We start from the raw sequence: 144,179 nt of genomic DNA, 5'->3' as shown, positions 1-144,179 counted from the left end.
ATTCTAAATGACTAAATGTAAAGTTATATATTATACAAGAGAGCCTGTGTGGTCTAGATTGAAACGTATATTTAATTAACATACCGTAGTAGGTAAGTATTAGGTATTAGATATGTGTATTTGTATGAACCTTTATAGTGCTAAAAACTTTCACATATGTGTAAACTAACAGGCGTGATTTAAGGCACAACATGAAAATTAGCACTTTGGCTAATGCCAGACAAATAAACGAAATAAATACCGGTACGCATAATTCTGAACTGAAATAAGTTTATTTTTTAGGTTTTACCCATTAGCAAACTAAACTAAACCAGAGGGTGCTGCAAAATGTCTTTTGGCCAAGTATGCCGACACTGGATACAGCAACAGAGCCCCAGACTACCACGCGTCCCCCTCCATGCATGATGTCACACAGTGAGGACTTATTTCACTTGGGGCCTAAAACCCCCAGCATGATGAACTGAAGACTGGCCATAAGACCTCCTAACAGTCTTCAGAACACCTCTAGTGGTACTTTATGGCCTAGACAAGCCTCTTTTTCTTATTCAGGCCCTGTTTACACTAGTGCGCATGGCTCGGACAATAACTCGATATATCGTGAATCGAAAAAATTATTCTGTATCAATTCTGAGATTTTCTGAATGCATCACAAATTCTCTCTCAAATCAATTCTGAGCTTAGATTTTAAACTCTGCATTTTATTGATTAAACTCTGCATTTTATTGATTAAACTCTGCATTTTATAGGCTAATACTGCAGCTGCCTACATGCGCAAGAGGGAAGCTATTATTAGAGCAATCGACAACAATCAGCAATTGTTTACACTACGCGCATGCCCAGTGTGCAGGAATGGTCATGTGACATGAGTTTTTGGTCGTGTAGTGTAGACGGAGATCTTTTCTGAAACGCAGTGGAAACGCTAGTATGGATGAGGATTGTTTTCATTATCCGGTTTTAGCACATCGTTGTCGTGTAAACGTACGCGTCTCATTGTTTTGTGTTTGTTTTTTTGTTTTTTTAACACTATTCCAGCTTCTATGGCTATGTTCATTGTGAGACCCAGATTTCAGATGTCATTGTATTAACTCCAAGAGTCTTACCTTGTCCGCAACCACACCTTTTCTCTTAGCAGGTTCTGCAAATAGACCTGTAACATTAACACATCACATTAGGTCTTAATTCCTATAAGTATTTTGTGATATTATTAGAGCATTCAAATCGGATTTGACCCTAATTCTAATCAAACAGCATTCTTCTTTTTTCTTTTGGTGGGAGACTTTTTTTTTTTTTTTATCTTTTATGGTCTTGGAAAAAGAAAGACTGAGAGGGCTGAAAACAGTAAACATTTTCACAGAAATAAATAATTTTAAAAAATCAACAGAAACACATTTTAGAGTGAATGTGTACAGAAGGACTGACCTAACACAGCTTTGGCGGTGCCCTCGTGGAAGGACCAGGCCAGAGACAGAGCCTCCATGAACTTCTCCTGCTTCAACAGATGGTCCACACGCTGCAAGACATCAGAACGACTCATCACTATCAGAGTCACTAATGCTAATCTGATATCAGTGATGTGTTATAAAATAATGCCTTACCTCTCGCCAGTTCCTCAGGGTCATGATATGCACAGACTATTAAATAAAAAAACAGTGATTAATTAACTCATCTCATACAGGGCTCAACAGTAAGAGTAGCCCAATGACCTGTGGCTGTGAGGACTGAAGTAATGATGCTGATTTTGACATTTTCAATATATTAAAATTATTTTAAATGATAATATTTCAAAACATCACCATTTTACTGTATCTTTGACCAAATAAATGCAGCCTTGGTGAGCATAAAATACTTTTTCAAAAACATTAAAAATCTTGACTCCAAACTTTTGATTGCTAGTATGAGAATACTACTAATAATAAATAAAAACACTAGAATATTATAATTTTATTCACATATGCTGCTAAAATATGTATTACATTTATGAACGGACCAGTGAAAATGATGGCAATACAAGTAAAAAAAAGGGGGGGGGGGGGGTGTCTGAGGCCAATGAGGTACATATATTTGCCATTAAATGTATTGGCAGAGCATAAAATTAGACTCATTCATAAAACTGAGGTGTTTATTCAAGCACTAACTGAACTATTAAATAAGCAGCACTTGGGTGAAGTGATACAGGGCACAAGAATTAATGTGACCTCCCAAAGCTGGCCCACTCCCATGTCTAATGGATAACCCACGGGCAATTTTAATGCAATCCTTCTTCCTCATTCTCCCTCCAGCTGCCCCTCTCTCCCTCCATTTCTCTTCTCTTCCCTTCCCTCGCTCTGGCTGCAGGTAACAGGAAGTTCAGCAAGGACATTGCGGAGAGCAGACCTCGATGAATATTCAGGGTATGCATGATGTGTGATTAGCATAATAGCACTTGAGTGTGCCAGAGCTCAGTCAGAGGGGCACTGGAGGAGCCAGCCAAACACAAGCCACACAGCATGTGCTACCAGTCTCAGAGTTCACAAGATACCCTTGCAAACCTCATGTATCAATTACACAACTTTTACAAATGTAAAACAAACAAACAAAAAAAAGATTATTTGTTGGATAGTTCTGATGTAGACCTAAAAAAGTAATACAATAAAGCTAAATCTTCATAACCAATATCTATAAATGACAAGTTCCAGTATCTTTGGCAAGGCAAATCTTGAGGATCAAGCCAAGCAGGGACAACACATGGAATGACATGGCGACTGGTATAATTCCTCATAATCTGGTTCAGATCAAAACATTTAATTAGTTTAAATATGTACATCAAATCAGCTTTTTAAAGAAGGAATTTCCACTAGCCAGTTTTTCAAATGATTTGCCCAACACCTTTCTCAGCCAGTTTTTCACACAGTGTTCTTTTCACGTGCGGAAAAACATCCCACACACTGTTAAAAATCGTCTTCTCATTGGCTAAACGTTTTGTCCATCAAAAAAGTTTTACAAAGGCTGGTGGTATACAAAGAAAATGATCAAGACACGAGACTGCTTGTATATTATGAGTAAAACTATCGTCTTGTTTTTATACAGAAACTTTGGAGGTGGGCTAATTTAGTTTATAATAGTCTAATTTATAACATCATACATACAGTTAAATGGTGTGTGGATTGCATCATTTCTTGGAGGAAAATGACAGGATGAATCTCTGGATTGGATTGGATTCATATGGCTGTTATGGATTTCATTTAATTTGTGCTCTCAACATAAATAGCTACATTACTGTTGCTGAAGCATCTATATCATAAAACAAAGACTGGATATCAACGTTAAAATCTCAGATCTTTCAAAAAAAAAACGTTTTGGAAACTTTAATAACATTGTTGGATAGCAGTCTATATACTGTAGTAAACGTAAACTAAAGTAGATCAACTAAATTAAATTAACTGACATAACCGGAAATTGGACAGAAGTCACATCTCTTCCATTCTTAATCGAGGAGGGTCACAGACCTCAGACAAATCAAGGAGAAGCCAAAGAAGAGCATATTTTTAAATGGTAACCAGTTAATAATAAAATTACATTGATCATTTTTAATGAAAACAAAGATCAAAACATACTCCAAATTTCAGATGAGTTACAACCCCTTTCTGTTCTCCTGTCCCCACAGCCTCTTATGAGGGAAAGAAAAGTCACATGCTGACTGCTGTGACTGTGCCAGATTCAGCATCCTTATTCTCGCAAATTAGATACAGATTCAGAGCTAAGTGCATGCATTTGTTTAATGATGTAGCTGCCCACAGCATAGTGTACTATTTTTTCCTTTTTTTTACATTATTAACAAGCTTTTTATTTGGTTATTTGGACACAGAACACTGCAGCTAAACATTGAGAAAATATATTTCCGCTTATAAACATATCAAAACTACAAGCATTTATTTTATTTGCATCAATGAGGGATTGTAAATTAATTTAACCAAATATTTCAGAAATATTGATTGACCATATATCAAATTGTATTGGTGGAGACAATGGACTCTATGCATAGCTCCTTCTGCATTTAGCCGCGGTAGCCACCGCAACATCCGTTGCAACGCAGTGTATCGAAATTTTGAGAAATTTCAGCACAAAATTTAACTTTGAGGAACACAGGATAAAACAATACAGATACAATCCACCTTTACGGTAAAGGCATTTAAAGTTTCTGGAATGCATACTAAAACGCTTTGTTTTAAATCAGTGCTAAAATGTTTTGTTTTTCTATAATTCTATATTTAGTTGTGATTGCTAGTTATTAGCAAAATGACAGAGAGAGTTTAGTACCACAGTTTCCTATGGGAAAATACCAGAACTGAAATTTTAGCAGATATACGTAAGCAGTAGGCCATTATTATGTGCTTGTGTTCAGTGTTAGCATGAGTGGCTTTACCTTTGTTCCCAGATACATAATCTGCCCTGCATTGCTGCAAACAGACTGGTAACATGTCTTCTCTCCAACTAGTGCCTGAAGATGTACAGAGGAATACTGATTTAATGTCTTCACCACCATATACAAACAACAAAAACTCATTTGTCACTATATCCCTAACATAGAGAAAATGTAGAGAAACTATAGAAAGAAGCTTCACATCTCAGGAATTGGGTTCGTAATATGTTTCTGAACCTAATGAACCATGAATCTTGAATCTCTGCTCTCACAACCTGGTCTCAGCCTAAAGCATATTGTGTATCGGATGTAAATTGTATACTGCTGGGCTCAAATTAACCTTCATGTCTACATGAATAGTTCAAGGCCAGAATAAAGCAGTAGGATTCTGGAAATAAAAAAATTCCATTAATTTCCACCTTATAAATATATGAGGGTCTAAAGAGAAATCTTCCTTGATCCAACAATTAAAGTTGTTACCATGGAAATGAGAAATGCAGCAAAGAGTGCACTGACATGAAACTTCCATGAAGCAACGTGACTGACATAGTCAAGTAAAAAATATAAAATTATTTAAGTTTGTTGTGAAATTTCAATTTTATATGGTACAGTTTTTGATCAGAGCTATTTAGTATTATTTATTTACTATTATAGTATTTAGTCATATTTTGAATTAAAATTTATTTTTATTTTTTCCTGTCATTTTTATTTTATATGATTTTGTCTTTTTATTAGTTTTTTTATATTTAGCTTTCATTTGTTTTCATTTCAGTTTTAATAATTGTATTGTTAAATTATTGCAAAGGGGTTGTTTTATTTTACGTTTAGCTTTACTTCAATTGACAAAAAAAAATTATAATGGTTTTTAATGCAGTTTTTGATCCAATGACATCATTCACATAGTTTGTTGTTTCTTTAGGTTTAGTAAACGAAGACTTTTTCTCCTATTCTTAAATATTTTTATGCTTCAAATAAAATAAAGCTTGTGAAAAAAGGGACCATTTGCTGTTGCACATTATATGCTACAACATGCACCAGACCAAATGGTGAAAACTTTGGCATGTCATCATCCTGGTCCTTACCAGTGCTTGGCTGACATTTCCACCGGTAGCAAGGGATTTAAAATGGCTGCTGTTGTAAACCAGCTGTAGCTCAGCCATGTCCACTGTTTCCAGCTCCTCCTGACTGGGCCGGTCCACCACTCGCAGCTTCTCTGTGCTGTCCATTAACACAAGCGTTCGGGAGTTTATCCACTGCCAATGGACAAGAGGAAACATGAAACTGCACATTGCCATAAAAGTAATCAAACAAAAATGAATGTAAATGAGGGTCTGACTCACACTCAGATTGATTAGGTCACAGTTGAGTTGGAGCTGTCTCTGTTTGATGACATGGATGGTGCCAGACTCATCTTTTTTAACCTGTGCACCAAAACAATAGATTGGGTTGATTATTGTATGACCCCGGAGGGTTAAAGGTGAAGCATACCACTCGTTTGCCACGGTTCGGACCAAGGGGTCAAGGTTTGATTGGTTAGCATGGTCCAGTTAGTCCATGCTGTAGCTACACCATCTGGTTCCAAAAAGCATTGTTCGCCATTGACACACCCAAGTATACATAATTGGGCTTTTTTGTTAGTTAGTTAGTTGTTTCGACTTATTTTATATTCAATAGCATTTATTTATTAATCCGTTGTATTTTGCTATTATGTTTTTTTTATTAAATGGCTATTGTTAGACAGTGCTAAAACTCGAACGTTTTTGCAAGCAACATATGCATTACTGATTTTAATACATTTTAGCAGATGTTTAACTAGTGCCCAGATTTTCTGTGGCAGTAGGGCTGCACAATTCTGACAAAAATGTGATTGCTATTTAAAATTAAATAAAAAATAAATTAAACAAATAGGCTACAGGTTTGCTATGCTTGTTTTCAGGATTGCACAATTTGGCCAAAAATGTCTGAGCACACCCTACTCCGAGACACACCCGATCATAAGCTTCTCACATGTAAAAGAACATAGTGCCTGTCTCCACACTGAAACACACAGCGCATATATTTATTTAATTAAATCACAGCCTTTGCAGTTTGACAATCAGATTTTTTTTATTAATTGTGTTTTGATTAATCGTGCACCCCTAATTTAAGGCTCAGGTAATTTGGTCCTAAAAATCTTTGTGTGCCAATCAGCAAATATTTCTCCGTATATATATATATACACACTGATGAGCCAAAACATTATGACCAGTCACAGGTAAAGCGAATACCATTGATCATCTCCACACAAAGCCACATATTAGGGTCTGGGTAGTTTAGATGGTTAAGAAACAATCAGTTCTCCTAATCAATGTGTTGGATGCCGGAGAAATTGTTGATTTCCCAGCTGGACCAACAAGTTTGATCCACGGGGGCTCCACCTCGCAACCTATAGGACTCGAAGGATGTGCTGCTAACGTCTTGATGCCAGATACCACAGGACACCTTCAGAGGTCTTGTAGAGTCCATGCCTCAGCAGGTCGGTGCAGTTTGGGCAGCACACAGAGGAACAACAGCATATTACGCAGGTGGTCATGATGTTTTGGCTCATCATTGTGTAGTTTTCTCCCAAAAATCATATATGTCCAAGTTTTGGACAAACAGGTACAGTTGTCCCTCCCCAAACCATTAGTATTTCCAACCACTTGAGATGTTCAAACAGAATAAAAAATGACACAGTTCAACTTTAAGTCAAGATTCCATTTATCACGTTTAAAAGAGTGTTGCTCAAACAGACCAGCAGGAAGTGGATGGTGTCTCCTCTACAGAAGGCCAGAACAGGGTTGATTGCTTTCTGTGCTGCCACAAACTGCCACGCCAACAAGGGAACGCTAGTAGGATCCGTCTGCATACAAAAATATAAAAATGCATGAGATGGTTAGAACTGCAATGATTAAAGTCCAGACCAAAAACACATTTATCCTGCCACTTCATTGTTAGCACTATGTAAATACTGCCACACTTGCCGGTGCTTTTAGACTTTGCACTTAATTGGCATCTTTTCCTAGCAGCAGAAATAATCATCACTTCTCACTACAATGACTTTTCCACTGTGAAAAAGATACAAAGAAAATGTTTGCAGGAACCTCAAAACTCTATCATAACCCAAATCAATTATGTGAAGGCAAAATTTTGTGATATTTGCATGCTAATGGGCAGCTGGTGCAAGAGTGCTCTGTAGTAAATGAATCCAATTTAGCTAAATTTAATTGAAGAGAACATCCTCCACACAGGCATAAAGGAGACGATAGACCAGATGAAGCCAGTTAAACAGTCACTTAAGGACCAATGTGGAATTTAAATGCAACTTCCAATAAAAAGTTCTACAGTTATTGCACATAAAAAAAGTGATTATCTAAAATGATGTGGTAGAAATCATGCACTGACATGTCTAAATTTAGTCAGAATAATCAATTTGCAGATTATTTGCTCTAAAGCGTGAAATTAAAGTTAAGACCAACTTTACTTCCGTATTGTGAAGTATTTCTGAGTGAAATTAATTATCTGGGGAAAAATGTGCAAATGTATGTGCATTGGTGAATCATTTACAGTAACACTAGTAACATAAGAAAATAAACATGATTTGTCTATAATTTATTTGCTTTATTATTTCATGCCAACTTTGAAATCGAACACTCACTCTCATGTCGCTCTAAATTCAAATTCAACAAATCTGATCTTTTTCATAAGCATGCTGATCACTGGCTGTCAAATACAATTGGAATTTTACAGTTGAACAAAAGTTTAATGGTTTAGTTTGGAATGAAATGACTGAATAAATGACAGAATTTTCATTTTTGGGTGAACTAACTCTTTAAAGGCCAATTCACACCACACAGACAAACAAGTCTGCCGTTCGATTTATAATTTTATGAAAAATAACTGTCATGTTCACACTGCCCCAACAGACACCAACAAAAGCTGATTCATGTTCAGTCAGGTGAAAACAAACCACGACCAACGCCAACATACGCCGACAGGGTTCACATACTGATCCGACAAAACCCAACAGATGCGTTTGTTGGCGTTTGTCTGGATGGGGTGGGAACTAACCTTAAAATTTGCATGATTACACTGAGATGTGTAAAGTTAGGTACTGCAAGATATATAAATGCATCAACCTGTAAATTATATTTGCAGTTGTTGAGAAGAGGAAAAACGCTAGAGATCAGTTGATCAAATGTACGTGCTGTGAAAACAAATACTAACAGAGGGTATAAGTTTATGATTTAGATGCCGTGTCAATAGCTGCTGGAAAAACAGAAACAGGCATGAACACACTCTGAGAATGAAAGTGTGTACTGCACCTTGCCGTAGGGAAAAGTCATCCACACTTTGAGTGAAGGCTTCAGTCCTATCAGCAGAATCTGTCAAAATAAAGTTTGACAGAGTTCAGAGGCTGAATAAAACTGCAGTGACACAGAGAGGATCTGATTGTGTTCGGATGTTAGTGGCTGACTGGTGCCTCAAACAAAGAAGTAATTCATCTGACAATACTGATAAATTACTTCCATGTTAAATAAAACATCACTTATTTTAAAGCAAAAAAGCCTACAACTCAGCACAAGATATTATAGATTTCACCCAAATAAAAGAAAAATATAATCCCTTTTACAACTCAAATTTCACCCAATTTAATGCAGTGATACAGTGACATATACATGTATGATATACACTTCTATTCATACGTTTGGTAAAATTGAAGACTGGAGTAAAGAGTTTTTTTTTGGTTTTTTTTGCATAAAACAAACATGTCCCGAAATAATTCTAATATGTTGATTTGGTACTCAAGAAACATTTCTCATTATCAATGTATAGAACAGCTGCCGCTTAATATTTTTTGTAGAAACAGTGATACATTTTCTTTAGTTTATTTGGATGAATGGAAGGTTCAAAAGAACAGCATTTATTTTAAATAGAAATATTTTGTAACATTATAAATGTCTTTATTCTCACTTTTGATCAATGTAATGCATCCTTTCTGAATTATTAATTATTATTATTCTGAAGTATTAATATCTTCATTTCTGACCCCGAACTATTGAGCAGTATTGTATGTTATGGGAGTAATCTATATTTATTCAAATATATTCCTTATTTTCATTCATTATTTAATACATAAAAATAATGAATGAAAAAGATTTCATTCAAACCATGTTTATTCTCGATGTAAATGAACCAAGGCTCTAAACTGAAATACCTAAAGTAGACTGTTTGGTCTACTCATTTTTATACCAAATACTAGAGCTGCTCAATTAATCGATAAAAGATCGTAATCTTGATTCAAACACACACACACACACACACACCATCTTACTCCTGAATGACAACGATTCGGCTATGTTTATTAAACCTTTGACAAGTATGATCACGACCCAGAGAGAGCAGTAGTCATGTATAAAACAGCTTCACAGTCTTTTCAGTCACACAGTACCATCATTTCGGTGTTAAAATAATTCAAATTAGCCGCGTTTCCATTACCCTTCAAATTGCGAATTGAAAATACGCTCAATGGACATGTCATTTTCGCAAAAAATCCCATTTATCACAAAAAAAGTTTTTACGCTCACATGAGGTGCTTTTTCAGGCAATTTGAAAAATAAATATTTCACAAAACATCACTGCAGTGGGTGAGATATATAAAACTACCAACGTTCGTTGCCATGATTTTTTTTAATGACTTTCGCGATAGGAAAAAATCGCGTTATAGTCGCATAATATCAGTTAATGGAAAAGCCGTCATTTCGCAATAGTTTTGAATCGATATTTAGAAAGGAAAAAAAAACCTTTTTAAAAAGTAACTTGGTGCTTCAAATAAAGATTATATCGATTTCATTGTTACACCAGATGGTGACAAGTGACAAATGTATGTCACTGAATCATTTCTTCAAGAGATTCATTCAAAAATGCAGATTAATCTAGTATTGAAACAAGTGAAGTCTTTGAGTGAGTCGTTGAATCATTAATTCAAAGCGATTGTTTTAATTAATTCACATTAATGAAATATATTTAAATAGATTGCAGCAATTAACGTATAGTCAGAACCTCTAGTAAATGAAATTTTATTGTTTAGTTGTTTATTCACAATCTTGGGAGTATTGTGATCTCTAATAAAAAATAAAAAATTGGGATTCTCATTTTATCTGGAATCGTGCAGCTCTGCCAAATACAGTCATTTGTTTTGTAGAAACCACAGCTGCCATTGTATTATAATATTATACCACATTTAAATGAAAGATACAATACTATGGTCAGTATATATATGCATATATATCTATGCACCAGTCTGCGTACACGTCACACAGAAGGAAGCGCCCGCGCCCTCAGATCATTTGGACGTGGCTGTGTTACAAGAGGTAAAAACAATATAAATACCGTTCGTTTTCTCACACAAACCGCTCGTTTCGTGTCTTAGGCCATCAATGTGTACTTACGATGGGGAATTGTTTAATTTGGACGATGGGGAATTGTTTAATTTGGACGATGGGGAATTGTTTAATTTGGACGATGGGGAATTGTTTTAATTTGGACTCTGTGTATGCTCTTTGAGACAATGACCATAGACCTGCATGATATGACTGTCAGACAAGAACGGTTTGACCTAAAAATATCAAAATTGAAACTACTGCGGAAAAAAAGACACCTACATCTTGGATGCCCTTGAGGTAAGCTAAAACATACCAAAATTGTATTTCAAAGTGAACTATCCCTTTAACATTGTTATAAATTTTGCTGATATAGTACTGAGAGACACAAATGAAGGTATTGTGATAAACCTAGTGAGTAGACAGTTGTAGACTGTACTGTATGAGCATACCTTAGTGAGTGATGCCATGGCCAGAAGGGAGTACTGGGTAATGGGATGATCTTTCAGTTCAGGTCCAGTATGTAGAGGCTCAACACAGCAAACCTCACCTTTAGAACCACTGAATAAACACCTGGATTCACACGTCCTCATTCCCATTACCCTCCTAGAGAAAGAGAGAGAGAGAGAGATTATGAACCACTGATAATAGAGTGCCAGCATTACAGCAGTGAATGATAAGATGCCTTGACAGGTTATAAATATGTTTTTTTTTTCACTAAACAAAGGCATTCAGTGGAGAATGAAGGAAAATTTCCTTCTCCAATAAGGCATGAAAGACTACAGAGATAACAGCATTCATCAATTGATACAGATTCATATAATTAGATTTCTGTTGGCATCTATTGGACTTTGAATGATTAAGTCGAGGCGTGTGATAGAGCTCTATTCTAAACCATTGGCAGGAAAAGCAATGAAAAGAAAAGTAATTAGAAATATGATGCAAATTTTAACCTAATACTAAATATAAGATGATATTTTTCTATTTTTAATGTAATATTGAAACAACAAACTTCATGTAACAATCAAATTTTGGGCGATCAAATGCCCAAATCAATTGCAACGGATCGCGGATAAACATTCAAACAATTTTAAACGCAGAAGAAGAGGTGAAAATCGGGACTTGCGCGTTATCTGTGACCACAGCCGCACACACCCTAAGCACACGCACGCAGAGAGAGAGAGAGAGAGAGAGAGAGAGCGAGAGCGAGAGCGAGAGCGCGAGAGAGAGAGAGAGAGAGAGAGAGAGAGAGAGAGAGAGAGAGAGAGAGAGAGAGAGAGAGAGCGAGAGCGAGAGCGAGAGCGAGAGCGAGAGCGAGAGCGAGAGAGAGAGAGAGAGAGAGAGAGGCGTTATAGCACTCGAACACAGAAGAATTGATTCCTATTTTGCGTTTCCTAAAGACGGACTCGTCTTCAATTCTCTGCAATATTCTCTCAGTTATGTCATAGGCCTAGTTGAAAAAAAAACAGATGTTTGTCTTTTTTTTTTTCTGTCTGAGCAGAAAACCAATATTCCTACTGTTGTCTGTGTCATTAATGTTAATAAAACAACTAACTAAATACAGCTTTAACAAATTTCTACAGTGAACAAATAGTGTTATTTTACATTTAGGCTTAATTATTAATTTCTGTAAATGGAATTTGACTTTGTAACTTTGATCGTTAATGATTGTATTCATCTCTGCTTGTAATTTGTATATTTGTTCTTATTTTATTACTGACTGTTCACTTGTTTTTAATAATATTAGAACTTTTTCAGTGAAGAGCATGCTTTCTTGCAGCACATCTTAGTCTTCGCAAAATCCTAATTATTAACTTTGTATCATATGATGCTCATAAGTTTCTTCATATTGCGTTAGTAGCGGATAACACCAAATCAGTAAAATAATAAAAATTGCACAACGAAAGATCTCCATAAATTGCCTGTTTTTGAACTTCCTGCTTTTCCCTGCTTGAGAATGAACTAGCGGACTTTCCTGGTGTGAAAACACCCGTAGTATTTTCTTAGTAGGGCATGTAGGACATTCTTTTAGTATTTTATTGCGAAAGCCTGGCTTGCAAAGAGCTTACGAAGGATGAGTTGGGAACTCTCTGTGGATCAGGAGAAGGGTACAAAAGTATTTCCAAAACATTAGATGTGCCATGGAACACCATGAAGTCAAGTGATGAAAATGTTGTTTTAGGTTTTTAGTTTTAGTTTACAGTATCAGCCTATGGGTCATTGTCAGACAGACAGTGGATGAAGCTCTACTGCCCCCTGCCTTACAGTTATCTGTACTACAATGTTACAATGTCACTTTTGTTTATCAAATTAGATTCAAGTTATTACATGTAATATAAACTGAATCGATGTACTTCAATTCAATCATATCTTGAGTTTTATAAAGCACATCTCACCTGAATGACAGCTCAAACACTGATCCGCCACTGTCATTACATACAGCTAGCGCCGGGTGGTCAGTGAACTGCAGAAAGAGGGAGTGAAAAGTGCTTTATTCAATGTCAATGAACAACAAAGTGTGTGAAGTACATACAAAAGTGCTGTGCAGAACCTTCACATGTAGTATGGCAGTGCCGGGTGGATGGGCGTCAGTGATAGCGCGGAGCAGCTTCCCATTGGCCAGATCCCACATGGTGATCTGCATTAGAAATAAATGGACACTTCCCATTAAATATGTACATAAGCATTGTATCTGACCAGATCATTATGAAAGTTATTCGCAATCGAGAATGTTTGTCAGTTTAAGGGTTTGTTGCCGCTCACCTGTCCTTTGGCAAAACCACACAGTAGTCGTGTGCAGTCGTGATTAATACTGAGAGCTGACACCGCACCGTACTCCGCTCCTGTCGCTGTGGTGCCCAGGCAGAGACGCAGGGCCTGGTTCTGATCTGAAATCATAATTTACAAATTAGGAAAAGGAAAGTCCAAGCAAAGAATTTACGCAAATAGTAATTTTGTAATAATACTTGCAAACGCAGCCGCAAGCAAAACGCAAACAGACAAAAAGCGTGCAAACAGCCATGGCAAACATCTCAACCCATATTATTCTACTACAAAAAAGATGCTTGAGCTGGTTTAACATGCTCTTATGTCATTTCACACTAGACATGCAAGCAGCATGTATTTTTTTGGTGCCCATGTTAACAGGTTAGAGCATTCACACTGCACGAAGTGCACAATCATTTTTGCTGTGCTTTTCATGTTGAATTAAAGTGACAGTGCACTGTTCCTGGCCAATTAGCAACTTCACTATAAAAGCATATATAAAGATCAGCCACAACATTAAGACCACTGACAGGTGAAGTGAATAACACTGATTATTGTGGCAAGCCGGACAGCGTGGAGAGCCGTGAAAACAGCTCCAGAAGGATAAAAGGAGGAGTGACGACAGTGCAAGATGAGAGAGGACCAGGCCTGGACTTTATGTTGGTGTTTTGTTCTTAATTTAAGCAGCAGTCATCCATGAGGGGCTGTCGCTTTACTTTTGTTTTGTTTAGAGATGCAGCGATTGGCCAGTGATCGGAATCAGCCAATTTTTCATTATCGGCCCGGAACGGTAACCGGCCGGTCAGTCTCATGTCTTTCCGTTTGCGATCCGGTCAGTTTTGTTGCCAGCGGCACAGACAATAACATTAGCTGCGTGTTCTCGCTCTCTTTTCTCAGACGGCGAAGAGACACACACCTGCCACCTCTCACTCACTCGTCTCATTCGCTCCGATTAATAAGGGCTTGTATTGAGCATAATTTTACTAAGTTGATCTTACAAAGTTGATACATGTCGTACAAGTCGTAAGAAGATCCTTTTAAAAGAAAGATACCGGTTGATGTAAAATATGTCCGACGGTTTGCACTGTATTTTATTATTTTATTTTATTAACTGTGATTCAGGAAGATTTTATTAATTTTTAGGGCTGTCTGATTGGAAGAGATTTTGAAGGGGAACGGGAGAGCTTCACTCCGACGAGGCGAGTGAAGATTATCTATACTACGGAGACTATAGAGGTTCGCTGTTTGTTTAAAACAGCAAAAGTGAAACGTGCTCTGCGGGGGCCCCATTGGGCAATACTGGTGTAAGACACCACCCCAGCAGAGGACGTCCCTGGATTGTAGGTCCAGTGGCACCGCAAACCTGCTCAATCACTTCCATCTCGGTTTTAATTATTTTTATTTCTTTTGATTATTTTAATTTCTTCTATGTAAAGCACTTTGAATTACCACTGCTTAGCTTTGCATTTACTGAATGAGCACTGTGCCACTGTTCGTCAGACTGTTTGCACTGTATTTTATTTTCTAAACTGTTTTAATTATTCTTATTTCTTTTATTATTTATGTAATCATTTCAATTTCTTCTATGTAAAGCACTTTGAATTACCACTGTGTATGAAATGTGCTATATAAATAAACTTGCCTTGCCTTGCCTACTAATTCCCGCAGGTTTCGACTCACACTAAAAGCTTGCACACCAATGATCTATATACCGGTAAGTAGAGGCGAGCCCGTCTGGTCCAATCACACAGGAGAGCTACTGTAGCTCAAATTGCTGAAAGACTTAATGCTGCTCATGATAGAAAGGTGTCAGAACACACAGTGCTTTACAGTTTGCTGCGTATGAAGCTGTGTAGACTAGCCGTAGACCACTCAGTGTCCAAGATGACCCGTCCACCATCAAAGTGTCTACGATTAGCACATGAGAGTCAGAACTGGACCATGGAGCAATCCGATCCATGGAGGATCCACCTCGCAACTTGCAGGACTTAATGCATCTGCTACTTCTGTCTTGGGGCCAGATACCACAGGAAACCTTCAGAGGTCTTATTGAGTCTTGATATATCAGAGCTGTTTTGGCAGCATAAGGGCCTGTGGATGTATGCGATATTAGGCAGGTGGTTTTAATGTAGTGGCGGATCAGCGCATGTCTACTGCAGTGGTTCTCAACCAAGGGTCCTGGGTCCACTAGGGGCCATCAGCAAACTTCCCAACACAATAATCTCAGTGGTGCACTAGAAAAGCCCATTATGAAAGGAAAGCACAACAGACACATGCAGCTTTTTGTGCCGCTTCTTCTCTGCTTAAGCATCCGGTGTGAAACGGGCATTACTGTATTGCTATTAAATTATACTATATTAATACATTACCTTTTCCTGAAAAATCCACCCCAGACAAGCCAAGGCAGTGAGATAGTAGTTTAAAACACTCAAAACACATACTATTATAGTAGTACATTTAAAGAGTTCGATAACTGCATTTTTATGTTAAGAATGAGTGATAAGCCCAATGATAAAGCATTGTGATAAAGTGCAAAAGATTAAAAGATGATTAAAAATATAACATCTTTGCAAAAAGTCCCCCTGTGGTGAAAATCACGTTGTCTGTATGTCTATGTGGTATGTTTAATGTGCTTTAAGACAAACCATGTGCAAATTATAAGTCAACACCATTGCAGAGTATTTTCTCCTTAAAACTGCAGTGAAAAAAAAGACTGTGTTTGAAATCGGCAGTGTGTCTTACGTCACTAACTACCTTGTAACCAATCACGTCAACGTGCCGGCGGGCTTTAACATATCATTCAGCAAACTAGCAGGGAAGTCTCGAGAGATGCCAGGTTATCCCGGTATATTTTTTGTTGGGATGAAAAATCGGATAGAATTAGCAATATAGCAGGTGAATGATGTGTATTCCGATGTTATAATGAACTATATGCCTTTCTCCACTGACGTTCTGAGTTGTTCAAACCGTTTCTGATGATTGTTAGAAGAAAGACTGAGATGGCGAATGGGAACATGGTTTGTGTAACATTAGCAACACAAATATTAGCTGTTTGATAACGTAGTCGATCAAAAGGCTAATCATATTACCGGTAATTACCGCTATGTGTCTAACATTGTAAATAGCATTTAACATTGTAAAGACCATTCTGCAGCGTTTACCTCAGTAAGTTGGCCGAGTTAATCTGTGAGCTGGCGTGAGAGAGTGGAGGTCGGGCTAATTTGCATATTCATGATTCCGCATATACTTAATGAAGCAAGGGTGTAGAGTTGCATTCAAGCTATTTTAAGGCATGGAGGATTTTTTTTTTTTTTTTCACAGGAAAAAACATTTAAATATGTAATTTTGGTGATCAAAGATGAGCTTTAAGGGATAAAATGATTGACTACAGGGGGACTTTAAAAAAAATCCACTGTAGTGCCCTTTATCAACTTTAACACAACAGGACAGAATTGAATGATGTGCTTACCAAACACTAAGGCCAGACCATGTGACGTCCCTACAGCAATCACATTTGAAACAGTCTGCAAACACAAAAGCATTTCAGACATAAAGAAAAAAAATGAAAAAATAATTAGAAAACACAAGTCAGTCAAATACTCACTATTGCAGTTGGCAAGCCAGCATCAACTTTATCCTGAAGAGAGTTGGAAAGAGTAAACGCACAGAATTAGAGTTAAGAGAGAAACAATTTCACAGCCATAGAGAAAATGTATTTTGAAAGAGCCTCTGGATTACAGCTCCAAATTATAAGAAAAAAAAGAAGAAGAAAAAGAATTGTGCACTATTCAGAACTTAATTGACAATGCCTGAATTTGGAATGCAATGGAACTAAATAAAAAATATATATATATATATATTGTACTGCTGTATAGTATAGTTTTTAATACTATATGAATTTATTAAATATATTTGTTATCATACATACAACATACTGTATTTACACACAGCATATTTAGTATAGTATAGTATAGTATAGCATACACCAATGAGCCAAAACATCATGACCACCAGCGTAATATGCTGTTGTTCCTCTGTGTGCTGCCAAAACTGCGCCGACCTGCTAAGGCATGGACTCTACAAGACCTCTGAAGGTGTCCTGTGGTATCTGGCAGCACATCCTTCGAGTCCTGTAGGTTGCGAACCTGGTTGCGAGGTGGCCTTAGTATTTGGTGCCACCGTGGATCAATCTTGTTGGTCCAGCACATCCCACAGATGCTCAATTGGATTGATATCTGGGAAATTTGGAGGCCAGGGCAACACCTTGAACTCTTCATCATGTTCCTCAAACCTTTCCTGAACAATGTGTGCAGTGTGGCAGGGTGCATGATACTGCTGAAATAGGCCACTTTCATTGTCATCAAGGATTGTATCTGGTCTGCAAAATGTTAAGGTAGGTGGCACATGTCAAATGCATGTCCACATAAATGGCCGGACCCAGGGTTTCCCAGCAGAACATTGCCTAGACGCATCACATTCCCTCCACCGGCTTGTCATCTTCCACATGCAGTGCATCCTGGTACCATCACTTCCATAGGTAACCGGCGCACTGCTGACCAGGAGCATCCCACAAGCCTTCTCGTTTCAAAGATTCTCTGAGCCATAACATTTTGGCCCTTGTCAAAGTTGCTCAGATCTTTATTCCTGCCCATTTCTCCTGCATCCAACATGTTGATTAGGAGAACTGATTGTTTCATTACTGTCTAATCTACCCAGACCCTTAATTGTCTTTGTGATCAAGATGATCAATGGTTTTCGCTTCACCTGTCATAATGTTTTGCTCATCAGTGTATAAGCAGTAGATGAAGTATTATTACTCTTACCGCAGCAGATACTATCTGGGCTGAGATGCCTTTCAGCACACTGCGTCTAAGAACAGATCCATGTACTGTAGCGTTAGTTTCCACTGCTTTCCTCCTCCTGAGATGAACATACACAGACTAATTACTAAAAGGAAAAATACTATATTCAGTCACAAACATGCATCACAACATCAATATAGAGCATGTGCTGTCAATGTGTAAGCCGGGTGAAGAAAGTGTCCGTTCCTCTTTAAGTGTGTGCGGTCTCCACTGTCAGAGCTGGCCAGAGAAGAGGTCTCACAGGAGTGGGCATCAATGTTCTCTGTGTTCAAAAGACACGTATCCTCTAGAATAAATGGCTCGTCCTCATCTTCAGGCTAAACAAAAAAATTGACAATTGAAATATTAAGCATGTTAAAACAAAAACACTATTACAAAACAAAGACTATAAATCTTACTATTAAACCAAATGGTTTTGGTTTGAATTGTGAACTAAAGATATAATGAGAAAAAAAGCATATATACTTTACCAGTGAAAAGTTTGAATCAATATAGCTGAATATAGATGATGATCATGGCCTAAAGGCTTATTCTTGCAGTTAGTTTAATAGATTATCATTAAAAGTTTAGGGGACAGGACAGATGCTTTAAATTGATTGAATAAGACAATATAGGCTAGACATTTACAGTGTTAAAAAATATTTATATTTCAAATAAATGCTGTTTGTTTAAAGTATCACAGTTTCCACAATAATATTAAGCAGCACAACAGACCGTTTTCAACATTTATAGTAAAAATATGTCTCGCATCAAATCAACATATTAGAATGATTTCTGTAGGCTAATGTGACACTGAAGGCTGGAGTAATGGCTGCTGAAAATGTAAATATGTAAAATGCTCATGTTAAAGAGTGAGTAGGTGAGGTGTGACCACAATGTGACTGGCATATCTGTAAATCTAAAAGGGTGCTGATGTAGGGTGACTATAAAGATATATAACCTGACCTCATTCAGAATGCTCTCCAGGGTCGGAGGAGTGTCCACTTGAGGGATGTCAAACTCTTTATCATCAATCTAAGAGGTAAATAATGCTTAATATTAATACTTAATTGTAATACATACATGAATCAAAGTAGCAAGATGCCTGCAATGACTGTGCATACTTTAGGTTTCTTACCACACATACTGTACATGATAGCAGCTTAACATTTGAAAACAACATTAACATTTACAAAAACATATGACACAAATCACGAACTAATTGACTAAGAAAAACAAAAACACATTAAACGCAGTAATATCAAACACTGCATGAGTAAAGTGTCATTAAGGACAACGCGAAGCTCGTTAAAATAATTAACAAAATTAAACAAAACCACAGACAAACACTGAAGCAGCTCAGTCTTACCGCCTCTATTTCCATTAAATTGAGCTGTGAGGACGCAGAAACAAGACTGCGATTGTCTGGAGATTCAGCCATTATACAGTCTTAGATCGGCTGTCGGGTCTAATATAATTTATGTTATATTTATCAGTTGAAGTCATAATGCTCTGCAGCAACAGTCAACATCCTTGATAGTGTCGGAAGAGGTGGGACTTAACTGCATACGTAACCATTCCACTTCCTGTTTAGAAATATTTGTAATATACAAATGTTCCTTTTAATTTAAATCGTACAATATCAGTGTCTATAATTATTGTTATATTATTATTTTGTTTGCATTTTTATGTTTTGTTTTGTGTTTAGTTTAAGTATTTATTTATTTTTACTTTTCTTTTCACTTCACTTCAGCCCCAATTTCACTTCAGTTTTACACAGACTGTTAAAAAATAGTAAAATGGTTTTACCATATTTTTTATAGTGAAACAAAACAACATGGACATTAAAAGTTTCATTATGTTCAGACCCTACAAAATATCAATAATGACAATTTAAATGATTTTTTTTCTAAAAGTTATTTATAATTCGTCTACGTAATAGACTCACTATAAACCACAGAGACTGCATATACAAATAATTCGTATTAATTATTACAAATAGCTTTTTTAGAGTAGCCCATTTCTCCACTGGAAAATATATTTACAAGCTTTTGACCAGTCGTCTCATTGCAGAGGTTTGCTGCCCCCAAGCGTTTATGATTATAATAGGCCTAAGCATTTCTGAAATTATTCAATTTGTTGATATAACTTTACACATAATTTCTTTAAAATGTTTGACCAATTTGGAAACGTGTGACACTGTGTATAGTTTGTATTGTCTTTTGTGACAATTAAAATGTTTCATAGGCTATAGCATATAGGACTCACATGGGAATCAGATCCCATTCCCGTTTACACATAACTCCATATAATTCCATTATATCCCAACAACAATTTCTCACAACAGGCCATGGTAATACTTTCACACTTCTTTTTCACACAGTGCACTCTATTTAAATAATGGTTATTATTGATCAATTCAGATTAGAATTACTGTCACATCAGCCTGAATTGGAGTGACAGTTCTATTGAAAAACAATATCTGCTTATGAAACTGTAGGGCAATTATACCATAGTGTATAATGCATGAGCTAGATATGGTACACTAACCCATCCTTTGTTAATGAGAGACCTTTTCCTCTTTTCATCTGCTGGCAGAGATACGCCAGAGACAGCAGGCAAATGTCAACCTCGTCATTTCATTGCTCTGAAAGAACGGACACTGGTTCTGTTGCTGTATAATGACAGACCTCACATTGTTACTGTTCCATTCAGTTATTTCTGATATGTAGAAGAGGTGTGACAATATAATTCCAAAAGTGCAGCCAGTTACTGTATATGGTTAATGCTAGGTAGTAGAGTTAGTGAGATACCACTTTCTCTCATTTAGAGATATTTCAGTTCTCAGAGTTCCAGATGGTTGTACACCGCTCTGTTTGGCTGAAGGAAGATCTGGAGAGGAATCCAAAGACGGGGTGGTGTTTCTGGCTCTGGTTCACGGTCACCCTCGTGGACATATTTAGAACCAGCATCTCAAAATAGACTACTTTTCAAAACGAAAACAACATACAGACTGGTCCAACACTAAAGACCAAATTTCTGTTTATGCAATTGAATACTGTTTTGCAGTCTACATTATATCTAACTATATAACTGCTATACCATTTCAGTCTGATTCTGGCCACCACTTGTTGAGAGACTGTCCATGACTATTCTTGGCAATGATTTTTCCGGGGTATTTTGTCAGGTTCTTTTTGTCAGGTTCCAAAACCTTCCCATTGCAGTCTTGGGACTTGTGGATCCTTGGTTTCTAATTTTTTCCATAAATTTTGCGTTGTGTGATTTCTTATTTTAGATTTGTTTTAAAGCCTGCATCTGACCATATAGGACATGTCAGCTTTGATAATCAGAATCTCAATTATGCTGTTGTGTGAACAGGTAAACCTGTGAAAATTATGCACGGATGAAGAAACATTTACCCCCATTGTGCTGTATCTGGGAAGCTCTGCCTGCTTGCGTAAGTTTGATTTATGGAAGATCTACAATAAGACATGCTTGAAGAGGTATGAAATGTCTATTGCCATCAGACAATGATGCCGTTCCTTTGATACTGAAAGTATTAACCAAAGGCTTAGAGAACAGGGGTTATGTTGTGAAAAGTATTTCCAATAATATTGTTTTCAAATCTGTAAATCTGTACATTTATTCAAATGAACTGCACAAATGAGCAATCGAACCAAACCTGCTAAGTGTGAACACAAGTCATAAAAGCAAAATTTGACTTTGAATCCATGTACTAGCCTACTTTTCAAAAGTGTGTTTTTTAAGCTCATTAATGCTGAATTTATTGGATTGTTAAAATATAAATTGTATATATTTCAAAAAGTCATTTATTCCTGCTATGGCAAAGCTGTTTTCAGCATTACTCCAGTCTTCAGTGTCACATGAACCATTTCTTATTATTGTCAGAGTTGAAAACATTTGTGCTAAATATTTTTGTGGAAACCATAATAGGCATATATTATATATTATAGGCCTAATCCTTTTTCAGGATTAGATTAATTGAAAGCTGAAAAGAACAACATAAAATAGTATTATTTAACAGTGTAAAATGAAAATTTCCTTGCTGAAGAAAAGTATTAATTTTCTATAAAAAAAATTAATAAAAATATATAGGCTACTGACATGTCATCTCGGCCAGTCCTTTGGGAATTTACAGCTGGCTTTTATGTAGAAGTTTAAACATGATATAACTCATTTGGGGAAACAAACGGGTAATCTTTGGTATCTATTATAGCCTACTTGTTCCATAGCAAATCGATTTTGGTTAAAGGGAAAAATTGAGTTTCATAACTTTATATTTAGGCTATATTTCACTTAAATCATAGAGTAGCCTACTCCTTACGTTTGACTGAATTGTTTGCTTGTTTATTTCCTATTCTCTTTTATAATGGTTATTGTTGTTAATTACAATGTTGTTGTTCAATAAATATTATTTTATATAAATAGTAGGCTATATCTGCCATGTTTGGTATAGAGAAAAGGTGCGAGTCCGGATAGCTACTCGGGAGGTCGTGACGACACTATTGCAAACGAACTACGAGTCAGTTACTGATAATCGCGTCAAAGGAGCTGGTAGCCTACACGGCACGACTGTCCTGCACGAATTTTATCCTGAGCCGGCGGCAATCACGTAGCCTAGGCCATAAGCTGCAAATGATTTGTTGAAAAGCAGAAAACAGTAGCTATAACTTGAGAGAGGGAAACGTGTCTGTGTGACTGTGCGACTGTGTGTGTGTGTGTGTGTGTGTGTGTGTGACAGTGTGAGAGAGAGAGTGAATCGGGCCGACTCGCCGAATTGTTATGTTTAAAAATGATCAGTGCTCGGGAGATGCTCGTAACGTGCTCGGCTCGGTTCGTAATTCCTCCACTCTGCGAGCCGCGACCATGCGAGCATCACCGATTTCCACTCGATTTCTCCCGCGTAAAAAAAAAAAATCATCTGCGAGCTCGTAAAACCGGACTTCCGTGAAAGTTACATTATTACGCCATTAGATGGCGGCAAAGACCGTCTTTATGAGTGAGTCAGAACTAGGAAGTTGTTTTAGCGCTGTCATGGGAAGGACAATAATGAACATCGCTTTCCTCAGCGGACATTCAAACTGATTTTTGTATATAGGCTAATATTATGGATATCGACCTGAAGAATGAATGCTATATCAGATGCAGGTAATACACTCAACTCGTTTAGCAGATATCTCCATACCATCAGTAGCCTAGCCTGCCATCAATAATAGGGTACCAATATTTCTAACATTAATTAGTCCAATGCTTGAATGAACATGTAGGCTGCCTGGCATGAAGTTATTAACATAATGATACATTGGGAAGTTTCTACATAGCTCAGATATTGATTCATAATTATGACATTATGCCTATAGCTATAAGTTTTGGTTATAGACAAATGTAATATTTATCTCTTTCTCTTAAGCTCTTCCTATCAGCAATCTTCAATAAATTAGATGAATTGTCTTCAAATATGTTTACATTTACATTTATTAATTTAGCAGACGCTTCTATCCAAAGCGACTTACAAATTGTCATGGGCGAAAAAAGCAGGAAGCAATTGCAGGTACTCAAAGTGTTTATTAATGATAAATATGGTCACAAGAATCCAACAGAATGTAAGGGCGGCGAATCAGGCTCGTGCAGGGACTAGATGGTCTGTAGTGCGCTGGTGCAGTGCAAGTGAAGAATCCCAATCCGGAGCTGGAGTGCGGTGAACCCAGTGACGAAGAACACGAACGGCAGGAAGACAAGGCAAGGCGAACACTGACACGGCAACTCCACGGGAAGAACAGACACGGCAACAGACAGGACCTCAACAAACAATCCGACACTGGAACAGAGAATGGAGTGAGTATATATAGGGAACGAAAATGAACAGCAGCTGTGAACGGTGAACATGATGATAATGATTATCAGCTGGAGCGCTGACGGACAAGTGAGCGGGACAACGCCCACTCACACATAAACAAACATAGACACGAGACAAGAAGGAAACAATGTCTCCAACAACCGTGACAGTACCCCCTCCTCTAGGAACGCCTCACGGCGTTCCCAGACTCCCTTACCTGTCGATTGTAATCATCGATAAGAGAGTGATCCAGGATGTCACGAGCCGGAACCCAACTTCTCTCCTCCGGACCGTAACCTTCCCAGTCCACCAGGTACTGGAATCCGCGTCCTCTCCGCCTAGAGTCCAGAATGCGACGGACCGAATAGGATGGTTCCCCATCTACGAGTCGCGGCGGTGGGGGAACCGGGGCAGGCGGATTAATGCGAGAGAAAAAAAACGGGTTTAATTTTGGACACATGGAATACCGGATGAATTCTCCTGTACACTGGAGGAAGATTGAGGCGGACTGCCACCGGACTAACGATCTTGGTGACAGAAAACGGGCCAATGAATTTAGGAGCCAATTTATTGGATACGGAGCAGAGCGGAATGTTTCTTGTAGAAAGCCACACTTTGGAACCGACGACATATACGGGAGGCCTACGCCGGTGGCGATCGGCTTTGGCCTTGGTGCGCGCCCCCACTTGGAGTAAAGTCTCACGGGCTCTAGTCCAAGTGCGGTGACACCTTTGGACGAAGGCGTGGGCGGAGGGGACCGCAACTTTGGATTCCAGACTAGGGAAAACAGGTGGCTGGTACCCTACACTACACTCAAAAGGAGATAGGCCCGTAGCTGACACTGGCAATGAATTGTGGGCGTACTCCACCATAGGCAGTTGTTGGCTCCAGGAGGAAGGATTCCTGGCAACCGTACATCGCAAGGTTCTCTCCAGGTCTTGGTTGGCTCTCTCAGTTTGACCATTGCTCTGGGGGTGAAACCCAGAAGACAGGCTGACCGTCGCCCCCAGCAACCTACAAAACTCTCGCCAGAATTTGGACACAAATTGGGGACCCCTGTCGGAAACCACGTCTGCCGGGAGGCCATGTAACCGAAAGACGTGATTAACAACTGCAACCGCCGTCTCCTTGGCTGAGGGTAATTTGGGCAAGGGAACAAAGTGGGCTGCCTTCGAGAATCGGTCCACCACGGTTAAAACTACCGTGTTACCCTGGGAGGGTGGGAGGGCGGTAACAAAATTTAGAGCGATATGGGACCAGGGTCTCGAAGGCACCGACAGCGGTTGGAGTAACCCATCTGGGGGTCGATTGGACGACTTGCCAATAGCACAAACTGAGCAAGCCAAAACAAAATCATGAACGTCGCGAGCCATAAGCGGCCACCAGAATCGTTGTTTGACCAAATAGAGGGTGCGACTAACTCCTGGATGACAGGCTAGACTAGAAGAATGGCCCCACCGAATAACGTCTGGCCGTAGTTCCTCCGGCACAAATAAGCGGTTCGGTGGACACCGGATCGGAGGTATTACCCCTTCCAGAGCCCTCTTGACTCTCGATTCGACCTCCCATGTGAGCGTAGAGATAATTAGGGTCTCAGGAAAAATACGCTCGGGAGTAGGTACGTGTTCGGATCTATCAAAAATACGCGACAAAGAATCGGGTTTGATGTTTTTGGAACCCGGACGATACGAGAGGGTAAAATCAAAACGGCCGAAAAAAAGTGCCCACCGAGCCTGCCTGGAGTTCAACCTTTTGGCGGATCTAATGTACTCCAGATTCTTATGATCCGTCCAGACGATAAAGGGTACCCCGGATCCCTCTAACCAATGACGCCATTCTTCCAAGGCTAACTTGACCGCCAACAACTCCCTGTTGCCAATGTCGTAATTTCGTTCAGCTGGTGATAAGCGATGAGATAAAAACGCGCATGGATGCATCTTGTTGTCTGAAGGTAAGCGTTGTGAGAGAACTGCACCTACCCCCACCTCTGACGCGTCGACCTCTACCACAAACTGACGTGAGGAATCAGGGGCGATTAAAATGGGAGCCGAAACAAAGCGGCTCTTGAGATTTGAAAAAGCAGTTTCGGCTGCTTCCGACCACCTGAACGCAGTTCTGGGAGAGGTCAAGGCAGTCAGAGGTGCGGCTAGTTGGCTAAAGTTGCGAATAAAACGGCGGTAGAAATTGGCGAAACCCAAAAACCTCTGTAGGGCCTTACGGGAATCTGGGTTTGGCCATTCCACCACAGCCTTAACTTTGTCAGGATCCACACGCATACCTTCAGCCGACACGATGTGTCCTAAGAAAGGGACCGACTGTGCATGAAAAGCGCATTTCTCCGCCCTGACAAAAAGCCCATTCTCTAGCAACCTTTGGAGAACCCGTCGGACGTGCTGCACGCGCTCCTGGAGAGACGAGGAAAAGATCAGAATGTCATCCAGGTAAACATAAATAAACTGATCGATCATGTCTCGCAGCACGTCATTGACGAGCGCCTGGAAGACTGCGGGACTGTTGGACAACCCGAAAGGCATGACCAAGTATTCAAAGTGCCCCCTAGGGGTGTTGAAGGCAGTCTTCCATTCATCCCCCTTCCTGATGCGGACCAAATGATAAGCATTACGTAAGTCCAGTTTTGTGAAGATGGATGCTCCCTGCAACCTCTCAAAGGCTGAAGACATCAGCGGCAAAGGATAAGTATTCTTTACCGTGATGTTGTTCAGCCCCCGGTAATCAATGCAAGGTCGCAGCAATCCATCCTTCTTCCCCACAAAAAAGAACCCCGCCCCCGCTGGAGATGAGGAAGGTTGGATGAACCCGGATGCTAGAGAATCAGAAATATATTTCTCCATAGCCTCTCTCTCCGGAACCGAGAGTGAATAAATCTTGCCCTTAGGCGGAGACTTACCTGACATTAACTCTATAGCACAGTCATAGGGACGGTGCGGAGGGAGAGAAGCAGCCCTTGACTTACTGAACACTTCCCTCAGGTCACGATACTCCGCGGGCACGTTTGATAAATCCACTGCTTCCTCCTGCAACACAGGAACAGAGACAACAGAACAGGCAGACACAAGACAAGACTTATGACATTCAGTGCTCCAGGCTGATATAGTTCCTTGTTTCCAGTCAATGCGGGGGTTGTGTTGATGGAGCCAGGGGTGACCCAAGACAACGGGTGTGTGGTGTGAGTCTATGATGAAGAATGATATTGTCTCTGCATGATTCCCTGAGGTGATGAGCGTGATGTTCTCGGTGGTCTGGGAGATGGTAGGTAGTGACTGTCCATTGAGTGCATGTACGGTGATTCTCTGAGGAAGTGTTCTGAGTGGAACTTGAAACTGTAGTGCGAAGGTGCGGTCCATGAAATTACCTTCAGCTCCGGAATCCACCAGTGCAGTGCAGTGGTGATCGTGGACAGACCATCTAAGTCTTCCCGGGAGGATGGTGGATGAAGATGAGGACTTTGCGGCGGAGATCCCACCCGATAGTAGCCTCATGCTTACTATCGGGCTTGGCCTTTTACCGGGCAGTTGTTAGCCCGGGAAAGCCGGGCTCGACCCACCTGCATGGGCTCGGGATTGGAGGGACCGGCCGCGTCCATACCGCTGGACCACTGATGTTCTACTCCCCCACGACGCAGGCTGGATGGAGCGCGTGGTCCGACCCGAGCTAGTCGAGCGTCCACCCTCAGAGCCAGGTCGATAAGTCCATCCAGTGAGGGAGGCAGGTCCAGGGCGTAGATCTCCCTCTGGACGCGGTCGGCCAGCCCATGCAGGAACCTATCCCACTGCGCTTCCTCGTTCCAGCGACACTCGGCCGCCAGGGTCTTGAACTCAATGGCATAATCCGAAACAGATCGCTCCCGCTGATGAAGTTCAGACAAAACCCTGGCAGCCTCTCTCCCCGCGACCGCACGATCGAAAACTCGTCTCATCTCCGAGGAGCGCTCCTGGAACGAGGAACAGCACGATTCCTGGTTCTCCCACACCGCCGTCCCCCATGGTGCCGCTCTCCCAGTCAGTAAGGTAAGTACGAACGCCACCTTAGTTTCTTCTCTCTCGAAGGTGCGGGGCTGGAGGGCGAAATGCATGCCGCATCGAGTCAGAAACGGCCGGCAAAGGTTAGACTCACCCGCGTATGGCTCAGGAGTCGGGAGGCGAGGTTCAAACTGGGAGGCGGGCATCGGTGGTGTGGGAGGGACGGGCGGTGCGGCTGGCGCAGCGGGAGGTTGCAGATGTTGAAATCGCTGGGTCAGCTCGGACACCTGCGAGACGAGAGCCTGAATCGCACGCGCCGCTTCTCCCTGATGACGGTCCTAAGCGTCCATCCTTTGGATACTTGCACGTACGAAATCGTCCATCGTTGCTGCGGCACCACCTGCTGCTTCCATGGAACGGTCGGATTGTTCTGTCATGGGCGAACAAAGCAGGAAGCAATTGCAGGTACTCAAAGTGCTTATTAATGATAAATATGGTCACAAGAATCCAACAGAATGTAAGGGCGGCGACTCAGGCTCGTGCAGGGACTAGATGGTCTGTAGTGCGCTGGTGCAGTGCAAGTGAAGAATCCCAATCCGGAGCTGGAGTGCGGTGAACCCAGTGACGAAGAACACGAACGGCAGGAAGACAAGGCAAGGCGAACACTGACACGGCAACTCCACGGGAAGAACAGACACGGCAACAGACAGGACCTCAACAAACAATCCGACACTGGAACAGAGAATGAAGTGAGTATATATAGGGAACGGAAATGAACAGCAGCTGTGAACGGTGAACATGATGATAATGATTATCAGCTGGAGCGCTGACGGACACGTGAGCGGGACAACGCCCATTCACACATAAACAAACATAGACACGAGACAAGAAGGAAACAATGTCTCCAACAACCGTGACACAAATGAGAACAATAGAAGCAATTAAACTAACAGTAGGACAACATATGTTGTGCTAAGACCTTCGCAGTTCAATCTAACGCAGTACATTAAAAAAACGTTTTCTTTTTTTTAAAAGATAGAATAGAGGAGAAAGTGTTAGTAAAAAGATACGTCTTCAGCAGTTTCTTAAAAATGGCTACGGACTCGGCAGCTCTGGCTGAGTTAGGCAGATCATTCCACCAGCAGGGACCAGTCATGGTAAAGGTCCGAGAAAGAGATTTTGTGCCTCTTTGAGATGGCACCACAAGACGCCGCTCGCTTCCAGAGCGCAAGTTTCTGGATGGCACATAAGTCTGAAGTAATGAGTTAAGGTACAAGGGAGCAGTGCCAGTGGTTGTTCTGCAGGCAAACGTCAGTGACTTGAATTTGATGCGAGCGGCAACCGGCAACCAGTGCAATTTTGTGAGGAGAGGAGTGACGCGTGCTCTCTTCGGTTCGTTGAAGGCCACACTAGCTACAGCATTCTGGATCAGTTGCAGAGGTTTGACAGTGCAAGCTGGGAGACCAGCCAGGAGAGCAATACAATAGTCCAGTCTGGATAGAACAAGTGCCTGAACAAGGAGTTGTGTCGCATGCTCTGATAGGAAGGGCCTGATCCTTCATGTACTAATATGTACTAGAGAATGTATGCAGTGTGAGTTTTCTTTCAAATGCATGGTTTTTGAAGCCGCCCACATCAACAACAAGGCAATTATTTCATTTGAAAAGCTCTCGTTTTAACATAATTATAATTATGAGGAGGCAGGGTTATGGTTAGGGTTTATTAAGAACACCATCAACCTTTTCAGAAATCCAGCTGCATATAATTAAAGAGAGAAAAGAAAAGTTTTTCAGTCCAACGATGAAAGCACTGTTAAAAATGGCTCTGCGCATCACATGCACCTGAGTAAACTCAAGGTGATTTTTCCACATTAGACACTCAATAGAGATGATCAGGCTTGAGATGTAGCCAGCATTGCAAGAGCAAGAGAAGGTGAATCTGTCAATGGTACATCGGAAATTGAAATTGGGAATGTCTCCATGGTGACACAACTATTCTGGCCATGATTCACAATTCACTTCCAAGGTTATTCTCACTGGCTGTCTAGATAAAGCCAGCTGAGTCAATCTATTATTCATGATTCAGTTCAGAGTCTTCACAGAATTCGCCAAAACTTGTAGATGACAGAAAAGGTTCTCTTTGCAAGAACTTCTGTTCATCGTGGTGAAAGAAAGTGACTCTTTAGCTCGGGTGCCGTATAATAAGATGATGACTGGCTATGCAAGGTGTAATCTGAAAAGCCCAAAATGAGCCTGAGATCTTAAAGTGAGAGGAGCATTAAAGAGAGTAAAGAGATGAGTGAGGTAGAAACCCTGATCAGAGAATGATAAAAAAGAGGCGAGTAGACGGACTGTGGGAGAAAGACTGACTCAGAGTCAAAGGCCTATCAATAAAAGCAGCAGAAACCATTAGCCTATTGCAAGAGTGAGTAAGTGGTTAAACCTGGTTAAAAAATTATAATAAAAAAAGCCTGTGCATAAAGGAAAAACTAAGCAAATTTGTGACACTAATCATGTTACTACATTACAAAAGATTTCCTGGCTTACACTGAAGCACACCAAGATCCTTGTTGGAACATTCCCCCAAAAAGGAAATATACATAAATATTTAAAAATCCATTATAGTCTCAGTCTTTCACATTTTCACGGGGGCATGCAGCAAAACATGTCGTATAGCATGGCATGTGTCAACATCATACATTTCTTAATCGAAACTCATCAAGATAGAATAACGCACTAAATGTTATGTAGAACGGAGAAACACCCGAGGGAATCAGATATCATTTCATCTGACTGAACAAAGAGAGCTGGAGAATTCATGGAGAATTCTCTGGTAGACTGTTAATTGAGCAGGGCCAGTTTCAACACAGGACCCGAGATACTTGCAGCACTAATTGGCCTGCAATGTCCCTAGAGGAACAGAAGGAATAAGCGTGCGTGTGTGTGTGTGTGTGTGTGTGTGTGTGTGTGTGTGTGTGTGTGTGTGTGTGTGTGTGTGTGTGTGTGTGTGTGTGTGTGTGTGTGTGTGTGTGTGTGTGTGTGTGTGCATGCGTGCGTGCGTGTGTGTGTGTGTGTGTTCATAAGTGAGTGTGAGTCAGTGAGAAAGCAACAGAGGGAAAGATAGACAGAAAGAAAGAGCAAATAATTGTAACCAGGGACTAAAGCAGGCAAACCAACTGTTCCTTCAAAAGGGAGACATGCTTTCTCAAAAAACTGGTTCTTGATGGAATGTCAGACATCAGTAGGCTATATATCCACGTCAGGGTCTAAATAATTGTATTTTTCTGAAGCATTCCTATTATTATTATTATTATTATTTTATTTTTTGAAAAGTCATTTAATTTTTTGTAAAATGTAACATTATTGTGTATATTACCGACTACATTGTGTTTAAATGAACAACATTTTGGAATTCATATTCCGTAAAGCATATAAATATGCTAACCCGATTGTCATAACTCAGTTAAGCCAAATTTTCGTGTTTCTACAAATCTGAATTACATAGCTAGCATAATCATTGAGAGTCATGTTACCTTAGAAAATAAATGCACTGTAAATAAATGCACGGTGTATAAAGGAAATTCTGTGTGGTGTTATATACAGAAAATTTGAACTTAAATACATTTTGGTAGCAAGAAGGAGACTGCATTTCTCAGACAGCCATACAAACCATTAAAAGCAATTAAAAAGAAAATGAAAAGAAACATCCTGGCTTTCATTTTTCAATTAATTTCACTCTTGTATGTCAAGGACGTGAATGAGAATTCACAGAGTTGATTAAATTACTGCGCAGAATTAAATGCAGCATAATAAATGGCATAAGAGAGCATCTCCAGTCTTTCTCAAAGAGAATAGCAAGCACACTGAATTTTTTTTTTTACTTTTCTTTTTACATATTTTCCAGTTTAGAGGACCTTTTGAGTAACAAATAAGAAATGTGAATTACTTGAAACTAGATAAAAACCCATGTTAGACCAACAAAATGCCCCCAAATGTTGTCTCAATTATTGTATGAGCAAAGAATTTCAAATGTAATACTTTTTTTATTTTATTCTTTTATATAAAATGTATTTTAACTGATAAAATGTTAAGGTGTGAGTTCCCAGCATGCACTATAGCATGAACAAAAATTGGTTACTGTTATCAGATTATTTTTTCGCTGTTAGCTGACTTCATTTTTATTACTGTTATATTGGTTTGTTTTTATTGCCAGTTCTTTTTTGTTGTGATGTTCAGAGCTTGTGTGTGTGTGTGTGTGTGTGTGTGTGTGTGTGTGTGTGTGTGTGTGTGTGTGTGTGTGTGTGTGTGTGTGTGTGTGTGTGTGTGTGTGTGTGTGTGTGTGTGTGTGTGTGTGTGCGTGCGTTTGTGCGTGCGTGCGTGTGTGTGTGTGTGTGTGTGTTGTGTGTGTGTGTGTGTCTTTGTGTGTCCACAAAGATGGCAATATCTGAAATACTTGGCCTTGGGGGGACATTGTTTTGGTCCCCATGAGGAAAACAGCTTATAAATCATAAGTGATTTAAAAAAAAAAAAAATATGTAAAACTACAGAACGTTTTCTGTGATGGGTAAGGTTTGGGGATAGATTATACTGTTTGTACAGTATAAAAATCATTATGTCTAAGTCCCTTTAAAACATGAAAAACATGGTAATTTTTTCCATCATGCATTTTGTATTTAAGCAAAACAGTCTTAAAATAAAGCCAGTCGTTTTAATAGGACACCATGATACTGAGCGTGCCTCTGCTCTGATTTCTGATTCTATAAAGATACTGCGAGACATCCAGATTCATTTGTCACTTCTTAGAGAAGTGGGTTTTGTTAAGCTGAAAGAGACGACCATTTCTACAGAAATTTAAGAATCTCTCAATCACATGACTGGACTTAAGCCTTTTCCTATAAATAATACTTTAGAGAGAGAGGGGGACATCATCAACCAACTGTTCCATAAAGCACAGACCATTTAATACAGGGATCTGACTGCTTTTGTACTCCTGAGAATAAATGTATTTGTGTGTACATATGCTGGTGTGTACATGTTTAGTAGACATGTATGTGTGTAGAGCAGCTCCTCGGTTAGATCTGAGATAATCCTCCTTAAAAATACCTTTTCCAGCTGAATGCTTGTCAAAGCTCAGCTTGTCAAAGAAACCGGTCTGCACATCAGTGCACACAGCTGGGTACCACTTTAGCTGGGATACTCTCTCAAGCTGCAATGACAAAGGAATATACACTATATTGCCAAAAGTATTGGGACACCCCTCCAAATCATTGAATTCAGGTGTTCCAATCACTTCCATGGCCACGGTTGTATAAAATCAAGCATGCAGACTGCTTCTACAAACATTTGTGAAAGAATGCGTCGCTCTCAGGAGCTCAGTGAATTCAAGCATGGTACCGTGCGGTTCCCACCTGTGCAATAAGTCCATTCGTAAATATTCCACGTCAACTGTTAGTGGTATTATTACAAAGTGGAAGCAATTGGGAAAAACAGCAACTCAGCCATGAGCCATGAGAACCAAGTGGTAGGCCATGTAAAATCCCAGAGCGGGGGCAGAGCATGCTGAGGCACACAATGCGCAGAAGTCAACAACCTTCTGCAAAGTCAATAGCTACAGACCTCTAAACTTCATGTGGCCTTCAGATTAGCTCAAGGACAGTGCGTAGAGCTTCATGGAATGGGTTTCCATGGCCGAAAAGCTGCATCCAAGCCTTATATCACCAAGTGCAATGAAAAGTGTCGGATGCAGTGGTGTAAAGCCGCCGCCACTGGACTCTAGGGCAGTGGAGACGTGTTCTCTGGAGTGACGAATCACGCTTCTGTCTAGCAATCTGGTGGACGAGTCTGGGTTTGGCGGTTGCCAGGAGAACGGTACTTACCTGACTGCATTGTGCCAAGTGTAAAGTTTGGTGGAGGGGGGTTATGGTGTGGGGTTGTATTTCAGGGGTTGGGTTTGGCACCTTAGTTCCAGTGAAAGGAACTATTAATGTTTCAGCATTCCAAGACATTTTGGACAATTTCATGCTCCCATCTTTGTGGGAAAAGTTTAGGGATGGCCCCTTCCTGTTCCAACATGACTGCGCACCAGTGCACAAAGCAAGGTCCATAAAGACATGGATGAGCGAGTTTGGTATGGAGGAACTCGACTGGCCTGCACAGAGTCCTGAGCTCAACCCGATAGAACACCTTTGGGATGAATTAGAGCGGAGGCTTCTTGTCCAACATCAGTGCCTGACCTCACAAATACGCTGAATGGTCCAAAATTCCCATAAACACACTCCTAAACCTTGTGGAAAGCCTTCCCAGAAGAGTTGAAGCTGTTATAGCTGCAAAGGGTGGGCCAACTCCATATTAAACCCTATGGATTAAGCATGGGATGCCATTCAAGTTCATGTGCCTGTAAAGGCAGGCGTCCCAAAACTTTTGGCAATATGTTCAGTCACATTTTTCTCAATAATGATTAGCAAAGATAGAAAAAATAAGAGTTTGCAATTACTTGCAGACATTTATTGAAAAGACGCTTTAACACAACACAACATTCCATGTACTAAATGTCAGAAAGTTTTTGATGTAATTAATTTACATCAAAAGTAAATGTAGTAAGTAAAAGTAGCTGGAAGTATTTTAGAACTAAGGGGTACTTATTCTACTATTACGATAGGCAACAATCTTACCTAATCTGACAAGTCTGAATAAAACGGTTACAGATACAGTTATCTTGTCCTGGCTTTTCATGCAAAAGGTGATGTAAAAATAAAACGGTTAGTTCCAATCCTTGATTCTGATTGGTCAATAGCTGTGTTTTATTCACGATAAAACACGGCTATGACCGCTTCACCCAACTGTTCTATGTATCACTACACAACACCCCTAGCAACCACTCTTAGCAACTTAAACACATGTTTGATCTCATCAAGGGGGTAATCCATCCGCCGGAAACTGAAGCCTCCGCGGGCGCCGCCATTGTAGCAGAACTTCACCTGCTGGTAGCATTCCATTGACTCCCATTCATTTTTGCGTCACTTTGACAGCGAATAACTTTACATCTGATGCGTCCAAAGACTCCATTTGTCCATTATTTATTTCTAAAGAAACTCGACAATGTATAAAAGGCTCCATTACCTTGTACCTTACGTTATGGCCCCGTAGAAGCCGTTTTTGTAAAAATAGGCTAACGATTGCGTCATAACTCACGCGACTCTCTGTCGCACTGTAGAGAAATTACCGTATAGACCGGCGGAGAAGCTCGCAGGCAATCGGGGGGACGTGGAGGCATTAAGTCCGATAAAGTGAAGGGAGTAGCCCACAGAGAGTGATAAAGTTGATCCTACTGCTAGCTCATGGACAGCGAACACTCACGCTCTCCGTCTCTGCGAGATTCGGAAGGGAATGATTTAGATTTCTCTCCGCACAGCTACTAGAAGACTTACAGCTGTCAGACACGTTGCTCACGTGTTCAAGCTCAGTTTGAGCCTGCGCAGTTCGCCTGGCGATCAGGAAGTGAGTGCTTCAAATGGGCTTCACTTTTCTCCGTTGAAGTCTATGGGGTCGCTGTGTCCATCTTATATACTGTCTATGGATCTCATCGATATTGTTCATTGAAGCTAGTAGAGTATGTGATAGATCGATCAAGCGAGTGTACCTGCATTTACAGTAGACATAGCATTTTCCTTCAGGTCAGTCCTATATATTCATAATAATAAAAAATCCGTTTGAATGTCCGCTGCGATATCTTGTCCTTTTAACAGTTAAGGGGTGTGCCGTGCCTATAACGTTAGTCATCTGCAGTTGCGTCTTCCTTCTCCGTGATCACAAGTTTTGAGTCCTTTCAATGTAAAAGTATTCTCTACTGACTCACTCATAAATACAGTCTTTGCCGCCATCTATTGACGAAATAATGTATGTAAGTTAACTCTGTTGCTGTTTACGGTCAGGGACTATTTTTTCCAGCGGAAGGAACGCTTTTAGTGGTTTTACTTCATGAAAGATTTATATACATATTTTTCGGCTTTGATAGTTGTATTGTGTGGTAAGCATTTTATAAAAGCAATAAGGTACTCGAGGCAAGTGCTGTATCGTGAATAAGTCACGGCTGAAGCAAGGGGTGCCACTGCCTTCGCGTCGTGCCTAACGTTACGCCCTTCAGCCGTGACTTATTTACGATACAGCACAGCCTCTCGTACCTTATTGCTTATAAGGCTGGGCTCGGGTTGGGATGATGCATCAGTAGTTTGCTAATTGGATTAGAGGAAAGTATCTTCTAAATGACTTCTTACATTCAAAATATTAACATCATGTTAAACATAAACTCTTCTCTGTTCAGTCATAAAACACACACTAACTCTGCTATCAACAGCCAGTCAGACAGGGGCATCGATTCACACATGACTGTCTCTCTTAGCTTTGGTTTGGTCTTTGCATGCTCTTTATCCATGGTTTACCTTCTTCTGTCTCCATGGCTTATCTTCACAGGATTGTGGAAGAGGCTGTGAGCCACCCCAACTCCTCCCAGTACATGCACAAAGACATTCATTACGATGGTTTTACACATCACTCCAGTGAAATCTGCTAAAGCTGTAGTATCCCAAAGCACACAAAAAAAGCCAGTTAGCTCGGTAATCTCAAGGGATATTTAACGGAGCATGAATTTATCTAAAACTCCCGTGCTTTTTGTTAAGATAAATAAGCAATGCAATTCCAGATCCCCAAGGGATAATTCCCACACATGTTTGAATAACAAAGCTTTGTTTTGTCTTTGCGCATAATGAGTAATAGGAACTTCTCTGAAATGCTGAAATCTTCCAAGTTGAATTTCTCCTCCACATCATGGGGGAAATGGCTCACAGCCAGTGAAAGATACAGGCCAGTCTGCCATGGATGGTTAGTGTTTCAGCTAGACAAATGTCTCAATCTATTCTGTGTATTTCCCTCAATTCTCTCAGCTTCACTTGTAGAGGATTTTTATACTCCCATTGCTGGGCAGGTTTTGCCCCACAGGACAAATATATATTTTTGCTTTCTTTGTAGAATTTAACTGTATTTAACAGAGTGTATTTTGTCATTTGGTCAGTTTAATATACAGATTTTCTGCCAATTAACCTAGCAATTAATAACAAGCAATTGTTCCAGAACTATTTCCCATTTTACCCTTAAAATTACTTCTGCTGGTATTTTTTTGTATTAGAATAACTAGTTAATTTACCGCATATTACCTTGCGAATTAGCTACACTTTATGGTATCTGACAAAAAAAAATTCAGTAGAGTGTGAAACATAATTCAGTAGAGTGTAAAACATAATTCAGTAGAGTGTAAAACATAATTCAGTAGAGTGTAAAACATAATTCAATAGAGTGTAAAACATAATTCAGTTGAGTGTAAAACCTAATTCAGTAGAGTGTAAAATATTTTAGTACTTTTAATGGGAAAATAACTGCTTTACCTGTTACGGTTTAAAATTATTAAAATACAGTATATTACATTTTACAGCAAAATATTGAAACAAATTTTCTCATTTTAAATCTGGATGGTGCGTGTGTGTGCGTGTTGTTCTGTCTTTGTGTTGTTATTATTATAGTAGCTGCAAAGACACATTTTGATGAACTTTAATTCATCATGTGGCCATCTGTTACACCACCTGCATTATTATCTCTACATTTACAGTAGCAAATAGACTTTAATAGCTCACATTGGTTGGTAAATTAACATTATATAATTTAATGGCATAAACAGTTTGTAGCCTAACTGTACAACATAGTCATTGTAATATAGGCTAGCCTATCTACTGTTATAACATGCACACTATTTTATGAGTTTTTACTGTAAGTTTAACAAAGTCTTTTCACAGTGCAAACTCGGAGCTGAAATCAGACTAGATCATTCCAAAGACTTACAGCGGCTTTATGCTGGAAAATGTCATCCTGTAATTGATGGACTTAACGTTCGGGAAATACAGTATGTGCACAACGTTTAGGCTACTTGATATCTTGAGTTCAGCGGGTTCAGCGTCTCAGAGGGGGCGAACGCTGGTAACACTGACCTAGAAACACGTGCTTGTGAGTCGAGGGCTGAAACCAAATCTGTCTGTGGCTCGTCGTAGGATAGATGAGGAATGCAGACTACAAGAACAATCACCACAGGTTTGCATTAGAAAAACTTCTCATTTCGAAACCTATTTAAGTCCCATTGGATGAGAGTAATGTCTTCATTTATACCGTAGCACAAATTGTAAGGACGTGATTAAATTCGTTTTGCTGGCCCTGAGCTCGCCCCCTTTGCTCACATCACACTCTCAGAGAGAGAGAGAGAGAGAGAGAGAGAGAGAGACGGGCCCGCGCCTGGGAGCTGTCCCAGGCAACATGGTGCTGAAACCGCAGCGAGCGCGAGCATCCTCCGGCTTTACTGATAATCATCATAAACAACTCGTGTTAGAACTGCACAACGCCTTTCGTCGCATGAACCGCATCGCTTTGGATTACAACGCAGGAGCCACTTCAGTATTTTAATTAAAATTAATTACGACGGAGTGTGGATGGCAAAAACATTTCCTCATCGTCGACCGCGAATCTGTTTCTCTTCAGGACTGATTTTCGAGACATGTTTGACATTATATGGGACAGTGATCGAAACTGCCTTGGGATTTCTGCAACAAGGGCTGGGTGTTTAAGGAGACAGGCTGCCTGTAGGCTACTAACGTTGGCACCTTAACATTTTCAGAGGGGGACTTGTCCGGGATGCATTAAACGGTCGGACCTGAAACATGAGATGAACGCAAAGGACAATTGCTGGCTAATTGTCAAGATTGTGGCTGGATTTCGTTTCACGCAAGACACTTTGCGTTACATTATTACACACAATTACACGGTAGTCTGCTATCGCATCGCTTTTGAAGATTGCTAATGGTCGTGGATAATGTGAATTGTTTAACAGAAATTGATATTTCATGGCTGGTCCACTGAGCGTGTGTGTGTGTGTATCGTAGACTTCTAGTTGTTTAATTAGGAAAAACCAAGGCTGCCATTTGTTTGGCTATGCTGGCGAATATCCTGTATTTCTGTTTTCCTCTTTTGATGAATAGATGCCACTACCTCAGGAGCTCTTTGTCAGAGGCTGTTCGCGGGAATCCCCGACATTTTTCCATTCAAATCGGTGTACTTGTCCGCAGTTTCATGTGAAAATGTTCGCGTCTCTGTGGATACAAGGCCATTTGTTGTAATTGACAGCTCTAAAATCCCAGTAGAATGTTTTGCAGGTAACCTAAAATGTGCTTCACGTGGTAACATCTTAATGAACTGTTTTTATCCAAGTAAAAAAATATTTATTATGACTGAAGAGGTTTATTAAGGTAACAACTGCACGTTTCCACTTTTGACAGCTACTATAACATGTGCGTACAATCGTCAGCTTCTCAGTGGAACGCCAGCGCGAGGAATCGCATCTGATGTAGCTCTCAGTAGAACTGTTGAAAATAAACACGTTCTCCATGTTCAAACGGTCACTTGGGGTGAGGTGGTGAGTAGAAAGCGGTGTTGCCCACGAGACTGAACCGGCTGCACAGGTGTTTCTTCCTCGTTGGAACCCAAACAGTAAGTTCTGTTATGTGACCTGCTGGAGACCAGTAACAGATAGCCTTAGTTTTATAAGCCGTTTAAAAACATAGACCGCCTTTCCATTATTCATAAGACGGGCACATGTTGTTGGCTATCGGTGTCATTGTATGGTGTTGGGGATTGTTGAGTCGCAGACCGATGCTGCGCCACCAGGGCAAGCAGAAAGGCCGCTGTTGCGTCTTGTTCAGTGACCTGAAGGTTTTCCTACTCAGGCCACCGGCACCGTCGGCATCGCCACCTGCCTTCACACCCATGAACGAACTAAACGCGGAGGGCAATGCGACGAGCAGCGCCACGGAGAGCCACTCTTTAGCCAACGGACATTATCAGCCGGTGACAGGTGAGGCTTTGGACACACTAGGGCCCGAAGACTGGACTCATAGCGCAGTGGATCCGCCGAGGACGCTGGACTGTTGCAGCTCATCTGAGGATTGCTCTAAAGAGAAGCTGGACGAGAGATTATCGCTGAACAGCTGCACGGACAGTGGAGTCAGGACTCCGTTGTGTCGGATCTGTTTTCAGGGCCCAGAGCAGGTAGGGAGTTCACTTCATGAACTATGTTACTACGGCTGAATGGATGTAACTACACAGTGTTTATTGCACATATTTGCTCAATACATAGGGTGAATTCAGGGTGATTGGGACACTTTTTAGGGGGGTGGTAGTGAAAACTGCTGTAAGTTAATTGCACTTTTACTGTGAAGAACTCTGAAAACTTAAGTAGAATGACAGCAATTATTGTCACATTAAATGGACGAAACAAAAAGATTTTGTTATAATATAGGTTGAATATCTATGCAGTGGGCTCAGAAAGTATTTGGATACTATGAAATTTAAGTCACACATAAAAATATGAATGCGAATGCATTATGTAAGCAATAGGTACGAGAGGCTGTGCTGTATCGTGAATCACGGCTGAAGGGCGTTTGCGTCTTGTCTGCAACCCCTTCAGCCGTGACTTATTCACGATACATCACTAGCCTCGATACCTATTGCTTTTATAAAACGGTTACCACACAATACAACTATTAAAGCCGAAAATTATATGCAACTTTCATGAAGTAAAATCACTAAAAGCCTTCCCTCCGCTGAAAAAAATAGTCCCTGACAGTAACAGCAACAGAAGTTACATTATTTTGCCAATAGATGGCGGCAAAGACTGTCTTTATGAGTGAGTCAGTAGAGAAGACTTTTACATTGAAAGGACTCAAACTTGTGATTACGGAGAAGGAAGACGCAACTGACAGATGACTATGACGTTATAGGCACGGGAACACCACTTAAACTGTTAAAAGGACAAAATTGCAGCGGACATTAAAACGGATTTTTATTATTATGAATATAATAGGACTGACCTGAAGGAAAATGCTATGTCTACTGTAAATCCAGGTACACTCGCTTGATCGATCTATCACATACTCTACTAGCTTCAATAAACAATATCGATGAGATCAAACATGTGTTTAAGTTGCTAAGAGTGGTTGCTAGGGGTGTTGTGTAGTGATACATAGAACAGTTGGGTGAAGCGGTCATAGCCGTGTTTTATCGTGAATAAAACACAGCTATTGACCAATCAGAATCAAGGATAGGAACTAACCGTTGTATAAAACAAAATATTTAAAACAGACAGCACAAGCACATTTTAAAACAAAACATCTAATTAAAGATGTTTAAAATTAGAGAGAGAAAAAATACTGTTCAAAACTAATGCAAATTCATTTGGATATTTTCTTGGTGGATAGGCTAGGCCTACATATTTAAATGAATAGTTCGCCCAAAATGGAAAATTCTGTCCTTGATAATGTTCCAAGCCTGAACGACTTAATTCTGCAGAACACAAAAGAAGATATTTCTTGTTGCTTTGTTCTTGTCCAAACAACGAAACTCAGTGGGGTCCACAACTACATTTGACCCTGTTGACATTCACTGAGAAAAAAAAAAAAAAACACATAAAAAAATGTGTTTTTTATTCCCCCCCCCATTACGCTCGATATGTTGTTATCCAAATGTGTCTGAATACTGTATGTGAGATTCCACGTCATTGCTGCTGTTCTTGGAAGTGATTTGTCCCCATAAATCTGGCTGTTACTCTGCTTCAGTGGTTTTATGACAGTGGGATTTATCCACATGCAGCAATGGTGATTTTCTTTTCTAATGGAATGCACCACATGACTGAAAGGTCAAGGGTTTGGACACAAAACATTGCTCAAAGATTTAGGGCCAATAAGCAGAACATGCTGTGACATAGTTACGTACTTAGTATTAACAAGTCCTCTTCACAGGCCTGATTTAGCCTGTGACATTATTTCATTTTCTCTTCCTCTCCCTCCTTTCTATCATTCTCTCTTTCAGTTGTTTCCTGTCTTTTTCCCTTTTCACTTTCCCCACGTCTCCTTCTCTTTCCTCTTTCCATTAATGTGGGCTGTGGCAGAGTTGTGTGGCTGCGGGCTGATGGATAGGCCTGTGAGTGTAATGAGAGCTGTGTAGAGCAGATGGGACTGAGGAGATTCTCTCCGCTCTGACTGAGCTGTGTATATGTCTCCAATCCCCTCTTTCTTGTTCTCCTCTCCACTGTATGCTTTGACTTTCTCCAGCTGTCTCTCACTTTTTCTATCTACCCCATTTACTTTCAGAACCCCAAGTAGTAGATAAGGAAGGTCTCCTGTTCCCCTAAATCCGTCAGGGAGGCAAGAAGGGCCCTTCTCTTGTGTACACAGAGCACACAGGAGGAACAATTACATGCCTTAGACAAGAATTAATATTTCTCACCTGTTCTCTTGCACTCTCTCACCCACAAACCCACTGAGAAAAAAATGCCCTGGACGCCTTAAGGTCTTGTTTTAATCGGTGTGAAAAAAAGAAATGGAGAGGGAGAAAATCATCACAGATGCTGGAGTAGCGTAACACTTTTTCACATCCTGTTGCGAGGAACCAAATATGTGGACATCACTTCACATTTATCAGAGAGAATAATTGGGCATTATTGGAGAATGTTATGCACAGAAAGATTAAATCATTCATTTACTTATATGAATTGTGTGTGTGTGTGTGTGTGTGTGTGTGTGTGTGTGTGTGTGTGTGTGTGTGTGTGTGTGTGTGTGTGTTTGGCTTTATACTTAGTTTAATGTCCTTAGGATAACGAAATTTCAACAAAAAATGTCTGTCCATACTTGACACAAAACTCCTGTGACATATGGTGGGTTCAAATATTCCTGGGAAGTTTGTGATTACAACATCATGTGCATTCAAATACTTTTGGTCAGAGTAAGATGGCGATGTACTATGTCTACAAAAAAGTATAGCAATAATTTGTAACTTCTAGAAAATTATTAAAGCATGCACATTAGGTGTGCTTTTGCCTTTTTATGTTTTTATTCAATTAATGAAGGTTCCGTAAATTGAATCAATATTAAATCGTAATTGTACGATACTACTCGTATTTTGTACACACAACTCATTTACAGTCAATACAGACGATGCATCCATTGTGTCCACCATGTTTTCTCAGTGGCACAGAAACACAGGGCTCAGCAAATATTAGTTTCCTTTCCACACTCGTTGACTTTGTGGTGTTTATGTGCGTCCGTCTTGTAAAATACATGACTTGTAAGCACCAGTAATAACAATGAGAACATATCTGATGTTTAATATGTAGCTATTAAACATTTCATAGTGAGCAAGGCTACCAAGTGTGATGCTTCAGAAATAGAAGTCAAGAAATGTACCAAAAAAAAAAATAGTGACTGCAACATTGCCTGAACATTCCCTTTGGCCAAACAGGTAATTCCAAAATTATACGTATATAATAAGTATTTATTATGCTGGTTTACTAAATCGAAGAGATCTAACAAATAATGCATGTGGTGTGTGGTGTGTACTGTGTAGGTGTTGGTTTGGTGAGAAAGAACAAACTTTCTTCATGTCCTCCATGATCAATCTCTTCTAAATGTTCTCAAAAAAAAATATTTCCTACTTTTCCATTTGCTCTTTCTCTCTCTCTTTCAAAATCTATTTTCAAAAGTTGGTGCTGTAGAATGCTGATGATGCAAAATCCCTATGTGACCTGCATTAACATGGTAAGATTTTTGTCATCTGTATACTATAGCAAAAAAGCACAAGCTTTGGATTTTCATAGAGAGAGGATGCTGATGTAAATGTGCAGACGGATGATGACAGTTTGAGCTTGCATGAGAAATATTTACAGTTTTACAAGTGTACTTCATTACAACTGTACTTATTTACCCTACATAATAATGGCAATAATCATGACTGTGAGACATGCCCCTTGACCAGCTCTGGTGCCTGATTATTAGTAGATTAATCTTGGACCATGTTTCTTTTTTGTAGAGTCAGCACACCTTTAAGTAATATTACACCAGCAACAGTGTTGTTGATCGTGTGGATTGCTTTTTATAGAATTCGGCTGTACTGTATATAATCACAACCGTGCAGTAACAACAGTTCAATAAACAAGAAGTTAATTATTGAGTGACTTATTTACACAGAATATTGCTGGTTACTGTGTCTATTTATATGGAGTCGCACACACATGTGGGGGGAAAACAAGATATTGTGGCCACAAATCTAACAAAATTATTAAAATAATATAGCCAATTTTTTTCACATGTCATGCGAGAACTTTTTATGCTCTGCCAGTGACAATTCCAAAGCCACAGCAGAATTAGCATACAGCAGTGTTTTTGAATGACTTGATTGAGTGAATGATTCAATGACTCACTCTTAAAAACAGCCACTTAAAGATACAATATGTAATTTTCGCCGCTAAGGGTCGCTAACTTCTTACAAAAACAGAGGCGTAGGTTGATGATGCAGTGATAAGCGGAATGATGATGGATATAGTAATAGTAATGTTTATGGATGAGTGAAAACATTCATGTTTTTCAACATGGCTGTGGTATGAAGCAGGTCGCGATTGCTAATGAGAGACAGATATCAGCGCCACACGCAAGTGCCACGGATATAAAAGAATAAGGACATTTCATTCTACCGAACGCATGTGCTGAATTACTACTCACACAGATCAGTTTATTTGACGAATTAAACTTGTGAGGTAACGCAGCGCTGTTTCATTTGGTCTAATGCTGCAATATCATAATAAACAGCATTTGAGTGTGTTGAAAGTTATAATGTAATTCTATGTGTTAGTTTGTTTGCTAACATTAGGATAACGTACTGATCATATTCTAACATTTCATAATGTTGAGCTATATAACATTGATTTGTTTTATGTACATTTGCTCACCTGTGTAAAGTACATGCAAGAGCTGCGTCTCTGTCAAGTTGAAATTAGTCGTGGACGTGGAGCTCTTGGCATCTCGAAAACGCCACGCTGATATTGATCTTTGTTTTAATTCTCCTTTTGTCCCAAAGTCTGCTTGCCATGATCCATAATGTTTGAACAAAACAACAACAGCGTGCCACTAGACATAGCCCTATACGCAGTACAAGCAGAAACCAGGGATAACACGGATATTACGTCATTGACAGGCGTCAAGTGAACAGGGACGTGCACTATTTAAAATTGTGAATTTCTCTGAATTGACAAATTCTTGGAAACATTTAGGATAATGGAAGTACACAATTGAAAGAAATAACACTGTGCACGTGGTGTTTGGGTATTTTGATAAAAAAAGTCTACATATTGTACCTTTAATTAATTCCTGAATTAATCTGTTTTTGAACGAATCTGTTTGAGTCACTTTTCAAGTCCCTGTGCTGTTGAACTGTTTACCAAAATTATAAGGATTTGTGCTAATATTGTCCAAAACCTTAATTTTGCCTTGGTTGTTTTCAAACCTTCGGATGACGTTGTAATACAGAAGACAAGTTTGTATAATATGCATGCGATAGCTAATACAGTTGGGGTAGTTTTGTGTTTTTGAGTCCTAGTCCACCCTTGACTGCAACCACGTTTACCATAGGCTACAAACAATGCGTCCTTCTCTAGCAGTGTGTTTAATAGAGGATGATCTTGGCAAAAAAGAATCACTTAAAAATTGCATTGCAATAAGCTTTTAGAAAGCACATTAAACACAGCCCAGTGCTGAAGAAAAAAAAAAAAGCATTTCTCTCTCTCACTGTCTCACACACTCTCTCACCACCCTTCAAGTATGCTAATAACATGAAATACGTTTTATTTTATCTCCGCTCAGGGCTGTTTACAAGGATTCTCTCTTTCATTTCTCTTATTCTCATACTAGCCTTGCTGATTCTTTTACTGTTTCTCTCCTTATTTTCTGTCCCTTCGTCCCTCTTTAACTCACAAACTCGTATAGGTTGGTAGGTAGTGTCTCTCTCTCATTATAAAACATGGTTCTTACTCGTGCTCGTGTCCTACAGAGGGCTCGTTCCTTTCTGCTCCCATGAATGGGCTGTAACGCTGACCTAACATCCAACGCAATAAATTGAGGCTGCGCTCACCGCCGAGGGCTGTTAGGGGTTATGTATAAAGGATCAGTCATTCAAATTGTATTGATAGTTCTGCTTTAATACCACAATTAGATAAAGTGGCCTCTTCTCCCACTCTGACGAGCCGCTCTCTGATCTCCCGTCACACATCTCTGCTGCACAACGTATCATTACAACCCCAAACCATCAATGATTATGGATAATTAATGTAGAGCAAATCAAGTGAATCTGAATGTACATTCACTTCCAAAATCTCCCCGTCCTCAGATTAGACTCATAACAACGCATGTCAAATGAAATCAGAGGGACTTGATTTCATTTGCTCTGGGAATTATCTGCATTCAGTTTTGAATGTTCTCCAGTATGGATATTTGATCACAGACGAATCAGTCGAGTGAATCTGAATAGCAGTGTCCGCATTTGATACAGGTTTCATAACTGTGGAACTAAACTGCATCAAAGACACAGATTTTCCCAAAGCTAATGTAATCTGTTTAGAGCAGAGACTAGTGCTGAGAATTAAGGCCTATCACGGTAATCCTGTTAATTGATGTTTGTTCATGACGGGTGAAATAACACCCATTCATACTGTGTTTGTCAACCTGGAAACTCTAATCCTCTCAAAAAGAGAGGAAGGGATGGAGAGAGCAATAAACGCCCTTGACGCACAAATAAACACAGCAGTCATTGGAAAGAGTGTCACTTAAATCTCTTAAAGCCAAATCCAGCTATTTTCCATTGAAAAAACTTCAGCTGTGTGTTATGTATGAATGTGAATACTTACAGCTTAGAGGTGTGTCTCTGTGTGTTCCAATTATAACGGGTTTAAATTAAATTAAGAAATTAACTTTGAGTTTTACACACATTTTTTTCATGTTAAATACACTACTGTTTAAAAGTAAAAATAAATGTTGTTCTTTTTGACCTGCTATCAAATAATTCTGAAAAAAATGCATTACTGTTTCCACAAAATATTAACAGCACAACTGTTTTCCACACTGATGATAAATGTTTCATGAGCACCAAATCAGCATATTAGAATGATCTCTGAAGTGACACTTAAGACTGGAGTATAGGCTGCTGAAATTTCCATTACATGAATAGGTTATATTTAAAAAAACTTAAATAACTTAATCTTACTTATATGTCACAATGTTACTGTTTTTTATATTGTATTTTTTATCAAATACGGTAATTACAGCCTTCTTGTGCATGACATTAAAAAATCGTACCGAAGCCAAACCCCCAAACTTTTGAACAGTAGTGTAAGTCTGGCTGGCATTTTATCATCACAAAGTTTTGGCCATAAAGATTTTTTTTTAAATATATATATTTTAAATGAATATTGCAGGTCCAGCTCAGGTTACTAAACGAAATTAATTTGGACCCTCCATTTCTTTACAAAAGGTGAGTGAATGGGGCCATAAAAACACTAAAACAATTGATAAAACAACAAGAAATGGATGCTTAGCATAAAGTTCTGCCGGGAAGACTTAATTGTTACGTCACTTTACCTTTATCTATCTATCCAATCACATTCCAATACTCGTGGTATAAAAGATTGGTCACTTACTCTTGTCTGAGTTCGCAGATGCTGACGCGCCAATTCACCACCATCCTCCCCTCCACCTCCAAGTGGAATCCTTCCCTCCATCCTCCCCACCACCACCAGGATGGTCCCTTCCATACCTCACAGGGGGTCGGCTGCGCCCCTGCCTTGATCTTCAGGCAGGATATGCAGAGTCCGGACCCTCAGATTGCGAGCTACGGACGGGGCCTACGCCAAAGAACTTTATTGCTTGCTGGGTTGTTAATAAATGGATAATTGTCACTATATTTACTCTCCCGAGTCTTTCTGGTAGAACAACATTACAACTTAAATAATACAGAATTTTTATTTTTGAAGAATTAATCAATAAAAAAAGATGCATATGAAGCAGTGGCCAAGTCAAGTCACCTTCATTTACAAAGCGATTTTAACAGTACGGACTGCTTCAAAGCAGCTTTACAGTGATAGAAATTACAGTAAAGTTAGTTTTGATTGATTCACTTCCGTTGCGAAGATCATTAGTTATTAAATTAGTTCTACCACAAAGACTCGGGAGAATAAATACTGTGACAATTAAACATTTATTAACAGCCCAGCAAGCAATCAAGTTTTTTGGCGTAGGCCCCGTCCGTAGCTTGCAATCCGAGGGTCCGGACTCTGCATATCCTGCCTGAAGACGAAGGCAGGGGCGCAGCCGACCCCCTGCGAGGTATGGGAAGGGACCGTCCTGGTGGTGTTGGGGAGGATGGAGGGAAGAGACCATCCTGGTGGTGTTGGGGAGGATGGAGGGAAAGACCCGTCTTGGTGGTGGTGGGGAGGATGGTGGTGAATGGAAGCGTCAGCATCTGCGAACTCAAGTCAAGTCAAGTCATCTTCATTTATATAGCGCTTTTAACAATGTAGATTGTTTCAAAGCTGCTTTACAGAGATAAACATTATAGCGCTTTATAGCGCTTCTTGATTAATGTTATTTTCCAGCTAAAGTTAGTTTTGATTGATTCACTTCCGTCGAAAGGATAATTTGTTATTAAATTAGGGGCCGCTAAGATGACACCGTTCTCTCTACACAGACTTTAAACGCAAACCTGTGAGAAACACTGATGGTGCTCACGTGCGCATCAAAAATTAATTCTATAGTTATGTGCGTTTGAATATATATGTGCGCATGTTTTTAATTCTCTACAAACCAAGCCTAAATAAACTACTTGTCCTGCCTATAAATTTGATACAGAATTTTATTTTATTTTATCACTACGGGGTACATACGCAAATTTTCCAGAATGCTTTATCTGTAGAGTGGTAAAGGGATCCTCCATAGGGAGAGGATAGTTGGCACTTCAGCACTGCGTTGTCATCGGGTCCAGCAGAAGGTCCTTCGTCAGATCTGGATATGGCCTGGATCCGGCAGGCTGCGGGAAAACCTCTGGATAAACAAAGACACTAAAATTAGCGTAGATGCCATTCTTCTTATGATGTAGCGAGTACATCAGGATTTAGGGAAGTGTTCCCAGTTCCGGCTGACCTAATCTATGCAGCCTAACATTGAGTTATAGAAGTCTATAATGCATTATGTGAATGCTAGGTCAAAGAGATGTGTCTTTAATCTAGCTTTGAACTGATAAGAGTGTGTCTGCTTCCCGGACAATGGTAGGAAGACTGTTTCAAAGTTTTGGTGCTAAATAGGAAAAGGATCTACCGCCAGCAGTCGATTTTGATATTCTAGGTATTATTAACTGGCCGGAAATTTGAGATCGCTATAAACGTGAAGGACTATAATGCGTTAAGAGCTCGCTCAAGTACTGCGGAGCTAAACCATTTAGTGCTTTGTAAGTGATCAGCAATATTTTAAAATGTATACGATGTTTAATAGGCAGCCAATGCAGTGTTGACAGAACGGGGCTAATATACTTCCTGGTTCTGGTAAGAACTCGAACTGCTGCGTTTTGAACTAGCTGTAGTTTGTTTGTTAAGCGTGCAGGGCAACTACCCAGTAGAGTATTACATTAATCTAGCCTTGAGGTCATGAACGCATGAACTAATTGTTCCGCATTTGTCAATGAGAGCATATGGCGTAATTTAGATATATTTTTAAGATGGAAAAATGCGGTTTTACAGATACTAGACATGTGACTTTCAAATGAAAGATTGGTATCAAAGAGCACACCCAGGTTCTTAACCGACAACGGGGTGGTGCAGGGCACTCGTGCTGTAAAAGGAGCTGTTGTGTTCATGGGGACCCGGATCAAGTCTGATCTGGGTCATGTCCCGAACGCATTCCCTTCTCTCCCCCCACTTTTCTCTCAACTCTCCACTGCCCTATAAAATAAAGGCAAAAAAAAAAGCCAGTAATTAAAAATGCATATCGTCGCTGTCTTCTATCTTCAAAAATGCTACTATTCAGAAAATGGAAAAAACACTATATAATTTTTTTTAATTAAACACCATGTTGTCAAAGTTGATAGCTGTATGTATGGTAAGACGCTTGCCAGTGTCAGTATTATTAACATCTTACCAAAATCAAGCTCAAATGAAGTTACGGAGGTACTGAGAATGTTGGACATACAGTGCCAATTATTGGCCAATTACTGACCAATTAAGAGTAAGAATTAATTGCCCCCTTGGTAAATATGATCAAAGATTGCTGTGAACATATATATATATACACATGTGGCACTTTGGTATCCATGTGTGCACCAAACTGTTTGCTGACAAAAAAGCTATTTTTTGTTTTGTTTCATCTGACCGTCCCGTTTGAAGTTCCAGTAGTGTCAGTAAAGAAAACACTTATGAAACATAGGCTACTATTCAAACAATGAAATCTTTATTTACCCTTGCATTGCAATATCCAAACTGTGTGCGGCACTTGATTCACGATAGAGGCTGGGTGGAGATTTTTAGGATCATTGACATTTTTAGGATCCAATGAAGTTACAAGGTTCAGTCACAAGCTCTTTTTAATACTTTTCACTGTAAAGGGTGAGCAATAGTGATAATTTATGGATTTCTTTTTTTAATGAAATATGGAGATACAAAGTTTTCCCCCAACAGCAACAATATACTCTCTTAAAATATTCATAAAGGTTTTTGAGGTCTTTCAATCAGGATTTAGAAAATACGATTCTACAGAAACAGCACTTTAAGGTGATAAATTATGTACTTTTACCTGCGGATACTACTGTAGCTCTGTCGTGCTTGTGCTCTTGGATTTAAGCGCTGCCTTTGACACAGTGGATACTGTCCTGTTGTCTCGCTCATAGAAATGTGCAGGCATCCAAGGGAGGATTGGAACAGTATTTTTTGAAAATAGAACTTTCTCTATGAATATTGGGGAATTTGTTTCAAGTACAGCTCCACTTACATGTGGAATCCCCCAGGGTTCCATTTTGGGTCCAATTCTATTCTGCATTATGCTGCCGCTAGGGTCAGTTTTTAAGAAATATGACATTTCCTTTCACTGCTACGCAGATGACACTCAGATTTATCTCCCCTTAAAACTATATAAAAATTGTTTAGAATCTCTTTACTAGCCTGCCATACTGATTTAAAGGCCTGGATGGCTGTACATTTTTATATATATATATACTTTAAACGAAAATAAGACAAAGAATATCGTATTTGGCCACTCTGAGTCCAAAAAAACTTCCAATTTTAATATTGTCCCTCTCGCCCAATATGTAAAACCCTGTGTAAAAAATCTGGGAGTATATTTGGATAGTGCTTTGAAGTTTGATAGGTCAGCTCTGTGGTCAAATCTAGTTTATTTCATAGCACTGGCAAAGGTGAAGTCTTTTCTGTCTTTTAAGAACTTTGAAAGGGCTATTCATGCCCTCATTACTTCAAGGCTCGACCACTGCACACTCTCTATATAGAGATAAATCAAGTTACACTTTCTAGGCTTCAAGTGGTTCAAAATGCAGCTGCCAGGCTCCTGACTGGGGTTAAGAAATATGAACATATTACACCCACGTTAATATCTTTATACTGATCACCGGTCCGCTATAGAGTTTATTTTAAACTCCTTTTAATGGTTTACAAATCTCTAAATGGCTTAGCACCTTCTTTTACTGGTCTTTTGTCGGAATATGACTCTGTGTGGTCTCTGAGGACCTCAAATCAGGGACTATTATTGGTTCCAAAGACAAAATTAAAAGTCAGAGGCATTTGCAGTAGCTGCACCAAAATTGTGGAATAGTCTGCCAGTTAGTATTAAGACTGCCAGAACTGTAGGTAATTTTAAATCAAAACTGAAGTCGTATTTGTTTGAAATAGCTTTTAGTCAATGATACACTGTCATGTTATCTGTTTTATTGTCTGATATTTGTTTTGTTTTATTGTGTTTAATGTTTATGCGATGTACAGAGAGAGAGAGTAAAGAAAATGCTTTCTTCTGTATATTGTATGCTAATTATTATTTAATGCTACTGGTTTCTGAGTACGTATTTCGTTCTCATGTGTCAACATGTACAGAATGACAATAAAAATACCTTGACCTTGACCTTGGCTTATAAAACTATACTTTTCAAACAACCAATGCATATTTTACCCTGACATTGCAATGATCCAAACTGTGTGCAGCACTTGATTCATGAGGCGGGGTTGAGTTATGAGGTTTTACTGACATTTTGAGGATTCAATGTTAGGTTGCGTGCGTCACACACGCTCTTTTTTAATACTTTTCATTTGTAAAATATTTGAAAACTCCACAGACAGAAGTAAAGGGTGACCAATAGTGATACAAATATGGAGGTATGAGGTTTCCGCCTTACTCTCTTAAAATATTAATTAAATATACACATTAAAAATATTAAGTTATTCATTTTAGAAAATAACTAATTTATAAAAATTATATTAATGCACTTAATAGCAAATTTTGTGATTGGTACATTTAATCAGATAATAGGCTATAGTCACAAACGGTAATCCTTTCATGGAATGACACAAACATACACCCACACACAAGTTTAGCAACACCATCAGTAGTGTTACAGACATTAGTATGTAGTCCGATGACCATTGTACCCTTGATAAATGTACTTTGGATACAGATCTTTACATTTCTGTCTAATGTGAACCCATATGTTCTTCAGAAACATAACTCTTTTTCATGAAGTTAGACAGCTGTACTGTGCGTGTGAGATATCCCACTTGAATCATTACAGGCCTGTATCATTAATTTGAGGGAGAATAAGCAGCTTCAAAACACACAAGGATATGAATGACAGTAGCAGCAATAGCTGAGAGCTGAGGCTGTCACGGATAGAAACACACTACCCTTTAAATGTTCACACATTTCCAATGTGTCAGAGATGACATAGAGATGTAAGAGGTGTAACCTTGACAAAGAGAGGATTTGGAAACATTGTTCCTGCTTTTTATTGCAGAGGGTAAATGTTTTGAATGTTATTCTTGAATCTTGTTGTTGATCTTGAGTAGTGATAAACATACTTTACAACCATTTTGAGATTATCGCATATAGGCGCTCGCTAATTAAGTGTCACTTGTGTCACTCAGTTCTAAAAAAAAATCTACTGTCAATAGATAAACAATTAGCCTACTGTTTTGAAAGGATTTTATATTGTATAAAATAAATTGTATTGTGTTATATGTCAACATTACTATATCATCATCAGCCTTGCTCTCTAGATCAGGGATTTTCAAAAAATTGTTAATGCCAAAAAAAAAAAAAAAAAACCTGCAAAGGGCCCCCTTCCTAAAACGTATATTACAGCTATATATTTTACGAATTATTTATAGCTTAGAAAATAGTAAGAGTGACAATATAAAGACATGTTGTTTTAAATTTAGATCATTTATATGTTGTCATTTTACTAAGCCAAAATAAGTGATTGAAATGTTATTTGGAAAATGTTATGATTAATTCAAAATAATTAATAATCATTTCAAATTTTGTATAGCATCTTTATGATATCCAGCAAAAAGACTGACAAAGAACTGAGGAAAATACAGGACTACACAGTGACTAACGAGTTAATTGACAAGACACACCTGAACTGAAACTCAACTCAATCTGTTATGGAGACAAACAGCAGGGAAACTGAGAGAACCGAACTAATTAACAAACTGACAGCAAAAACTAGAACTGAAATACAAACATGATTCAAAACACACTTAACACGTGACATATTTACAGTAAATATCAGTCCAGCATTAATACATATAAATAGTTTTTCCTGAATTTTTTCATGGACCCCTTTTAGGCCCACACAATCTATTTTACATCAGCCATTGAAAAAAAAAAAAAACTAATATTGATATATTTTGATCTTGAATGTTGAAAAATACATATCTTTTTCTGAAATGGATGACTACATGAGGACATTGTATGCTGATTTAAAAGGTGGGGGTTTGTGCTTTCTGAAACTCTTGTCAAATTATATCTGGATCATTTGCCCCACTGAATTGCAGTAGGTGTTATGAGCAGGGAAGTGATGTGTGAGTGAATGTGTGAGCATGTGTGGGCATGCATGTGTGTGTGTTATGAGCCATTGTGTGTGTACAGGAGATTGTCACAATTTGAATTTGCATCAGTTGTCAGAGGAAGTAAATAAATCAAGTAGATTATGCAAAAAACATAAATAATAAAAATAATGAATAACATCTCTAAACCAGTGAATCAGCATGCTGTGTTGCAACCCAGAAATGGGTTGTAGGAATGTTCTGATGCAGACAGTAGCAAAAGAGCAGGCAAATAATAAAATGCAAGATAAAGAGGATAAAGGATATGGCAAAATACAATGTAATAATTGCATATTTTTTCATAGATGTTTTATACAGTGTATATAGGTTTATCAACTTTTAAAAAAGGAGGAAAAACACTTATATGTTTATATGGAAGGGTTTTTTTTTTAGCTCTGGAAGGAAAGACAACTTTTGCTCTGTTCCCCTTGTGTTTTTGTGATTAAATGGAAACGGATGACATTAATTTTGACATTATAATGCACTGTTAGCAAACCATTGATAAAGGTCAACTTTAAATGGGAGAACACAAAGACACAAATGTTTTGTTCAGGTCCTCTTCACATTTACACAGCCTTGAATAGTCTGGCCCAAGTCTACAAAACAGTCTGGTTTTTCATAAAGAGGTCTGCAGTGCAGATACTGATATGACCTTACACACCTGGGTTCTTCAACAAGTTTTTCGGGATACACAAAAGCAGGATACACAAAAATTGCAAAGTAATGATTACATTTTAACACAACTTGTAGCTAACATAACATGAAAAACCAAACTTTGTAAACGAGACTTTAACACCCTTAACATTTTGGAAAAAAGGAAAGAAAACAATGACTTTTATAGGCCGGGAGCCAGGTCCACTCCTCTGGATGTTTTTTGCTACCTTTTTTCACTACTATTTCCTATTGTCTTATACCTTGGGCCATCACAAGTTGATAACGACCACCCCCAACTCGGCCCCGTTTGGTCTCAGGGGCCAAAAAACTCCCTTTTTTGGGAAAAGCTTTTGACGGAATGAATTGTGAATATTAAGGTACTGCAGCTACATAAATGGTCATACGTACAACCCTAAGATTTAGCATGGTGTATCCTGGCACATAGGGGAAACTAGCAGAAATAGATTCTGGGGATTTCTACCTTTTTGCTGTCAAATATCACCCTCAACATACTCCAAAAGACCAAAAAATGTCTGTCCGCCTGACAAATTGTCATCAAAATTGATAATTTTCAAGCATTTTATTATACATGTAGGCTACATGAAAAACTTTATAAGCTTCAATTTAAGTCCAAGATGACCTTTCTATCTAGAGGATTAGCCTACTGCTGGTATAACCAAAGTTCTCCTAATAAACAAAAATTGCAGGCGTTGTCGGGCTGGGGCCGGGTAGGGCTTGAACACCACGGGCCAGGGCCGGGTTAGGGCTGAGTTTTTGGCCCGTGCAGGGCTCTACTGCCCCGGATAAGTGGAAGAAGATGGATGGATAGACATTTGGTTAATTGATTTTGTGTGATTGTACCCTATATGTTGCACCCTGACCCCAGTCCACCTAGGGGCATAACATTACTGAATAAACATCATGCAATTCACTTCATATAGTATAGCAGTACATAAGTCAAGTCTCAACTCTTTTTAAGAAGTATTGTTCATATGCAAAAAAAATATGCTTAATCCCATATCTGGAATGGTAATGCTTGAAAGTTTTGTTTTCTCCGATTTGAGGTACAGGGGAGAACTTTGGTTATACCAGCTGTAATCCTCTAGATAGAAAGTTCATCTTGGACTTAAATTGAAGCTTATAAACTTGGGAAGTTTTCATGTAGGCTACATTTGAGGCAGTGATATGTATAATAAAATGCTTGAAAATTATCACTTTTGATGACAATTTGTCAGGCGGACAGACATTTTTTGGTCTTTTGGGGTATGTTGAGGGTGATTTGACATCAAAAAGGCAGAAATCTCCAGAATATTTTTCTGCTAGTTTCCCCTATGTGCCAGGATACACCATGCAAAATGTTAGGGTTACATGACCATTTATGTAGCTGCAGTACCTTAATATTCAATTACATAATTCCGTCAAAAGCTTTTCCCAAAAAGGGAGTTTTTTGGCCCCTGAGACCAAACGGGGCCGAGTTGGGGGTGGTCGTTATCAACTTGTGATGGCCCAAGGTATAAGATAATAGGAAATAATAGTGAAAAAAGGTAGCAAAAAACATCCTGAGGAGTGGACCTGGCTCCCGGCCTATTTAACATGTTAAAATTTAAGAGATCCATTATGTTTGAGAACAACTACCATAAAAAATGATCTACTAAAAAAACCCACTATAGAATTATAATTTTAAATAAACTGGGTGTGGGGAGAAAGAAAATGTCTGTTCCTCCTTTTTGTTTATAATACGTGAGAAAAATTCTGCCTTTTTCCTTCTGCAAATTTTGCACATGTGCACACAGTGTATTCAGATTTTTGAGTAGATGATCATTAGTAAACAGAATGAACCTGATCACTTTTTAGCACTGGAGGCACGAAACAAATGAGACATGTTTAACACTTGAAGCAGGGTAATGAAAGCAAACTATTCTGTTCATTCTTTGAATGTTCAGAATTAATCATCAATTTCTCTTTAGTTGAACAGGACACCGTTTCATCGTCCATAAGAGTTGGCATACTGCTGCCTCATCTCATTTCTGTTCTCATAACTTGCACTTGCATTTGATTGGATAAAGATGCAATCAAATACGTGGGGTTAAATGTGTTTGAGGAAAACAGCATATCTGAACTATGGCCAGAAAAGTATTAAACACACTCACTCCATTCTGGATTTGGACAACAGATTGGTAATCGATGACCTCAGCGTACTGTTGAACTCACCAATGAGTTTTCTGATGGAGCAGCATCGTAATTTCATCAAAATCAACCGATATAATTAAATGTAGTTTTATTTTAAAGTTGCTCTTTCCCAGGTCAGACCAGACGATGGACTCAGATCAACCCTGCCTATGTTTTGATCATCGTTCTGAATCCCATCCAGACAGTCTTTGACAAAAACACAATGTTCTCAGCTTTTTGCTCAAAATGTAGCTTTTTTCATGAAACAAAAAAAAAAATTATGTATGAAGCTAGAATAAAACGTTATATATATTTTTTTTAAGCTGGTCTGTTCTTTCTTTTGATGTATTGCATATTCATAAGTAAACTAAATATTCTGAGGGGCCATGAAACTTTTGTAAAAAGTATAAAAAATGCTGGCGATGTCTGGCAACTTGTTTCAAAAACTTTTTTTATATTAGTTAAATACGTATATAAATACAAAAGTCTATTTGTCATTAAGTCATAGCCAGTACTGTCTGTAAACAGCCTGTGTTAAAAAGCCACTTTTATAACATATTTTATAACATGGGATTTTGGCCAAGTGAGAGAAGAAAACTGAGCACCCACATAGCTACAGTAAACTTAATGAAATCGTAATGCGTTTTCTTACTGCCTCAGATGTGGCCGTTCTAATGATGGACAAGACACTTCCAAAATTCTCAGAAATGTACTGGTCAAAAAACATTGTAACTCCATTGGAGCTTAATTGTGGTAAAATGTTAATAATATAATGATGACACATGCAAATGTCTGACCATATGACCAAAAGTAGAGGTTTTGGACGTACAAGGTTTCCGTCTGACAGCAAAGATATCTTCCAAAGCCACATGACGATAAGGAACAGACAAAAATCTAAGCAGCTGTGCCCTCTAATCTTGATTTGTGTCAATAAAAGTAAATACTTTTAGAAAAAATGACATAGTCCAGAGACCAGATAAACAGCTGTTTATGCGTGAGCAAAGTTGAGACTGTTTATTTTGTATATCAGTTTATGAATGAGCGTCTTGTCAAACACATTGGTCATAACCGTGTGCATGTAGAGCAAAAGGAGTGTGTCCGTTCAGTGTGGGACACGAAGCAGACTGTTGGAAACGGCGCTCATTAGCGCTGCTCCTCAGAGCTCCAGGGCAAAAGTAGTGATCTGTGTTTTCTTACCCTGCAAAACTAGAAGGGAAGTTGAGTAGTTGCCGTCCTGATCTCTCCCCAAACATCGTCTTCTAAGAACGCTCTGAGTAAATAATTCATTCTCTATGCTGATGGAAATTCAGTCCCCGTTATCTAAGTGCTAAACTGAAGCAATATAAAAGAGACAGTGAACCAAGTCTGATCAGCACAGGAAGGTAATCTCTATCAGTGCCACAGGGATCAGTTTGACTCCGCTCCAAATCAGTGAGCAAGTGCCAGCGACCCAACAGATGCTTATCTATTCATCCCTCATCATTGTGCCTGTATGTGTGGATGTGTGTGTAAGGCCAAATGATGGATGCCACCATTGCGTTTGGTTCACAAAGCAATGGTGTTAATTAAAGGTATTTGCTCTGACCAATGTTTGCTCTTGTGTAATTAATTCTGTAATTTTGACATACGCGGATGGATGTACAGATATTCTTTCCACTGGTTAAATGAGCTAAGAATAAACACATGGATTAGGCAACTACTTGTCACCCGCACAACCCTCACTATGAGGCACGTTTGAGATGTGCTGTGTTTTGAAACATTGTGAATACTGCTGTGAGGCTTCTGTGAAGATATTTTGACATGCAGCACTTGAAATGTTAAAGCCTGCAGTAAGAAGACTGATTTATTTTTTAAGACGAGGCAGTAGGTTTGTTGTCTCAGTTGCATGATTCACACGGGTTGCAAAGTAGCAATCAATCTAATTATGTCCCTTTGCTGCCGAAAAGAGATTCTGGCGTTTTAATTTTCTCTTGAAGTCAACCCGGACACCGCTCTGTTTTTTTAACAAGGCAAGCAGCACTGTTAAACGCATTCCCCAAATGAATGAGTAGTTCTTGTGAAGGTCGCCAAGGTCATGTCCCTAGTAACAGTCTGTGGATTCTTAAGTGGAGCCCATTAATAATTTGTACAACTATTGGACGGGTCAATGGCAGTTGTGTTTTGGTCTGGATCTATTAACTAATAAAGAGAATCAAATGTGATTCATACAGTACATACAATGGCTCTATGAGCATGAACAGCTATATGAGCATGTTTTAAAGGTAAAAAATTTTTTTGTTTATATTTATATATAATGTTAGTGTGATACAATACTGTACTGTTATAATAATGAATGTTTAATAACTGCTTCTCTACTAGAAAAATTTTTCTAAGTCAGGAAATTATATATCACATGATTCGATCTTTTTAAGAAAAGGCACGATTAATTCATATTGTAAAATGTCATGTGGTGCGACTCTCCAAAAACGTAAAAATTAGCAAAAAAATTCAGGCAAAAAAGATCCATTGTCAATATTGTAACGTTGTGTGAAGCACATCTCCCACAGAAGTCACTTTCAAACCAAGCAGACGTTGGTCAACGCCACAAATTCATGTGACCAACCTGAACACAAACAAACTCTGCAAGGAGAACTTTTTTGACTCTTGCGTGATATTTAGGATTACGTAGATTCTTATTAAAAAGACTTCTCCCACAAAATTTCATAGAGGAAGAGTAAATGTGACCGCACCTTAAAGTCGAGATTAAAAAAGGAAGTAGCTCCTTTCTTCCATATTGTGATGTAGGCCTACATGAGAGTAACATATTATTGAAGAAAAAGAAGTAGGGCAATGACTTGGTTTTGCATCAGTTGTTTATTTTGAGATGTGGGTGGTGCACACAAAAACGGAGGCAGATGACTGTGAGCTTTGCAGGTGTGGGGTTTAAGAGGACTAAATGATTGGAGAAGTCCTGCATCTGTCACCAGGCCAGAGAGAAGTTTTGTTTCACCGGAAGGTCAAGTTCTGACATTTTTACTAGTAATGTCCCAACAAAGCAGCATACATATATTATTTTAATAAATATAATCAAATACACTTCATATGTTGTTATTACTGCATACCGTTTAATAATATACTACAATACACTGAGGTGCAAATAGTATATACTACTATTTGCACTAAGTATTAGAATCTAACTATGTGCACTTAGTGCAGAGAATACCACTATTATCACTTAGTGTAAATTGCATTTATGGCTGCAATGAAAATACTTTTTGTTGCTATATTTACACTTAGGGACACGACACCGTGTTTAACTAAAAACTTAAAACGTTGTTTGACCGTTCATTTACACGACAACAGAGTTTTGGGGGCCTGAAAACGCAAACTTTTGAAAACTTTTGACAATGGTGTCGTCTGAACGTGGAAATCTCAGAGGAAAAACTTCTCAGTTTTAAGCATATCGTTGTCGTTTAAGCGTACCCTTAGTTCAAGAATATATTTGTCAGGGTTATGTTTGGTATCTTTGTGTCTTCGATCCTGTGTCTTTGTTACGTGTTTCATTTCAGTTTGACCTTAATTACTCTCTGTTAGTTTCCTTAGTTACCAATTAACCACACCTGTGTCTCATTTAGTTCATGATATACTCCTTGTTTGGTTCTATTGCTTGTTGGTTCTCGTCTTCATTTCATGTGTGTGAATTATGATTTCTCCTGGGTGATTCTCTGTGTTTATTAAAGACTTTATTCACTTTATCTTTGTCAAGAGTTTTGGATTGAACCATACACAGCGTGACAATATTGTTGTCTTATTTATCATTGATCTGGGTTTCTGGTTTCCGAATGATTTGATAAATCGGGGGAGATTAGCTACTGCTAATGTGAGCATGTGTTGTGTCCTGCAGGGGGAGCTGCTGAGCCCGTGTCGCTGTAGTGGTTCGGTTCGCTGCACTCATGAGCCCTGTCTAATAAAGTGGATTAGTGAGAGAGGATCCTGGAGCTGCGAACTCTGCTACTACAAATACCAGGTCATCGCCATCAGCACCAAGAACCCGCTACAAGTAACTCAATGCTTGCCTGAGCTTATTTTAACATTATTATTGCCAAAAACATTATTAACATGTTTTTTTATATGTTCCCATGTAATTCCATGTACGCAGATGAAATGTTACATTAGTAAAAGTAATCCATTTCGATTTAAAAAGTAACAGTATATGTTTTAAAAGTAAAATAAATAATATGGTTTTATTTATTTATTTTATACACTCAAAATGCTTATTTAAAGAGAGAGAGAGAGAGATAGGATAGAATTTAAATGGGTTAGTCTGACATCATTATGCATTTTTTTTTAGAAGTCAGCACAGTCGAGCTCTGAGGATCATATTACTCCTGCCTCTATAGGCTCATTTTGATTTCAGACAAGACCAATTCAGTGATGTGTTAACCTGAGTTATTGAATCAGTAGTTGTGAACAGTTCATTGAAGAAGAAAAAAAGGAAAGATTTGTTGTAATGCTTTGAAATGTAGTGAAGAAAAAAATATTAAAATGAAGAAACTCTGATTAAGATAAATAAATACACTTACATGTGTTACGGAGTAAAACTGCTTTATTTTTGTCCACCATGCAGGTATTCTTTGCATTGCACTAAATGGCCAATACAGTTCATGGACACCTGGACACCCAAATGTGTTTAAGCAAAACCATGGACAATTAATTTCATAACCATGGGCATTAATGAGGCATCAATCCTCCTTTCCACTCTTCTGGCAAGGCTTACCACTATGTGGGAACATGGTTGCATGGAACATTGCTCTCATTCATTACTCCAGAGCATCAGTGAGGTCAGACACTGATTTTATATGATGTGGCTTGGCTCACAGTCATCCCAAAGGTGCTCATTGAGTTTCAGGTGGGCTTTTTTTGAAGGCCAGCCAATTTCTTCCACACCACAGTCGGTAAATCATTTCTTTATGGATCCCGCTTTGTGCAGAGAGCATTGCTAAGTTGGAAAAGAAAACATTTTGTCCCATTGTTCGGACATTTACATGGCTGTATGTATACTTGATTAAAGTTGAAAACTCATTCATTAGAAGGTGATGTTTACATACTCTGGCCATATACATGCAGTGCACTTTGGCATACTATGTATATGAATATGGTAGTCATTCAGCACCAAAATATAGCCATCTGATACCATCACCATTGTACCACAATAATACTGAGTTTATTTTATTCCTTTCATATGATCAACTCATATGATTCATTTGCTTGTCTGGGTTTAAAGCTTCTGCTCTCAATGATTTCACTTTCAGCCTTTTTTATATTCTTTTGATCTGACCTTCAGATGATAAATAGGACATTTTCTTCTTTGTTTTGAAGCACTACAGAACCTACAATACAATACAGAACAATTACAGAATTTTTTTTAACATCAGTTGTACTTTTGGTTGACTTGATCAGATCTGTCATTCTACACCAAGATCTACAACCAGCAAGAAGAACATCTACAGGGCACGTATTTTAAAAAATAAAAATAAGAAGAAAGAAAGAAAGTTGTCTGCGCAAGTACACTCCAAAAAATGCTGGGTTGTTTCAACCCAATTTTGGGTCAAATATGGACAAACCCAGCCGTTGGGTTAAATTTTTAAATTAAATTTTTAACCCAACATTTGGGTTTGTCCATATTTGACCCAAAATTGGGTTGAAACAACCCAGCATTTTTTAGAGTGTAGACAGACCATATTTTAGTTTATAGAAATTATGTAATTCTTGAAAAAAATATTTTACTTGCCAAATCCATCCCAACTGCTCAAAATATAATATTACTGTGAACTTATGCCATAGTGAATTGATGTAAGGGAAGAACAGAGTATTTGTATATTTTTGTATCTTTTGCTTATTAAAACTGTTTATTTAATAAAAAAAATACAGTTTATTTATTTAAATAAAGTTAATTTTTAAATGTATATGAATATTTGAAAATATAATTTATTCCTGTTACTCTAGTCTTCAGTGTCACAATATTCTTCAGAAATCATTCTAAAATGCTGATTTGCTGCTCAAGAAACATTTATATCAATGTTAAAAACACTGTGTAAACACTTCCTAATATTTTTCTAAAAGCCACAATACACTTTTTTCAGGATGAATAGAAAGTTCAAAAGAACAGCATTTATTTTAAATATATTCTTTGTAACAAGTCTTGATCAATTTAATGCCTCCTTGCTAAATAAAAGTGCCCCAAACTTTTGGAAGATGTGTACCTCTGCATCAGTCTAGTTTACAGACTAATTCAATATTACCAAAGGCTTACTTTTAGTTTATATTATTAGTCTGTTTTATTCTGACTGATATTAAGTCACTTATATTATCTGTGTACTGTATAAATACTAATCTTCACATTGTGTGTTTAAATGTGCGTCTGGTACTGTGCTATCTATTAGTTCATAATTTTTTTCTGTGTCTCCAGTGGCAGGCCATCTCTTTGACGGTGATAGAGAAAGTCCAGATAGCTGCAGCTGTTCTGGGTTCGCTGTTCCTGATAGCCAGTATCTCCTGGCTGGTGTGGTCCTCCCTCAGCCCCTCGGCCAAGTGGCAAAGGCAGGACCTGCTCTTCCAGATCTGTTATGCCATGTACGGCTTCATGGACCTGGTTTGCATTGGTAGGTCATTGGATTCTCAATAACTGCAGCCACCTGGCTCAGCAAAACCAATGCTATGCTTTTACATGTTTATATTTAGGGGCCAAGCACTGAAGGTGCGGGCACCTATTGTATCTGTTCTGGTTCTTATTCTTCTTCTTCTTTTTCTTCTTTTTCTTCCGACTGGGTGTCTATGGCAGCCTATAGAACCGTTTGCGGGAAACTTATGAAAATTGGCACAGTGATAGAGGACAGCCTGAACTATCACCATAGCGAATTTGGAGTCTCCAACTCATTCCCTCTAGCGCCACCAGCTGTCCAAAGTTTCACTCATGTTTATGCCAATAACTTTTGAACCACAAGTGCTAGAAACTTTTGTTTTGTTATTTTTTCTTCTGATTCCTGATTCGCCCTATGACGTCATTTTCCGTCATAATAGTTTTCCCGCCATTTTGAATTTTCCGAAAAACCTACTTTTTCGAACTCCTCCTAGGCCGTTGCTCCGAATTTCACAAAATTGAACCAGATCATCTCCAGACCATGACGACAAAAAGTTATGGAAATCAAGTTGATTCGAATAACCGTTCTCGAATACCGCGCAAATAAATTTTACGTAGCGCTTGCGAAAACAGACGTAAGGCTGTATCTCCACAATGCTTTATCGGATTCAGACCAAATTTGGTACATGTCATCACAAGCATGACCTGAGGCTACATGCTGCAATTCGGCGCAGCGCCACCTACTGGTCCGGAGATATGAAGAATTTATGTTTTTGTTTATAACTTCTGAACGGTTTGTCCAAAAATCACAAAAGTGGTCTCGTTAGATTCAGGGCGTCATGCTGAGTTGACTGATATCCAATTTTCAAAAATCCAAATCATATCGGCCATTTTGGCTGTCGGCCATTTTGAATTATGTGCTAAAATGCTGTATTTTATGAACGCATGAACGTATCGTTACGAAACTCAGTATGGGTCATCAGTACAAGGCCCTAAAGGTACTCAAAATATTATGAGACAGCGCCACCTTTTGGTCAAAAGTTATAATGAAATTTCCAAAAATGCTAATAACTTTTGAATAAATTTGCCTATAGTAATGACACTGATCTCAATAGATTCCTTGGGTTATGCTGAAAACATAGATACCAATTGTGCCATAGTCAGCCAAACTTCCTGTCCGCCATCTTTATTTTCTTTTAAAACCTACTTTTTCGAACTCCTCCTAGACCGAACGTCCGATTTTCACCAAAAACGTTTTCGTATACCGCAGTGGCAAAGTTGAGGCATGATGCCAAAATGACTATTCAGGCTTTATTTCTGCAATGCCTTGACATATTGACACCAAACTTTGTATGTGTCATTGTCACTTCACTCTGACCACATCACATCAGTTTCGTAACTGCGCCACCTATTGGTCGAAAGTGATAATCATATTTTTAGTTATTGTATGTGATTTTTCAACCATTTTGCCAAAATTCATCTTCAAATGTCTTTAATTGCTCCTTGCTGCAGTTTGTCTCACACTTTCAGCCATGTAGGCATATCTCGTCGTCTGCTTTTGCGCTTGGCCCCGTAATAGCTGCTTGCAGCTATATGTTTATTTGTATGTGTACTTGACACTGTCTGTGAGAGGGGGAAAACACTTTGAGTACACTGTGACTCTAGTGGCCTCCCTGGTGACCAACATCTATTGGAACCAGCTGAAGACATAATGTTGAATTACAAGCCCACTTTCCTCTAAAACACGGGAAAGTAAAGGAAATGTGCAGACAGAACTAAGATAATTGTGTTTTTCAGGCAAGCCACAGGGAGCCATGAGTAATTGCTGCATTTCAGTTAATGAATGCATTTTTTATGTATCTACTGAATAAAATTCCTAACAATAGAAATGGAAAGGCTGAAAGATTGAGAACTGGAAATTGATTCTTGCATAGATGCCATTCAAAGTCAATTCAAATTCAAATTGGCCACAATATACTGGCTGTCACACTAAGAATGTGCAATTTTAAATCCATCAATATTAAGTGACTTAAACTATTAGACTAGCAAAGCTAACTTAAACGGGCTATATTCAGAATGAAACTCTTATCTTACCGATTACTGCTCGGACTGATAACTGATATTGTGAAACATAGCCTAACAGTACACAACGATAACCATTTCAAGCACATGATATAGTTGTCACATGATCTCATCACATTAGTTAAAGGGGTCATATTACGCTTTTTCACTTTTTCAACTTTAGTTAGTGTGTGATGTTGCTTTTCTGCAAGGTTACAAAGCTCCAAGATATTTTATTTAACAGAATATTCTTTCCAATAACTATAACAAACGACTCGTTTGGAATACAACGCATTTTTTTCTGGGCTTCATGAAGTTACAGTGTTACTCATTTAAATAATCCTCGCCCACAGAATATGTAAAAAAGGGGACGAGGCCAGGCTGGGCTGCATTAGAGAAGACACAGTGTGTTCACTATGTCAAAGAGACACTGTTTTATTCACCCCGTTTCCAAAACTAATTTTTTTTGACCTTCCTAAAGCTGACAAACTTAAGGTGATGATTGATGCCATCCTAAATATTTACATATGAGTAGATGAAACTTGTGGTTATGATAAGGGGCGTGACATTTCCCTGAACACATGCTAAGCTGTGCCAATCACAACACACTGGGCCGAGTAACCAATCACAGCACATTTCATATTTCGGAGGGACAGGCTCATCGCGTTTTAGCCAGACTGGGGAGAGAAGAGCTGTAATAATGTAAAAAATGTGTAAAAAGAATGTGTGTTTCATGAAAGCATATTCTATCACACCCCAAAAACAAAATAGACTTCGTAAAAGGGCATAATAGGACCCCTTTAAGTGAACAATTGAATTAAGAAGTTGGAGAGAGACTGACTTGATTGTCATTCGCAATGCTTCATGTGAGTGGATGCTTGATCCTAATTTGTTTGTTGCGATTTTCTGATTAGTGGAACTGAACATTTAAAACTGAACTTTAAAAACGTACGAGTTAGGGATTTAACAGAAGCATACCATAGATTAATAGTCGGCCTGTCTTGAAAGGTTTATGCGGAATCATTAAAACTCTATTTCTCTGTTGAGAAAAGTAATGGAATTTTTACTTCCATTACCCCACTGTTGCTCTCTGTTCCAAAATGGTACTTTCATTATTACTTGCCTTCTCTCATTTGGAATGACCCTTCAAACTGAATTCCTCTTTCACAGGGCCTCTTTCACAGCATACAGACAATCGTCAGGTTAAGGACGTAATTTTGCAGTTTGTTTGCCATTTATGTGATTTTGCCATTGATTCTAAAATGCTCAATTGTTCTCATGCGGCCAAGGATCAGCGAAAATAGAATTACAAAGGGTCGATATTCGATGCAAAAGTATACTTTCACAACAATCTTTAGAGTTAAAAAGCATTACTTTTGCTCCTATGTTAACATTCCTATTCAAAATGATGGTTGAGTGATATTTGTGCAGTGTTCTAAACGCATCGCCTATAAGAGCAAAGCCCTCTCACTTCAGGAGCTCTGCCCTCTGCGCTCACTTCTGATTCACACTATTTGGAGATATTATAACAATAGTCATATGTATGTAATTTGGAAGTGGTTAGACCAAATATTTAAGACTTTATGTGATATGTAATGCATTGTCACACTGGTATAAAGTATTACAGGGAAGGACATGCTGAGTTTGATCTCTTGAGGAAAGGCAAGACGATGGGATAGTCTAATCGGGCCAGCTTAAGGAGCGATCCTTCTAATGCTTCGCTATGAGAGAAAATACACACTGCTCCCTCGTGATCCGCATACAATTGAGGCGGTAAATAACACGCGCACACACATTGTATCAGTGTTTTTTTGTCTCTCAGAGGAAATGTGCTCCTAATTAAATGATTTTTTTTGTTTTTTTTTTCAATTAAGCATCATCTGAAGAGCATTGTTGTAACAAAACCATTGCTAAAACTAGTGCAGCACTAGTGCAGCACTTAGCAAAAAAGTGTTCAGCTTTTCCAGAAGTGTTATTGAACAAAAAAAAAAAAAAAACTGTGTGGGAGGAAAACCAAAACATGTGAGGTTAATAGTTCACCTGTCTATTCACCCTCATGTCATTGCAAATAGCAAGACTTTCGTTCATCCTCAGAATACAAATCAAGATATTTTTTATATTCTCTCCTCATTTTTGTCCATTCATTATGTTATCAACCTTTGTAATCAAGTTTAAAAAAGTACAAAGACATCATGAAAATAATCCATATGAATCAAGCGAATCAGTCTCTGTCTTCTAGATTTGCTGATTGATTCAAGCGAATCAAAGTCTTCTGAGGAGACATGATGAACAGATTTAATTTAAGCTTCTATTCAAAAACATTGTGAATGTGGCAAATTGTGACTCTTAAACTTCATGCAAAATCTGTATGGGATTTTTTTTTTTACTTCACATGAGATTCCTGATTCCACAGATTCCTATCGAAATTACTGGATTTTGCTTGCAAAATTTCACAGAGCAATGGTAAATGTGACTGCACCTTAACTCGCAATAGTATTGAGAATTGCGTGTAACCATTGCAAAAGATAACGAAGAAATCAAGACTTTGCATTGCGAATCATTTTTATTTCTAAACTATCTCAAATAATTCAGCTGCTCGTTTCATTTTCTTAGATAAGCAAGTCAAAAATTCTCTGGCTCTCCCTCTTTTGTCCAAACATTTAGCCCTGTCGCTCTATTCACTCAAAATTTCTAGGTTTTTGTGTGTCAATGACAGATACCAGTAACTATGTTCACACAGCAGCAGTATAAACGGCAGTTATACATTTTAGAGTGCTAAATATATTATATGGCCAAATAACTCACTAGTTTAAATGATCAGGACTCACACCTGTACTGGGTAAATAAAATCACATTGGAAAACGATTTGTCATGTCATACAGTGCTGTAGCCAGTCTACACTGCACACATAGTTGACATGTGTATTTCGTGTATTCCTGTGAGGTTCCGATAACTCACAGGGATGGAGTTATGAGCCCTTCCAATCACTGTCTTCCATCAAAGCCTTTATCAGTTTTGTGGTCTGGGTCCTTCCCGAATGCTTTGCTCCACACTAAACAATTCAATACCACTGTAGGATAATGGATGAATTTGTGCCTCTATTGGGCTTGTTTATTAAATAAAGTCATGTTAACTGTAATGAGACTTTCCAGCGTTATGAAAGTCACCATTTTTATATATTTATTTTCATCACTGATACTAACTTTTGCAAGAAAAGAAAAGAGCATTTTGAGCAAAAAGCTGAGAAAAATCCAGAATGATGATCCAGAATGATGATCCAGAATTTGATCCAGAATGATGATCAAAACATAGATAGAATAGATCGAGGTCATCAAAAGCCCCAAAGCTTACACAGTCCTACACCTCGTCATGGGTCAACATTTCATTCGGTAACTTTAGGCAGTTTAGATTTATATGCTGTTTAATGTTGATGACCACGTTATTTTACATAGGCTTATATAGAAATCACTTGTTATACTTCGTCATCACGTGTCTTTTGATCAGGAGATTCAGTCTTCTTTCAGATGTGTAATAGCGCCCCTACTGTATAACAGTGAAAACACGAAAAGACTGAAATGTCCGTCTATGGCTGGGTAGTCTCGCGTAGCCAGACCTTCAGACTGACGGCAGAACTTCTGAACTCCTTAGCAGCTTTCATTGGAACCGTCCAAAGGCAGTCTGGTTGACATGTAAAGCATGTTTAGGGGTGTGAAAATGTTGAAGTCCCCACAATTACAGACCGGTGTGTAAAAAGAGTCTTTAAAAGTATTTTTATGCCACAAATTTTAAAAACTTCACATACTTCTGAAAATCCAGCATTTAGTATCCTCTTCCATGAAGGGGTTGGCGTCACGGCATCTTTATTTCCAGGCGGACCTTTAAAGAATGCGACAAACATGTCTCCCAGAAATCCTATAGAATTCAACCAATCAGATGACAACTTCGAAAATCCTGAAGTTTCCAGTTAAGTGTGCCATGTGCATCAGACATTCAGCCAGCGGTTTGTAAGCGTGGCGTCTGAGGCTGAGACTAATGGCGGGGAAGCATTTAGTCTCAGACTAATGGCGGGGAAAGAGTTAAATGCAATAACATGTTTTGTGTGAAAGTGTGTATAAACATAGCCTAGTTATAGTAAAGGTGCGGTCGAATTTACCTTTGTTCTGATAATTTTCGAGAAATGGAGAAATCCAGTCATTTCAGTAGGAATCAATGCGTTTAGGATTTACATGTGAGGACAAGATTTTCCTGTGCAGATTTAATTTCGGGTTCAGTATGTCACGCAAATTCCCCACATTGACCAACAGAAAGCTGCTTGGTTTGAAAGTGACTTCAAAGTAGTGTCACTACACTACTAACAACAGATAATGAACCACTTTTCATCGATTTCCTCTAATGTGGCCTCACCTTATGTCTGTTTCAAAACAAAAACGTGTAAGAACTAGCCTACATACAGCACTGACAATTGTATTCTGTCATTTGAATAAATGCACAGGTATTGGACAGAGTACCTGCTATATATTTGCAGTTTGATGTATGAGGTTTAGACAGCTCTCCTTGCTGATATAAGTGCAGATTGGACATAAAGTCATATGGGAGTTACAGCAAGAGTGTCAACAACTGCAGCCCTCTCCTTAACATCCACAAATGACAGCTGCAACATAAAATATCTGCCACCTAGTGCCTGCAGTCTAAACGGGCATCAGAACGCTGCGGAAGCTGGAGTGGAATGGCTGGTTCACCTCTCCAGTGGCTCAGGGGGAATAATGAGGTTTTCTCAGAGCAGCGCTATCTTGGGTAATCGCTACTGCAAGAAAAAAGAAAGAGGGTGAATGGGATGGAGCTGAACAATAGTGATGTCGAGATTGTTTTAGTGGCTCATCCGTTTGTGCGTGTGCATGCTGTAGATTAATGGCAGAGTTTCTCTCTGTGATGTATGGCTCTGCAGCCGGACTGGGAGGGAGACAGAACAAGAGTCCATTCTGTCTGATTAGGTGGAGAGAATGGAGATAATGCCTAAAGGCGATCGTTTCATTGAAACACTATCACTGACAATAGCATTGGCCTTTTATTATTTCCCCTCTTGACAGGAAAGGGGGCATCAGGTCTTCTGAGAGTTTTACGAACAATGTATCACACAACATTTATATTTATACATTTTATGAATTTTATATTTTTGATAACTGTTGATGCTTTCAGCTATTAATAAAACTGTACCATCATCTCTGTTTTTTAAAACCATATGTGAAATGTATTTCACAAAAAGTAGTGCAGAAACTGCATGAAGTCCATGGATTATATCTGGGGTTACAAATAAGCCTTACAACATAACATAAATGATACATCCTAAGCAACAACAGAGGTGAAAGTAAGACAGTGAAACAAACACATCATGTGTATGTGATAATTGATGTACACATATCATATGATACATAATACGTGTACATGATATACATGAATGCATGGATTGAGTATTTCAAGCATTTCAGAATCTTTTAGATATCAATATGAAAAGACTAAGAAATGCAGAGATACATTTTTTAGATGTTTTACCCAAAATGCTGTATGGAAAAGGTTTTTCTTCTTCTTTTTCTTGACGTGATAATGCCAGAAACATTTTATAAAATACTGTTATTCATCATTATTACCCAAGAAGCAATTTTGTTTATTTTCAAGATTGCTCAGATAGATGACATCTTACTCATACAGCTTTCAGCTTAATACTGAAATATGACATAATATTGTGCCTAATTATAGTCATTAGTTTAATATCATCTGCCATAAGATTCATCTGACAGGGAAAGCACTATGGGAACAAAAAAAAAGGAAGGAGAACGAGAGAAAGACTGAGAGTGAAGCTAAGAGAAGAGGCAGGTGGCAACGTGGCTCTTCACAGCCGAGCCCTGTTCCAATCCACTGTGGGACTGGTTGGGGGCCAAAAAAATCCCACACTACAGCAGAAAAAAAAAACTGCTGATAAAAATTCAAGCTTTGCCCTGAGAATTTCCTTCAGCTATCCTCTCGGCGCAAGGAAAATGTGCGTGTTTGTGTCTGTGTGTGTGTGTTAAATCAATACACGTCTCACATTCTCTCCTTGTAATGAGAGGATGTGCAGTCCAACTGAGAGAGAGAGAGAGAGAGAGAGAGAGAGAGAGAGAGAGAGAGAGAGAGAGAGAGAGAGAGAGTGAGTGTAGAAAGAGAGAGTGAGTGTAGAGAGAGAGAGAGAGAGAGAGAGAGACAGAGAGAGAGAGAGTGTAGAGAGAGAGAGAGAGAGAGTGTAGAGAGAGAGAGAGAGAGAGAGAGAGAGAGAGAGAGTGAGTGTAGAGAGAGAGAGTGAGTGTAGAGAGAGAGAGAGAGAGAGAGAGAGAGAGAGAGAGAGAGAGAGAGACTGGAAAAATTAGGTTTCAGCAGCAATAGCATCTTCATGATGCTCCAACGCTAATAAACTCCTCCATAACCTAATTTCAACTCGTACACATATAAGTGCCACTGTGGACACATTAATTCTGCTCTGTCTACTGAAACTCCAGTTAGCCTAATAACAGCAACCACTACACATCAACGACAAGGTTAACGCTTTCCCCCATTTAACTGAAAAAATATGACTGATGTCATATGAAAGGTGAAACGAATTTGGTGCAGTCTTGTTCATTTCCAGTTTTCTCAACTGCGGGGCTTTGGCTTAGGCTGTTGTAGAAAAGTCGATTGAAAAGCGTGGGTTATTATTACCTTCTCGCACGCTGCTTGTTTTAGTGGTCTGCAGTGTGCAGTGATAACGTCTGTTAGTGGTCTGTCTCATTGATTCTGGAGCAGCTAGAGTGAGAGGAGAACCTCAGGGCTCTCGGGACGCCACTAGCCTTTCTCAGTGATCAGAGATCGGTTTCAACTCCACAAAACACAAGCCTTTGTAATCTAACATTTGCAGAGAGATGAAAAAACTGTCATCGGAGCTCAGAGAGTGAAAATCGGAAGGGGGGGGAAGATAGTAGCTGTCTGAAAAAAAAGTGTAGAGATATGTGCGGCCTTGCAGACATTCAGAGGGGAACCCACTGTCACATAAAAGATTAATGCAGACCACCACTCTCTTTCTATCTGGACCTCTGAAGAAACAAATACAATGGTGCGAGTTAAACCAAGCCAGAAGTACTTTTTTTTGTACACAGTAATGGAATTTTTTTCTTAGCGAAAGCTTCAAGCATATAATTTAAAATACATTAATGGTTGTATTTAAATACACTACCGATCAGAAGTTTGGGGCCATTATTTTTTTTTTTACTTTTTGAAAGAGATCCCTTTGCGCTCCCCAAAGCTACATTTTTTGATCAAAACAGCAATATTGGGAAGAAAAAAAAAATGTAATTTATTCCTGTGATGGCAAAGCTGATTTTTACAGTCTTCAATGTCACATGATCCTTCATAAATCATTCTGATATGATTTAGTGTTCAAAAAACATCTCTGTTGTACTGCTGCATAATATTTTCTATGCAGTACATTTATAATTAATGTTGTATTTTTAATTGGGCACTGTACAAAGTACCCATTAAAAGGTCTTTCAGCAAATTGAATCTCTTCCTAGACAGACCCATTTGTTCCGACTGAACATTATCCCTCACTTAACAAATCCGTCTATCCTTCTCTTTTAGCTCTGATTGTCCACGAGGGTCCCTCCGTATTTCGCATCTTTAACCGCTGGCAGGCTGTTAATCAGCAGTGGAAAGTCTTAAACTACGACAAGGTCAAAGACAATGAGGAGCACCAGAAGACCTGTGCCACATTCCGGAACTTCTCTCTGCCGCTGCCGCACCGCACGGGGCCGTCCGGCACAGAAGGCGAAGCCTCCACCTCCACGTCCTCCCTCATGGCTGCGGCTGCAGCGGCCGCGGCGGGAACCGTGACCCCCTCCACAAACCCCGTCCCGTTGGCAGCAGGTGCCACGACAGAGCCGCAGGACTCATCTGAGCCCAGCAACGGGCAGGCCTCGCTGCCGGACCACCACTGTGCTTACAACATCCTTCATCTCCTCAGCCACCACCTGAGACCCCAGGAACCACGCGGACAGACCAGCAACAGCAACCGCGAACTGGTCATGAGAGTTACTACAGTGTGAGGCCTGGTTTACGGTTCAATCTCTGCATGCGACGTATTTAAAGAAAGGATTCCCTGAAGAGAATTAAACCAAGTTACCCGGTGCAGTGCTGTCCGGGTTTAAAGGAGTTTTTGTTTTTCCATTTTTTTTTTACAGTATTGAATAAAACAAGAAAGCAAGTTTCTCTCGCAGTGGTTACAGGAAAGAGTATGGCCATAAAGCTGCATACTAGAAATCATGCAAGCCACTGAGAAATGTCAAAGGTCAGTGAAGTGTTTGAGTGTGTGTGTTGAGTTTATTGTCAGCTCAAGGTCAGAGCTGTGACCATTATGAAGCACAACCTTACCGATGCAATCCAGTTTCTACACTGACAGCCACTGCTGAACTAAAATGGCTCAGAGTGAAGAACAAATGCGTTTTTTGTAAAACATGCAGCATTACACTCATTTTCTGATTACTACAGGTTGTATTTTCAGATAAAATCCTGTTATTAAATGTCAACGCGGCACTTGCGAGGATAAGCAAGTCTAAATCGGTTTCTTAACAAACCAAATGGGGTATTGAAGAATCAAACTCTTGCGTTTACACTTTTAGGCAGTTTTTTAGGGAAATCAATCCTCTCTGATTTTGACAGTCTTCTACACCAACAATAGGAAACCACGTTACAGTGGAGACAACGTGCAGCAATCAAACTACTGTACTACTAAAACAACGGACTCAATTTGAGGCAAATCTCTTGGACTTATTTTGTTTACATTTGTTAAATATGTGAGAGAAAAAAGGTTGCTACATTAAAAAAAAAAGAAATAAAAAAAAGAAAGACAAATCCAACTGGTTTTACTGTTGTATGTCTGTTTCTCTTATGCTGGAGAGTATGCAGGAGTTGACTCCAGTCATAAAGCATATTCAATGAATCATTCATTTAAGTAATGCATTTTATGTGCTTGCTTTCCAAGCCTGGGGTTTCAAACAATCAGCAGCACTTGGAATGTTTACATTAATCCCATTTTTATTATAACACTTATTTTTTTCTCAAAACAAATACAGACAGAAAGTGGATCTAAGTGGCTGAGTGATAGAAAACAGGAAACAGTGCCGGTGGGTCTCCTGGCTTCCAAGCCTGACCACAGCTGTCTGTTTCGGAGTAATCATATCTGCCTTGGCCTTCTGATAATGGTCCACTCCTCCGTTTCTTTCTCCTTAGATTCTTAGATCCTACATATCCAAGAACAACTTGTGCAGAAATAATCACATATGATCATGTGACATTATTAGCTTGCATGTTTCTTGACTAGTTTAATGCATTTGATGACAGAAATGAGGCGTGTATCTGTATATTCTGAAGAAACACTTAAATATTAAAGAGTGTGGGATTGGCGATTTAGAGGTGAAGAGAATACATAGGCCATATTATGTTTGAATAATCATGAAACAGAAAAATCATTGCATACTATGACCTAACAATTAAGAATTAGTTGAAGCAATGCCAATCATTCACAGCACTTCTCTAAACAAGGTTAAATGTACACACAGAGAGAGAGAGAGAGAGAGAGAGAGAGGGAGAGGGAGGGAGTGAGTGTGTCAACAGCTTTCATTGACTGCTTTTAAACATGCGTTCAAATACAATCGCTGCTGCTGATGATGTCAAATTGTGGTTGGTTCCATGTGAAACAAGAAAACCTCCAACGGAGGGCCAAGGCACAAGATCATGTAAGTGTTTTGACATTTCCTTCACTGGGACCCAATGGAATTCCAGGGAGATGGATACATTATAGTCAGAATGTATAAAAGAAAGTAAAACTATGAATGGAGGAATGTTCCATCTACTCTATTAGTGTCTTTGTTTGCTCCTCCACAGCGCCCTGCAGATGATGATGATGATGTCCTGCTACTCCAGCTCCACGAGTAGATCTCCCTCTCCGACTGTATCTCCAGCTTTACAGTGCACACTCTTCACCTGAACAACAACACACATTCAATGAGAAAGGTCAATGCATTCTGCATCTGAAAAAGCTTTGTGTTCACTCATTTATCAATGTCAATCAAGCACACATTGGACACAGGAAGCTTCCCAGAGAAACAATGGAGAAAATTATTCAATAAGAAATGTATGCTTCCATATTACAAAAGATGGTAAGGTTTTAGGTTTTCATTTTAATTAAAACACATTATCATTGCAACCACTTGGCTTCATTGTTTCTTCACCCACACGCATTTGTATTCCTTCCTATATAAATGCATATGGATGATTCTTCAATTAAAGGAACACATCAGTCCCCAAGGATCATCTTAAAGTGCTTTTAAATATAAAATCAATAACTCTGGTTTAAAAAGATCGATATTAACAGCTTTAAACTTTATAGTGCCTCTTCTATATGCGTTATATTAAAATCAGGGAAATTCCATTTTGTACTCTTCCTAAGAACCTACAATCATATTTCCATTTATTAATTTAGTATGCTTTTTTTTCTTTTCTTTTTTTACAGAAACACTATCCCCAACACTGATCTCATTACCATTATATCAGTATCCAAAACATTTTCTAATTGCCTATTATGGAAATATATATATACACTCAACAAACCTAGCCAGTTCAGATATGTAAGGTGTTCCAGCTCAAGCACACCTGGTGCAACTAATGAAGCCCTTGATCAGTTGCATCAGGTGTGCTTGAGACAACACCTGTCCTGTTTTGCAAATGTGTGCTGTTATGAGGGATTGTATTCAGGGGGTTGAATAATTTTGAGACTGCAGAAGTTGAATTTGGGGAAACCACTTGAAACATTTGTTGTGTTGAGCTATTTCAATTACTTTTGTTTGATCTGTTCATTGCAAACAGATGAAAGTCTCTAAATATATATACATTTATTTATTTTATTTTATTGTTCAAACATGATCAGAAAGTATTTTCATTAGGTGCCATTACCAAGTAATTTAGTATTTGATCATTTTAACACCGAACAATATTTTCTACAAAAAGTTTTTTAAAAAGTAACAGTTTGCATACATATTTTTAAAGATTTCTAATAAAAAAATATCCATAATTTAAGAATCAGCATACGTGTGAAATGTATGAGCTGTGAATCAAAGAAGAGCACAGAGCATTTGATTTTTTGATTTTTATTCAGTAGGGATGCATTAAATTGCTCAAAAATGACAGTGAAGACATTTATACACTACAGTTCATAAGTTTGTGGTCAGTATTTTTTTTCTTTCTGTTTAAAAAAAAAAAAAAACTTTTATTCAGCAAGGATGTGTTAAATTGATTAAAAAAAGTGATAGTAAAGATTTATATTGTTAGAAAAGATTTCTATTTTGAATAAACGCTTATCTTTTTAATTTATTATTCATCAATGGATCCTGATGAATATATATATATCCTAATGAATATATATATATATATATATATATTTTATTTTTTTTTCAGGTTGCTTAAGTAAAGAAAATATGTTTTATTTTATAGTTAACTATAATAACCATGGCATGAAGTACAATAAAGTACTACAGTCCATCAAAAGAATCATAAACACCATGACCACAGTCTGGTTTCAGTCCTCTGATAAGAAGAGAGAGACTTTCACAGTAGCTAAGTGGTCTGGTCAGAATACAAGTGTGGATAATGGACTATGGCCCCTTGATATGTCTCTCTCTCTCGGTGTTGGGTACTGTAATGTATCTGATGTATGTGGAAGAGTATGTTCTATATGTCATATCGATTTATGATGCACAGAGTAGTGAGCAGGATTATGTATCAACGTACGTGTGTGTGTGTGTGTGTGTGTGTGTGTGTGTGTGTGCTCACCTTGGCTGCCTTAGCTGCGGTCATGCTGTTCTGCATCTTCATGGCCTCGATCACACAAATCTCCTGTCCCTCTGCAACCTTGAGAACACACGCAGATAAATGAACAAAAACCACAACAGGCATTCCACAATGACTACTTTCTAATAACGTCTTGAAATGTACAATTCACAGAATATCTCCCTTCACGCATTTATTAACTTCATAGACTCGCGAAGGTCTAGTTAGTACATAAAACGACCTCAGCACAAAGAGCAGGGGAATATTGTAATATCATTTCATAAAGGAGCATGCATTAGAAGAGTGATAACGGTTAACAAACGAACAAAGCTCGCTGTAACGTGAGAGCAAAATCAATAAAAGAAACCTCTGTTTGTATCTATCAAACTCTCCATTAGGGAAATGGATTATGGAAATAAGCGAGCACTGAGGAATAGCCGTTTCCCTCCATCCACAAGGAATCATTTCTGTCTTATCTATGCAGAAGTGGTAACATCAGGTGGTGTGAACGTCACCGCTGTGTGTGTGTGGAGACTAATCAGTGTGAGAGCTCTTCATTGCAGTGTTCTTGTGACGTTGCTGAGTGAATGAGATGTTTTACTGGAAGAGCTCAGATGTATTAGTCGGAGCCAGTCGGTCTATGCATTATATATAAGTCATTAACAAACTGAGTCAGGACACATTCAATTCAACTTGACAGCAACACACACACACACACGTTTTGTCATACTGAAGTGCACTGTCAGCTTTACAAATGATGTAATCCCAATGCAACCCACGTAATTTAAAGGAATAGTTTCCTCGAAATAGAAAATGCTGTCCTCATTTACTCGTCATTTCAAACCTGTATGACTTTCTTTGTTCTGTGGAACACAAAAGGAGATCATTTGATGAACACCTGGTTGGGTGAATTGAATACAATGGAAGCACTTCAGGACTCACTTTAACACTTAATAAAGCACCTAGAGTGTGAGCAACTAAGCACGAGTGGCTCATTGATTTTTTTTCCAAGTGCTCTCACTGTTTATATTGAAAAAAAACCCAGTACTTAAAGCTACACAATGTTATTGTTTTTTTTAGACAAAATTAACTAAATGTAAATAAGGGGGACAGGGGGTACATCATAAATCATTTCCCGGATCGTGTTTTTGCTTTATCCGAAAATCACTACTGTAAGTTTGGATTTTCAGAAATACATTTAGTTAACATAGCATCACATTGCTGTGCATTGTTGTGCAACAACAGACAAAATGCATCATGTTCCTGTTATCTCTGTAAAGCTGCTTTGAAACAATTAGTATTGTATAAAGCGCTATATAAATAAAGGGGACATGACTTGACATTGACTTGGTTCGCAAAACTGTTTAGACTATGTTAAACTATGTTAAATAACTATGTTATTTTGTACTGCTAGAGAAAGTAGTAAATTGACTTCTGTTTTTATAACAAAATCTGCCTCCTGCATTCATTTATAACGTTGAGTCCACTGAGAAGTATTCTGTCTGATTTGAAATCCTTTTTATTTAGGTCAGATTCAACTTACCTAACCTGAGAATAATAATACAAAAATAAAATAAGGTAAAGGTGTCGAGTTATGCACCTTAAAACAATAAGCATCCATTTTGTATCATTTATTGAGTTTTGTTGTCATTGATATTTGAGTGTCATACACACTGAAAAGACAAATCACCTGTCCGGTACCCATGGACACACCAGTGCATCTCGAGCCATCAGATTCATCCACGCAGAACAGCAGAAGCACTCACACAAACGTTAGGGACCGTTCGGTATTTATGGAATGGGCCACCGGAGGAAAATAGGGGAGGGTCATGCCTTTTTATTCTTTGTTGAGGGGAGGGTCATCCAACTTTTTTTAGTCTAGGGGGAGGGTCACCCAACTTTTGTATTCGTGAAAACAACAAACTTTCAAAGTGGCTTGTTTTGTGCATATTTTTCCATGTAGCTCTCTCAGTCTCGGTCCCCCCATAGCTAGCAGATGGGTCTGACCCAACAAAAATCAGACGCGAAAGATGGAAAGATCAAGTCCAGTTTGGCGCTGTTTGACAGTGCGCACGCGCTCAGAAAAAATTGCATCATGTCAGAACAGAACGCCAATGAAATGTTTACCACGAGCAAATAATACACTTTTGTGATTGCGAATCACAAGCAGTGTCCTGTGAGTGTAACTCTACCGCTGCATGTGATATGTAGCCTACGTCGAGTTTGGGACTGAGGCGCCAGAACTGCAGTTGATAGAATGTGCGCTGTAGCACGATAGGCTACCATATTTCTTCAAAAGCAGATCGTGGAGATATCACATAATCCACGATCAAAAATTGTGATATCGCATAAGCACAAGTATAAAACAGGCTATCATGTCTGAAAACAAACACAAATGACGCGTGCTACATTATTGGGGCTGTTTACACCTGGCCACTTCATGCGTTTTCTCAGATCGGATAGCTATCTGATTTATCAAAACGATTCCATTTACACCTGGTGTGGTCGCATAAATGCGTTTTTGCAAAACGGATTTAAATCCTATCTTCAATTCTTCAAATAGCCTAGTTTGCACGTTGCTCATCTGCAGTGATGCGTGTTGCAGTAGCGTCGTCATGTCTGGCTATAACATGACATATAGCCTATAACACGCTCTCAGGTTTATTTTTATTTTATTGCATTTTTTGGGAGGAGTACAATTTACATATGTGGTTTCCACAACCAGATGCATTTACACATGTCCCGTTTTGTCGGGAATGTGGCCCAGACCTCTCCTGAAGTGGTTTGAGCGATCGGATTCAAATCCGTCTCGAATGCGTTTCGGAGGGCATTTATACCTGGCCTCTTCACGATCGGATAGCTATCCCATCACAGAACACGCATGAAGTGGCCGGGTGTAAACAGCCCCTTATTCATCGCAAGACAGAGGCGAACCAACACTGAGTGGGGGCAGGCAAAATTAACCAATGAGGACCTTTTTTTATTTGATATAGCCTAGGCTATGTTTTATATATAATACATAAGATTTTTTTGTTAATATATCTTCATTAGATATATTATTATACACAATTCAAAAAGTAGTAAAAACAGAACATCTAACAACATTTTAACAACCTTATGTGCTCATTTTTTTAAATTAACGAAATGTCAATCTTTATAACAGAAGATACAACACAATACAACAATCTTCAAGATACAGTAAATCTTCAAATGTGAAGATGTGAAAGATTGTCACCTTAAAAACAGTAATTTGCGTGGTGGAACAAGTCATGCTAAATATAATTATAGTTAGCATCTTAACTTGTTCTATTATTTTATTAGTTCATTAACTAGCCTAATTGTTAACTCAAAAAATGTAATGTAAAGAGCTGGATACTTACTAATTAAATAATGTCAAATATAGTAAATGATATACTAAATATTTGACTAGTCGCACGTTAATTTCTGCTTAAATACTGCATGGGATATAGCCCATTCTGCGCTCAAGCGCATGCATAATCTTGACGCAAAAGCAGGCTAATGATTATAAATATGTATTTAAAAATAACGATGCATTTGAATTGTTTATTAATAAACTCTTTTTTTCTAAATCAGTGTCCGCTGCAAACATGTCTCCATACATCTCCGCTGTAAAGTGCGCCTTTAGAGAAATGCATCTTATACGGATTACATAATCAAATGATATTTGCTTTCGATTTGATTTTTTTCGTTTAAAAGTGGACATATCAAGCTTTCTATAGATATTTTTTGACGCGCTCCAGTTCACGGAGACCATGAAAGCGCGCCCTGATTGTTTTATTTTATTTTACGAAAGCAAAACGTTTTCTTGTTATTGTGAGTTTACACAAATAAAAGTATTGCGACTGATGCATTATTATTTTCTGTATGGCCAGATAGAGTATTTTAAGTTGTTTCCACTGTTGATAGGAAAATGCAAATCGCATCGGCGCCTCCATGTCATGCAGTGCGCGCTACACACTCCGCACACACACTTGGTTATGCGCCTAAGAACAGCGAACAATTATCTAGGTTAACGTTAGAGTGAGCGGCGATGCCAGTCGGATAATCCTCATGTTTAACAAATCAAATCATGCAGTTTCTACCTATCGCGAGTCAGCGCTGCGCCAGTTTGAAAAAGGCGGGTGTGCAGGAGCCTTTTAATGAACGTTTGGTGTAGAGGCATAGAGATATCTGAACATCTTTGCCAAGCGCAAACCAGTACAGAAGTAATCAATAAATGATCGGGGAGGGTCATGCCTTTTTTCACAATCATTTTGGAGGGTCATAGAAAAATTTATTGCTGGCGAAGGGAGGGTCAAGTCTTTTTTGACTATAGATCTCAAAACTCCTCCGGTGGCCCCTTAAATAAATAACGAACAGTCCCTTACGCCACAAATAACTTTTGGTTCTATAATTGAATCTCTAGTCACAAAGTTACATAATGTAGTTCTATAATTTAATCTCTAGTTACAAAGTTATATAATGTAGCTTTAAGACATTTTAACAGTAAAAAAAATGACATTTCTCTGTGTGCCACCTAGTGCTGCATACTCCAGTCCATTGGGTGGCGGAAATGTGCCATTATTCTGATTTTTTTAAACCAATGTAAAATTTCTACTGCATTTCTACAGTCCAACTGCAGTTTTTTTCTTTTTTGCTGCATGAAGATGGGTACATTTTAATTTCTTGTTGAATTTTCCTTTAAAGATAAAGTGTACTTTCATACTACATTTATTGCTAATATCCCTCTATTCTTTTTTGTATCTTGTGTCTAAGTGACTGACATTTAACTGTCTGGTTGTATTTATGAGTACCGGTTATATTTAGAGGTCAGCTACCTTAAAAGTTGCAGTTATTTGGAACAATTCACCTAGATACCTTTAAGCAATCCAGACTGAATTTGAATCCATATCATAAAGTTAAACAGAGAAAATGAGAGTAATATAGTTATGCTGAATGAGCAGTATTTTCAGCAGTAAGTCACTTACCCTATCCCCTGGTTTAACAGACACAGCCACCACTGATCCTGGCATGGGAGAGCGCAGGATACTACTGGTGTCTTCAGGAACCTTCTCTGGCATGTGCTTACTGAGGGACGCTGCCAGGTTACTCAGCACACGCAACTTAAACTGAACACATGAAACGCATAGACGTGAGTACACAGATACCTCAATGAATTAAATACAGAAAACTATGATGTAATAAACAACCAAAAGACAAACACTCCAGAAGACAAACACACATTTCACCAATTTATTTTAGCAGTATAAACTCTAGTGGACATTGTATCTTGTTCAGACCAATAATTTCACATTAGTCTTAAAAGACAGCACACCAAAAAAAAAAAAAAAAAAAATTATGGAAAATGACTTTAGGTGGATGGAAATGCTGCAAAATATACCTATATTATGTCTGTGTATATTACATGTACCTGATACTAACGGTCTCAAAACTAATGTTGAAATTTCATAAACTTATTTTTGTGTGTAATATGTATCAGACATGGTGGTGATTTAACTGGTTATAATGTCCCTGTTAGGCCCAAAATTAGAAGTGTATTCTGATTGTTTTTGTGAGCAACATACACTACAGTTCAAAAGTTTGGGGTCCGTAAGATTGTTCAGCAAGGATACATTTATTTGATCAGAATACAGTAAAGAGTAATATTGTAAAATATTATTACAATATTTATAAATACTAAACAGAAATAGAACACAATGGTTTTAAATTTTAATATATTTTGAAATTTAATTTATTTTATTCCTGTGAAGGCAAAGCTGAATTTTCAGTTGAATGCATCTTTGCTGAATAACTATTCATTTCTTTAAAAATATTGAAAATCTTTCTGACCCCAAAGGATAGTGTATTGAAGGATAGTGTATATATATCACCAACATTTCATATTATTATAGCATATATTTTACCAGTTCTCGCTCTTTTTTAAAGGCTCTAAATTAACTAATGTCTCCCCTTTTTATGCCACAGTTCACGATAGTTGCTACTTCCAGGTGGATCCAGTTAAAAAATAGTGCCAATTACATAAATGCTATCTGATGGCTTTCCCTGTGTTTTTCAGACCTACTTATGGCAACATATGGTCAGTGAACAACTAGGCTAGGCTGCCCTGATCTCCCATGATATTCTCCTAAGCTTGTAAATGGGAATAGGAGCGGGCTTCACTCAATGATTAAACTTAAACTTTAAGAGTGCTGGCCTGAATAATTAGAATATTTAGAACAGGAGAGAGGCCGCACTATGCATTAATAGTTTTTATTTGCACAAACGCGTTCCTAAAGAAGGCACGCGGCGAAACGCGTTTGTGCAAATAAAAACTATTTATGCATAGTGCGGCCTCTCTCCTGTTCTAAATATTCTCCTAAGCTTCCCATCTCCTCCTTTAGATGGCAGCACAAATCGGTTTCCAAACACATGCCGGGCAGCTAACGGTTTATTTTTCTTTGTGAGTCTCAGACAGATGAAAGGCTCTGTCAGTGGCCAGTCTAATTCAATTAACAGACGAGTGAAGCCTGGCCCTCCGCACTGCTCAATGAATGAAAAGCATTTTTTTCAATTTAATGATTAGCAACGCAAACTCCCACAAACTCTCAGTCTCTCTCTCAGAGTAGCAGCAGTGTGCCAAGAGCATCAGCCCCCTGCTCTCCATACAGACACTAATGGAGAGCCATTAGCTCATAACAGCCTGCAGAGCAAATGAAGAGCTAATTAATACAGTCACATAAAGAACAGGCCACTGACACTACAGGATGGAGGGATGAGAGGGAGGTGAGATGGATATTTGAGTACAGTGGGGGGTCATACCTCCAGGGCCATTTTCAGAGCATCAATTACAGAACTCAAAACCTTAGCAAATGCTTAATTTATATGTCAGTAAAAGCAATTATCCCATCAGGTTACATTAAGGTATTTATCTGGAAAAAAAAATGGCACGTATATATACATATATATATATATGTGTGTGTGTGTGTGTGTGTGTGTGTGTGTGTATAGTTTCTAAAAAAAACTATTTTTAATGCTTTGAATGTTGTATGTCCTCAACAAAAGAGCCAAATACGTTTGTACTACTAGTTCTTTACAAGTTTCTCACCCTCGGTGGCACTTCCTGACCAGTGTGTCATTGTGAAGACCCCCCTGTACATGTGTGTTGTCATTTCTGTGCTATATTTAGCAAAAAGGAAAAGGCTCACTAATTAATCACTGGGTAGCTCTCTGAAGGGAATATGTCTGCTTTCCAGGAATTCAACAAAGGAAGCCTTACATCATTCTGCTAAACTCAGGTCACACACAGTAATGAAGGGTGATGATTCTGTGACCGGGGTCAACCTCTGAGCAACAAGGTGAAGTCACAACTGAAATATTTAGATGTTACCAGCATGTGCTTACGAGAAGTACTGCAACATAGTTGGGTACTTGATCTAAATCGTAAAAAGAAAGTCTGGGACCACAACTACTACTTTTCCATAATGTATCATTCCAAAATACACTACCGTGCAGGTAGGGGTCACTAAGAAGTCTCTGATGCTCAATAAGCCTAGAATAATTTCACCAAAAATGATAATACAATGAAATATTACAATTAAAAATAACTAATCTGTTTTGATGTACTTTAAAATGTAATCTATTCTTGTGATGGAAAAGCTGAATTTTAAGCATCATTAATCTTGGATGGATGGATGGATGGATGGATGGATGGATGGATACAGAATCTTGCTCTGTTCTAGAGCGGGGGGTTGTGGTTGATATTAATCCATAAAGCATGCAAGTATATGTCAAAAATTACCAGAAACATCATACCATCTAGGCACCATTGACAATTTTCAATGCACCAATATTTGGGACACACTAATCCTAATCTCACATGCCACTTAGGATAGACAATCAACAGTTTTAAGATTAACATCAAGTGTTTTTGTTTTAAAGGCCTGGGACTACTAGGACTCACCAGAGCCATAGAGAGAAAGAGTTGTGACACTCCCATAGACCTCCGTTGTAAAAAATGGTGCCGCTTTTAACCGCCTACTTCCGGTATTTGAAGAACGGATTAGTTCCAAACACTGTCATTTGGGCGTTGAACCCCATTCACTTACATTGCTGCGTGTCGAGTTGTTCCAGAGGCAAGTTGCTGAAATCGGTCTTTGTCAGGTGACGTCACACACGCGATACACGAAGTGCATTATGGGCGTAACCGCCATTTGTAAGGTATCGATGCTGGGGTATTCTGATGTTGGAGAATTGTGTTTTTCATTCTTTTTTCAAACTAAAACATCCTTAACATGACATTATCATCATCATCAATACAGCAAACCTATCTTTGCTATTACTACTGTGTCCTTCGGTGGGAATGTAAATAAATCCTGTACACAGCCGTTTATGAAATGTCCGTGGGCTTTAAGAGATTTATAGTTTTTAAATTGTTCACTGGTATATGCGCTTATACCATAAACAAGATAGTTGACAATGTCCAAGTATGAGGATGAGGAAAACAATTCGCGATCAGCACTCCAACTCACTGCAGTTAGCTCATATATGGATCTATGTTCTGAATGGATGACAATTTCTCCAAATAACGGTACCTGCCATATTTATCGAGTTTATTGCGGTACGACCTTTTCTCAGTTTTCTTGTGCTTCTCCAGTTTTGCGAGTTATTTACTTGTTTTCTCTACTATTGTAATCTCTTCAATGCTCACAGTCAGTAGCGATACCTCAAAAATGGCGGCGCGGTGACGTCACACACAACAAACCCACGTGTCTGACAAAGACCGATATCGACCTCTTTTGAATTGTCAACTGTCTATATTGTATCAGAGGCCCTTTGCGATGCTTATACTGGTCTTCATTTGTATATGCACAGCGTAATTATTTAAATTTTATCTCGGTTGTTTCAACTAATTTTCTAGCATTGCCAGTGCGACGAAGGTAGCATCTAATTAGTTCGGTAATGAATCGCTACCACCGTTATAGCAACTTTTATTTAATTGAATTTTTGTGATATACTTACTTTTCATTATGTGACGTGTTGGCTAAGTTTGAGTGAATGCTGCGCGTCGAGTGTTCCAGAGGCAACGTAAGGAAAATCACGGGAATCAATAGCCTAATACAGCCCAGTTGTGCTAAAATAAATATCATGACGTCCATCATCAGATGAATGATATGGAAAAGTTAAGTTTGACCCGCTAAAGCCAGTGCTACTACCCATGCGAACATGAACACTAAGCTTTCCCCTACAAAAAATATAGCATAAAACTTATCGAAGTAATACAGTATTTCGTTGTCACCCTGCCTCTCCAAATGCAAAACTGACATCAACAAAATGCAATAACAGCTGAAAAAGTACTTGGGTGTGTGTTTTGTTTTATATTTACCGTTCAATAATGCAATCGCTGCGGTCTGTCCCATAGAAGAACATGACAGCCAGCGTACGTTTTGGAACTATTGGGGCTTACATGAACCACGTGGCAGCCATAGCGGCGACATCAAAGAGTGTCGCAACTCTTTCTCTTTCTCTCTATGGCTCTGGGACTCACTAATGACTTTTAACCCATGAAGGAGGTTAGTGCAGTGTTTCCCAACCCTGTTCCTGAAGGCACACCAACAGTACACATTTTGTACCAGACCCTTTCATTTCAGGTCTTGGAGTCTCTTCTAACAAGCTGAGTTGAGTCAGGTGGGTTTGATTAGAAATAGTTTGAAACTGTAGTGTTGGTTGGTGTGCCTCCAGAAACAGAGTTGGGAAACACTGGGTTAGTGAAGGCAGTTTGAGGTCCTCTACTATTGTTCTCACAGAATTTCTAAGCGCGATTCCTGAGAAAAAAAACATCTTTATTACTTTTCTGACAGGAGGAAACCCTAAAAACTTTGAAACTCTGGTTTCTGCTGGACCTGACGTGGAAACAGACAAGCACTGACAAACCACAGCCCCACTGATCTGTTAACATAGAATGAACGGAAGGTATCCCATAATAGCCGTGACCCCATGGAAACTTTGAAACAAACCCCCTCAGAAGGACTTTGAAGCAGAGACCCCCCATGAAGCACACGCGTGTGCAGTCTGGAAGCCGGCATTTCCTCTTCTTTTACAGAGTTACTGTGTTTTTAACCCTGTTTGTTTGTTTAAGCTTACAGAACGTCGATGCTGATTGTTTAGGTGGCTTTGGGTAAACAAAGACAGGACGGCTTGGTTTGATTTGTAGTTGAGTTGAGACACCTGTGCCTTGAGTGTGAATCTCTGTGCGTTTGCGTGTGTGAATGTTTGGTAGATCGACTGGAGTGTAAAGACAGGATACATGCCCCAGTGAGTGACATAATATAGCATACATCACCCAGCATGAGGTACACAGAAAAACACCACAGAGTGCTCATGAACACACACAAACAAAGGCACGATCATACCAAGAACGATAAATATATCGATAACTATATTGGCACTCACAACAACGGATGATAATGTTGTTTATTTTCATTAAATGCTCAAGCTTCTTAAAGTCAGGTGGATTCTGATTGGCTTGCAACTTTTTTTATCGCTCGGGAGCTGGAAAACATTCTGAAAGTGATTCCAATGACATTGTTCCTCTGTGCAGTAATCGTTATTGCTGTGGTGTGGAAGTCCATATTCTCATAGAATCTCATAGAATGATTATTAAAACTGTATAGTTATTATGTTTATTATCCTTGGTATGCACAGCCTTTTAGTTTTTACTGCCATATACAGCTACAGAACAGTGCGCATAAGAAACACTTGAGGACGAACTAACAGAAACATCTAAGATTAGCTGCAAAATGTCCCATGACATCATTCATTTTAGCAGTGGTTCTCAACTGATGGGTCAACAAATCAAAAATATGTTTATTCTGACAGGGTCTTAGAGAGCGGGGGGCGGGGTACAAATAAAATGCAATCAGCCATATAATTAAGAATGGCTATAAATATAAATATGCTAATTAACTTTTAAAAGAGGAGTATTTTGTTCATTATTGGCCACATTTTTTTGTCGTCGATTATTGTTCAATCAAACTGTACAATCAAACTGTGCAGTATTTTGGCACAAATGTATCTTTCACTTGGTAGAAAGCAAATTAAGCAGAACACATTCTGACATGCTTTGCAAGACAAAGAAAAAAACAAAGTTCCTTTACAGCATGGATAAACTTGGATAAATTTGTGTGCTATGGAAAAATAGTAGCTTAATACTACTAAAAAATAATACATTCCAATGTTAGAATTGTTTTGATTAACACAGTATCATAAAATGTGCTACTATGCTGGGTCACCACTTTATCTCCAATGTATAATCTGGGTTTTGAAGTAAAACCAGTTGAGAACCACTGACATACAGTTTATATTGGTAGGTGTCACTATGAGGTGCTTATTTAAAGACTTACTGAAGTGCCCAGATACTGCAGGGTGATCTCTCCAGCCGCTGTCCGCAAGAGGCACTGCATTCAGAGAGGAAACATTAAGACATAAAGCCTGTTAGTGTCTTTGAATCACACCAATAGCATGTCTAACAACTAACTAACTAACTAACTAACTAAATAAATAAACAAACAAACAAACATCACATTGATTTAATCTGCAGAAATAAAATCCGCAGTGATAAGAGTGATAATTGCCTGGAGGCTGGGACGTTGGTCAATTTAGAGTTTAGCCATCTTTTAAAATATTAAAAATCGTTATTTTATAGTTGACCAATCAGAATCAAATGTTCCAAAGAGCCATGTAATAAGTTGAACAATTGCCTCTGGACCAGTGGTGAGGCGAGAAATTTCCAAGTGGGTAGATCTTTGTGAAATAGGGTGGACCTCTTTTCTGTGCCTCTATCCAATTATATAACTTATAATTATAATATCAATGTGGGTTTTTCCCAAGAACAATCCCAGTAAGTGTGACATCATCAAACGTGAAAAAATGAATTAATACTAAATATAAAAAAGCTAGAAAATGTCCTATTTTTATTTAACAAAGATATACAGATACAAAAAAAACCCCATGAAATGCCATGTGAGGGTATTTTAGGAACATTCATCAGAATGAATCTGGTTATCCAAGGCTCAACAGGGTCTGTTTGGGAAGATGCGATTCACTAGAACAGAGGTCTTCAACCTGCTTCAGGTTCAGGTGTTTGATTAGAGTTGGACAGTCGGTCCACATGAGCAGGGCTGAAGACCTCTGCACTAGAATGAATCGAACTGTCCAACGCTACATATGAAAGGTAAAGAGCCGTTTAGTATGAATCAGGGTTTTAAAAGCTACATCTGAGAGGATTGATTGGATTGAACAATATCCATATTGTTATTGGATTGAACAATATTTGGATTGATTTACACCCGTAGTGTAAATTCTACTACCTCAAGTGTGCATTACTTTACAATAATTCATCGTAACTTTTCAATAATGGACCAGAGCCAGTTATTCCCTCTACATATGTGTATGTGTGTTTGTGAACCTGGAGAGTTCTGTGTTTGCCGTTGATGGTGATGGGCAGCAGTGCTGAGGCCAAGTTCCATTCTCCAGACACTGCAACCTTCTCTCCATCGATCTCCACCTAAACCAACAAACAAAACGCACGGTGGGAGTTTGACATAGGACAACAAAAGCTATAATTGTTATATTTGAGTAACTATGTGTGACAGAGGTAAAAGAAAGAGCATATCTGTGTGACGGAAAGAGCGACAAAGAAATCAAAATGTAAGTTTCTGAACCCATGTAAGGTCATTCAGTAGTTTCTACACCCAAATCCACCTGATGCCTGTTAGCGGATGTGGGGGGTTTCATGTAAGTCTTTTCTCTAAACCAGTGTCACTGGTCAAACTGATTACCCTCAGCCCTCAAACACTTGTCTAAACAACAGTTCTGAATAATCAGTCACATTCCCAAAGCATGCTGGGACACTGGAAGCTCCAGGGCCATCTGTGGAGCAGGGGGTCCAGTTTGATGTGCAGAAACACACATACAGCCCTCAGCTGTAAGAGCAAGAGAGAGAGGGGTCCAAGGAGATCAGGTGAGGCCCCTGAACCCCCGAGGCTCCTTTTATCCCTGACTGAAGGGCCACAGGTGTCTAAACACACAGTTAGTGAGTGACGTCTTAGGGAAAGTGTGAGAGCAGCGGCTCCATGAGGGTCTTTCAGTAACAGATGAGGAAGAACACACAGATCCTAAAGTGATTTAGACTCAAGAGTCGAGGGATTGATTTCAATGCAAATACTACCACAGAGGACATTGTGTAAGACATTAGTGAGGGAGCAGGAGCGCTCACTGGAAGTACTATAACAGAAGCAGAGAATAGGCCTTCTCACAGAAATCAGCTGGATAGACGGGATGAGTTATGACTAAATGAGGACAAATTGTTGCTGGAATTGTGTGAAATCTCTCATCTTTGCTTATGGGAACCATAGAAGTCAACCACGTGAGCCATACATGTTATTCATATTACACATCACTATGCAGCCACTAAAAAAAAATATATTGACAATGCTGAATAAAATAAAATAATGAAATTAAATTAAATGTCCACCCCTTAATTATGAAATATTTGCAATTTATCTACTTTTGAATGGCCATTAATGGAGAAAGATTGGGTCCAGACTTTAGATGGTGAATTTATGGATTTAACCATGCTATCCTGCCAAAATTGGACAACAATGTTAATGAGACAGGAACAATTATTTTATTATTTTTAGGCTTTGACAGGAATGACAGTAAATTATTAAAGATTAAGAGAAGGAATAGGATCGAACCAGTATCCCCCACATGAGCACCACTGCTCAACGCGTCAAGCATATATGCACCACAGCTCCTACACGTGGGAAATAAACTGAGATCTGACATGAGACGTAATATTTTAAATACTTTCACTCACCGTATAGTTGTTTCCAGACCGAGACACACCCAGCATGTGAACACCTTTATCAAGTTCCACACACAGCTCCCAAACTCGGCTCTCTACAGGAACACTGGACACCCTGGAGCACAACACACACACACAGAATGTTTATCATCTGTCATACCAGGGCGTAACAAATACACTTTCTTTTTCTCTCACTATAATCTCGTCGCTCACAAATCTCTCACTATAATCATTTTCAACTATACAGTTTCCCTCTACCGATGAATTAAAAAACACAACAAACGCACACACACCACCTGGTCACTGGCTGTTTGACTGACAGCTCTTCAGCTAGGAGACCTAAAGTAAATGTATTAGGAGGAATGCTGTGTTTTTCCACTATGGTGGGCTGTATTCACTACAAAGAGAAAGCCCACCCCCAACCAATAACTTTTGAAACGCATAAAAAAAGAGAAAAGAGACAGTGGAGGGGGAAACTGGAGAGATGTTTAGACAGATGGTCTCTCTGCATCTTTTTACAAGTGTAAATTGGTCTTCTTTTCCAGATGAAGAATAATTCATGAGTGTTTTATTGGCAGAGTCTGAAAGGTACATTGACAACTAATTAATTTACACTAAAGGGACCATTTTATATTAAATACAACTTGTGTTATGAGGTTATACCTTCAAAGTAGTTTGATAGTTGCATACACTAAAAGTTTATTCACAGTGCTGTATGCTTGTAAGTGGATTACTGCTAAGCGCATTTCCTGATTGTTTGTACATAAGGTGGTTATCGTCTGAAGCTTGTATTTACGGTTCATATGGAACATGGTGCCCCCGCAAGACACGAGCTCTCTCATAAGCACAGTGAGATACTAGACGGCTGCAGATGTTTCGAAGTTTGTCTAAAAACGCTGGATGGAGAGAAGATCCAGTTAGATTATTTATTACTGTGTTCAACAATAGGGATTTCTTCTGCTGGCATTTTACAACACTTTTCACTTGGCCCTCCAACACTTCTCACATTCTCCAACATATAAATATTACAATTTTTGTTACCGTATATATCTTTTCCTTAAAAAAAACCAAACCAAAAAAAAACCCCGAACAAATAATTTGTTTTCCATTTTCAATAACTGCTAGTCATTTTACAGCTACAAATGTAACTAATGTAATAACTTTACAAACACTTTTGCTGAAAAATGATGCCATATGGTGCAAAACATTACTTATTGTTTAGAATCTGAGACTCATTCTAACTCATGCTACCAAGACTGTCATTAGTTATTCTTACAATTTCACCAAAATATCATCTTTTATGTGAGCCAGCTATACAATGTTACCTTGTTGACATATTTTTATCAGAAGAGTTGATAAAACATTAACATTCATAACATTGAAAATGTTTAAGTTTCATAAAAGTGTACATGAACAATGAATTTAAGATGTCATTAAAACTCTCTCGGCAGTTCTGCAACTATCATAAGACAAAGAATATCACACAAAATAATGGTAAACCAAAGGAAAACATAAAACTAATAATGGAAAACCGGATTTTCCAAGCTTTTATGAAGGGAAAAATGTTGATGGATTATTAAATTATGTACTAGTAGACATACTCTAATGTGCACTACACAAAACTCGCTCACTAGTCGATTTATGAAAAGCAAGCTGCAAATAAGAAACGGTTATTCAAAAATCATTCTAGTTATGATATCATAACTATATAGCACATTAATATGTGAACACCTATGTTTATATATCAATGCCAATTCGATATTCAGCAGTCATTGTTAAGACCTCACACCAAGAAAAAATAACTATAACAGTAACTATATTGGCATTAACACCAAAGGACGATAACTTTGTTTATTATGTGGACTTCGTTATTCTAATAGAATGAGAAAGATTATTAAAAGTGTATATAGTTATTATCGGTGTGAATGGGCCTTTGCTAATCTCATATCTGAAGAAACTATCTAATCATGTTTGTTTAATGAGGGTCTAATAAGAGTTATAGATAACTGGGAAATGGTAATGTGAAATACTGTTTAAAGGGTCATGAAACCCAAAAACATGTGTGAACATTAATGTTGAACATCATTGAATTCTATGTTACCATCCATTAGTTTTTAATGTAGGAGAAAACTAGTAAATGTCAAACCGGTTTGGGCTATTTTCAACTTTCAGGTTTAAATTTGTCTTTGTGTCTGCATCACAGGATGTGACGTTTTCTTGTCTCATAATTATTGATGAGACTGCGTGTCCTTATCCAATGAGAAGAGGCCTTGCTTAATTATTCATGACAGCACGTGTTGATTTCCTATGACAGGCGCTTCAAACAGAGAGACCGCATACAGAAAGCGAGAGATGCATTAATGGATCAAAAATAACTGTTTGTTTTTGCTTTGTATGAGTTTATGCTTCACATAAGTTCTCTTCAACAGATCTTGAGTCTTCGGCACAAACACTTTTCACCTTCGGCCAACAATTTAACTGATCAAACAGCTTCAAAAAGAAGCAAAATAAGCCTCAAAAGTGATCAAAGATGCAACAGCGTGTTCATATACTTTCAACAGAGAACAAATGTGAATGGCTGTGCATTTATTTGTGCATTAAATTATAGCTGTCACAGGATATACGTATTATGTAATTTACAGTGAGCTTACAAAACCATGTGTAAATTGTGTTGCGTGTAATGGTAATTTGCAGAAATAAAACTGAATCAGAACCACGCCCACTTATGTAGCATTTTTTTTAAATTGTGGTGAGAACTGACTGCTGCTGAAACAGGGGGTTTCATGACCCTTTAACTAAATTACTGTTTTTGCTGCAAAAAAAAAAATCACAAGAAAAAGACAAAAGTGCAGTATAGGACCCTAACCATCGTAACTGGTAGTTGTCAGTGTGTGTAATCCAGATGCCCCATCTGTCTCTCACCTCAGATCTCCCAGGAACCTCTGCGAGCGAAGCTGTGCCGCTACATAGAGTGCCGCAGCCGTAGCCAGCAGCTCCCGTCTCTCTCCTGCTGTTAACATGTGACCTTTGAACCCATCAGGATACACCTCCGGGAGAAACTTAGTGCTGATATCACCAGACACAAACCGTGGGTGAACAATGATCTCTCTCAGTAGAGGAATGTTATGGGTCACACCTGAGCAAATGACAGAATTAGCAATGAAAGAAATTTGCATTTGGAATATTTTCACATTTAAATGTTTTTGCATACTTCTTTATGCCATTTACCTCGGATGACATAATTATCAAGCGCGTTTTCCATTTTCTTCAGAGCTTCTTCTCGTGTTTTACCATATGTGACCAACTAGTCAATGACAACCGCAGTAAATCAATCTGACATTTTAAATCAAATGGGACTGTTAAGATGGTCTGATATTATTATTCTATTACCTTGGAAATCATAGGATCATAATAAATACTGATGTCACTTCCTTCCTCAATTCCACTGTCTACTCGAACCTTCATGAGAAAAGCAAAACAACAATTATCATTAGAAATGAACTCATTTCTAAAAGCTTCATGCATGAACTGGCCAGCATCAAGGGTTTCAGCAGAATGTCTAAAATAGTTTAAGAACATTTTCATATGGCCTACTTCATGAAATGTGTCCTGCACTTCATGTGAATTTTTCAAAACAAACCTTTTTCCCAAAAATCACCGGAACACAAAGCTATTAATAACCACTAAACATCACACAATGGCATCTTTTTGGACCTGCCTATAAATGAAAGAATAATGTAAATATCCTCAGTCGTGTTTGCTTTCTTTAGACATTTAAACATCATCTGTCTATGTGTGTGTGTTTCTAAAATTAAAAACATCCTGTTCTGAGCAGCTCCAGAAACCAGTGATCTTTCATTGAAGAGGACGAGTCTACCTGTCCTTCCTTAATTGACTGATGTGTGAATCTTACACAAACACATTCACTGTGAATCTTACACATACTTTTGCTGTCACTTGAAAATGCTTGACTCTGCAGTGTAAAGGGGACTGGAGGATTTTTTTCACAGACTACTACAAAAGTGTCTGTCATAATTTGCCACAAGTAAGAAGAGCCCCAATAAAATGTTACCCAACTCAAATGAGCACAAATTAAGGTACTAATATAATTACTTTAGTACTTTTTATTAATATTACTATAACATTTTAACTTTATATTGTTTGAGTTGGGAAAATTATTTGAAAACAACTAGTTTTACAATTGGCCCCCATTTTGCAACCTAGACTCATGTATGTTAACTACCAGTGAGTGTAAATATCTGTCATTCATGTCAACTTTTAATCAACAACCTAGAGAAAACAAAGAAAAAGAATTGGGCTCAAGACTTTAGCAGAAGGAACTATAGTTCATAATGTGAAGTGAACACACTTTTTTCTCATGCAGAGGAAAAATATAATGTTCTGTGTCATCATCACTATAGCTTGGATGGTGTTACAGTAGCCCCTATTCCAAACGATGCAAGTCTCCCCTGCGCGCACACACACACACACACAGATCTGTGCACTAACGTTAGCCAAGTCGAGCGGCTCCTGGTACTGAGACAGCCGACCAATGGAGGGAAGCCCAAATGATTTGTATGGATCCTGAAAAAGAGAAAGATAGAGAGAAGAAATATAAGCTCTCAAATAAACCACAGGAAACAAAAGGTCAAGTGCCTGTCCTCAAAGCTTACGTCTTAAATCAGGTCAAACTGTGACTCAGTTAAGCTGGGTTAACAAGGTCTTTTCTCTCATCTTTGGCAGGCACAAACACCTCTGTCATCCACAAAGGGGTTGAGTTGGGCCAGCATATTTCAGCATGATGAGATGAGACAAGACCCACACTGGGCTGGGGCGAGTTTACTAAATATTGATGAATTCAACACTCTTATCATCTGAATAGGTATTATTCAGGCTTATAAAAACGTCTGGCTATAATAAATCCTAAACGCACAAAAGCCAGTTTGTCAGACACGGATTAAGGAGAGTCCAGGATTAAGCAGCTCTGCTGAAGGAGTGAAAATGCTCTGTATCGCACTTGATCGTTTTTTAAAACCAAAATGGGGGAAATCATCTTAAAGCTGAACGTTAAAAAACGTTGCCAAATACATCATGAAGACAGATCCTTTAATATCCTTGAAAGATAACCAACTCTTATGTGGGTAAATCTGTTAATCGCGTATAGATCACATTTGAAAATAATGTCACATCAAAGTCAATGAATTCTATGTTCAGGACCATTGATGTAAAACAGACCTTTTTCACCCTTATTTATTTTGGGTTGACATTTCTCATGGGTATCCTTCACAGGTTCTGTGAGATTAACCCATGTACCAACAAACACATGCACTAAGGTTGTTCGAAGCATCCTGAAACAGACCGTTCTATGGATTTATGCTGTCTCAACGGCTTCAATTCATGTAAGCCCAGACTCGATGGGAAATCTAAAATTGAAGTTTCTTACCGGCATACTAAAGTAAAAATATATAAATCAACATCTTAAAACAAATGTTTTTATGAAGCATATCACTTTTTTAACAGGACTGTTTATACTCTACCAGTCGATTTTCAGTTACCCAGCAATGAGGGCACCATAATCTGTAGATATTTGAGATTAAAACCAACTGAAACGTCATTCCAATATCATAAATGCTAAGAACACACTGTATTAAGCATTTCATTGCTTGTTGGTTTACCTCAGCATAGACTCTGCTCTCGATGGCCCAGCCATTTATGGGTATGTCGGGCTGTTTGTACTGGAGTTTGTAACCCTTTGCGATGCGGATCATCTGCTGCACCAGATCCAGTCCTGTGATGCACTCAGTGATGGGGTGCTCCACCTGAGAGAGAAGGACACACTCACAAACATCATAAAATAATACATGGACTGCTGTGTACATATGTAACCGTACATACTGCATCAATTTAATTTCACTGGAGAAAAAAAAAAAGGGAATCTATCACCAGAGTTAAAACGCTACAAACGTCTCCCAGCAAACGCACTAAAACACTAACATAGGTGTTTAAAAGACTCTTGTTAACCAGACAGCGCCACTAACAACTACTCATTAACCCTGAGCGGAAATATTAAAACTGGTTCCTGCCCAGAGCAGTGCGGCCCCTCTCCATATTCTGCCTGTTTCCCTTTGGGAGGTCCACACTAATGAGCTTTATAGACACTTTGATGTCCTCTGTGGCTCTGGGTGCTAGAGAGGTGACAAGATCAAGATTGTGTACTAGTAGACTTGTTAAATAGAAATGACATATAAGAGGACTTGCTGGATGTACCATTAAAACATCCTGCAAGTTCATAGCTTAAAGCATTTTTTTTAAAAGAGCCGCCCCCTAAAAACGGATCATTACAGACAGAGGGTCAGAAAGAAGGTCGAAAATATTTATTCTGCATATATGATTTTTGTGCAAAAAACGGTATTAAATTATATGCAAACCTAAAAATATTTATAAAAAACAAAAACAAATTTTTTAAATCGATGCCATGAAAACTTTAAATACAGTCACACGGTCATCCAACTCGAAAACTTCCAAGAAGGCCACAAAATGAATTTAAATTAATATATTATTATATCAATAATCTACCTTGAATATAACTTCAAATTTAAACTAAAATCATATTTCTTTCCTTTTTTAAAGAAAATGCAGTTCTTAAAATACAGGATCACAAAATTAATTGTGGTTCATTTTAATATATATGTACTCCCAGTTTCTGTTAATAAAAAAAAAAACATGGACATCAAGCAGCGTTGGCATAATTATATCATAAATATCTATGGATGGGATCTTTGAATATTGTGTTGGACAATGTCGGGCCTGGATATTTAGTGTGAGCAATCAAAAGCATAATCGCAAGAAATGTTAACAGAAATGTTTATTACAATATTCCCAATTCCATTAAATTTTATATTTTAAAATGTGTGTGTGTTTGATGTCAACGTTGTTAATGTAATTGAATTTCACATATAATTGAACTTCACATTTATTTGAATTTCAACATGCAGTTGTTCCATGGCATAATTTATAACTCTTTTTAAAAGTCTACATCTTAAGTGTCAGGTATATATATTTTTTCTAATGGCAAGGACAGACAGAACCCTTTACAGAGTTATCATGCAGACAGTCTGCCTTCTCATTAATGGGTGCTCAGACAAATAGCAAAGCTAATGTAAGGCTCCAAAAAAAAAAAAAAAAAAATGTACTACCAAAATCCCTTTCAAGTAAATTCTGCTCACTCGGCAGCCATATTTGCAAAGCCTCCGGGCAGCAATTTCGGGCATCCAAGACCAAAGTCCTATCTAATTGAACGGGGGAATCCTGAAATCTCAAAAACTGCTTGCTGAACTCCCATTTAAATAACAGATTTAAAATCAGCAACAAAATCTGACATGAACTGTCCCATAAATGTTGTTTCTTATGCTGTTGTTTGAGGGAGTTAAGAGACACCCGCAACTTTAGTTTAAAAAGAGTACTAAGACATGTTTATCAGTAATAACTTCTGGGGAAAAATAGTGCAGACACTGGACAAAGATGAAACGTTCTAGTGCACGTTTGGACAGCATACGTTCGCACACGCTATCAGATGGAGTATACTGAAATGCTAAGCATTCGACTGTACGTATACGTTACTGTATGTGTTTGTCAGTTCATAAAGTGATTAGCTGTTTCCTTACAAAAGTCAGAATACTGAACTAAACTTTATTCACATACTCAAGATGAATCTAAACAGAGAATCTAATCACTAGTATTCTGGCAAAACTTCATTTATCTTCAGCCTAGGGTGACTGTCAGTATCAAATTGTTTAAACGTAATTTAATGGAAAACTATGTGAATGGCGCAGCAAAATGAATCAGTCGTTACCCAACATGGTCGATTATCACCTGCATTTGGTGGGGTGGCATGTGTTAATAACAAACCCTGAATGTAATGTAATGATATTTTAAGAAAGCAAAAAGGATGTGCTTCAAACATACAAACCTGTAGACGTGTGTTCATCTCCAAGAAGAAGAAGTTCTTCTTGGAGTCGACAAGAAACTCCACAGTGCCAGCTGAGGAGTATTTCACTGCTTTAGCCAGAGACACGGCCTGCTCTCCCATCGCTCTCCGAGTGTCAGGGTCCAGAAAGGTGCTAAACAGACAAACTTATAGCAATGTAAATAGTCGCATAAGGTGGAGGTGCTTGCTGTCCACACATTTGATTCTAGATTTTATTTTATATTTTTTAATAAAAAAAATGTTTCCGCCCCCTTCTTCAGGGGTGAGAGCATCACAGTTCGCATCGAGACTTTGGTGCCATATATTAACAACTCTCACTGTGCGTTCACACCGCCGGCGGTGAGAGCGTCAAATTGGCCGGAAGCCATTCATTTTCAATGAGAGCCGGCGGCGACCTCCGGCTTGGACAGAGAGAAGTTCAAATTTGTCAACTTTATGGTAATAAGCTATGACGCGGTTCGGCGGCAACCAATCGGAATGTAGAAGTCCTCCGCCTGAGAGGATACCAGAGAACACAATCCTGTAAACTTTGGTTCCGACCACATTAGTTCCTAAGCAAAATGGAGGAAAAGTTCATTATTTCTGTTGCGGGTTTCCCGTTATTGTACGAATTGTCCCTGTTTACATACAGGGACATTAATAAAAAGAACGACGAATGGAAAAAGGTGTCTGAAATTGTTGGTGTTTTGTTACTTTCACATTTAAAATATTTTAATAGGTTAACTTATACCCTACGTGTTGCCAGTTTGCACAAAATAGGATACTGATTTATGTTCAGTTCTTATTTGCTTTGCGGCTCCTTTAAATAAAGTAAAAAAAAAAAAATCACGCATTCTAAAATCTACGTCAGAGCGCAAGAGAGTCCCCGAATCTCACGGCGTCGATGGCAGGGCGGCGAGAGCGAATTTGGCCACTATCGCCGGCGGTGGTGTGAACGTACAGTCAGGTCGACTTTAGATTTATAAAATAAATCAATACAAAAAAAAAAATTAAACAAACCTGGGTGCCTCCTCCACCACTTTCTGGTTTCTTCTCTGGATGGAGCACTCTCTCTCATTCAGCCACAGTGCATTGCCATGTTTGTCCGCCAACACCTGCAGAAAACAGAATGGAAGCCATTAGCACAAATATCCACACTGTGGCCACTCAAAATAAATCCTATGACAGTGAAGAGAACAGTCTCTGCTGTAGAGAAAGATGGTGATACGGCAAAAGAGTCTCATTGGACAGTTATTCTCTTCCAAAATCAGCTCCACAGAGTTAATGATGTCCTTTGTCATGCATCTAGTTTTAAAATCTAGAACTGAATCCCATTTACTGGTATGCATTTGCCAGTTGCTATTATCTAAAGTGATTTTGCAATCAAGGTATACAATATCCATTCATACATTATCAAGGAATCGATTGGCATTGATAGCTAAATGCTCTAGTCTACGGTTAAAACTACAGGAAGGTTATTGAATATTTAATTTTGATTTAAAATCAGCAAAGAAAGGAATGTGCAACCTGAGGTTAAGTAGTTATTAAGCGGTACAATGACGATGACTCAATGCTTTTCACTTACAACTCACTTTTCCTGGGAGTAGAGCCAACAACTGCTGGTTACTAGCCTTGATCCTTAACCACTACATCAAATAAAAATAACCTCCTACTAGCTAAAAGGTAACCTCTCATATCCTATTCCACATTTTGGGCAATAAGCATTATATTTTATCAGTTTAGTTTTGGTTGGCAATTGAACTAATGAATGATTTGTTGAATGAATGGATAAATTGTTGAACTGTTGAATGAATGAATAAATTGTTGAATTGTTGAATGAATTAATAAATTGTTGAATGAATGAATGAATGAGAGAATGAATGAATGAATGAATGAATTGGTTGAATGAATTGTTGAATTAATGTATGATCAGTTGAATGAACGAATGAACGGACAATTAATTAATTTGCTGGTTGAATGAACAGTTGAATGAATTGTTGAATTAATGTATGATCAGTTGAATGAACGAATTAATGAATGAACGAGAAAAATTAATTAATTTGTTGGTTGAATGAACCGTTGAATGAATTGTTGAATTAATGTATGATCAGTTGAATGAACGAACAATTAATTAATTTGTTGGTTGAATGAACAGTTGAATGAATTTTTAATTAATGCATGATCAGTTGAATGAACGAATGAATGAATGAACGAACAATTAATTAATTTGTTGGTTGAATGAACCAACAAACAGTTGAATTAATGTATGATCAGTTGAATGAATGAATTAATTAATGAATACACTGTTGAATGAATGAATGAATGAATGAATGAATGAATGAATGAATGAATGAATGAATGAGGGACTTAATCCTAATACAGGGAGTGCCCATTTAACTGTTTTTCTTTCTTTTTATCATTTCAATTTTCCACACACAAAAAATTAAATAGCACAACTGCTTTAAACATTGGTATCAATAAGAAGTGTTACTTAAGCACAAAATCAGTATATTAGAGAGATTTATGAAGGATCATGTGACACTCATGTGAAGATTCAGCTTTGATCACAGGAATAAATTACATTTTAAAATATATAAAACCCCTTTTTTATATAATAATATTTCACAATGTTACTGTTGTAACTGTATGTTGGATCGATAAATACAGCCTTGGTGAGCTTAAGAGTCTTTTCAAAAGAGTCTTACCAGCCGCAGACTTTTCAATAGTACTATACTCCTTGAAGACTACTGTAAAACTCATTAAACTGGCTGAGAGAATACCCAGATTGTTATCTAGCTGGAATCTAGGCATAATTTGGTTATTTATCAAAGGAACTAAAGGAAATTTTGCTTTATTTAACATTTTTGGCTCACTACATACATGTTGATGACTATACTATTATTCTTACTTTATAAAAGAATGGCTAATTGTTCACATACGTAAGGTGGTCTTATCCAGTAAATACCTGAATCTCAATATGTCTGGGGTTATCTATGAACTTCTCAATCAACAGACGATCATCTCCAAAACTAGATGCTGCCTCCTGAGAGGAGAAACGAAAGCCTTCCCTGAAACAAAACACAAAGCTTCATAAGCATAAAGACTTAAAGCATAAGACTTCATTGCATTCTAATAACATAATCAACTATTTTAATTCATAAACCTAAAAAAAGGTTAACATACTTTGATCCACGTGTTCTTATTTTCACATTTCACTGCATAGCAACTACTTGTTTGGCTAATAACTTAAGAGTTAGAAACGCTCTTTTCTATTAAAAGTCTCTCTCTCTCTCTACTGAATTGCTCTGAGGGACTGTTTGCCGCTGAAGATAAATCCAATTAAAGCTTAAACAAAAGCCTGGCTTCAGCCTACGGCAACAAAAGACACAATTAACAGCAACATGTCCCACTGAAGTTTCTAATAATATTCACAAGAACAAAGAAAAAAAGATAAGAAAGAGAAAGAGAAAGAGAAAGAGAGAGAGAGAGAGAGAGAGAGAGAGAGAGAGAGAGAGAGAGAGAGAGAGAGAGAGAGAGAGAGAGAGAGAGAGAGAGAGAGAGAGAGAGAGAGAGAGAGAGAGAGAGAGAGAGAGAGAGAGAGAGAGAAAATCTAAGGGGTTGATTTGTAAATGGTAATATGTAAATGTGAATTACAAAATGAAATAATGATAAAATAAGAGCCTTGTCACTTAAGCTGTAAAACTGTACAATTCCCTATAGTGCTGACCGAAAACCAAATTCATTTAATTAACTTCATAAAGCTTATTACTGCTCGAAAAGAACCTTAGGCCGACTCTTTCCAAAGAAAACTTACACATGGGTCTCATGTTCCGTCAAGTGATCAGATGTCTGTGATCCTTTAGTATTAAAAATGTCCCTGAATCATGTTTCCTCACGTCTCACCTGGTTTCCTCGTCATTCCAGGAGATCCTCATCCCTTTCCCACCTCCGCCAGCAGACGCTTTGATCATAACAGGGTAGCCTGCAAGAGATGGACACTAATTATGACTTGGCTTTATTTACTACATGACCTTATTCTTAATACATTATACATTATAATCACGCTTACCAATTTCTCCTGCAATTCTCACAGCCTCTTCAACATCCTTGAATAAAAAATGAACATAACTTCAGTTTGTATGAAGTGGCCTAAGATAATTCAGTTCCCTCTTCTAGTCCAGCAGAGGGAGCTACACAGCATAATAGTTTTTACTACACCTAGACAGTTATTGTAATTTAAGGGTAAATGATCAGATTTGACCAAAAATCACCTGATTAAGAAGTCATATTTACAATAATTAATTATGTTAAATATGAAACCAAAAGACCAAATGCATGTTTCAGCTATAGGAACTTTTGGACCAGAGTTCATTTTCTAAAGCCACTATTATATTTTTCACAGTCTGTCTAGTTTAGGAAACATGTCAAAGGTCAAGAAGATTTCTATAAAACGTCAATTTATTAATTGAGTAATGTATTGCAATATATATCAAAGTGGCGTACATTAGGGTGTTTGAATTTGTTTAAGGATAATTTCATAGCATCTGAAATACAATGAAATATTATCGTACTTATTGCATGATGACACAATAACAGCTTTATTTGAAATGCAATAAAAATATGCTATTCACAAGTAAAAATTACCCTCACATTTTTACTTTTGAAACGATTTTAAGGGCAGAATTGTTGGTAGTGGTGAAGGGGGGGGGTATAATTGTATGATTGATTTTAAGTTTGACAAAATCTATAAATAAAGGCATTTGATAAGAAGGGAAATGGTTTTAAAGGCAAAAGAAAAAAATCTACAAGGGTTTTAAATTCATTTTAAATGTGATCTTAAATGTTTAATCATGTGACAAAAACAAAATATCTGAAATCAGTTTGTTTTATAAAAAAATTATTATAAATAATTATAATAATTTTGACATCAGTGACTGAAGTGACTTGAAGAATCCCTTAAGGCGGTATGCTCGGTATACCAGTTATGCTCACGCCCAAGTTCTTTTTTGTTCTTCAATTTGGTGTAAAAAGAAGTTTGAAAAGAGTAGCGGTAAACTGTTAGCAACCATCCTGATGCCGTCTACGCTGCTGAGAGCGACGTTTAGCTGAATATGTTAATAAGTGCTGCTTTTCTTTCTGTCACCCTAGTTCACTCTTCGATTTCGCTTGAAATATGAGGGCCTTTATGTAGAAAATATTTCACTAGGTTTTAACGCAATTCATTTAGAACAGTTTATCTCTGATTTGCATAATTTGTTTTGTTGTATAAATAAAACAATTATGACAATTAAGGCCCACTATTACACTTCTGAAACAATTTTTTATATTTCTAATATGTTCCCATTAAAAAAATAAAAAATATCAGTCAAATAACTTGGAAGACTGCCAAATTGATCTGAAAAAGTCAACAATTGTGTCAGTGGCAATGGCCATGTTGTGCTGAGAGAATTAAATTGCAAATATTTTCCTGCCAAAAATGCTACTGTGATTCCTTGCAGACTGCAAGCTGCTGTGTTTAGTGACAAATAGGTCATATGTGACCATGGACCACAAAACCAGTCACATGGGTACATTTTTTTAAATTGAGATTTATACATCATCTGAAAGTTGAATAAATAAGCTTTTCATCGATGTATGGTGGTGTTAGGACAGAAAAATCGAAACATTGAGAATTTAAAGTTAATGTATTATTGTATAAATGTATTACTGTAAATAAATGTATTTACAGTAGGAAATTTACTAAATATCTTCATGGAATATGATCTTTACTTAATATTCTAATGATTTTTGGCATAAAAGAAAAATCTATCATTTTGACCCATACAATGTATTGGCTATTGTCACAAATATACCCGTGCGACATGTGACTGGTTTTGTGACATATGTAATTGCTTTAAACAATTGTTGCAATTATGCAACTGCAAATCTCCGAGGGCTGAAAATGGCGACAAAATAATTGTTTACAAACAATTATTGAAATGTATTTCTCACCAGGCATCAAAATACATTAGCAGCTGAGTTCTACACTAGCATTAAATGAAGTTAAGCTAAGGTGAGAAATCCAGCAGAAGGGACTAAAGGGGAGATTTTTGCGTGTGTGTGAGAGTCAGACTGTGATCAGTGTGCTGATGTTATCAGGGTCGTTGAGGAGGTGTTCACAGATGGTAATGCCCATACAATCAGAGTGTCATGCGGCACATCTTTGCTTTATAGAGCCCTATCAGCCCAGGAAGTGTCAAAACGGCCACCACACGGCCATTAAAGGCCATTTAAACAGCATGCAGGAGGAGGGGATGAGTGGGGGAGGGGACATTGGAATAGAGGCAGGAGAAAGAGTTTAAAGACATTTTGGAGGACTGATATGTAGCTTTATTGTGGTTAAGAGCTTTGTTGTATGATTTGCAACAGAACAAGTGGCATATAAAAATATAAGCACTACTGTTCAAAAGTTTGGGGTCAGTTTTACTGATTTTTAAATAAGTCTCTTAAGTTCACCCATTTATTTGATCAAAAACGCAGTAAAACAGTAATATTGTGAAATGTAATTACAACTTAAAATAAGTTTTTTCCATTTTTAAAACGTAATGTGATGTACGGTAAGCTGGATGATTTTTCAGCATCATTACTCCAGGCTTCAGTGTCACATGATCCTTTAGAAACCAATTAATATGCTGATTTTGTGCTGAAGTAACATTTCTTATTATCACCCATGTTGACAACAAAGTTTTTGTGGAACTTTTTGGAAAAAAATTTTTGTGGAAATAACTTTTCAGGATTATTTGATGAACAGCAACATTTTTAAATAGAAATATTGCCTTTACTGTCACTTTTGATCAATTTAAATGCATCCTTACTGAAAAGTATTAATGTCTTTTTTTCCAATTATGCTGACCTCAAACTTTTGAATTGTAGTGTAGTGTATATATGACAAGACAACTTAACGGAACAAAACACAACGAGGTCTATAGGACAATTTGTTACGTGATGAATATCACAGTGTGTACTTTCAACAACAATCGTCTCTGCTTTACAAAGTTATTCCGTTAGACTTTAACTCCTGTGCAGCGTGAAAATGATCAAAAGATGTGGTTCACAACAGAAGCTACACTAAATGACAGGAGTTGCACTGACTATTAGATTATTTCTGCCACTAGTCGACGCTTTGGGTCTGTTCTGACTAGTCGCGGCTCACATGACTGCAGTTGCGCTTGTTCAATACAAGGCGACAGGAGGAGGAAAGCTCCTCTGTCCACAAACTGCATCCCACTGTGATGTGCCAATGGACTTGGGCAGGCTATATGCCAAGAGTTGTTTTACATATGTTAAACACCAACCCGCCGACGAGTCAAATGCTTTTTTGGATGAATGAGCAATTGTGAAAAGTCCTAGTAAAATGTGTCTGAACAATCAGCTTGCTTAAGTCCTACCTGAAATCACTGCATATCAAACAAACATACTACCAAAATAGTGGCCTTTTTGTACAAGAGCATGTCAGTATGTTGATGAAATAATTAAATGACAAATGAATTAAATATTACATCTTAAAATCATAATGAAAAAAATACATTTTAAATTGTGAGACTACTTCAAGTTAAAGCTGCCGTCGGCAACATTTTTTTAATCAAATTCAGTGAAATTGACACTATAATCCGACAGAACAACATAAATAAGGTGGTTTTAGAAAAAAACCCGAGCTTCTAACTCCACCTGGAGCGTGTTATTTTGTTTTGCAAAAATCCACCGCTCCCGGATCATCGGGTCTAAACAGTGAGATCTGACTGTCAATCAAAGGTCGTGCACAAATCACAGATCCCCCTCCCTCGCGCAGACGCGGACGTTACAATATCACATGCACACAACACGCCTGAAGTTCGCCTGAAGATTGTACAAAGCGTGATCGCAGAGAGAAAATCTAATAACAAGCTTCCAATTCCTCGGTTATTGCTATCTATGGATAGATTAGCCAGGGCAGCCTACCTCCGAGTCTATGGTGTTGATCGATGCTGAAGAGACGGACGCGTTCACAGAAAATCAGGTACACACGCACTGACGATGGGCGGGTGCTCGTTGGTAGTGGGGGAGGGGCATGAGAGTTGTAAACATTCAAAATTTTGTCTAAGTCCACTCAATCTGCCAGACTTGCCGACGGCAGCTTTAAGTATTTTTTGATCAAATAAATGCAGAGTTTTGAATGGCAGTGTATGTAGTATGTACTGTATATTATAAACTATATAACACTGCAACACATATAGTATACTCTATTTTAGCAAGATTCTGTTTAGCTCCACTAGAAAAGTTTTTGTAATTCCGATATACAGTACCACCCATCTTTACTGGGCTGAACATTTCTTTACACATTTATTTGCATGACGTTTTTATCAGATAAACAGCACATGGATCTGTGATGTGAGGAATTCTTGGGAAAAGACTGAGGACAAACATAAAAACAAATAAATAATATCTGACCTTGACTACTCCATCAAAGCCTGGGATGGTGTTGACTTTGGCAGCTTTGGCGATGAGTTTGCTCTCGATCTTATCCCCCATGGCCTGGATGGCATGCGTGTCAGGACCAATGAAGGTCACCCCCTCGGCCGCCTGTAGAGAAAGAATTTATAATAAGGCACATTTTATGTCATCTAAGTTATTTATTCTGAGGAGATCTTACTTACAAATCAAGACCATAGGCATCAAATGCATTAAGGCAACTATCAGAAAATCTCACTGCATGACTGCGAGATAATCAGATCCTACATCATAACACACAAACACACAGCCTGTTTTTACTCCTACATCAAACCTCAACACACCTGCACATCCAGATGTACTTTTCTGGTTATAATACACCACTGTGCATCAGGTGACATTGGATCCCACTTTTTCACCTTTCACAGTATCAGTCAAAAGTTTGGACACACATGACTGATGTATATCTCTCATGATCTTGAAGAACTTACACTAGAGTTCAAAGTTTGGGGTCGTAAAATATATTTACATTAATATAATTTATATATTTTGTCAGCCAGGATGCATTAAACTGATCAAAAGTCCCACCAAAGACATTAAAAATGTTACAAATGATTTCCATTTGAAATAAATCCCGTTCTTTTGAACATTGTTCATCACAGTAATCTTGTATTACCGTTTCAACAAAAATATTAAGCTGTACAACTGTTTTCAAAATAATAAGAAAAGAGAGGCATTAGAGACTTCTTTCAAAAACTTCTAATACCCCAAACTTTTGAACAGCAGCGTATATAGAAAGATTTATGAAATACTTGAAATTAGTTTTGTAAACAAAAAGAAACCATTTCTTTATAAAAGTATAATTTGACAGATAGGCATTCATGTAAACTCAAGTAAACATACTTGTATAAAACACGGTTACTACGAGCATTGGTCACGCACGGTATAGTGACATCTTGAATATCTAAATCTCTCGACCTCAAAAGAGGTAAGCTACCATACTTTTGTTGCCAGGGGAACCAAATCCCTTCACAAAAACAGGCCCCAGGGCATCAACTCTGGTGAAGTAAAGAAAGGTAGCTTCAGGTAATGCCCGCAGAAACATACATCTAAATAACGAAGCCAGAAAAAAGAACGGGAAAAAGGAGATCTGTTCTTTCCTTTGTTAGTCTCGAGAATCGGGAGGCTATTGCTTCCTGGCTAATATACTACAGATAGTATGCCTGAGGCGCGCAGAACCCACGGAGCTCTGTAATTAAAAGAGGGATTTGACCCCATGACTCTTTCAGCTCCAACTGGACCCATGGTGTCATGAGATAAAGGATAAATCTAAATGAGGCAAAAAAAAGTGATCTGTTTGTTCTTGACAAGTGCTTGGGAAAAAAACAAACTAAAGGTGTCAACAAATTTAACTTCTGTAATCAACTGAAGTCCATTACAAATCACTAAAACTATAAAGTAGAGAAAACCCATATGGACGTTTATTTGTCACTGAATCAGAAGTTCACCTGCAGAAACTACTTGATTGAAACCTTGAAGTAACTACCGACAGTTTGCTATTTTAAACAAATTAAGTTTTTAAAAAGTACTGAAAACAATTGTGTGAAGAAAAAAACTAGAAAGCAAAAAATCCAAGAAAAAAACAAAACTATAAAAACAAAACAGGGGACATTAAATTAAAGAAAAAAAAATACATAAATGGCACACAATATCACAGTTTTTTTTTTATATGCTCTGGCAAATTACAGCGGCCCCCGTCATGCTAGAGACCTTTCACTCAAACCCTTGTCTGTGTCTCTGTCAGGCTCTGTAAAATTAAATCCAATAAAACGGTTGGGCCCATTCAGATGTCACTCAATCTCTCTTCCTCCTCCTGTTCATTTTTACACTTCCCTCATGTGTATTTGTGCATGTGGTACATTTAAAGGGCTAAACAACCAGGAACCCACTACAACAACAATAAGAGTGTGAGCCACTAGAAGTGTCGAGAACTTGTGTACAGCTGCGCACGTGAGCAAGAGAACACCAGGATAATGAAAACATCTTGTTCAGGACAAAATCCAAAGAGTGAAAAGGCATGAAAACACACACGCACACACTCCACTCAAACTTTACCATTGAAAAGCGCTTCTCTTTTAACATGCTAAAGAGGCTGTAGAGGTAATCCTAACAGCTAGGCTGAAGCTGCGCATGCCCAGGGGCTCTGGCCAATCGTTTGCGCTGCGTAAAACTGTACTAACAGTCGGGCAGAGGGGGCAGCTATTCAGGATGGGGGCTCATTCACCTCTTATTCATGTGGGGGGTATCGCTATTCAACTGCTAATGTAATGACATCTTCATTTCCACACACACACAGAAGGCAGTGGATGGCCCACTCATCTGTGTGTGCGCATGCGTATAGGGAAATGTAAAAGAGTGACTGGGGGATGGAAAGGCACAGAGAATTGACCAGGTACAGATGTGGTTGAGGGATTGCTTATGAAACTAATTATTTACATTTATTCATATAGCAATTAAGTATATAGGGCAAGCTGGAAGAAAATATCTGGAAAATACAAGATTAAAACAAAAACTTCTAATAGCTTAATATATTACATGAGGCAAACGTATGGATTAAATGAAAGTGCGTATGCTTGTACCACTTTCTGTAAGTCTGTGAATCATTGCATTTACTATTTTCTGTAAGTGATGCATTACTATGACACTCCTCTCTCATTAGTAAGCCCACACACAAGCAGGCTGCTTTCTGAGCAGATTTTCTTGGGGAAAATGGAATTAGTCATGGTAAAACGGGTTAAACAGAGATTAAAGTACTACTATATTAACTGAAAGACATTAATTCCATTAAAAAAAAAAATCTATTTAAAGATTAAGTGTGTAATTTCTGCATCACCAACAGCACCAAACAGTTTCAAATGGGTCTACTTTTTCAGACTGAAGTTGCACACCTTGCTGCCGCCTGCCATTACTCAAGTCAAACAAGTATTCCAGACTCACAACATTGGTTCAGAAAATGCCGTTACAGAAAGTCAAGTTGAGCTTGGTTGAAAAATGGTTGCAATTGATTCTGAAGCTTTTTGCTCTTTTTATGTAATTCTATGAAAGTCTTGAGTGTTTGAATAGTTTTAAACTGAATTTTGCAGAAATTATTGTTGGCAAGGAAAGGAGAGTGACCAGAGGTATTCCTTTTCCAAATGTCCATGCATTTAGATCCTTGCCATCACAAGCTGCATCTGAGATCTCAGAGTAGATCTCTTGACATTCTATATATGAATGACTAGTATGAATGTAATCTGGACATTCGCCATGCTGTCACTGTCATGTGACCCACAGTGTCAGTTGCCATTCCCAAATCCTCTCCCGTGGCCTCACTGGACAGTAAAGTGTCCACTGGATTCACACTTCAAAATCTTGCCAGAAGTAGCGGGTCATCCAAGTACTTTTCATTTTTGCCAACTGATTTACAAATACTGTGAATTTGGACATACAACTCTTTTTCACCAAATAAAAATGAGGCAAGTACGAAAATTTCTCTCTTTGGTTGACTACGCAAAGTATTTCCCTCAAATCTGCATAATTTAACAAGTTATTTAAGGAAAAAATAGCAGATACAATGTTTTGCAATGTCACAATTCATTCCAGCCCATGGGTCAGTTCCACAATAGTGACGCAGAAATGACACATTTCAACTTTTTGAATTAATATCACACAATGAATGGATACGGGCTGGGAAATGTGTATGCATTAAAAATTTTATGATTTCTGCTTGCCTACTAATGACTGAGATACAACCCAAAGCAGAGAAATTCCTCAAAGAAAACTGCTTCTATTCATTGTGTGTTGCTAGGCAGATTTCCCGCCATTGTAGATTTAAAAAACAGTGGTCTGTGATTTATTCACTGCAGGATACCAGTCAAATTGAAAGGTGTCCTCTTCACCAATGCTTTCGACAACCTCGAAGAGACATGAAACAAATCTGGGTTTAGCTGAGCTGATTTGGGTCCCTGACTGCTTAATATTTAACACTTATTTTGACACGCTGATGAATTTTTAACAGGCTCTGTTGATTAACAGTAGGATGTTCTGCCGAAAGCCTTTAAAACTGCACCAGAAAAGCTCATTTATTTAAGATTTTTAGCTAAAAATTTCATCTACAACTACTTCTAGGCAACCTATCAACGTGAGCCCGCCGTTGCTGTGACGACGCCCGGTGTGTGTTTCCCTCCTGCCTGAATGTGATTTATTTCAAAGGAGATCTTGCAAGCACGTCAACGCAGCTGCCGGAAACTCTGCCAGGAGAGTCTTGTGTTTTAAACTACACAGCAGCAGAGAGTAAGAGACACAGACCACAGATGATACACGCACCAGATACAATAAATAACCAGGACTGACTATTATGGACAAAAAAAAGAAACAGAAGGCAAGTAGAGAAACAGAGAGGCGTGTCGTCTTCCCTCATCTCTATTCTCAAATTCTGTCTGTTCCGCCTTCTCTCTTCTACAACACAGCAAAAAGAAGAAATCTGGCAGAAGAAATCTGGAATCTAGATCAAAAAAAGAGAGTGATGGCCCCATGCGAACTCTCTGAGTGTGTTTGAGGCCTGCCATGACACGAAGCATGTCCTTATTTAGTCGTAATCGATTGAAGGGTTAAAAAAAGATGGTAGCTTCTGAGTTTAGTTGTCATGGCAACACTGAGGCACAGTTGGAGGTTGGCACATGCACTTGTCGGCACCGAAGCGCTTGGCTCAATTATTTTGGGACACAGGGGTTAAAGGGATAGCTCACCCAAAAATGATATTCTATTCAACCTTTACTTATCGCAATGTTGTTTCAAATTGTATTTGAATTTACTTTCGTTGAATGCAAAAGGAATCTTTCTTGAATAACATACTCGTTCTTTTTCATGCTATTACAAAAAAAGGGGGCTGGAGCTTTCAAACTTCAAAAACAATGCAAAAGAATAGCATAAAATTAGCCCATTTGGCTTGTGTATTATATATAAAAGTCTTGTACTGTATTTAAAAAGGATTTGCATAAAGTCTAACTGTCTGAAATGTATTATTCACTAAAAATCTCATCCATCTAAGCTAAGAGTTCATGAGGAAAGTTGTGATTTGGTTCACAAAACCCAATCTGAATGATTTAATCTTGAACAAATTCACATTGTTCATATATTACTGACATAGTAGCAATACAAATCTGGTTGAAATTCAGAGAATTTATCCTTTAACAGCTCTCTGGAGGGGAAGGACACCGCAAAACTAAGCTGAAATCAACACATTGTTAAAAACCTCACAATTCATGTGGGACAATTTTATGGTGCTTTTTGTGTCCTTTTTTGAAGCTCCAGTCTCCATAAAACATTGCATGGGAAAAATTATCAGGATATCCATAAACATTTTGTAAGTCACATGGCTTAATAATTCATTTAGGATTTTGAATATCAACCACCTCCACTACCAATCAAAAGTTTATGGTCGGTAAGATAAAAAAATAAAAAAATAAAAACTTTTATTCAGAAAGGATGCGTTAAATAAATTAAAACAGTAACAGACTTTAAAACAAAGTCTTGACAGTAAAGACTTTCACATAGTTAAAATGTTCATTTCAAATATGCCACTGTCAAAAATATTAAACAGCACATGATGTCAACGTTTTCAGCTTATTTATTATAATAATAATAAAATGTTTCTTGAGCACCAAATCAGAATATTAGAATGATTTCTGAAGGATCATGCGACACTGAAGACTGGAGTAATGATGCTGAAAATTCAGCTTTTGACAACACATTTGAAAATATATTTAAATAGAAAAATGTTACTTTGAATCCTAATATTTCAGAATAGTAGTGTTTTACTGTACAGCCATGGTGAGTATAAGAGTATTTTACAAAAAAAAAAAAAAAAAAAAAAAAAAAAAACCTTACTGAACCCGAAACTTTTGAACAGTAATGCAAGTACACTCAATATTACATACACACATTTTTAACAATCAGCACCGGCTACATTCTTAGAAACAAAGCACTGTCCTCCAAAAAAAGGGGTAAGCCAACAATGAAACGAACTGAATGTGGGACTGAATCTCTTTATCAAATGACCCTTTTGGCCTTTCTGCCCTTATTTGGGTTGCAAATAATCTTCTCACCTCAGAACTCACACCTTTAATTAAATTACTACTGGGGGGTCCGAGTTGTTAATTACAAAAAAAAAAAAACTGTGTGTGTGTGTGGGAGGGACACTGGCTGACGTAGAACAATAAGTGAGGGGCTTCTCTGCCCCCAACTCCAACACAAAGTCATTTAAATATTCAACTATCCATTTCTCTTTTCTTTAACTAAACACTTTTTTTTTCATGAAAAAGGCAGACTCACAAGTCTCCTGGCAAACTCCTTGTTTTCGGACAAGAATCCATAGCCAGGGTGAACCTGCAAAAGAGAGAGACAACTTTTAGAAAATGATTTACCTTTACGCATCCAAAGTAAGTGTGATACAGCCAGGTGACATTTCACAGCTCCATCGCATCATTCAGTTATCTTTATAAATAATAGCATTGACCAGTTCACCATGTTAATAATATATGACCTTGTTTATACCAACAAGGATTAGGCTCCAACTGTGCTAAAGTCCCCTGTGTTTTACCTCTCACTCAAACTCACACACACACACACACACTCACAGCTTGAGCTCCAGTCTGCTTGACGGCATTCATGATAGCATCCATGTTCAGGTAACTTTTATTGGTAGGGGCAGGACCGACACACACAGCCTCGTCAGCCATCTTCACATGAACCTAAAGGAAAGAAAAAACACACAGGAAAATCGGCAAAGTCAAATAATATGAAGCAGGTCAATTTAACCCATTTAGGATTTTGAGTTGTTGGAAATACTAGTTATCGTATGTTTTTTTTCTTGAAATTCTCTCACTCTTTCCTTTATAAGGCCCATGAACATGCCTGCAAAGTGTTGACAGTCTCATGTGTTGTGGAATGTGTACACAAAATTACAATGTTTGTGCAAAATTACAATGTTTGCAGAAGGTGTGCATTTTAATCAGTTCATGCATGTTCAGTTTGCTGGAAAACTAATCTATGATCTTATCGTTGCTAGTGCCTTGCTCTACTGTTTAAGATTCAGGATAGCAAAAAAAGAAGTGCTTTTCCAGTTGTGTTAAAATGCTGAAATTTATTTATTTTTAAAATTATAATAATTACACTTCAGTTTATATTCAGTTTATGGACAGTTTAAAAATCATATGCTCTCATGGGGTTTTTTGTAATGTATGAGAAGTATTAATGTAAAGGTTTGCTATTTTGACCAGATTTCGCATAGTCTGATGTTTGATTTGTTTTTGTCATACCCAGATTTTGTAGCAAATACTCAGCATTTTAAACACTCATTTTCATTGCGGTTAATGCCAGTGAGTTCATCCCACAGAAAGCACAAACAGATTGTCTGTGTGGCCAAGATGTCGTCACACACGTTGTGAAGCAACTGTGACAGTGAGCTGACTGAGTGACAGACCTCACAATGGGGAAGCATTAATATTGACAACTGCATCAACAGGGGAGGTTTGGAAAAGGCAAGCTAGCCAACTGCTGCCTCTCTGCTAATGTTCTCCACACGTGCGTAAAAAGGGAGACGCAAAGTTGTTTTTCCTCACATTTAACGAGGGTGACGCAAACAGAGGTGGAGGAGCTCTCTCAAAGATCTAGCAGAGATGCAAGATACTATAATGAGCCCAAAAGACTGAAGCAGCACATACTAACTGCAAACCCTGACATTCTGTACCATCTTATGGCTAACTGAACAATTGATCATTTCATTGTACGTTATTAATCTTTTTGTTTACTAAATTTATATCTTAAATTAAAATGAAATAAATACTTAAAAAACAAAAAAAAAAACAGTCTTGGACAGACACATCTCTAGACTTGTTTTCATTGCCAGTGAGTTTAATGAGTATTCTGTCTGAGTCTTTTAAAGCAGCGCCAAACTTGACGGCTTCCCACCATTTGTTTCAGGAGCCCAATAAACTTCTTTTTCAGTCAGCACCTCGCCTGTTCACCAGAGAGGATGTGAGATAGCCCGTGGGTTCCATTACTTTTAATGAAACACTATAATGCCAAGAACAAATTACTAAATCAATTCATTTATCTTTCTTGGTGTTATAGAAAATGACATTAGAAAGAATGAAAAGTCTAATAAAGGTTGAAGGAAGGAAATTAGGAACGTGTTTGTAAAATCAATCCTGGGGTCAGTATATGGACTTCTAATGTCAATTTGTTCCCCCATACAGAGTCCAGATTATCCCCCACTGCTCTGTTTAAACATCTTCATTTAGATGCTCTTTGGAGGCTGCGAATCAAATGCAAAAGATCCCCACCTCTAACCCCCCCCATCATTCCCCCAATCCAGCACAGAACACAGCAGGGGAACCGAGCAGAGTTTAAAACACTGCCTCTATCAAACTCTCATGCATATGGAATAGGAGGGGGAGAAAAGTGACAGCTATCAATCATGGGAACAGAGGATTACACTCCATGAAAAGATAAAGGTGAGAGGAGCAAAAGCTTTGGTTTATCTTGCAATGCTTGTAAAAGACTAGTGGGGTAATTTAGATATTAGTAGCAGACTGCCTCCAGATGCCTAACCTGCTTCAGCAAATCTATTTATTCAATTTAAATGAAGTCTTCCTGTACTGTATATATGGGCAGTTACATTAGTAATCTCTTATTTTATATGCAAGGAGAGTCCCCAAAAGAGACCCCAAAAGTGATACAAACTTGTAATACAAGAATTTTAATTCAATTATACCATCAGGATAAGAATTTGAGCAAGGAATTGAAAAATTAAAGGGATATTCCCCTCAAACATTACAAATTCTGTCATCAATTCTTTCCAAACCTTTTACTTTCTTCTCTGGAAGATTCAATATATTATTTTGAGAAAGGTCTGCGTTTTTTATTTTGTCCATACAATAAAACACAATGGTCACCAACTGTTTGGTTATCAACATTCTTTAAAATAACTGACTTACTCCACAGAGGAAAGAGGGTCATATTTATAGCAACATGAGGGTATGTATGCAGGTATCTTTTTTTAAATCATTGAATTATCTTGATTTCAAAAGTTGGTTTTAATGCTTTTTATTTGTTATGCCATTCCAGAACCAAAGGTCATTTACATGACAAGAAGAGAATAGTTTTTAATCAAATGACAAACAATAAATAAACTCATGAGAAAGAAATTCTGAAACGCTTCCTAGTGAGAATGTTATAAAATACAGATTTGATGGTTTATAAATCACATGATGGTGGTTTTTCTCCTTTCAATGAAACACATTAAGGAGTCTAGAATGTACAACAGAAATATTTCCAGCTAAAATTAAATATGCATCTCAAATTTTAAATCTATTGTCAGACTTTTAAGCTTCACTGTATTTAGCCAAGTTTCCATCCAAAGTTGCGAATTAAACTTTTGCACAAAATTGGAATATCGCATAAAACATTTGTGAATAAAGTGCAGTTTCCAATCCATGTGTTGAACAGAACAAAATCGTCACTTCCTGGGAAATTGGTGCAAAATATCTGTAATAAAAGTGGAAGTTTTTGCAACCGGAGAAGCCACTGTGGCTCTTTTTCCTACATCATAAATGACTTGCGTCTCAGATCGCGCAGACGAAACGCAATTACCGCTGTCAGGTTACCTTGTGTCCCGACGCCTGGTGTTTGGGAAAGCAATCATGCGAGATGCTTCTGGGAGGGAATTAATCCAAATCATTTTAATGACAGACTTTGGCTCAGGCATTCCAGAATGATCAAACCAACATTTGAGATGCCGTGCAATGAAATTAGTCCACTGGTTAGTCCAATTATCCAATCGTATCCTCTATTGAGAAAGTCACGTGAGGTTTTTGTTGCGCATTGAAAGATTTATTCGGTAAATGTGTTTCAATCGTAGTTTATGCGCATGTCTTCTTAACGGATAAAAAGTTTATCCACCTCAATTGAGTGCATGAGTATTTTTATGCACATTTTTTGAATTTAAGCGCATCTTGGCATTTCCATCCAGCGATTTTTTATGCGATAATCCAAAATGAGCATAAAAATAGGTTTATGGAAACATAGCTAGTGTCTATATATATATAGGGTACTTTTAAATATTACTTTTTCCTCACCGCACTAGAGTCAACATCACTGTGAACAGCAACTGTCTTGATGCCCATCTTCTTACAAGTTTTAATCACCTATGAATGGAAAAGAAAAGAATTAAGACATTTGACTGTACAAAAATATATGTTTATATTTCATAGTAATAAATCTGCCCTGGAAGTTCATGTAAACAATACACGTAGAACTTCACCCTGATTAAAATGAAAATGGCCTAAAGACAAATGTAATGTTTTGCCATAAACACACTGAAAAGAACCTTCCTGGTGAAGAACACACACACTCGCTTACCCTGCAGGCGATCTCGCCTCTGTTTGCAATGAGGATTTTATCAAAGGTCTGTGGAAAGGAAAAGGGAACAGGGCGATTAAGACATTTGTTTTGTCAACACTTGACTTGTCCACAGTGTGTGTGTGCTCTAACGCTGACTAAAGCTCATTTAGCTGTAAGTGAAAGCTGTTCAACACAACACACACTGCTTTTTAGATGACAAGAAAGTAAACAGAAGAGATAAAAATCTTTGAGAGCAAGTTCTAAGTGCAAAACTGAAAAAACTAACATAATTAAACAGGTACATCAGGTACAAAAACTACTTTAACCATGTCCAGACCGTAAATATTAAAATGACTGTTATCTATTCCATGTAGTGCAATGAACATTCACAAGTTCTAATAGGGAGATCTAGATGAGTGTTAAGGTGGATGTTAGTGGGCCTTAAACATCAAAGCATGAGGCTTCGCTAATGTTGTCTGCCACATGTAAACAATTTATGGAAAAACTGAAGGAAGTGTCTGCCAATAAACCATGTGTCAAGATGAGCCTAGGGCAACGTGTCTCACAAGAACACATTCCTAAACTCAAAGCATATTTCCCCATTTGCTCATATATGCTACACCCCCAATTCCCCAACACACATACACACATAAACAAACAACCTCCAGGCAAAGGTTGATTGTTTGAGAATGGTACATTAAAGCTACTTGGATGCATAGGGTTTTGGGAGTGTAAAGGTTTTTTGACCCTTGAACATTTCTATTTTGTGTTTCTCAAAATAACTGATAGATCTTAGTTTCCTCCGTGGATATTTATAAGTAGATACTTCATTTGACTGTTCTAAACACGTCCGTCATCTTGGAAAGGTACATTTTCAGATGCTACTCATCACTCTCACTAATAAATCAATGAATTTTCATTGGAAATGCCACAAAAATTTGATTTTGAATATGCCACAACGCATGCGTGAGAACTGAGAAGAAATGATTTTTAAAATGGTTCTAAAGTGTGCACTTCCTGTGTGCATCATGTTCTCAGTTCTCGCACATGCGTCGTGGCGCTCTCGTGAACTCACGTCAGAGGCCCACACAGAGGAAATGAATACTTGAATAAAGTCGTTATTTTTTGCGCACAAAAAGTATTCTCGTCGCTTGATAAACTTAAGGTTGAGCCACTGTAGTCACTTGGACTATTTTAGCGATATTTTTACTAACTTTTCTGGGCCGGCAGAAAGAAATTGCCTAGAAGCCTATGAAGGAGTCAGACAGCTCTCAGATTTAATCAAAAATATCTTAATTTGTGTTCTGAAGATGAACGAAAGCCTTACGGGGTTGGAACAACATGAGGATGAGTAATTAATTACTGACAGAATTTTCATTTTTGGGTGAACTAAGTATTAGTATGAGTATTATAATGATACAAATTTTTTTTTAATCACAATCATTAATAAGGGAAACTAAATCAGTAACTATTACAAACCAAAAGGAGGACAACATAAAACCATGACAACAAATTAGATGAAAAACCACAAACTCCATTTAACAACCAAAGATATATATAGTAGGCTTCTCTGAAGATGAATAACATTTACAAGAGTTGATAATCAATAATAATTTACAACCAATAATCAATATTAATTTTCATTAACATATGCAAAAATATCAAACATTAATAAATCCTGTGAAAATTAGGGGTTTAAAGTCCCCCTGTGGTAAAAAATCAAGGTTTTTGATGTCTATGTGGTGTGTTTAATGTGCTTTAAGACAAACCATGTGTACATTCATGAATCAACAACATTGCTGAGTTTTAACTCCTTAAAACTGCAGTGAAAAATAAATATATATATAAATATTTATCTCGCTGGTGTTTCTGACATCACAAACTACCTTGTAACCAATCATGTCAACGGGCCGGCGGGCTTTTAGCATGTCATTACTATGCTGTGAAGCAGAGTAGTGTCACAAGAGATGCCAGGTTATCCTGGTATATTTTTCTGTTGACGTGAAAAAGCAGGTACTATTATAAATATAGTAGGTGAATTATGTATATGATTACGTTGTTATGATGCCTATATGTTGCATATATTACGTTGTTATGATGAACTATATGGCTTTCTCGTTTCTCCACTGACGTTCTGAGTTGTTCAAACCGTTTCTGAGGATTGTTAGAAGAAAGACTGAGATGGCAAACGGGAACATGGTTTGTGTAACATTAGCAATACATTATTAGCTGTTTGATAATGTATTCAAGCAAAAGGCTAATCATATTAATAACCTTTATGTGTCCGAGGTTAAAAAGAGTGATACCATTCTGCAGCGTTTACCGAGTAAGTTGGCCGAGTGAATCTGTGAGCTGGCGTGAGCGAGTGAAGGCGAAGCTAATTTGCATATTCATAGATCCACGTATAGTAAATGAAGCAAGGGTGTAGAGTTGCATTCAAGCTATTTTAAGGCATGAAAAAAATTCACAAGATTTTTTTTTTTTAAATGGCATTTTGGTGAACAAAGATAAGTTTTAAGGGATAAAACCCATAAAGCTAAGTGGTTTCTTAGTTTGATAATTAATCTGCCATGTCATGTTTATGACATATTTATGACAATATATGTTGTCTTGGTATTGTCAAGTTGTTATGACACTGACAGGTTATGATGTATAGGTTTATGTCATAACAAAGACATCTCAAACAATGTCATATTTGCATTAAAAATGTCATAATTGAGCGAAAGACACTTAATGGCAGTTGTCATAAACATGTATAAACCCTCATGTCATGTCATGATTATAAAGGTGTCATGTCAGTCTTATGCACACCCCTTCAAGTAAAGTGTTACCCCAAATCCTAACCTTCACCCTATAAGTACATGTAGTTCATTTATATTACTCAGTAATTAAATGTATAATTAAACTGTAACATAGACACCTTCATATAAACATAAAAATATTTACATGTGAATAACTAGGTCGCAGATGCACAGTCAACATGCTCTCGAGTGTTTCATGGACCAGCTTAGATCGCTGTATAGATATGGTTCCCTCAATCCTCCATCCTGTCATCAACAACATATCAATTGACAAAAGACTGACGGGACTCGTGCACCTTCAGTGTTTGACTGGCAATCTATCATACAGTCTGACAAGCAACAATTGTATAGGAGAGTGAAAACTCACGCAAGGACGGAGGAAAGGAAACAAGGATGCACAATTAAAGAAATGAGAAGCATCCATTAATACAAAACACTTCTTTTATCTGACTTACCTTCTCATTTGGGTCATTCACCGTAGAGTATCGGCAGATTATAACACCACACCTCTGCTTAAGATAGACATGCTAAAAGACAGAGAGACGGTGCTGTCAGCAATAAATGGAAACATTTATTCTAGAGATGCCCAAACCCAATGCTCAAACCTTTGATTTGTCATGTCATGCCATATTACAAAAAAGCATGCCACTGAAGCAGTTCTTCACTTTAAATGTATAATTTTGTTTTAACATTTTATGTTAAAATATAAGTGAATTTGATTATTTGGATACAGCATACTTTTAGCCCACAGACAGCACTAAATCATGTTTAATTTTTAGTAATTTAGCCCTAAATCGTTTAAATATTATTCATAAGTCTGAATGAAACTTATAAACTTCCTACAAGAAGAAGATGGCTCACAGTGAGAGAAACAAGGTTTGGGATTCACAGTTTGAAGCAGCAAAGAGCAAAGAGATTCATATTCTGCCTTGACTGTCATTGATTAAAGTGGAAATCTATGCAATATAAGCTTTCAAAGTAATCATTAGTTGTGACGTCAATCACAAGAAAATTTATATTTTAGTCAAATATTCATTACATGTCTGTTGCACAGGCGTGTTTAAATGCCCAGCGTTTCCATATACATTAGGCACAGCTGAATCAGCAAGCGAAAACACTTCATGGAATCATTTTGACATTGACATGGGTTCACAGTCATCAGTGATAATAAAGACATTTGGTTGTTTCTTTCTGCAACGACAACAATGAAGTACACGTCACATCATTATAAGGAGAAAGTGATGTTTCATAAATAAATCTTTTCAGTTGCCAATCAATGAAACTGTCCGTGTGTCGTGTCAAGTGAACTTTCTTGAAGTCTAAGACAAGCATGAGCTCTTAGTCAGATAACGTTGCAATGCTTTAATCATAAATCAGACAAATCATCAGATTCGTTATATGAATTGTTCTCCTACAAGCAGCGGTTTTAGATAACAAACGCTCACCTTAACAGCATGCAAAACTCTTTGAAAGCCTGCAGCGCTTCTGTAAGCCGCCATGATAGTCAGAGCTGCTGAGAGCAGAGCGGCGCGCACTCTAGACGTCACAGACAGAATTTGGGGGTGTTTGCCCTCTCGACCAATCAGATGTTCTCGGATGTGTCAGAGACCGAACTGTGTTCCGAGGAGAGGGTGAGACAACAATTGGAAGAAGTTGGGCGACAGGTTGCTGATGAAAACCGTGACCTTGGAGGCTAATCTAAATGTATTATATTGTATCAGCACGAATTGCTAGTATGACTAGCCTATGCATTATTAAAGACTGTTAATTTTTCATTAAAATAGGTGCATGTAAATTATTTATTTATTTATTGATTTGCTGTTGGTTAGATTGTTTTAAATTTGTGCACATTTTTACTCAGCAGATATTATCCTTGTTAATTATTTCCTTGTTTTGTACTATTGCGACACACTTCCTTAAATTAGCCTAGCTACATCTAGAAAACTTGGGATTCAAAGATCACGAATGTTGAACAATATCAATTTTACACCTGTAGGCTAGGCTATTAGTCATAACACAATTTGAGTTCTAAGCATAATTGAAGTTGTAATAATATATGAAGAATAATAATAATCTGAGACATTTTAAAGCATTTTGGACCACCATATATCACCATTTTTCATATGATCTGTATTCCAATTGCATGCACTTACAATAGGCTACGTGATTTTTTTTATAAAAATTGTACATTCTTTTCAATTATTACATTTATTTAATATAAAGTTTTAAGCTTTTCCCTCAATTTATTGTCCACTCTGTTATTTTCGACTTCTCCCTTTAAATGAAAGTTGGGCAAATTAAATGACATCATATAGCTGTCATCACTTCTTTGGAGGGAAAACACATTGGGAACGTGAGTAAGATCCTATTTTCTATTTTCACCCAATTATAGGCTATCTTTCACATTTGATGTGGTCCACCCTGTTAAGGAAAAATTAGAACGAAATACAATGGAAATATTAAAATTAAAATTTTAAAGACCATAAAATTATTTATTAGATAGACCTTATAGCTTATTTTTGCTCAGATATGGTGCAGTGGCTGATTTTAGGTCAGAATGTCCACTCTGTTAGTGTCCACCGTGTTAGAAGACCTAACTGAGGGGACACAGTAGTGATTGTGAAAGTAATTTTTGTTTCAAGTTGAAGAATTGTATTTTGGTAATGCTTTACATGTTGGTTCCCATCTAAATCCAGTTCAAACTAATTTAATATTGTAACTGATTGTATATATAGAGATATAAATTCACTTTCATTCTGTCATCACTTTGTCCACCCTGTTAAGCATCTTTTTTTTCTCTCCAATAATTAAAAAAATTCAGCAGAAAATTCAGTGACAATGAATACTGGAGTATCAATAATGCCTACTTTTAAAAAGTAAACAAAAAATGCCTTTCTAATGCATTTCTATCTGAAAACAATACACAATGTTTAGTTTAGTTTTTTGATAATTTATTAGGCTTTTAAAGGAACAAAAGTACATGAGCTGCAAGATACTGTGACCATAAATCAGAATCACAACTTAGTATTTGAAACTATTGTTCATTTGTCCCTAACAGGGTGCACATTTTTTATCTTTTATTTTTTTTTTATAAATTGTTCATTTATTTACCCCAGCTTGACCAAAATCTTTTACATCACCCTATCATATCACAAAAAAATAAATATATATATATATATAAAAAGAGTTTGATTTTCTACATTTTATGATGGCCAAAAGTCACCGAATTACACCATTTGTATTTCACAGTATTTATTCAGATACATTTTTTATGTCTTCTTCGTGACACTAAGGACTTAAACACAAAATGTTTCTGTAGCTCCCTGAAACGTTATATTATCTTGGTTTAAATAGCCAAGTAATTAAGAAAATAATACAAAATAATAATTATTAGTTATTTAAACAAAAGTTTTAATTTACACAAAGGAGAAAACTTTCAGACCGTTTTGTGCCCGTGATGTCTTTACGATGTGAAAAATGTCAGAGAAACACAAAATGTGAAACCCCGTTATGAATAAAAAGCGTTCTTAAAATTTTAATAAAAACGAACGAGACTTCTTTTATTTTTGGTTTAATTTTATTGCCTTTATATTTTCCTTCATTATACCGTTTGGCATTTGTTATCACAAGAATTTACATCTTAAAACTGAATAACAATGTACAAACACTTTAAAGGTAACAATTCTGTACACATTTGAATCGAGGAGTTTTTCATAAATATTTTGTAGTACTTTTTATCAAGTATAACCATAATTTAAGAACAAGAGGCTTTTCTCAAAATTACTCTAACTCGAAGTGAATTATTTCCAGACATCTGTAACATACATACATGGAAATAATTTCTTACAATAAAATACATTCACAAATTGTATCCATTTTAACGCACTACGTACATTTGACTTCGGCACTTAGGATCCCCAACAATACTTTAATGGTAAGACAATCATGTAACGTCGAATAGCTCTAACATGACAGGGATATTGTATACAAACATGGTAACTTGACACGACCTTACTGTAAAACAATTGACCTTACAGTCAAAAAAATACATCGTCTTTCGCAAACCAAATTCCTTTTATTCTTCATAGGCCTATCAAAAAACAACCTTCATTTTAGTCACATAATACTTTTCGGCTTACTTCAGTCACAGTGCAACACTGAATCTTAGACATGCTGAGAACATAAACCCTCATTTAGGATACTATTTACAAATAATATTTTCTTGTATATGTCGTTTTGGTCCTTAAACGTACCACTCGCTAAAATTCGACGTTAAGCTGCTGTGCCCGCTGCTGTTGAGCGCAGCTGAGTCGGGCGACATGGTGCTGTGCGTCTCCGAGCATGGAGAGATCAAACTGGACGGAGTGGAGGACTCGTACCCGGAGCTTCCAGTAGGAGAGGAGTCGACTACCGGACCTTGGTCGTCGTGAACCTAAAAAAGCATCAAACAGTTAGTTCATTCTGTCTCAACTCTGATATGTAAGACAATGAATGGTGAACAGAGAATAGCTGTCAGACGGAATAAATTCTCACCTTCATGTGTTTCCTTAAAGAGCTGGGATGTGTGTACGACTTGTCGCACAGTTTGCACAGATATGGCTTGTCAGACGTGTGAACGTGCATGTGCTTCTTCCGGTCACTGCTGTTGGCGAAACGTCTGTCGCAGCCGTCGAATTCACACTGGAACGGTTTTTCCCCTGCAAGAAAATAGTTGTTTTATTTTTTATTTTATGTATAAGTTTTACCAACCTGATTAAAACTAGCACGCAGAATCAATGAATGCTATTTCTACACTAGGCTACTCTCTGAAAAAGTAGGCTGACTTTGATGCTGCAAAAGGGTTGATGGCGCAATAGACCTCATACAAATCCACGCATTCAAATATAACAGCAATTCGCACTTACAAAGCAACAGGCATAACTAATAAAATAGCAATCTAGGATTTCTGATGTTTAACTTGTCTAGCAGCTGCTCTAGGATGTGAAACAGACACAGTGTTGTTTTTGGTATTACTGAATGTCATGTATAGTAGCCTAGATTAAAGTCAATTGAAACGAAATGTAAACATTTCAAGTAATATTTAAAACAACTTTAATAAATAATCACCTGTGTGTGTCCGTTTGTGTATTTTCAAATTCTCTGAACGCGCGAACACCTTGCCACATCCCGGGAAGGGGCACGCGAAGGGTTTCTCTCCCGTGTGCACTCGAATGTGATTCACCAGTTTGTATTTTGCCTTGAATGGCTTGCTCTCCCGTGGACAGTCATCCCAAAAGCAGATGTGGTTACACTGTTCGGGACCGCCGACATGCTCCGTGGACACATGCGTGACCAGCTCGTGCATAGTGCTATAAGTTTTACTGCAGCATTTTTTTGGGTCACAAAGCTGCTCCGGGTCGATCCATTTACAAATGAGCTCTTGTTTGATGCACTGTTGTCGCATATAGCGGAAGAAAGCGCCAGGATGGTGCGCCATGTTCATACTCATATTTAGGCCATACTGACTATATGGATCGGCCCGCGCATTGGGCACTTGGTGGTACTGCTCCGTTCGCCCGAAAACCTCGCCGGGTAATCCAAGGCGTCCGTTCAGGATGTTTGGAGAGCCGTGATGGGACCCGTGCTGCTCATGAATTCCGGGGAAAAGTAGGTGACCCTGACCTTCTGGGTGAGAGTGATGGAGAGGCCCTGCTGTGGAGCTGAAGATGGGGTGTTGTCCGCTACCCGGAGTCGAATCCCCAAAGCCTCGGCTGCGCAAGAGGAACTCCCTGGTGGAGTTGAAAGTGGAGCTGGCGTACGAGGCTGCGTGCGCCGCCGCATGCGCTCCAAGAGCGGCCGCGGAATAGCTGGTTGCTTGGGGCGCAAAAGCTGCGCTCTGGCCCGGGGATAAATCGGGGTGGTTCAGTTTGAACGCGCCCATGTGAGCAGATTCCATGAAACTCATATCTCTGTCCTGCGTCTCGCTCACAGCCGAGTGATGCCTTGTGAACGTGCCAACTCCTAAGCCAGAGATCTGGTGGCCGGCGTCCAGTAACATCACCACGATTTTTGATTAAAGATGCGTAAAGAGATTACACCCGCGTTTTACAAAAGTAGGCTATGTACAAGCTGAGTGTATGTTACTTGCCCGTAATAAGGTTAATCAAAACTCATTCCATGTGATGAAGTTAAAGTGAAATCAAATAAATCATTTTGATACGATGGAAAAGCTCTAAAATTTTACAAACTGTGTACATCGGTACAATCAGTGCGCCCAAGTGGAACTAGTAGCGGTTCCGAAGGTTCTCTGTGCGTCGTGTATCCAACTGAGTGTTTTTGCGCTCCTGACTGCGCTTATCTCTGGGGTCTCTCCAGGGCACCCCACGCCCCCTCACAACAGTAACCCCATTTCCCAAATCTAAGAATCTCATTGGTCTGTGTAACTCCCAAATCCTGTTCACTCGACCAATCACACGTTTACTCACCGTGAGTAATCAGGGCTGACGGTTCTTGGTGCTCCGCCCAGTTTTATGCGTTTACGAGAGAAGAGTCTGCGCTTGATGTGAGGGGGAAAAAAATCAATGAAATACAAAAAGTGCAACACTATTTTATATCGACACTTGGTTTGAATTTAGTAACTGCGTTAAACACACTGGGTTAGTGAGTTATAACATAGATTTGCAGCCCTCCCTTATTTACTTCTGTCAAAAATATTTATTGACAAAAAAATCGCTCGCGTAGCCTATAGGCTACACAAAACAGCCGAGCAGTGATATTTTCCAGAGTTGAAGTTTCATTCGTGAGAACATTCTCATTAAACCTTTTATTTTAAACTACTATTTCATTTACAGCACATCAGTGAATGTGGTTTTAATGTTTATGTCATGGGTGCATATTTTTGGAGTGCGCGCCATTGCGTTATGGAGAACTGCGCCATGTCAGTGACTCGTCCTCGTTTTTGTATTTTGATCGGTGTTATCACCAAAATGCACAACTGCATAAAACGATAGATTTGGACTGATTGAAAGGGTTATAATTTTTTTTAATCATCTAATGAAAACGTCTCGAACTATTTTAGTCTCCAGAGTAAAGACTGATGTGCAGTTTAAGTGAAATATTTTCCACAATGTACCGTTTTTTTTTTCAATGAATAAACTTATATTTTAAAATCAGCTGTTAAAATAGATTATTAATTATGTGGGCCAACTCATTTTACTATACAAACAACATATGTTACAAATTAATTATTTTTATTCATTCGAATCCAGCACAGTGTCAATAAGAACTCGATGTATTATGACATTTGATTTTTGATGTTTATTGAACTACCATATTTTAAGAGATAATCGACCTCAATGTGTTGCATTCGCATCATCTCTGACCGTATCTAGTCCAAAACACACACACACTCCTTCTTTCCAGCGTCCCCGAAAACCAACACTTTTGTCCCTAGCTTATTTGGACAAGGGCTCAAGCCTTAAGTCTCAGAATGAGCAGTCAAAGAGAAGGAAGAGGGAGGACATGAGAGTGTTGTAAAGAGGTAAGTCACCGGCTTTGAACTGAAACTTATTATGGGGACGGATACCACTCCGGTTGTCCTGACAACGGCGGTGAGATGGGAAGTCTCTCCATTGTGGATGAGTTGCTCCTCTTCAGAGGATATCTAACCTTTAGACACATATTTACGCGGCGAGACTTGAATTGGTGGCATACACAGACGAGGAGACGCCGCTATGCCATGAGTATAAAATCAACAGTGTCAAGAGGTTAAAATGGAACAACTGACCCTTTTCTGAAGAGCACAGAACAACTTCATGCATATTTCAAAAACATTCACTCCACTAGTCAACTACAATATTTGAGGCTCACATAATACAGTGCGGATAATAATATAATGTGTATAATTATAATAAAGACATTCAGAATTTAAAATGGTTTGTTTTGCTAATTTTATTAAAAGGAAAATGGTCAAGAGAAATGCAGCCTATATTTCCTGTCATGTTTCTCACTGCAGTGAGTGGAAGCCCTTAAGAAAGTTTAAATGTCCGCCAAAAATGGTCTCAACAACTGACCTGTAAATTAATTCGAAATAGATTCATTAAACCAATTACCCTGAGCACGTCATCATATTGCCCTGTGTTTCTGTAAACCGTTTTGAACATCTTGCAAACTTTTCAAAAGGTATTTTGATCATTTGGTTTATTAATTTCACAAAATTTTCAGCATGACACCGGTCTGTCTTGAAACAGCAGTTTCGTTTTGAAACACTTTTATTTTTATTATTTTAAAATTAACCAGATAATATATATATATAAAGAGCTATAAAAGCTGCAGTGAAATTACTTTGTTATAAATACATGGAAATTTGTTGTTAAAAAAACAAACAAATCTCATGAAAAAAGACGTAGGTTTAAATAGATTTTAATAGGCTATTAGAGGTGTTTCATGCGTAACGCAAATTACTGTAACACCGACACTCCCACTAAAACAAAATCTGTTTATTTAATCCAAAATATTTCAGAGATGTGATTTATTGTATATTAGCTAATATATATTAAGCCACATTTAGTAAATTTTTACCCAATGTTGATGGGATTTACTCAATATTGTGATATAAATAAACGCGAAGGGTCTGTGAGCATTTAAACATCCTCAGATCTATTAATTTTGGTTAATTGAATTTGACTTCATTTGAAGAAAGTCTTCATTCTTTAAATAATCTTCATCAATATATTTATATTGTAAAATAATAAACTTAACTTACTAGAGACTAAAAATAAATAAAGTAGGCTAATAGACGTAATGAAACTTAATTGTAGGTGGTCGCTATTTTCCGCATCATGGACGGACCAGGTTTGTGCATGGCTGAGTCACAAGTTTTAAACAATTACAAATTCAATTTAAAATCATCTAACTTATTCACAAAGGCTATCTGTATTTATACATTTGGGTCACAGTAATGATCCCCGGATATGTTGGCGTCTCCGAGAATCATCGTGTGTGTGTGTACAATTTTGATATTGAATAAGAGGCTGCAAATGTCCCATTAAGCAAATTGCAAAATGTGTGAACAAATAAACATGCACTCACATTTGTAAAGCTCTGAGTGCACAATTACTAACTAGGCTACTGTGTGTGTGTGTGTGTATGTGTAAATGAGCTCATCATTCAGTGGACTAGTCCGTTTATACACAGAGATGCACTAATGAGCTGAATCACCCTTATGCTGTTTAATGTTTCTGCACTGTCAACCAGATCTCTCTCTCTCTCTCTCTCTCTCTCTCTCTCTCTCTCTCTCTCTCTCTCTCTCTCTCTCTCTCACACACACACACACACCTCTGTGGGCAAAGTCAGTGGAGGAACCTCAACTCTAAAGCTCTGAAATTCTGTCATTCCTTGGGCTTCCTCTCAAACTGAGTGTCAGAAGAGGTTGAAGTTGACCACAATCTGTGGGCAAATCATATAAGTGACAGAAAACAAAACAGCTACAATCGCAACAGCTATGACTTGAGTGTAAAAGCAAACAAACCTTTCCCTCGGCTGATTCATTATTGCTGGAGTCTGTGACGAATTTTACATTTGGCACGTCTGGTTTGCTGCTGGCATCAGACTCGTATGCTTGACAAAACTCCAGGAACTCAATAAATAAATGCTAAACATTGGCATGAGACTGGTCATTTAAAAGAGGATAGAAAAATCAGAAATTTGAGGTGGTTTGGTTGTCCAAACAGAAAAATTATGGTGTGAGTGTGGTATAAGTATAATCTGACACAGATTTGGCAAATTTACATAAATAAATACCATAAAAAAAGTTTTTCATCATCACCTTCATCTCTTTTCTCTTTCTCTGCCCCTTTTTCTCAAAGACATACATATATTTTTTGAGGTTCAAACCCCAAAAGCCTCTAGATTCATTTGAAGTTGCTACTCCCCAGGAATAATGCTGCTATGGCAACCATATATATAAAGGATAGTTTGGAGGGCTTAGCATAATATCTGCACTGACAGACAGGACAGAACAGAACCACTGCAGGGAGAAACAGGGAACCGTGTTTGGTCCTATTGAAAACAGTAGCAGCAGGCGTCAGCGCCTCGTCCCACCTGCCTTTCTCAGGAGTGAGCACTTTGTGCACTTGTTTGAATTAAATGTATTAATTAAACTTAAAGAGTTAAAATGTCAAAACAAAACAAATAATACACTAAAAAATGAAGGTTCCAAAGGCGAGTTTCTGCAGCAATGCCATATAAGAACCATTTCTGGTTCCCCAAATAACCTTTCAGTGAACATTTCTTAAAAGAACCATTCTTTTTTTCTTAGAAGAATTTTGTTTGACTGTAAAGAGCTTTTTTGTGTGAAGGAAAGTTTTCATGGATTTTGAAGGTTGTTCATGGAAACATCAATGTAAAGAACCTTTTTAAAGAACCAAAGAGTACATCACCGTCTATTTATTAAAGTCCTTGTTGTCATGAACGAATGTTAAATAAATTACATCATCACATAAACACTCGTGAGCCAAAACATTACTGATTAAAAATGTAGGGTTGTTAATATTTATTTATGTTTTTGAATGTATCTTATGATCACCATTGTTGCATATATTCAAAAATACAGTAAAACACTAATTAAGGTATATATTAATATTATATAGTAATATTATTACAAATTCAATAATCTATTTTCTATTTTAATATTTTGAAATTGTAATTTATTCCTGCGATGACAAAGCTGAATTTTCAGCATCATTCGGTGTCACATGATCCAGAAATCATTATAATATTCTGATTAGAGGCTCAAGAAACATTTCTGATTAGTATCAATGTTGAAAACAGTTGTACTGCTTCATATTTTTGTGGAAACCATGGTACTTTTTTAATGAATAGAAAGTTCAAAAATACATAATTTAATTGAAATGATCTAAAATAAATCTTAGACATTGTAAATGTCTTTACTGTCTTCTAACCAATTTAATGCATCCTTACTGAAAATATATTTCTCTAAAAATCTTACATATTCCAAACTTTTGAACAGTAGTGTAAATTAAAAACAACATTATTGTAAATAAAATTGGCAAATACCCAAAATGAAAACCATAATCAATTGTTATGCTCCAGTGCATGCTGAAGCAAGCAAAAATAGTTTTGGGTAAAACCTATTCAGCTTAAAAAAAAACAAAACAAAAAAAAAAAAACATTAATCCAACTCATCCGCTGGTTCTGTGAAATCAGCTTAAAAATGTCAGCGTAACGAGACAGAAATTCATTATTTCTGTAGTCAGTCAGTCACCTTCATTTATATAGTGCTTTTAACAATATAGATTGTTTCACGGCAGTTTTACAGTGATAATAGGAAATTAAAGTAACAGAGATTGTTTTGGCTTTACAGCAGCTCTAGGATAAAGTTATTGTCCAGCTAAAGTTAGTTTTGATTGATTCACTTCCGTCGCAACGATAGTTATTAACTTAGGGGCCGCCAACACCACACCGTTCTAACAGAAAACCGGCCGCTCATTTGCACAAAACAGTGCCTGGTGGCTCGAGAACGTTAACCATGAAATAGGTCCTAATACAAGCCTTGAAAAATGTATAATACATAATTTTTTGATTGCTTCCGTGTAGCCACGTGAACCGGAATTATCCCGACAACGTTTTATCTGTACAGAGGTAAAGGGAAGGAAAGGGGGCCTTCACAGGGGAGACTAGTTGACACTTCAGGACTGCGTTGTCGTCGAGTCCAGGAGCAGGTCCTTCATCAGATCAGATGTAGTAGCATACAGTTCTTAGCGGCTAGAACTTCAGAATAGTATGCAAAAAAAGAAAGAAAGAAAAAAAAAAGAAAAAGAAAAAAAAGAATATTTTACATAATGTTTTGTCATTTTTAAACTTAAACTCCTCATGACAGCACAAGCACTACTACTGCTGAAACATTACATTTTCTTTCAGAAACACTCCCGCCTGAGTCTTCATATTGCAGTGTCAATTATGTCGCAGACATGCTCATCTGACCATATAACCATTCATAACAGTGACCAAAGGTGTGGGAGCAGCTTCAATTAAAGCTCTCTGCTGGAGACAGAGGCACACAGGCTGAAGGGGCAGATTAAATGTTTCTATAGAGCTGAGGAGATCATTTCACCATGGGGGGAGATCAGAAAGAGATTATGATGATGATGGTGATGGAGGGAATTTGGTACTAGAAAATGACATCTAAATAAACATGCAATAAACCAACATTACTGTGCAATGGTTGGAACAACATCATTTGGATCACTCTGAATAATTTTTGCTGTGAAATCATTTGAGAGCTTTCTGTCCCTCCATTGACTATACAGAACTACCACTTTGAAAAAGTTCATAAAGAGGTCGTAAAACTAACCCATATGAATTAAGCGGTTTAGTCCACATTTTCTGAGATTTTCTCGTCTCGATCGCTTTTATATGATGAACAGATTTAATTTAGGCTTTTATTCACATATAAACATTCATCAACTCACACATCAGTTGTGGTAAACGGAAGCTCAAGCATGTTCATTAATTCTCGTGTTACGCATCACGCTTGAGCTTCTGCAAGAACCAATGAGGTTCATTCTCGAGTTACGCATCACGTTTGAACTTCTGCAAGAACCAATGAGGTTCATTCTCGTGTTACGCATCACGTTTGAGCTTCTGCAAGAACCAATGAGGTTCATTCTCGAGTTACGCATCACGTTTGAACTTCTGCAAGAACCAATGAGGTTCATTCTCGTGTTACGCATCACGTTTGAGCTTCTGCAAGAACCAATGAGGTTCATTCTCGAGTTACGCATCACGTTTGAACTTCTGCAAGAACCAATGAGGTTCATTCTCGTGTTACGCATCACGTTTGAGCTTATGCAAGAACCAATGAGGTTCATTCTCGAGTTACGCATCACGTTTGAACTTCTGCAAGAACCAATGAGGTTCATTCTCGAGTTACGCATCACGTTTGAGCTTATGCAAGAACCAATGAGGTTCATTCTCGAGTTACGCAGGACGTTTGAGCTTCTGCAAGAACTAATGAGGTTCATTCTCGTGTTACGCATCACGTTTGAGCTTCTGCAAGAACCAATGAGGTTCATTCTCGTGTTACGCAGCACGTTTGAGCTTCTGCAAGAACCAATGAGGTTCATTCTCGTGTTACGCAGCACGTTTGAGCTTCTGCAAGAACCAATGAGGTTCATTCTCGTGTTACGCAGCAAGTTTGAGCTTCTGCAAGAACCAATGAGGTTCATTCTCGTGTTACGCATCACGTTTGAGCTTCTGCAAGAACCAATGAGGTTCATTCTCGTGTTACGCAGCACGTTTGAGCTTCTGCAAGAACCAATGAGGTTCATTCTCGTGTTACGGATCACGTTTGAGCTTCTGCAAGAACCAATGAGGTTCATTCTCGTGTTACGGATCACGTTTGAGCTTCTGCAAGAACCAATGAGGTTCATTCTCGTGTTACGCAGCACGTTTGAGCTTCTGCAAGAACCAATGAGGTTCATTCTCGTGTTACGGATCACGTTTGAGCTTCTGCAAGAACCAATGAGGTTAATTCTCGTGTTACGCAACACGTTTGAGCTTCTGCAAGAACCAATGAGGTTCATTCTCGTGTTAAGCAGGACGTTTGAGCTTCTGCAAGAACCAATGAGGTTAATTCTCGTGTAACGCATCACGTTTGAGCTTCTGCAAGAACCAATGAGGTTCATTCTCGTGTTACGCATCACGTTTGAGCTTCTGCAGGAACCAATGAGGTTCATTCTCGTGTTACGCATCACGTTTGAGCTTCAGCAGGAACCAATGAGGTTCATTCTCGTGTTACGCATCACGTTTGAGCTTCTGCAAGAACCAATTAGGTTCATTCTCGTGTTACGCAGTACGTTTGAGCTTCTGCAAGAACCAATGAGGTTCATTCTCGTGTTACGCATCACGTTTGAGCTTCTGCAAGAACCAATGAGGTTCATTCTCGTGTTACGCATCACGTTTGAGCTTCTGCAAGAACCAATGAGGTTCATTCTCGTGTTACGCATCACGTTTGAGCTTCTGCAAGAACCAATGAGGTTCATTCTCGTGTTACGCAGTATGTTTGAGCTTCTGCAAGAACCAATGAGGTTCATTCTCGTGTTACGCAGTACGTTTGAGCTTCTGCAAGAACCAATGAGGTTCATTCTCGTGTTACGCAACACGTTTGAGCTTCTGCAAGAACCAATGAGGTTAATTCTCGTGTAACGCATCACGCTTGAGCTTCTGCAAGAACCAATGAGGTTAATTCTCGTGTTACGCAGGACGTTTGAGCTTCTGCAAGAACCAATGAGGTTCATTCTCGTGTTACACAGCATATTTGAGCTTTTGCAAGAACCAATTAGGTTAATTCTCATGTTATGCATCACGTTTGAGCTTCTGCAAGAACGTTTGAGCTTCTGCAAGAACTAATGAGGTTAATTCTCGTGTTACGCATCACGTTTGAGCTTCTGCAAGAACCAATGATGTTAATTCTCGTGTTACGCAACACGTTTGAGCTTCTGCAAGAACCAATGAGGTTCATTCTCGTGTTACGCAACACGTTTGAGCTTCTGCAAGAACCAATGAGGTTCATTCTCGTGTTACGCAACACGTTTGAGCTTCTGCAAGAACCAATGAGGTTCATTCTCGTGTTACGCAACACGTTTGAGCTTCTGCAAGAACCAATGAGGTTCATTCTCGTGTTACGCAACACGTTTGAGCTTCTGCAAGAACCAATGAGGTTCATTCTCGTGTTACGCAGTACGTTTGAGCTTCTGCAAGAACCAATGAGGTTCATTCTCGTGTTACGCAGTACGTTTGAGCTTCTGCAAGAACCAGTGAGGTTCATTCTCGTGTTACGCAGTACGTTTGAGCTTCTGCAAGAACCAATGAGGTTCATTCTCGTGTTACGCATCACATTTGAGCTTCTGCAAGAACCAATTAGGTTAATTCTTGTGTTACGCAGCACCTTTGAGCTTCTGCAAGAACCGATGAGGTTCATTCTCGTGTTACGCAGCACGTTTGAGCTTCTGCAAGAACCAATGAGGTTCATTCTCGTGTTACGCATCCCATTTGAGCTTCTGCAAGAACCAATTAGGTTAATTCTTGTTACGCAACACGTTTGAGCTTCTACAAGAACCAATGAGGTTCATTCTCGTGTTACGCAGCACGTTTGAGCTTCTGCAAGAACCAATGAGGTTCATCCTCGTGTTACGCAACACGTTTGAGCTTCTGCAAGAACTAATGAGTTTAATTCTCGTGTTACGCAACACGCTTGAGCTTCTGCAAGAACTAATGAGGCTAATTCTCGTGTTACGCAACACGTTTGAGCTTCTGCAAGAACCAATGAGGTTAATTCTCGTGTTACGCAGCACGTTTGAGCTTCTGCAAGAACCAATGAGGTTCATTCTCGTGTTACGCATCACATTTGAGCTTCTGCAATAACCAATTAGGTTAATTCTTGTGTTACGCATCACCTTTGAGCTTCTGCAAGAACCAATGAGATTCATTTTCGTGTTACCAGCAGGTTTGAGCTTCTGCCAGAGAACCAATTAGGTTCATTCTTGGGTTACGCAACACTTTGGAGCTTCTGCAAGAACCAAATGAGGTTTATTATTGTGTTACGCAGCACGTTTGAGCTTCTACAAGAACCAATGAGGTTCATTCTCGTGTTACGCAACACGTTTGAGCTTCTACAAGAACCAATGAGGTTCATTCTCGTGTTACGCAGTACGTTTGAGCTTCTGCAAGAACCAATGAGGTTCATTCTCGTGTTACGCAGTACGTTTGAGCTTCTGCAAGAACCAGTGAGGTTCATTCTCGTGTTACGCAGTACGTTTGAGCTTCTGCAAGAACCAATGAGGTTCATTCTCGTGTTACGCATCACATTTGAGCTTCTGCAAGAAACAATTAGGTTAATTCTTGTGTTACGCAGCACCTTTGAGCTTCTACAAGAACCAATGAGGTTCATTCTCGTGTTACGCAGCACGTTTGAGCTTCTGCAAGAACCAATGAGGTTCATTCTCGTGTTACGCAACACGTTTGAGCTTCTGCAAGAACTAATGAGTTTAATTCTCGTGTTACGCAACACGCTTGAGCTTCTGCAAGAACTAATGAGGTTAATTCTCGTGTTACGCAGCACGTTTGAGCTTCTGCAAGAAGCAATGAGGTTAATTGTCGTGTTACCAGCACGTTTGAGCTTCTGCAAGAACCAATGAGGTTCATTCTCGTGTTACGCATCACATTTGAGCTTCTGCAAGAACCAATTAGGTTAATTCTTGTGTTACGCAGCACCTTTGAGCTTCTGCAAGAACCAATGAGGTTAATTCTCGTGTTACGCAGCACGTTTGAGCTTCTGCAAGAACCAATTAGGTTAATTCTTGTGTTACGCAGCACCTTTGAGCTTTTGCAAGAACCAATGAGGTACATTTTCGTGTTACCAGCACGTTTGAGCTTCTGCCAGAGAACCAATTAGGTTCATTCTTGGGTTACGCAACACGTTTGAGCTTCTGCAAGAACCAAATGAGTTTTTTTTATTGTTTAACGCAGCAGGTTTGAGCTTCTACAAGAACCAATGAGGTTCATTCTCGTTTTACGCAGCACGTTTGAGCTTCTGCAAGAACCAATGAGGTTCATTCTCGTGTTATGCAACACGTTTGAGCTTCTACAAGAACCAATGAGGTTCATTCTCGTGTTACGCAGCACGTTTGAGCTTCTGCAAGAAGCGTCAAAGTGCTAGTTGCGTAGCTGGCAACGGAGAGTACAGAAAGCTCTCAGATTTCATCTAAAAGATCTTCATTTGTGTTCCGAAGACGAACGAAAGTAATACAGGTTTGGATTGGAACAACATGAGGGTGAGTAATTGATGACAGAATTTTCATTTTTGGGTGAACTAACCATTTAAGCACATACAAAAGACCTGAACCAGAAGGGATGCAACCTGTTTTATCACCAGTGTGTGAAAGCAATAGATCCTGTAGCCTCTTAATTTTATCAACTGTTGCTAAATGACCAGGTCACACCACTCTCAGCAAGATATCTATGATAGAACCCCCATCATCCGAGTTTCAGCCGAAGAAGGGGGGACAGTGGAACTGATGATCGGGCTGAAGAAGCTCTGAAGGGGCTAAAGGTCAGGGAACAATGCCTATAGAAAGAAGGGCTACCAAGATGGACGACACATGGCCTTAGGCCATCCACATCGGAGGAGGCTCTCACCCGCCAGGCATCTGTGGACAACAGGTGATGGAGGACAATACAATAGTGTTTCGTTGGCTTTAGTTCAGCATTATCTTCATATAACTGCAAGTTAACACAGACTGATGCTGGAGCCACAGGCAAAGAGGACACTAATGGAGTCTCTAGCTGTGAAGATTGTTTCTGGTCATAAATGCCAGTTTCTTTCCAGGTTATTATGGGTTCACACAGTGGAAGCTATATGATGGGTATTTTAAACGTCTGGTTCACTGCAAGGGAATGACAAGGCATTGCTTCTGAAACTAAGCTTCATTGCTGTTTTGCCTCAGAACAGAGGGGAAAAAATAGTTGGTAGTGAAGTACTTTAATTAGACGTTTTAGTTTGAAACATTTATGTATGAGATATATATATAGAGAGGCAGAAACAAAGTGAAGCCAGAGGGTTTTGGCATAAACACTATCTGAGGTCCATCAGGTTTTGATGTCACACTGGGATTCTACTGATGTGCACAATTTGCAGAAGTCTGTGTTTCTTCACCACACTTAGTTCAAAGAAGATAGTCATTGTTAGTTAGAAATATTGACCACAGGCTCTCATCTATCTATCTATCCATCCATCCATCCATCCATCCATCCATCCATCCATCCATCCATCCATCCATCCATCCATCCATCCATCCATCCATCCATCTATCTATCTATCTATCTATCTATCTATCTATCTATCTATCTATCTATCTATCTATCTATCTATCTATCTATCTATCTATCTATCTTTCTGGGAAATACCAATCTTATAATTATTTTACTAGCCAATGATCAATAAAATTCTAAACTATTTTGTCTAAAGAGATTAACAATGAAACCTTATAAACTAAAATCAGATTAAAATTAAAATGGTTCTCACTTCCAAAGGTGCAACAGGATGACGTAAAATATTTAATTATATTAAAACTTTATTAAAATGCAAAAACCACAAAATAAATCATAAATTCTCCTTGAATATAACTCTTATTTTACTATATAATCATAGGTATAATTGTATTATACAATCACAAAAATAAATTGTTTGATTAAATAAACATACTAAACCCCCCAGTTTCGGTCAATAAAAAAGAAAAGCTAAGCTTTCATAATTACAACAGAAATACCAGAGGAAATATCTTAGGGCCTTTGAATATTGTGTTGTTTGGGCCAAAACGATTGACAGCCACTGGTTTAAAATGTACAAATGAATCACAACATTATAATTTATGCAAGAAAAAAAACAAAAATTAATTTTGAGAATGGCTTAAGATTTAACAGCGTTATTAGATTTTGTTTGTATTTTTACAAATCTATTTCCAGTGAGTGGTAGACGATGACTAAGGTTAACTGAAAATTAGCTCGCACAAATTAAATACCCAATAGTCCGATACCAATCAATTAAAAAAGTCCAATAGCCAATATGGTATTGTGTAGAACAGCATGGAATAATAGAATAGAATTCGGAATATAGAATAGAGCTTTATTTCCACAATCAATTAAACTTTGTGTTGAAAATAATCAATAGAGAGATAAACTACACTTAAGATGGGATGGAGGATATGTGTTCTACAGCTCTTAAGAGGCTTTAAATGAAGTAGTTGATAGCTACTTCTCTTGAGGGTGTCAAGGATCCTCAGTGACTTCAATAGGGTCTAAATCCCATCATCCACGCTTCCAACCGCCCTCCAGCATCAATCAGCATCAGACTTACTGGGACTCATTGCATAATTAACCCCAAGACAGGACACAGATTAACTGTACATACTGACCCGATGACGTTCTTATTCTTATTTACACTTCAGTGGCAACTCACTAAGTTTATGAATGGAAAACAAACCTCAAAACTACAAAATAATCTCAAAGGACATGAAACAGGATTTAGTGGAGTCATTAGACAGGATTAAGGCAGTGTAGTGTATGAAACAGGATAAAGTGGGATTAATTAACTTCAGGAGTCTAATCTGATCTCTTCGAAAGGCCACTTCTACCTTAGCAAAGAAGCGACTACATACAATCTGCACTTATACTCAACACCATCAGTTGTTATAATGTGGAAGAGAACAGAAGAATTCAGTCTACACTCTTAAAAAAATAAAGGCTCTTTATTGACATTGATGGTTTAACATCCATTAATTTTTCCATTACACAAAAAGTGTTTTATAGTGGAAAAAGGTTCTTCACACTTAGAAAAAAAGAAGGTTATTTTAAGAACTGACCAAATGTTCGTTGGGGAACAGAAAATGGTTCTTCAATGGCATCACTGCGGAAACCCCCTTTTGGTGCCTTGATTTTTAGGAGTGTAAATGTTTGGAGAGAGATTATTCTCCCGTGGGATTGTTTGTGTATGTGGTGGAACAAACATCATTTAATGAGTCAGTCCTCTTAATTAGTGAATAACCACCAACTGTATATCCATCCCTCTTCATAAATAAAGCGATTGAGAGCAAACGTGAGACAGGAGGGTCTGATCCGAGGGAGGACCTGTACAAGCACTGGGAGGGGTTCACAGGCTGGACGGGGTCATCTTTTCAAGGCCTTGCGTTTTTATTGACTCCTGGCAAACCAAATAACCAGATTGTGCGATCCGTTATAGACACAGGGACATTGTGGGGCAAGTGAAGATTGGACACGGACACGCTGGCATTCCGCGGCCCTATTGTGACCCGAATGAAAGAGGACAAAGAGACACCCCACTGATCAGAATCTGACGGGACGCCCCAAGAGACACAGGGCCACAACTGACCCTCTTTTCCAGGTGAAAAGGGGGTGAAAGAGTGAGAAAGAGAGGGAGGCAAATAAGAAAGACAGCAAGAGAGAGAAAAAAGGGTTGAGGGGAGAAAAAAAGAAGGGGAGTGACGAACGTCTGCAGTGTGACGGAGGGACAAAGACTCTAGAAGACCCATGACGGGAAAAAGAGAGCGAGTGGTTGTAGTGGGCGGAGGAAAGAGAAAGAGAGAGATAAAAGAGAGAGAAGGTGGACAAAAGTGTTTTGGTGAGGCAAAAAGCAAAGACAATATATGCCAGTTGGCCACTTCCGGCACAAGCATGGACAATATGCATAATCAGGACTTATAGATTTAGATGAAGTTATATCCTAAAGATAGCAAACAAAATAGTGTATAATTTGAGGAGATGCTTGAAAACTATATATATTAAAAGTATGATGAAGATTTTATGTTTTGGAAAACCAAAACGACTCGATTCACCCTTAAACAAATCATTTGTCATTGAGTAGTGTTTACTTATTTATTTATTAATCTACTCATGATGGATGGATTTGTGCTCATAAAAGTAGTCATAAAAGAGAACTCAAGCTGAATTTGAACAACATTATTTCGAGCGAGTGACAAAAAAAAGTGAGATTAAACAGACTCCATCAGCAAATCACTTCATCAAAGCTGAGGTACCACAAAAAGAAAGAGTGGGAGAACAACATAAGGAGAGAAGGAGACAAAAGAGAGCGAGTGAGAGAAAAAGAGAGAGAAAGTCTTGTTGTCACTGGGTGACCGACATTCTTTGCATTTTATGACCTCATCAAAGCCTCCGCGGTGCTACAGAGCCGTGACAAACTCCATTATATAATTTGGATTGATTTTCTCAGGACACCCTCAAAAAGCTGAATGAACAGACAAGTACGATTTCATTTACATGCTCTTGTAATTTAAAAAAATAATGAACATACACTATCGTATAAGTCTCTTCTGCTCACCATCTGCATTTATTTGATCAAAAATACAGACATGTTATTACAATTTAAAATGTTTTCTATTTTACTATATTTTCAATTGTAATGTATTCCTGTGATGGCAAAGCAGAGTTTTTAGCAGTCATCTCCAGTCGTCAATGTCATTGACCTCAAAAAAATCACACGCCCAAACTTTTGAAAGGTATATGAAAGGTATACAGATGTGAAAATAAATGTGATTTGAAATGATGCTTGTGATGGACTGGAGTGGAGCAGGTGACTATATTAACAGACTGAAAGTGGAAAGTATCATGCCACATCAGGCATCATAAAACTCTGTATAGCCACAAGGGGGCGATATATAAATATGTGGAAACATTTCAGTTATGATATAAAGTGGTCAAGACTTCAGTGGTCAAACACACCGCAGTGCCCAATGAGGATAAATACGGACAATGTTTTAATAGTGAGAGTGAATCTTATGAAGAGATGTAAGGATTACTTGCAGCTTCTTGATTCTTGATGCTGTCTACATTCGCAAGAAAACCCCCACAAAGACTCTTTATCATGCTGAATGTGTTCATTAAACAAAAGAGGCTGGTGTTATTCACTCTTAAAGCCGACAACACGGCTGACTAACGCTGAGCTGTCCAGCAGACACACTCTCTCAGGAGTTTTTATTCCGTCCTTAAAGAAAACCACTCAAGCCTTTGATCCAATGAATAGACCTTCCCTCATCTGGGTGTCTGAATACGAACAAGAGCCCCAAAATGAAGCGTTTAGCAAGCAGGATTAGAATAGAGAGTGATTCAGCCGTGAAAATCCCTCATTTTAATGGCTCTTGGTAAAAGTTGCACTTTATAGCTGATTTGAGAGCACTTGCGCAGTCTGTGTGACTAAGTTAGAAGTTTGAATTTGGAAAGAACCGGCTGATCTCAGATCAGGACACTGTGATGGAAGCTGGAAAGTGATCATTCATAAGGAGTGAGTTTGAAAGAGAAAGGCTGTCCACCCACACTATTTACGAACCACTGCCACAGTCAGCCATTGTTCAGAAGAACACGTTAACAAGAAAGGATGATGGTGAGGAAGGATCACAGAGAATCTTGAAAGGGAAAATATAGAAGTGCTGATTCGGCCACTTCACTACAACACATTTCTTTGACAATATATTCACATTAAATCTTCATGTCACATCTTCATAATTCGCATCAATTTATATAAGATGTTAATTCATTTTTTTTTCATTGAAAACAAAACAAAACAGAAGAAAGAAGAAGATATAAAGAGGGGAAATTCAATAAAACCAGTTCCTACAAGGAACTAGTTTTATACTGTATATAAGCATCATTTACAGTAACTATTTCCTAGTGGGCATTTGTTTTAGATGCAAACTAAAAAGTGGGACAGGCCCAATGGAATTTTCATTCGTTTTTTTGCAACCAGTGCTTCAAAGAAAACTGTCTTCGCCATGAAACTAGTCTACAAAAGGGGCTTAACCAGTGTCTTTGCAAGGATGATTCCTGCAATAATAAACCAGACATCAAGAAAATAAATGATCAAATGGTGGTTTGTGCTGAATAATACATTAAAAACAGAAAATGAATATTAAACTGTTTTTGTCCTATTTTTGAGAGAAAATATTTGTGAAGTTCACCATAAAAGGATGCTATGACTCAACACAGCTAAACGTTGTATGATGCCAGGAAATGGCTGTTATTCATCAAAGTCTCTATTGTGTTGATTATAGTATCAGAGTGAACAATGTACATTTCTGTAAGTGAGTGAAAACGACAGGAATTATTCAGCCATGTGAAATCTGTCTGTGATTTTTGATGATAATAAAGACATTGAAATTGCAAGATACTGTCTGACTTGCATTTCTTGCAGGATGCGTCTTTCCATCAAAAGCTGGTTGGCATTTTGTCAGGTGTGGAATAATAGTCCAGACCCATTACGAGAAGCCATAAAACTCCCGTCTCCTGCAAAAGAAAAGGAACACAACAAAAGAGTGACTGAAGCTGCCATCTGGAAGGGATAAACAAACAAGGCACACACACACAC

At 38.2% G+C, this 144,179-nt stretch overlaps 4 protein-coding genes across 5 annotated transcripts in view; 1 reads left to right on the top strand and 3 right to left on the bottom strand.

Annotated features, from left to right (window-relative positions):
* vps8 (VPS8 subunit of CORVET complex) overlaps positions 1-19,957 on the bottom strand; it is a 109,336-nt gene extending 89,379 nt beyond the window's left edge. Inside the window, exons 1-18 of the mRNA XM_079616163.1 lie at positions 19,777-19,957; positions 19,374-19,442; positions 18,617-18,745; positions 18,390-18,488; positions 17,171-17,203; positions 17,036-17,090; positions 13,564-13,688; positions 13,352-13,438; positions 13,197-13,264; positions 11,253-11,406; positions 8,743-8,802; positions 7,173-7,280; positions 5,740-5,820; positions 5,482-5,652; positions 4,403-4,477; positions 1,596-1,631; positions 1,420-1,510; positions 1,101-1,147 (exon numbers count right to left, since the gene is read on the bottom strand). Coding sequence (XP_079472289.1) covers positions 1,101-1,147; positions 1,420-1,510; positions 1,596-1,631; positions 4,403-4,477; positions 5,482-5,652; positions 5,740-5,820; positions 7,173-7,280; positions 8,743-8,802; positions 11,253-11,406; positions 13,197-13,264; positions 13,352-13,438; positions 13,564-13,688; positions 17,036-17,090; positions 17,171-17,203; positions 18,390-18,488; positions 18,617-18,745; positions 19,374-19,442; positions 19,777-19,848 — 1,560 coding nt within the window. The 5' untranslated portion in view covers positions 19,849-19,957. The remainder of the gene's footprint in view (positions 1-1,100; positions 1,148-1,419; positions 1,511-1,595; positions 1,632-4,402; positions 4,478-5,481; positions 5,653-5,739; positions 5,821-7,172; positions 7,281-8,742; positions 8,803-11,252; positions 11,407-13,196; positions 13,265-13,351; positions 13,439-13,563; positions 13,689-17,035; positions 17,091-17,170; positions 17,204-18,389; positions 18,489-18,616; positions 18,746-19,373; positions 19,443-19,776) is intronic.
* Positions 19,958-38,554: 18,597 nt separating this feature from the next.
* Positions 38,555-74,682, top strand: marchf4a (membrane-associated ring finger (C3HC4) 4a). Of its 2 annotated transcripts, XM_079614687.1 has the most exons (5): positions 39,741-39,823; positions 40,060-40,381; positions 61,009-61,164; positions 63,574-63,766; positions 73,447-74,026. In XM_079614687.1, the coding sequence occupies exons 2-5, from the start codon at positions 40,100-40,102 to the stop codon at positions 73,908-73,910; spliced, it is 1,095 nt and encodes a 364-aa protein (XP_079470813.1). In that variant the 5' UTR covers positions 39,741-39,823; positions 40,060-40,099; the 3' UTR covers positions 73,911-74,026. The 2 variants fall into 2 exon arrangements, with proteins under 2 accessions (XP_079470812.1, XP_079470813.1); XM_079614686.1 differs by having other exon boundaries at positions 38,555-40,381; positions 73,447-74,682.
* Positions 74,683-74,705: 23 nt separating this feature from the next.
* pcca (propionyl-CoA carboxylase subunit alpha) lies at positions 74,706-122,850 on the bottom strand. The gene is made up of 23 exons (XM_079614662.1): positions 122,674-122,850; positions 121,684-121,755; positions 118,446-118,493; positions 118,163-118,231; positions 114,662-114,775; positions 114,357-114,410; positions 107,985-108,116; positions 103,588-103,624; positions 103,422-103,500; positions 102,484-102,586; positions 100,539-100,633; positions 99,522-99,672; positions 97,228-97,371; positions 96,062-96,136; positions 94,943-95,011; positions 94,781-94,856; positions 94,475-94,688; positions 91,565-91,667; positions 90,152-90,250; positions 89,088-89,141; positions 82,677-82,817; positions 77,692-77,769; positions 74,706-75,846 (listed from the first exon to the last, which is right to left on the bottom strand). The coding sequence occupies exons 1-23, from the start codon at positions 122,725-122,727 to the stop codon at positions 75,778-75,780; spliced, it is 2,130 nt and encodes a 709-aa protein (XP_079470788.1). The 5' UTR covers positions 122,728-122,850; the 3' UTR covers positions 74,706-75,777.
* Positions 122,851-124,796: 1,946 nt separating this feature from the next.
* Positions 124,797-127,535, bottom strand: zic2b (zic family member 2 (odd-paired homolog, Drosophila) b). Its single transcript, XM_079616465.1, has 3 exons — positions 126,335-127,535; positions 125,762-125,925; positions 124,797-125,660 (listed from the first exon to the last, which is right to left on the bottom strand). The coding sequence occupies exons 1-3, from the start codon at positions 127,263-127,265 to the stop codon at positions 125,472-125,474; spliced, it is 1,284 nt and encodes a 427-aa protein (XP_079472591.1). The 5' UTR covers positions 127,266-127,535; the 3' UTR covers positions 124,797-125,471.
* Positions 127,536-144,179: the final 16,644 nt, after the last annotated feature.

This window comes from Phoxinus phoxinus, assembly GCF_949152265.1.
Source record: "Phoxinus phoxinus genome assembly, chromosome: 6".
Classification (NCBI taxonomy): Eukaryota; Metazoa; Chordata; class Actinopteri; order Cypriniformes; family Leuciscidae; genus Phoxinus; species Phoxinus phoxinus.
Note: the sequence above shows the minus strand (reverse complement) of the source record. Positions and strands in the feature narration are given on the sequence as shown.

Bases quoted from the DNA above. Each gene is read 5' to 3' on its own strand.
- marchf4a (XM_079614686.1), top strand. From the start codon at position 39,929: ATGTTGTTGGCTATCGGTGTCATTGTATGGTGTTGGGGATTGTTGAGT. The intron at 61,165-63,573 runs GTAACTCAATGC...CTGTGTCTCCAG, and splicing joins GCACCAAGAACCCGCTACAA to TGGCAGGCCATCTCTTTGAC. The intron at 63,767-73,446 runs GTAGGTCATTGG...CTTCTCTTTTAG, and splicing joins CATGGACCTGGTTTGCATTG to CTCTGATTGTCCACGAGGGT.
- pcca (XM_079614662.1), bottom strand. From the start codon at position 122,727: ATGGCGGCTTACAGAAGCGCTGCAGGCTTTCAAAGAGTTTTGCATGCT. The intron at 103,625-107,984 runs GTCAGATATTAT...TTTTTATTCAAG, and splicing joins GCTTTGATGGAGTAGTCAAG to GATGTTGAAGAGGCTGTGAG. The intron at 90,251-91,564 runs GTGAGTGAAAGT...TTGTTGGTTTAG, and splicing joins GGTCTGGAAACAACTATACG to GTGGAGATCGATGGAGAGAA.
- zic2b (XM_079616465.1), bottom strand. From the start codon at position 127,265: ATGTTACTGGACGCCGGCCACCAGATCTCTGGCTTAGGAGTTGGCACG. The intron at 125,926-126,334 runs GTGATTATTTAT...ATTTTCTTGCAG, and splicing joins ACACAAACGGACACACACAG to GGGAAAAACCGTTCCAGTGT. The intron at 125,661-125,761 runs GTGAGAATTTAT...ATGCTTTTTTAG, and splicing joins CTTTAAGGAAACACATGAAG to GTTCACGACGACCAAGGTCC.